The 121,896-nt window shown below is 36.8% G+C and overlaps 5 protein-coding genes across 6 annotated transcripts; 4 read left to right on the top strand and 1 right to left on the bottom strand.

Annotated features, from left to right (window-relative positions):
- The first annotated feature begins 276 nt into the window (after positions 1–276).
- On the top strand, positions 277–27,175 carry LOC306881224 (coiled-coil domain-containing protein 18-like). Of its 2 annotated transcripts, none has more exons than XM_079435209.1 (28): positions 277–533; positions 680–801; positions 1,075–1,234; positions 1,382–1,531; positions 2,631–2,740; positions 2,835–2,963; positions 3,103–3,199; positions 3,297–3,418; positions 4,403–4,691; positions 5,260–5,347; positions 5,485–5,702; positions 8,119–8,229; positions 8,309–8,440; positions 8,519–8,653; positions 9,557–9,634; positions 13,184–13,300; positions 13,407–13,574; positions 16,153–16,295; positions 16,979–17,142; positions 17,428–17,641; positions 19,945–20,044; positions 20,123–20,239; positions 20,313–20,381; positions 20,916–21,056; positions 21,962–22,099; positions 22,177–22,389; positions 25,896–26,376; positions 26,793–27,175. In XM_079435209.1, exons 2-28 carry the CDS (start codon positions 701–703, stop codon positions 26,798–26,800), a joined length of 3,993 nt encoding a protein of 1,330 aa, XP_079291335.1. In that variant the 5' UTR covers positions 277–533; positions 680–700; the 3' UTR covers positions 26,801–27,175. The 2 variants fall into 2 exon arrangements, with proteins under 2 accessions (XP_079291335.1, XP_079291334.1); XM_079435208.1 differs by having other exon boundaries at positions 13,395–13,574.
- Positions 27,176–31,287: 4,112 nt separating this feature from the next.
- On the top strand, positions 31,288–46,279 carry LOC306881073 (scinderin-like). Its single transcript, XM_079434973.1, has 17 exons — positions 31,288–31,388; positions 32,483–32,668; positions 34,922–35,076; positions 35,421–35,582; positions 36,150–36,299; positions 36,788–36,874; positions 37,129–37,261; positions 37,950–38,038; positions 38,315–38,530; positions 39,047–39,180; positions 39,280–39,370; positions 40,939–41,109; positions 41,188–41,362; positions 41,435–41,550; positions 41,860–41,937; positions 42,989–43,049; positions 43,886–46,279. The coding sequence occupies exons 2-17, from the start codon at positions 32,488–32,490 to the stop codon at positions 44,044–44,046; spliced, it is 2,160 nt and encodes a 719-aa protein (XP_079291099.1). The 5' UTR covers positions 31,288–31,388; positions 32,483–32,487; the 3' UTR covers positions 44,047–46,279.
- Positions 46,280–46,404: 125 nt separating this feature from the next.
- Positions 46,405–66,726, top strand: LOC306881233 (protein wntless homolog). Its single transcript, XM_079435228.1, has 12 exons — positions 46,405–46,634; positions 48,931–49,206; positions 56,551–56,675; positions 57,244–57,405; positions 57,756–57,892; positions 61,422–61,590; positions 61,781–61,878; positions 62,016–62,079; positions 62,357–62,500; positions 63,067–63,150; positions 63,240–63,393; positions 65,806–66,726. Exons 1-12 carry the CDS (start codon positions 46,529–46,531, stop codon positions 65,913–65,915), a joined length of 1,629 nt encoding a protein of 542 aa, XP_079291354.1. The 5' UTR covers positions 46,405–46,528; the 3' UTR covers positions 65,916–66,726.
- A 1,254-nt stretch (positions 66,727–67,980) lies between these two features.
- Positions 67,981–85,674, top strand: LOC306880867 (guanine nucleotide-binding protein G(I)/G(S)/G(O) subunit gamma-12-like). The gene is made up of 3 exons (XM_079434666.1): positions 67,981–68,203; positions 83,352–83,460; positions 84,448–85,674. Exons 2-3 carry the CDS (start codon positions 83,356–83,358, stop codon positions 84,571–84,573), a joined length of 231 nt encoding a protein of 76 aa, XP_079290792.1. The 5' UTR covers positions 67,981–68,203; positions 83,352–83,355; the 3' UTR covers positions 84,574–85,674.
- A 606-nt stretch (positions 85,675–86,280) lies between these two features.
- On the bottom strand, positions 86,281–89,669 carry LOC306881473 (growth arrest and DNA damage-inducible protein GADD45 alpha-like). The gene is made up of 4 exons (XM_079435591.1): positions 89,490–89,669; positions 88,898–88,999; positions 88,594–88,810; positions 86,281–88,001 (listed from the first exon to the last, which is right to left on the bottom strand). Exons 1-4 carry the CDS (start codon positions 89,549–89,551, stop codon positions 87,888–87,890), a joined length of 495 nt encoding a protein of 164 aa, XP_079291717.1. The 5' UTR covers positions 89,552–89,669; the 3' UTR covers positions 86,281–87,887.
- Between the last annotated feature and the right edge of the window lie 32,227 nt (positions 89,670–121,896).

Here is a 121,896-nt window from a genome sequence, read left to right as displayed (position 1 = left end):
AACAAACTGTTGTTAACATCATACAGTACAATGTAAATAAAATATTATGAAAACCACATATCTTTGATGAAAACTCCAGTAGCCCCTGGAACAAAGATCCAGGGGGCGGGGTTGGATCCACATTTAGGGGGTGGAGACGGGTAGGTTCAGGTAAGGTGGGAGGAGTTGGATCTAGATTAACCACGCCCCCTGGATCTTGTGTTCAATTTTAGCGCTGCTCGCGCTTTCATTCGCGGTCCTAGCACGTCAGTATGACGTCGCCACTGGTTTTTCGTCTCAGCCAATCAACTGAAGCGTTTTGTTTAGATCTCAATGCAGTGAATGCTAGGCTAAATCTACTGGAAATAAGGCGTTTTCTGCACAAAACTGCTGTTTTGAACATGCTGATGAGCAGGTATTCACTAGTATAGAAATATCTGGTCAATTAACCCACCGAAAAGCAGCGGAGAGCTGAAAAATGGTGAAAGAGTTGCCGTTTGTTCCTTGACAACCTGTTGAATACATGAAATGAAGCCAAATCACTTGAGTGTAAGGTAGGTATGATAACTCATTACTCATTACCATAAATAGACAACGCTGTAAATTAAAATAAGAAAGTGTTTAAAGCAAGAATTTACAGTGCGAGATTATTGTTAGTTTTTAGTCAACTCCGTTTAACAAAGATAACCTGTATTCACAGTGCTCTTCATAACAATCACCAATGTTCAAAGACAACAGGGGGTTGGTAGAGGATGTTGCTTCCTTGAGAAATCAGCTGCGATTAACCGAGAAAACCCTGCAGTCACTGGGGGAACAATTGAGGTGAGGTATTTAGTCTGTTGAGGATTGCTGAAATGCATTGTGGGTTTTACCTGATGGCAGCTCTTTCAGATATGATTCAAGATGCAGTTTTGTGTCTCTTGTTCCCCTTCTGAGATTTTCTTAGAAATGTCAGTTTGGCCCATGTAATGCTTGTTTTGATATTGTAAATAATTACTGTGATTTTATACAGTGCTACTGCTAAGTATGATTCTATTTCTTGTATTGTTAGCACTTCATAATTAAAAAAAAAAGTTGTTCTGGCATTAATTTCAGTCAATCAGGAAATGACATCACTGGTGAGGATAATAACAGAAGTGCTGTGGACGGATTCCCAGGTCGTCTTACTTTAGAGGACCTTCAGAATCCTGATCCTGGACAACCAAGAGGAGCATATTCACACCCTGAGCAGAGGGTGTGTGCATGTGACTGCAGGGTAAGATACTGTGAAGATATAGCAGATAAATTAACTAAAGTGTTGTTGCCTTTTAAATGCTTGTTGTTTATAAAATAGGCCCGCAAATCCCACCGATTTTAAAGGTTTTTGCCTTATTTGAGCTGTGTTTTTTGTGTTCATCTGTAGTCAGACAGCGGCATGGAGACAGAGATGTCTGTAATCAGGAGGAAGCTTAACACCATCAGGCAGGAGAACACTTCTCTGGCCATGGAGAACAGGCAGCTCATCGGTGACATAGAAGCTGCTCAACTTGAGTTAGTCAGCTCAAAGTCCAAGGTAATGCTCCTCACATAGCGATTGGTTATGGTGTCAGTTTATTACACTGTGTGTTGGGTTTCAGCGGAGGTACACTTCTGTTCAAAAATTAGAGGAAGGTTAGATTTTTTTTAAATATTATTACAATTTAAATTAACTATAATATATTTTAAAATAAGCATAATTTATTACTCCAGTCTTCAGTGTTATGATCCTTCAGAAATCATTCTAGTAGGCTGATTTGATGCTCAAGAATTTCTTCTTATCAATATTAAAAAAAAATTGCACTGCTTATTTTTAAAATTATTATTATATTCTATATAGTATTTATGTATTATAACACTTATACTTTTTATACTGGATTTATTTAAAAGAAAAAATCTTTTGTAATATTATAAATGTGTGTACTGTCACTTTTAAAAAAAGTATCGTTGCTGAATAAAAGTATTTTATTACTGACCCCAAACCTTTGAACGTTTTGAACGACACAAAAGGAGAATATCCTGGCCAATGTTCCTTATAATGAAAGTGAATGAAGACTGGTTCTGTGAAGCTGCAAAATAAAATTATTATAGAAGTAATACATACAATTTGTTCTCTATATTCCAAGTCTTCTGAAGCCATTTGGTAATTCTGTGTTGGAAACAGGCAAGTTTAAATTGATGTTTACTAAAAAATCTAAACATCCATCCAAGCATTCCTTGGCACGTTCATGAGAAAAGTAGTGAAGTTTGATTCATGAACAAATCTTTCTTTTGTGTTGATGATCTTTTTAACAAATCATTGAACTATTTCATAAAATGGGTCTGAATGATTTGTTGATGATTAAATGATTCAGATGACTCACCTGGGGCCAGTTGCATAAACACAGCCACTATGTGAAGACTGCGTCTTAAGAACTAGTTAGTTTTTAACTAAATAAAAAATAATAATAAAAAAATATTTTTATTTTAATCACCATACAAATGAGCAACATGTTTTAAAAACTTTGACACCTTAAAGTGTTCAATAAATGAAAATTGAAAGTGCATGTTGTTGTTCTCTTTGTCAAAACTCAATCCTCTGGTGACACAACAAACTCCTCTCTGGTTATGTTGTTAACTGATGTTTGTTTGTATAGGCCCGTCTGTTGGGATCCACTTTGGGAGCCAGGACCTCCAGTGTGTCTCACATGAAGGAGCAGATTCTGGGTCTTGAGGCAGAACTGGAAACCCAAACCAAAGCTTTAGAGTAGGTTCATCTTCTCTATCACTTACATCCTCCTAGAATACATTCAGATTCTTTTCTGACAGATATCTGGAGCAGCATGTTCTTGTCTCTTCAGGGGTGCAGAGCAGAAGTTGGAAGAAAGTGAACAGACAGTGATGCTGAGTAACCGGCTGGTGGAGAAGCTCAGAGATGAGCTGAGAGTTGTTAAAGCTGAGTTAGCTGAAAGAACACGTCTGGGAAAACGGTATGAGCTTAATTACGCTGATGAAAACTTTAGACTAATTCATCCTGGAAACAGTAATCAATTATCTCAAATTTACAATGTCTTTTTGTAATTCCTGAAAGCCCACAACTTAAATTCTGGGAAAATGTTTCTTTCTAAGTGCGGAGCAGCAGAGAAACCAAGCACTTCAAAATGCAGAGAAGCTCACGGTGACCTTTAAAGAATACAAAGAGGACGTTTCTGAAAAACTCAGGATGGTAATTTAACACAGGAATCTTAAACTGACATAGGAATCATTCAGTAATTACTTCTTTTCCTGCTGTATGTATCATGCATGTCCTGTATTTATTGAAGGTGTTGGAGAGTGAGGGCCAGCTGAAAGTCAGCCTGATGGAGTGTGACAGGGAGAGAGAGGAGCTGGAGAGGAAGTGTGCTGAGCTGGAGAGAGAGAAGGTTGGTCTACGTCACAACATCTGGTAAGATGTATACCATGCTGTATACTGATATAAACTATATACTGTTTTGGGTTGTGGAGATATGAATATCATTCCTTAATGATGGTTATGTGTGTATTTTTTATTTGAAATATCTCTTATGCTCGTCAAAGATTTATTTGTTCAAAAATACAGGAAATTGTAACATTTTTCAAAATAGTTTTCTACCTGAATATTTTGTTTTGTAACTTATTCCTTTGATGGCAAAGCTGATTTTTTTTTTTTTATTATTTGGCGAATACAAAGTTCAAAGGAACAATATTTATCACAAATAGAAATCTTTTTTGACATTAGGATTGTTTTTACTGTCACTTTTTAACAATTTAATGCATCGTTGCTGAACAAAAGTATTAATTTCTTTAAAAAACAATCTTACCGACCCTAAACTTTTGAACGGTAATATATATTATATGTTTAGTTAAAGGTGGGGTAAGCGATTTCTGGTAGCCAATGTTGACAATTGAAATCACCTAAACAAACACGCCCCTACCCCAAAAGGGTCTCGCCCCCCAGAACAATTAGTTCTGTGGAACAAAGCAAAAGAGAGAACTCCTGCTTGAGTTCTCTCCAGCGCTGGAAAGCTGATCTGATATTTACACGGGTCTTACTTCTTGCCTTATCGTAACAATAGAACTCATTATAATCAGTGATGTTTTCTACACTGGATGCCGCACCGCAACATGACAAATCCCCGACAGTAAACTGCTGCCACGGTCTATATTTAAAAAAAATAAAATAAAAATATTAAATTTAAAAATATAAAAACAAAATATTTAAATAGTTTTTTACCCTATTGGCAATTTTTTGTCACAATTTTAATACATTTATCTGTTACTTTTAAATGCATATCTTCTAATATGTTAATCGGTAAATGATCCGATCTTTTGACCAGTTTATTAGCTTCTAGACTGTTTGGAAAAGGTAAACTGCTCATGCTAGTTACTGCCGTTTCTGTTCTCTGATCAGTGAGCTGAAGGAAGTTCAGACCCGCTCTGAGTCTCTCTCCACTGAGACTGTGCTGTTGCAGTCTCAGGTTCAGCAACTCTCAGATCAACTGGAACAGCTGCAGAGGGAGCTAGCTGAGAAGGAGGCTCAGCTGCAGGAGATGGCAGGGCTGAGGAAAGAGAACGAGGACCTGCGGCTCCTCACGGCATGTCAGGAGCAGAGGGTGGCTCATGCCCACAGAGAGAAAGAACAGGACAGAGCTGAGCTGACCAGCCTTGAGAGCATATTGGACTTACTACATCTGAGAGAGGTCCTGGAATGCACACACACACACATATACACATCCTAAATAAAAGTAATTGCATTTTAAAGTTTGTATTGCTTTGTGCACATTTAAAGGGAAAAAACAATGAAAGTTCTGTCCTCATTTAAAGACCGTTTACACCAAGAACGATAACTATATTCATGTCCACACGAACGGATGATAGTGTTCCATGCTATGCTTGAGCACTTAAAAGCAGAATGGATTCTGAATGGCTGTCAATGTTTTTATCATTCATCAGGTGAAAAAAAAATCTTTCTGAAAGTGATTCCATCAACTGTCCTCTGTGTTTTTATGGTTTTAGTTGTGCTGTGGACTCTCTTCTGCTCTTTTCTGCTTTGTCAAAACTATATTGTTATAGTTATCATTCTTGGTGTGAACGGGCCTTTACTTACCCTGTTTTATTCTGTGAATCAAAAAAGAAGATATTGGAATTTTTTTTTTTTTTTTCAGTCATTGAAAGTTACGGGGTCTAAAACACAATTTGACTCCACTGATTTTAGTTTTATGGGCAAAAACAGTTCTCTTCATGACTGTGGAATGACTTGTGTTTCAGAATCGGGAGGGTGCACCGTGTGTGAACCCTTGTTTGCTGCCCGACTTGTCTTACACAAGCACCACTGAATCTCTCAAACAGAAACCTGGTGAGCATATAACTCTCAGCACAGGATACGGCTGCCTTCGTGAGACTGTCCACTTTAATTTTTTCATGCAGTTTTTTGTATTTTGTATTATTTTACTGGACAAACTGTTACTTTAATCTCTCCCCCTGTTCATATAGGTGAACGTTATCAGAAACTGTTGAAGGTGCTTCAGATGGTTGAGAGGGAGAAGACCCAGCACGCCAGTGCCGCACAGGGCCTACAAGAGAGACTGACTAGAGCCCAGGAGGAGATCTCCTCGCTGCAGACCTCCATCACAGAGAGATCCTCTCACTACCAGCAGCTCCACAACCAGCTACTGGACAAGGCTACACAGGCCACTTCCTTAGAGAAAGAGGTTAGTGACCCTTCAAATCAGTGTTTCCTGTACCAGAACAGTGTCACAGTAGTTTTGTTGGGTACCATGAAAATTTTTTTTTGAATTGTATTTGCTGGCTGCATGTGAAAAAAGTGAAGCAGTGAAAAAATAATCACAGATGCTTGAAGTTTGTTTGTATGTTTATGCACTGCTTTTGGAAACATTTCACATGTGACATGATTCTTGCTTGATAATATAGTTAAGACATGTAATTAATTTATAATAAATCATGTAATGTAATCTGTAATCTGTTTTATTACATTTGACTGTAAGTAGTATTATAGAAGTGAAATTTCAGTACCAGTGCAGAAAGTATTTCATTATTCAGTAAATATTAACTAATGAAACGTTAGCAATGGCATGTTCAAAAGTTTGGGACGAGTACGTTTAAAGTCACCATGAAATCAAAATGCGAACACAACTTCATTTTATGCCAAATTCAGTAAGGATGCGTGAAATTGATTAAATGTGAATTATATTACATAAAAAATCTTATGAGTTATTGAAACATTTTAGAAAACAAAGCAGCATTACAAAGGAAAAGAGACTTTACAAATTACGGAAATTAAGAATATTATTATTGTAATAATATTTATATACATATAAATGTGTACACAGACACACACACATATAGATAGACAGACAGATAGAGATGCTCCTGATGAGATGCCGGATTGTGTCCTGCATGGGGGGGTCTCCTGCCAGACCTGGATCAGGGCAGCAGTGAGCTTCAGGGATATCAATCTGTCCACTTAGGAAGCATAAGTGAGTGTGAATCAGTTTCTCCTGCTTTGGTGCTAATGAAAGTGACAACAAGAATGTTAGAGAGGCTACAGCAGGACAAGCCCTTAAAAAGGAATAGTTTTGCAGGTGGTGGCCACAGACAATTGCTCTCTCCTTATCCTTCCTGGCTATTTTTTTTAACTCTTGAGGACAAACAAGGGACTCATGAACAACTATCACAAAAAAAAAACAGCTGTGGCTAATCCAGATAACAACACAATTTTAAGAATCAAGCGCATGTAAACTTTTGAATGGAGTCATTTTTATAAATTTAACTAATTTTCTCTTGTGGACTATATGAAGAGTTTATTTGCAAAAACGGCTAACTCCGTTTTTAAAATAGTCAAAAAACATGTTTTTGTTATCATGTTTTTATTGTTAGTTAGCTGTTTTTTTTATTACTTTTTTAACCTAGTCAAAATAACCCAACTGTAATTTGATTGAGATTAATTGGAATGCACAATGAAAAAAACATGATTTCTGAGAATTAGTTATCTGCTTTTGCAAATGAACTCTTCTTATGTATACATCTTATGTGAAATATCTTATTCACGTCAGTACTAAATGAAAAATAACATGCATTTTGTATGATCCCTCTTGTTTTGGTAAAATAATTAACATTTTAACAAATTCTGCATGGGGTTCCCAAACTGTAAAATTTTGATCACAACTGTATATATCCAAAAGGTTAGTTTGTAGAGTTTCTAGAGTTAGTTTGGTTTTCCAAAGTGACACATCTATCACTCTAAGTGGGTCCCTAGTCGGATCAATCCAAGGAAGTCTGTATTTGAACCAATGAACTCTTATGAACTACCTTACATTGTGTAAGTTCAAGTTTATTTGTATAGCGCTTTTTACAATACAAATCGTTGCAAAGCAGCTATACAGGAAATTAAGTTTCCACAATATATTTATATATTGCACAAACTTAATATATTTAACTTATGGCAACATTTGGTAATTCTGTATGTTGTCCGAGCGTTAAGACCTGTGATCTGGCCCTTGTCCAAAACTCCCATATTCAGAAATTAAGCCTTTAGCAAAAAAAATGTTAGAAAGGAGACCCTGATCCCTCCAATAGTCATATGCACCATCCAGAATAGAGGAGTGGAACGAAGGATTAACATATATGGCGGAAGACAGGGGTAATTTGGAAGCCATAATTGTCTGTTGTTCTAATGAATCCAGTGTAGTGTAGAGCATTTATTCACGGCCCAGTAATACAATAGAAAATCAGGGAGGGCCAAACCACCCATATTCTTTGGTTTTTGCATTTTTTTTTTTTTTTAGGTCCATGAAGTCTTACCATTCCATACTAATCGAGAATTAGCATTATACAATGAGGAGAAAAGGGACTTTGGAATAAAAACAGGGATACACAAAAAATTATATTTCTATTTTTAAGTTTTATTTATTTATTGTAATAATAGTTCACAGTATTACTGCTTTTACTGTACAACGCAGCCTTTGTGAACATAAGAGACGTTTAAAAAATCTTACCAAGCCCAAAATTTAAACAGTTGTTTACCTTTCATGTATTCCCCTCCAATTACCTATTATTTTGATTTTATAGAAGTGCAGTAATCTAACTGAGCAACATTCTGTTCATTAGCTAAAAAAGAAGAGTTTGCGTGTGACTGTCCTGGAGAAACAGCTGCAGGAGAAGAGTGCTGCGTATTCACAGGCTGTAATGAAAACCAGCCAACTTGAACAAGACCTTCTGGTAACACATACACACAAAGCAAGTACTGATTTCAAGATAAAACTGTAAATCTATACTCTGTGTTTCTGTGTTAAATTAGGAAAAGGCTAGCAGTGTTCAGCACTACCAGTCAGTCTTGAACAAGAAACAGAGGGAGTATCAGCAGACTATAGAGAAAGTCAAAATGACACAGTCACACAAATGCAAAGAACTGGAGGATACTATTGAGGTGGTATGTATGCATTTGTGCATTTACTAATTTTATTGCACTTAAAAAAAAATGTTAAAACCGAGTGTGTGTGTGTTTCAGATACAGTTGTCTCTGGCTCAGAAACAGACTGAACTTGAGGAACTAGAACGAAATGTGACTGATCTTCACGCAGTGAAGCAGCAGTCACAGCAGAGAGCTGCTCTTCTACAGGCCGTTGTAGATAAGATCACTAAGGTCAGATCTCGCTTTTAATGCATACTCATTCCATGAAAACAGTGGGCTTTCAAAGTCTGAGACTACATTAAAAATCTGAATCCGAATTGATCAGAATGCATTGATATGCTGTTCTACCTGCCTTACAGCCAATAGCGAGAGTTTGGGGCGTGGCTACTGTACTAGCAGGCTAAGCCAGATGGTGTTTTGCCAATATGGAAAAATAATAAGATTTACAGAACAGATGTAAAATTTGAACATTTTCCAAAATAAACAGAGATAGACAACGTTTTAATGAGGGGATTTGCAAGCTTGCAGAACTCCGGAGTCCGGACTGAACCAAAAAACTCCAGTGTTTTGGGGCGGTGTGTGGATTCTGACTAACTGAAACACCTCTGATTGGACATTGTGTTCTACAAATCAACAGATATGTCTGTGATTGGCTAAAATGGTCAATGCTGCAAAAACACATAAATACAAACTTTTAATGCTCTCCAGGGCGTAAACACAAATGCACATCGGAGTCTACTGTGATGCAGCTGTTGTTTGTTTCGTTATAAAAGTTTCATTTTTCATCCTGGCGACCCATTTTTTTTACGTCTTGTGACCCACCCAAGGGTCTCAACCCACTGGCCCCACCCTACCTTTAAATTAAGAGGAAATTTGACTATTATTAAATTTTTGATATTGTGATATTGATATTGTGATATTATGTCTGTAGACATTCAGATGTTCTTGTTTCCATTGAAGCACAAGATGCTATTTGCAGGGTTTACACTTTATATTAATTTCTAATGAAAAAAAATATATATTATATTTTTTTTTACTTTACTCAGACTTTTGGACTGCACTGAAACACATTAACTGTGAATGATGTGAGTTTGTGTAAATCTCTCACGGAGTATGTCTTTGTTCCTTGGACAGGATTTTGAGTCAAAATCTAAATGCAGTGAAGAGGCACTTAGAAATGTTGAAGAACAAGCTGCTGACTCTGCTTCAGTGGTGAGACTGACTAACTGTTTATTTTATTTTTTTTACTTTGTTTGCTCAGCACTGTGAACAGAACAGGATAGTATGGCATTACATTGCTTTGTCTAAAGCAGTGGTTATCACAGTTTTTGACTGAAACACCCCCATTGTCCAACACTTTATTCAAAGATATTTCATTATTTCTGCTGTAATTATTACAAAGCTACATTTTTATAAACCGAACCTGGCAGTGTTGATATTTAAAATTACCTAATTATGATTCATAGTTATTGAGGTATAAAAAAAAAAAAGTCTCCGTTTACATCTTGATTATATCCACTTTTTTCCTGAGTAACTGATGAGTGCCGCCAATGATGGATTCTAACTTCCATTGGGTGCTTTCGTGTTCCGGTCTCCATAGAAATCCATGTTAAAACAGGGTCGAAGAGATTGACTTAATTAAACTGTAACTGTGTTAAAATAATGTGTGCTCTTATCATTTTGTGCACAAAAGCCCACAAACTATTTGTGCCCTCATCTGTTTTCAATGCAGCTTCCCTTGGGCTGCTTCATGTCATCTATCCACTCATTAAACTATGACACTGTGAAGTGTTGAAACTATGGCTCCATGTGCTTTTTAAAACCATTTTCCAAGGTTTAACATTATATTATCAGCTCGGAAAATATGTTAATTTGACTAGAAACACCAGAGACTGGAAATGTAAAGCAGTTCCAGTCAGGTAAGACTTCCGTGTTCAGGAAAAATGTGGATATATTTCAACATTTGCTAAAACATTAAAAGCTGAATGTTAATATTATTTAATGGTACCAAATAAACATGCACTAACAATGAACAGTTGTATTTTTATTAATTAACTAATTTTAAATAAATACTGTAGCAAATGTATTGCTCGTTGTTCACTTATTCATTAAGGAATGTTAACTATGGGACCTTATTGTGGAGTAGGGCTGCCCAATCCTGTTTCTAGTGTCAAGTAATCATTCAGTCCTCAAAGCAGAAAGTAGTGTAGCCAATAATTGCATACTCTAATTTAGAGATCGACCGATATATCGATTTACCGATATTTTTCCCGATATTTAAGCATTTTTCCATAATCGAATATCGGTTTTGTAATATCGGATTCCCCGATAAACACCGCCATCTTGTGGACGTTTTCAGAATTGCGCGCAGGATCGCAATTGCAGCGCATCTGAGGGGAGACGAGACAGCAACGGCTTGCAGGTACTTGATTTGCTGTAGTTAGTAAACTATTTAATATTACAGGCATTAATGCACAAATTAGATGTATTACATAAATGCCTGATATATAGTTTAAATGCAACTTGGCTCTAAGAAATATGATAAATAAGATACTCTGTCAAGCCCTGTCCCTATAAAGATAGGCTATAACTTTGCCTGAAATAACACAGCCATGAATTAGCACATGGTGGAAATAAAAGCGCTGAATTTAATTCTCTCTGTGGTCTATTAGTCTCGTGAAGTCGGAGTCACAGATAATCCGTCAAGTCCTCTCCCAATAAAGACGTAACTTTGCATGAATTAAATAATACAGCCATGAATGATTGCATGTTGGAAATAAAAGCGCTGAATGTAATTCTCTCTCTGTTGTCTATATGCTCATCATTAGTCTCGTGAAGCCGCTTTCATATTGCAGTTCACTCAGCGGTTGATGCTCAAGAAATGCTCAGCACGGCCACCGCATGTAACTTTTAACAAGATTCACTTTTTTGAAGCACCCTAAATTGTATTAACACTTACTATATAACCATTATTTTGTTTATAAACATCTAAATTAATACAACTCTATGGAAATTAATTATTTATTATCTCCGCGATCGATCGCAGTTTGAGTAGCCTATAGTTCTGTGTAAATGCAGATAAACCGCGCTGTCAGCAGCATAATTTAGAGCATGCCAGTTCAGAAATGCAATAAAATACAATGCTTGTTATATTCCAATATTCCAGAGAATATTATTCCGTGAATTAACATTATCCAGTGAATTATTCTTCACTCTTTATCCTATTAAACAGCTTATAAACCTACTAAAACTGTAGTTAAAAATGAAGTTGATATGACTCCTGTCCTTTATTTTCTCCATTTGAAAACATTAGACTTTCTATGTTAATTTTGCTTACTGCTAATATTAGTGGTGCTGCTAAAGCTTTTTATAAATAAAATGTTTTTTATTGTTGTAATACGAAGATTAAATTGAACATGACAGGGCTCTAGACTGCGACCAAAATGGTAATTGTTTGCGAGTTAAAATTTGACGTGGTCGCATTTGTACGAGTGCCAGGTCTGCGCTGCTCCAAAGCGTCTGCTTCATACAGCGCGCGCTGCCAGCCGCAGCACATTATAGCAGGAGTCAGATTTCACTGATCACGTGAAGAGAGGTGCATTCAGCGCGAGCGCTTAGTGGGTAGAGCCTGGTTCATACTCGCTGCGTCAGCACGAGCGTGAAGGTGCGCGTCGCGGATGGAGCGCAACGGATGGATTTGTTTTCAAACTAAAGTAAAAGACCGCTTCTTAAACCAGAGAAGGTGAACGTGGTGGTATTCTTGTAGAAAAAACTCCTGTCAGCTACAGCCAGTTTAGTTTTACTTTTCTTTTTGTTTTCGTTTTGAGAAGCTTGTTATCTTTGCTGTTTACCTCAGGTTATGCTATGGAGGCTTTCCTTAATTAAAAAAAATATATATATATTAATATTTATTTGCTTCCTCAGAGTTTGCTAAACATTCTGTAATATACGGTATATAGTACAGCATGTGGTGTGTCCTATGCCATATGCCTCGTCTTATTCGTTTTTGTTAGTAAATGTTATGTAAGAGTTTGTCATTGTCAACGTACTGTTTTATTGTTGTTGCACTTTTTAATTAAGAATAACAATGAATCCATCTTTTATTTTAGTCTTAAAAAGTTAAAGGTGTATAGATATAAGCAAAACAGACAATGATCTTTTCTTGTAAAATGTGACACCAAGATCGCAAATTTGAAAGTAAAAAGCGCACGAAAAAAGGAATTCCTGTTCACAAAATTTAAATCACAAATAATACAGATGAAAAAGAACGAGTTGAATGTTGAAAACGTTCGTTACCATATAACTATAAACTATGATAAAAGTTCATCAGCATGCATTGATTAATCAAATGTTGTAGCAAAAACAAAAAACAAATTGCAACCAAATTATGTGCTCGTGCGCAAAAGTGAGATCAGTGGGAAGAATGAGTCTAGAGCCCTGCATGAAAGACTGCTAATTCTCAAAACATTTTTTGTTAAGATGACTGAAAGGAGGAAAAACCAAAGTGAAGTATGGACTTACTTCACGCAGTCATTTATTTACTTTATAACAGTAAATAAATATCGGTTCTGCATATCGGTTATCGGGCACATAGACATGCAAATAATTGGTATCGGTATCGGTTATAAAAAATCAATATCGGTCGATCACTACTCTAATTATTATGCAGCTGTTGAGATATAGGACAAAAACTCATGACATTTCTTGCTTTATTGCCACAACCACTTGCTTGGTTATAAATTCTGTTTTGTTTCTTTCTAGGTTAGGAACCTGCAGACTGAACTGTCCTCCTGTAAAGAGGAGCTGAGTCATTATCTCCACCAGATGGAGGATGCAAAAAAACATCATGATAGACAACTGGAGCTGAAGAACAGTGAGGTCAGTCACTAGGGCTAGGCACTTCCTCTTCCTGGGGAACATTATTTGAAGGACAGTTAGTAGCTCCTGTTGGCTAATGTATCACTCAATGTAGCATGCTCATCAGCTGTCACAGCTGCAGGAAGAGCTGAAGAGGAACTGTGTCGCTTATCAGAGCTCCAGTGAGGAGAACCTGCAGCTTCAGCACTCTATCCAGAACCAGCACACCATGTTGCAGGAGAGCACGCTACGCATCGCACAGCTGGAGGAGAGCCAGAGTCAATTGCAGACCCAGGTACATACACCAGGGTTCCTATGGCTCTGGAAAACCAGGAAATATCAGTGAATTTAAAAAAATTGTGTTTTCAGGCCTAAAAAAAGTTGTGGGAAATTATTAATGGGGTCATGAAATTTTTTAAAATTATTTTGTACTCTTGAGGTCCCTTTATAATGTCATCAAGATTTTTACATCAGAAAAAACATCATTTAGAAGTAATAGGTTATTTTCTGTCATGTTTTTAAGCCCCCTTATCAGAACGCTCTGTTTGAATAGGCGTGGCAGATTGTAGACTCGGAAGAAAATACCCACTGCCATGGTCGGCTAACAGTTGTGTAAGTTTGACAGTACATCCTTCATAGAAGGAAGGCAATGGAAAGACTGTGTTTTTCCACAACTTGGCACTGCACAGCAACTGGTTGTCTGCGGAGCATCTTTAGCGTTTGATTTCTGTGTAGACCTGTGTTTGTCAGTCTCGTTTACACTACATGCGCAAATTGGGGGGCAGGGCTACACAAGCAGCGATGTAGAAGCAGGCGTTGATCTTCTGCAGAGGCAGTGTTTGGCCACACTATTACATCATAGAGTGGCACATTCCACAAATGTTTTGGCAGGCTGGCTTATAAAGTTATGAAACCTGCAGGATGTTTTTATAGCACAATGACCTCTTATATGTCAAAAGATCAAGGGAATTTTGATTTCTCAGTTCATGACCCCTTTAAAGTTTCCATGAAGTGGTTTGATGAGTGTAGGTTTCCTTGATGCTTTGATGCATTTAAATTTGATTCAAGTTTATTTGTATAGCGCTTTTCACGATACAAATAGTTGTAAATCAGCTTTACAGGAAATTAAGTTTAGTTTCTACAATATACAATTTAGTAATGTGTAGTAATAATTTATAACACAAATTATAATACAATTTATACAGTTTTATAATATACAATTTAGTCTCCGGATTTAAGAAAACTGTGTATACTGTGGATGTTTGTGTGACACTGACGTGAAACCAGACTTCATTCACCCCAGAGTAAAGAATATTTACACCGTAACACTAGCTTAGAGATATCCTTAAGCCTAAGATATTCATAATAAAAGCAACAAAACTTTAATATTTATTTTATGAGAACTTTAAAATCTTAAATCCGTAATCTCAGTAGAGATTATACTTTTATTATTCCTGATCTACAAATTGCTCTTGTGCTGAGTCTGATTTGTGTGCGGTTTGTTCTTTTTAGTCAGATGTTTTCAGTTGGTTCTTAATGAACTGATAAAAATCAGTAAATGATTTTAAAAATGGCTATCCGGTAATTTTAATTACAAACAACTGTAAAAAGTAATTGAAAATACTGGGTGGGAATGCTTACACATACACACTTAAACTTATCTTGATGAAGATTTGCCATAGAATTCAATTGCTTTCCAATTTAGCATATACATGTTATGCTAAATATATATATATATATATGTGTGTGTGTGTGTGTGTGTGTACCCCGCTTTATATTCAATTTGTTTGTAAATGTAGACTGCATGCTTGACTTTATATGTGAAAATGGGTCTGATTGAGGTGTGTCCCAATACACAATAGTTTATATAATTTTATTATTATTACAATTACTATTATTATTGAATTTTTGGTTTTCCTTATAGCAGTACTTGTGACTATCCACATGTCTGGGTATGCTTATTGCATAGACAATAAAAAGAGAGTGAGCTATATGATAATACATACACTCAACAAACCTTCACATTTAGGTCACATTGTAAAGCTTCACATTAAAAAAAAGTTCAGACGTAGACGTATATTCTGACTAGCAGACACTGTTTATTATAAAAAAACATAAGACAATAGAATTCATTTTAGAATTGCTCATATGAGTAACTGATCAAACACCGTATCATATATCATTTCGGTCGGGTCATTTTTGCATATTCAGTATTCATTCTCCTCATTAGTGTTATTTAAAAAAAAAATTAATGTCATCCTTGTTAATACCTGATCAATAAATAATAGTGTCATTCATCTGTTTGAAGATATGTATAGTTGTGCCTAAGGGTTGTTCTGCTGCAGCACAAAACAAGCTTCTTTTCCAGTAAAAAACCCTTTGTACTGAACCTCCAAAAGGAGCTGACCCTGTTTACTTTATTAAAGCGTGTTTCTGGTCTCATTTTAAACCATTTATTGGTTACTCCAAATAATCAAGAGTTTGTATAATTTATAAAAATTACTTTTTTCACTATTTAATAATATTTAGTCACGTAATTCTGATTGTTCACTTTACACATTCTATAAAAGTAACTTTTGCTGTAAATATAGATCAACTATCACTCATTAGAATATTAGACTTTATTTTTCAGACAATCTACTGACTGTTAATAACTTAATAGTTACTAAATAGCAAGTGCATGTCAACTTATTCTCCTATTATTCACCCTGTTGCCAATGTACAGGCCATGGCTCACTTTAAATAAAGTTGGGGGGAAAAAAGCAAAAACGGGTTAGACAATATTCTCATGACTTTACTGCATGGAAATAACAAAAAAAAATAAAAATCTCATCTTTGTGAAAAGTGGGATAACATCTACTGATTGCCCACAGGTGTCCCAGTTGGAACAAGATTTGGAGAAGGAGCGCACTGCCTTATCTCAGGCTCTGAGGAGAAGGGAGAGAGAGGTGGAGGAGGCCACTCAGGAGGTGCAGAAGAAGGAGAAACAGGCTGCAGAGCTCTCCTGCTCCATAGCGTGAGACCACCTGGCATTTCAGTTCCTTAATTTACCTTTTATATTGTGGGAATATTTCTTCAGCTTTAATTTTTGTGTAGCACTGCAAATAGATGCTCAGAACATGTTTATGGGTTCCTTCCTGCGCAGCATGGAAAAGTATGAAATTTGATTTTAGTGTTTTCCAGGTCTGGATAAGTATAGAAAAAAGAAAACCAGTATGGAAATATGATTGTATTTCCAGACTATTGCCCCTTTTCTATTTTCAAAATTATAAAACAGAATATAAATGCATTAAACAAGCAGAGTGTTTTTTTGGTTCTGTTTTTTTAATGAAAATGTGAAAGCATATGACTAGAAAATGTTTGAATAAGAGACTTGTCCTGAGGGTGTCCCTTGGCCTTGAGATGATCTTATGACTGTTTAATGTCTTCAAAGCCTTTGTGTCCCTAGCCACTCCTGCTAAACTTTTTCTCTATATAAACTGCAACAGCAAATTATTTTGGCTGAGGAAGAAAGTGCTTCACATAGTGGCTGTTCACATAAAATCCAGATCTAGACAACTAGGATTTTCATATCTTGATTTTCTGTAATTTCTTTTAAGGCCAGTTATCTTTTACCTATAGTCACGTACAAACAGCAACTGGACAATAATAAAAGCACGGAGGAAAAGATAGTAATGTTTAGCTGTGTGTGTTTTTCAGGCAGCTGAGTTCAGAGATGAGTAAGTGTCGAGTGGAGCTGTCAGACATGGAGCTGGAGCTGTTGCGTTTGAGGAGAGACAGCAACACGAAAGCCTCTCAGCTTAATCAGATGGAGGAGACGCTCAAGGAGACCAAAGGCCTGCTGGATAAGAAGAGTGAAATTGGTATGCAGCTCCAGTGACCTCCAACAAAACTATAATGGGCATAACCTTCTGAGTTGTACGTGAAACCTAAGCCTCTAAAAAAGTGAGAATTTAAGAATTGTCAACAGCTACTCATTGGGTTTTGCAAACCTCACTTTAAGAAATCTTACCCAAAGGTGGTTTGAACCTCACAAGGAGACGCCCATGGTCTAGTCTAGTCCAGTCTTGTCTAGTCTACAACTCTGAGGACGATGAGATGAATAATTTTTTATAATATTCTTATGTTTTCTTGTCTATTTGTCTCAGTTATGGACCTTGAAGAGAAGCTCCACCGCAGTGAGACGGACAGGAGGAACTCACTGCAGCGGGCGCAGTTGCTGGAGGGACAGTTGCAGGAGGTGCGTGGAGAGCTTGCAGATACTCTGGACCACCTGCAGAAGCTCAGAGACTTGCTGCAGCGGACACAGCTGACGTCAGACCAACAGCAAGCAGCCATCGATAAATTAGCTGCTGAGCTCAGGTGAGCTACTCTACCACCTTGCTCTGACTGCTGGGAAGCCACAGCAGTCGATCCATCACTGGATTTACAGAATTTCTGAGGTTTCTAACATCCTTACTCATTTTTGGCTGAGGACAACCTAAATTGAGCTTGTTGTGTTGTTGTTTATATGCCTCTGAAAGAGATTATGATGGATCTGTATAGGCCTCAAAACACATTTTGTGTTTTTAGATAACCTTCATACCAATATTTTTATATGCTCCGGGTGTGTGTTCACTGCTGTGTGTGTGTTCACTGCTGTGTGTGTGTGCACGTTGGGTGGGTTAAATGCAGAGCACGAATTCCGAGTATGGGTCACCATACTTGGCAGTATGCCACTTCACTTCACAAAAGGATAAATATTTCCTTGTAAATTCCCACAGATTGTTGCATCCTGGATTTTCTTTCGTTCTTCTTCATGGACATGGATATGTCCGTCTCAGCATAGACCTGTGAAGTCATTCCATTTTCTTTTTATTTCCTAAACCCAATTTCTAACATATCATTCTTAGGTTTTTTTATGTATAAATATAGTATATGCACTTTGAAAATACAAACCAAGTTATGCTGCTCTAATATAATAATTGTCTAAATCCATTATTTTAATTATAAATATGAGCCTTTATAACTTATATTTATTCTTTTTACTTTTAGTAATGTGTTATGTATTATAATGTGATAATTTATTGGTTTAGATTGAACTAAATTCACTATTTCTTTTTTAATAACTTGAGCCTTTGTACAATGAGTGTCCATATATTGATCAATCTGTGTCCCAGTAGTCTACTGGATTTGTAGATTTAAACTAATTATTAAATATCCTTACATTTAGGGTCAATGAGATTTTATTTTTTAGTAATACTTTTATTCAGTATTAATTGAATACTTTTATTCAGCGATGCATTAAATTGAAAAGTGGGAGTAAAAATGTTTAAAATGTTACAAAAGATTTCTATTTCAAATAAATGTTGTTCTTTTGAACTTTCTGTTCATCAAAATATCCTGAAAAACATGTTCAGAGTTTTCACAAAAATATTAAGCAGCATGACTTCTGAAGGGTCATGTGACACTGAAGACTGGAGTAATGGCTTCTGAAAAGGAATAAATGGCACTATAGAGTTATTTTGAAGTGTAACAATCTGTAGGGGTGGTGATGGCGCAGTGGATAAGACACATGCCTTTGGTGTGAGAGACCCGGGTTCGAATCCACTGTGAGACACCAATGTGTCCCTGAGCAAGACACTTAACCCCTAGTTGCTCCAGAGGCGTGCGACCTCTGATATATATAGCAATTGTAAGTCGCTTTGGATAAAAGCGTCAGCTAAATGAATAAATGTAAAATGTAACAATATTCCACATTTTCAATTAAAAGCTTTAGAGACCTCATAAGAAAAGACTTGATAGCATAAAAGACCTTCAAAAACAAAAAAAAATTCTGACCCCAAAATTCAGTGACTCAAACACTAGTTCCAGTCTTCAGAATGTTGTCAGTTTGATCTAATCATGGTCAAAACAAACACACACATTCACAGCTTCACTTCACCTCAAAAATATTCAGTCAAGCCACAGTAGTGCTTCATAACAGAATTTGTCATCATGAATATTAGTTTTATTGAAATGCGCCACATTTACCCAACCTTCACCCGTTTCTGGGTCATTACACAACTACAACAAAAATCATTACAACTACAACAATCAAATGATTTCTTCTGAAATATAACTTTTTACGAAAGTTATAATTACAACATATCCACACAACTCGCACCATATATGATTCTCTACGTTCATGTACTTTTTTTATTTTGCACACTGGACTCAAAACAGCTAAGTGTACTCCGTCACAACTAATAACATTAGCAGTGGATTGTGGCATCTGTTAATATTGGTTTGTAACAGAGTTGCAAAATGATTTAACAAATTCAAAACCTCATGCACATGTAGATCTGTATTTTTAGTATTGTGACGTAGCTGGTCACCAGTTAAAAATGAAGTGAGTCAATTCTGCATCAAATGCAATTGACATAATAAAGACCAGTCTCCCCATCAGCCTAATTGACTGTATCAAATAAATAGTTAAAAAAAGTCCCTTCAAGCCAGAGAGGATGCTTAAACAAATTCTTATATATTTGTAGATGTCTTTGCATAAAGGATGGGAAAGAAGTATTTAAACCTAGAAAAATTGCACATATCTTCAGCTTTGTTCTAATCTATTCTAAATCTAATGCAAACAAAAAATGAATGAATGAATAAATAATCAGTTTCTCTATCATTGGATGTGTTTACAGAGAGAGTCAGAGGGAGCTGGAGGAGAGGAACCACGAGGTGCTGGATCTGGACAGTGCTCTGAAAGAAAGACAGGGGGAGCTACAGCAGAGAGCGCAGCTGGTACCACACATAAACATGAGCAAGATCTCCATTATCTCCATGTCTCCACTCTACTAAAGCATTGTGTTCTCTCTTGAGTTGGGACAGCTGGATGTGGCCATTAAAGAGCATAAGCTGGAGATGGAGAAGAATGTGGAGTATTTACAGGAAGCTCTGGAGAAAAGCCAGAAAGAGCTTAGAGAGAAGGACCAGCAGGTGAGTTGTTGAGAGTGACCACAGATGAGTTTGTTAATGGACAAATTATGAGGTTGCATTGCTCTCTGTGCAGATGCAGTTCTTGATGGAGAGGCTGCAGATGCTGAAGTCACAGATTCAGGTTAAGGAGGACCTGGAGAGGGTACGGCACATGTTTGAACTATAGCGAGGAGAGAGTAGATTTTTTTTTTTTTACCCTGTAATTAATGAGGTAAAGTGTGTAATCTCACAAATCCTGTCAAAACATGCCCAGGTCTTTTTCCACCCCAAAATCAAAATAAAACTGAAACCTTAAACTTTAAGTAAATGCAAAATTAAATAAGGAGATTTGAGCCAGCAACCCTCTGAAAATTTGAATACATTATATGACAAGCAGAAGTAACAGTGTTACAACATTAAACTCTTGCTTTACAGAAATTAAGCCACACCAACAGGTTGTGTAACACTTATCTTCAAAGGACATTGTTAGAGTTATTTCTTTTTCTTATTTTTGTCATGTGCCATGTCATTCTGACATCAATCTTAGAGCTAATACATTTTTTTTCTCAATATACTCTTGTGCTAGTATGCATGCTTGCTGTTTGATCTAAAAATTGCTAAAAGAAATTACTGAGTAAGCCTTTAAATTGCATTGTTTAGTCTCAACTTATATTGTGTGTGTGTGTGTGTGTGTCAGGACGCTCTTGAACATGGCCAGCAGCTGCGTGTGTATCGTGAGCAGCTCCAGAAGACTGTACAGGAGCTACAGGAAGCACATACACGCTGTGAATCTCTGAATAGACAGATAGATGAAGTCACCCAGCAAGCACATCAGAAGGTGAAACGCTTTAGGGTCTCAATGAGTGTTTACGTGCACATTCTTAAAACAATTATGCTTAAACCAATGTGTGGTCATGTAAACTCATTAAAACGATTTTCTTTAGAGGAGGAAATATATTGTACAAAATGTATTCTTATCTCGTGCAGCCAAAGGAGAAGTGGTGCAGTCGTACAAACTTCAAACATGAGAGGAGACATTGCTGGTCATTCCATAAAAAACAAAAATAACAATAATACTAATAAGAATACTAAACAATATAAAACGTGCTAAGTTCTGATGAGTTGTTGGGTTGATGAACATTAATCATGTTGTCAGTGGTGCGTCAAATGTACTGCAAATCGATTGAAATTAATTGGAATAAAGAATGGAATAATGCACAACCGCTCTGAGCTCAAAACGAGTCATTTACTCACATTTTAGTGGGTTGAATGAGTCCTTAAAAGTTTTCCACTGACTTTTTTATATATATATGTATGTATGTGTGTGTACCATCTGGATAGAATGTAGAACTTATGTTTTATTTAAAAAAAGAAGAAAAAAGTCTTGTAAACACGGGTTTCTTGCATTGCCTGGTTATTGGTTTGCATGTAAACAGGTAAAACGAGTTATTTTAATAAACTGAATTTGGTAGTTATCAGTGTGTGTTGTGGGTATGCTGTGCTCTCAGTTGGATGTGTGACTTTAGAAAAATAAGAGATTTATATTTAAAATTCCATTATCTCACGCCTATAATTTACACTTTGAGTACATGTTTAGTGTAACATCAATCTTTGGCTTAGTGGCACGTCAGAACATTGTTTATGAGCAGATCAGTGAAAGTTACCTTTTAATGAGCTGTCTCTCAGATTCTTGAGTTTTCTCAAGGCCTGGTGGCCCTTAACCTGTTTGTTGTTTTTCTGTAGGAGAAAGAAGTTCATCAGCTGCAAGAAGAGATGTCTGTGATGGAGAAACGCTCTACACAGGCTGAGGTCAGACTCCAGGCCACCATTGCTACCCTGCAGCAGGAGCTTGAGCAGCAGAGAGAGGAGCACCACAAAGAGGTTTGGAGAAACAGAAAATTTGTCATGGGACAGTTGAGCTGGCTTGCTGGGGCTGACCCTCTCTCTCTGCCTCCCAGCTTTCAGCTCTCCAGCAGACGCGTGGGCAGCTGCTGAAGGTGTCGGATCAGATCTCCAGCAGCTTGCGTAACTCTCAGGAGCAGCTGAGCCAGCGGCTGCAACAGGCTCGAGACCAGCTTGAAGAGGCTAGATCTACCTCTACTCGCCTACACGCTGAGCTTCACAGCAAAGAACAGCTTCTACAGAATGCTAATGAGACCCTGCTTATCAAGGTGCATGACTCACTGGATGGTGTCTTACAAAACCAATACATACAACAGTTCCATATTACGTTTATTTTAAACATCCATACATTCTCCAAAACTGCTTGCCCAATAGATGCTGGAGCCTATCTTTTGGACTGATGACAAGGAAGCAAACTGCCCAGTCCACCTCAAGGATATTATTAAAGTTTTTACAAATAAAAACAGTTAATTTCTAGAGTTATACTGCGAGGAAAGTGCATGTACAAGCAGCAGTATGGCTGTACAATTTGGATTACAATCTAATCTAGTTATTTTTTTTTATATTTTTTTTTTTATTAGGTGTTTTAGTTTGCTTGTTTTATATTTTTGTTTGTTTTATTATTAATAATAATAATAATATAGCTGAAAACCGCAATTACGGGGCCAAGCACTCCAGCGGCAAAATGAGGAGCTAAGCATAGTATGGAGCATCAGACCAAATGCAACAATGAGTACTAAAAGCAATTTTAGGATGATTTCGATTGAAATGGCTGAAAAATCATAAATACAACCTCTAGTAATATGATTAAATGGCTGATCACTTTTGACTAATGGGTGGCGCTGCAATCAAATCATTTTGGTGTGTTCTGTGTAAGGTGACAATGGCACACATAAAGTTTGTTGTCATTATATCAAAGCTTTGCAGCCTCAAAATTTATAGTGGCGCTGTATGAAAACCGTTTTGTCTATCGACTGAAATCCATAACTTTTTATCAGCACGGTCTAAAGATGATCTGACTCAATTTTGGTGAAAATCGGACAAAAGGTTGAGAAGGAGTTTGAAAAAGTAGGTTTTCAACATAAATCAAAATGGCAGACAGGAAGTTTGGCTGACTATGGCAACATTGGTATCACTGCTCTCAGCATGACCCAAGGAGTCTCATTACAATAGGCAAAATTCACAGATTGGGCAGTAGCGTATAGCTGGCACGCTCTGTTTTCGAATTTCCCACGGTGTGGTTTCGTGTCGATCGGAGTAACGGTTTCTAAGATATTTGCAAATGTTTTTTAAACGCTAAACTGCAACATGCACAAATCATAATGCAAAACCTGGCAAGTTTGGTATCGCTGGACTCTGCAAGGTTTCAGGAGTCTAAAAAGGTGACTTCTGTGAAAATAAGTCGATCACACCCAAAGTTATAAGCATGTGAAAATTAGATTTTACCACTAGGTGGCACTGGCTCAAATTCTCACGTTCCTTCAAGGCATTGTGCTGATGAACCATACCAAGTTTCGTAACAATGCGTCAATTCGTTCGTAAAATATAGCATTTGACTACAAAATATAGCATTCGACTCGGCATGATGCACCGAATCTAAAGAGACCCTTTGTGTTTTTTTTTTATTTTATTTTTTTATTGTCTTTTTCGCCATACCATTGAGAAGTTATAAGCAAATATAGCCATTTTTCGTATCTCCTGACCACTAGGCGGCACTGCGCCGAAACACTGCAGGTAATCTCAGGTCATGCTTGTTATAACCATAGACTGTAAAAAAAGATGGACGTCTCTCCGCTTCCTTCCATTATAGAAAAGTGAAGCGAATACATCTCAGTATGGCCGCTGCCATTGTGAGTAAATGACGCCATTTGGAGCCCGAGTCTGCGCAGTAGAGATTCGTTTGGAGCCCGAGTCTGCGCAGTAGAGATTCGTTTGGAGCCTGAGTCTGCGCAGTAGAGATTCGTTTGGAGCCCGAGTCTGCGCAGTAGAGATTTGTTTGGAGCCACAGTCTGCGCAGTAGAGATTTGTTTGGAGCCACAGTCTGCGCAGTAGAGATTCGTTTGGAGCCAGAGTCTGCGCAGTAGAATCGTGGGGTGGAGCCGCGGAACCAAACTCCCGCCCAAACTCCCGCAGACCCAATCAACCATAACGACACGCCTCGTTTTTATAGCATCAAATTACTAGCTAAACTCAAACTTGCCACAAAAACAAACAACTGAACATATATCAGCGTGATAACAACTACCTTAAATGACCAAAATCATATTTGGAAGTGTAATTCATTTTTTTTGTTATGACTCAAGTCCCATTTGTTTACATGGAGAGGGCGGGGTTTATGACCTGTACTGCAGCCAGCCACCAGGGGGCGATCAAAGAGTCCGCAGCTTCAGTTTCCAGTATGAGTGAGACACACCCGGGTTATAACACACCAAGTTTGGTCTCAATACCGGAGATATAGCCTCAGATCCATTTTTGCGTGCTTTTCGTAGAATTTGTTTGCGTGTTATTCGAGAACGGTTTGATTCATCGACTTGAATTCCAAAACGTTTTGTATGGTATGTAGATGATCTGATTAATATCAGTGTGCCAAATTCCACAACTTTCCCGCAAGCGCTTCTATGGGCTGCCATAGACTCGAGAGCGGAAGAAACGGAATCATAATAATAATGCCAACAAAAACAATAGGTGCCATTGGACCTTCGGTGCTTGGCCCCTAAATATACACAGATTTAAAAAGATGCAATATTATATTACTGTAATGTTTCTCTGTAAAATAAAATCTATTTGTATAATAGTATTTGAGAACAATTTTATAATACATTTTTATAATAATAATAATAATAATAATGAGTTAATATATTATAAATGTCATTTGATAATATTATGTATAATTTGTGTTTAATAATATGTATTGTTGTTGTTATTATTAATGTTGTTTTATTGTTCTTATTAAATAAAAAGTTAACAAAAGAAGAAATTACTATTACAATATTTGTTAAAATAAACAGTATTTTTTAAAATAATTAAATCTTTTAATAATAATTTTATAAAAATATATTAATCATTGTCCGCGGTGATAGCCTTGTTGTTGAGTTTTATATATATAATAGCAATATATAGCGAACCGTGCTCGTGGCGACCTGGCTTGAGGTCCGATCCCACCCCCCTCTCTTCACCCAATGCTTTCCTGTCTGCCCTTTACTGTCCTATCAAAAAAAGAAATAAAAGTCCATAAATGTATCTTTAAAAAAATAATAATAATAATCATTAATGCAAATATACTATTACTACTACTACTACTTCTTTTTATTATTATTATTAAAATATTACAATTTAAGGACTGAGTCCAGTTCACACTTGAATCTGATATTGGCCACATTTAAAAAAAATAATTTGAACAGCCAAACAAAATAATTGGATACAAGTAATAAATTCAAATTGAACATTATGTCTTGAAGTGTGAACAACGAATGGGTAGAAATTAAGGTAATATATAGTATGGAAGAATTTACTCTCATTTTAAAACTTAAAAAGGATCTATTTTAACATTGGGAGGAATGGAGTACTATAAAGGAAACAAGTGTCTTTGAATCTGTAAACCTACATTTGCCCTAAAAGCTGACTGTATACCCTTTTTAAAAATAAATAAACTAAGTAGACATCTCATTAGGTTGTGGAACAAAGCTAATGTATGATTTTTAATAATCACTTTTTTGTTTTTGTTTATCACTTTTTTTATTTTTTTTCCCTCACTCCTTATACTGTGTTTTCTTAGGAGTCAGAGATCACCCGTCTTCAAGCCAAGCTCTCCAGCTTCGAAAGAGCCACAGAACTACACAACATCACACTTCGTCACAAACCCAGCACTCCTCCGCCTCTCTCTCCTCCTCTCAAAGAATCTATTCTTCACGGCTCCCCACCCCCCTCTCACAAAAACACTTCAGTGCGTTCCAGCATCTCCTCCTTGCAGAACACCTTCTCTGACACCTCTGTGGAGCTTTCAGACAGTTTGAAAGCCAGTGTACAGGCTGCAATGCTGCTGCCCCCCTCCCCCGACCAGACCTGGCAGGGTCTGAGCACCCATGAGGCCACCTCCACTACAGACATGTCCTTTAATCCACTCACATACATGCTGGACCAAGAGCAACCAGAAGAACCAGATCTAGACTCTCTATCAGGTATGCTGAGGTTTGTTAACCAGACTCTGGCCCTCCAAGAGCAACAATCCCTCTGTGACGCCAGCACCCATAAAACAGGCAAGTAACATAACTGCATATAAGCACGTTTATAATATCTAGTGTACACAATGGAGTGGATTAAACAGTCATATTAATTTTATTAAAATGTTAAAATAATGGGAGGGGGATTATTTTAAGTTGTAATTTCACAATATTAGAGTTATGTGTTGGTTTTATAGAATAATTGTAGCCATAATGAGCATAAGAGGCTTCTTTCAAAAACATCAACACCAACCCTAAACTTTTGAATGGTTGCGTAAGTCATACATGTTTAAAACAACATGAGGGTTAGTCCATTTTGAGTGAACTTTCATTCATTTTGCTCCTTTGATTTGGGCCTGCAAACCACCACTTAGCCACCCTGCATAGCAACAAACTAAAAACACTCAAAACACAGTTTTTCTGAAAATCTGAATCTTTTACTTTTCCTGCAGGAACATAATGAGGTGGCAGCTGTACTGTGTCTGTCCTTACAGGAGAACCCATCAACTATTGCTATTCCTGAAGTCTTTACAGAATAAATGCACAGAGGTCCAAAACATGCTGATTCATTAATTTTGCCCTGAGCTACTAGATGATTTTTGTGTGAAGCTTAAATGTTACATTTAACCTCAGTTCAGTTGTGAATCAGTTTGGTAGAGCTGCTTGAGCTTGTCCAGTAGCATGATCAAATATGTCCCAACTGAATTTTAAATGTCCTATTCAGTGGTGTTTTTGTATGTAGGTATATATTTTAGTTTTACATTTTATAATACTAATTTATTAAATTTCTAATGTGAATGATTGATTGATTCTTAATAAATCTTTAGATATTCAGAAACATCTCTTTGTTTTCATGCCAAACTGTCATGCTAAACTTTTTTTTCTATATTGTCTTGTTTCAGTCTTACACCAAAGTCCTCTATATAGCACATAAACAGGAAGTGTGTCATAGTTTAAATTAACTAAGTTAATATGTATCACAACACACAGCCTTTTAATAATAACTGTCTGTATTTGCATATGTTTGCACTCGTGCTTGTGTTTACACAGGCCTATTGTTTAATGATACAACAACCATATGTCGTATTTGCTGGGGGTGGAGATGTATTTGCTGCTCAGAGACGGGCTGACAGAGTCCAGGTGTATAATTTAACATCATTTTAGGAGGAAGTCAAGAGCTTTATTGCCATTGTGCGGATACAACTAGATTAAATACAGATTAAACGAAGAACTTGCAATAACGAAACCAGATCTCCTCAGAAGATGTTCTACTAAATGCAAAAGCATGGTAAAAAGTATAAAAGAGAAGACCAACAAAGCATCGCTTCTTCTGTTTTCTCTCATTATGCTGAAGAAGATGATTTGCATGTATACAAGAGACTTTGCAGTTAAGAGGATGTGGTGAAAGATTGGTGGGTTATCGCAGCACGCTCACGCTATGTGCACGTCTCATCTGGAAACCCCTCATACCTTAGTTCATTTCATTAAATATATTGACTAAACATAGCTAGTAAAAAAAATTAAAACATTGTTTAAAACATGTACTGTAAATGCCTGTATGATTTGGATGTAAAAGACATGAAGGACATGAGTTGGTGCTTCTGTCTGCATTAAATGTTGATCTTGTTGCGTGTGGCTTTTAGAGTTCTGTGGTGTTCAGGGCAGAAACCATCCTGTTTCAGTCCTTTCAAAGCAGGAGCTTTTGGTTTTCTGGCACACGACTCTCGTGAAAAAGAACAGCACGTAATTGTATCGAATGTCTACTTGTAGTATACTTCAAATCATATTTTTTAAAACCGTACCTGCAGATAATTAAATTTTAAACAAATAAAAGGCCACCTAAGTGTACACTTTCAAGACTTGCACTTACACTTATTTAGATGTGCTGACTAACATCAGGTAGATGATCAGATAGATCATTTATTTGTCCTCAAGAGGTTTTTGTTTCCATATTGGGTGCGAATATAGCACAGACAGCACGAGACACATCAGCTTATCACAATACAATCAGAACAATCAAGACATTTTACAAGACAATCAAAAAAAAAAAAAGGATCATGCAACAAATGCAGGCGTTTACAGATAATTGTAAGTCTTTTGAAAACACTTGTAGCTGTGAAGTCGATGGCCTAATGGTTAGAGAGTCGGACTCGTAATCCAAAGGTTGCAGGTTCGAGTCTCGGGCCGGCAGGGATTGTAGGTGGGGGGAGTGAATGTACAGCGCTCTCTCCACCCTCAATACCACGACTGAGGTGCCCTTGAGCAAGGCACCGAACCCCCAACTGCTCCCCAGGCGCCGCAGCATAAATGGCTGCCCACTGCTCCGGGTGTATGTTCACGGTGTGTGTGTGTTCACTGCTGTGTGTGTGCACGTTGGATGGGTTAAATGCAGAGCACGAATTCCGAGTATGGGTCACCATACTTGGCAGTATGTCACTTCACTTCTCACTAGATGCCTAGAGTATGCTGATTGAAATTTAGATGATTGTCCAACGTAAAGCCAAGGTATCTGAAACGCTCCACCCTTTCAACCATCTCTCTGTTAATGATAATATTGGAAGGGTGGATGGGTACATACTAAAGCATATGTAAAGTATTTGATTATAATTTAGCTGTAGAGTGTCATTCAATATTATGTTTAAAGTTACTACCGGTATATTTAAATGTTCTAAACTGCAACTTTAACTTTTAAATATAGCTGCAATTACATATTTGTAATGCATCACATACAAGTCTGAATAGAAATGGCATTAAAGTATATTTTAGTTTTCCATAAATGCTTGTCAGTACATTAAGCTGTACACTTTAACCGTATTTCTTTTATAAGACCTTATTTATTTCTTCAGTGGGCCAGAAAAGCTAATTGCATTTATTATCAATTTATGCTTGAATACATTTTTATTGAATTGCAATTACATGCAATTAAGTGTTTTAATACATTCAGTTTGCATGTAAATATATTATTTCTGTAATAAATACTCTTTTTAAAAGTATGTTGAAGTGCTTATTTAAAAGAGTAAGTTAGAGGATGTGATCTGATGTTTTTACAGTATATCAAAAAACGGATGTAAAAAAGTTTATGATCTACATGCTTTATCATCTTGTACACTTCCTCCTAACTTTTCCTCTCTTTTTATCAAACACACCTTACATTATCTATAACAATTACAACAGAATTTTTATGGCCTCAGACCCACATCTCCCACGTGAGCGCAGGATCTTCTTGCTGGAGCATTTGCAATAACTTCTAGGCCACAGGCTGACCGTCTGATGGACTTATAAGAAGGGCAGATAAATATATACCAGTGTTTCAGTTCCATACCAGTGTCTTTCTTGTGTCATCAGTGACTTGGAAATCTCCTCTCTGCAGCCTTTTGCTCTTTGTTAACTTGACCTTTTTAATGGAGAAGGTCCCCAATGGCAGCTATGGCAACAGTTTCCATGAGACAGTAAAGGTCTCTGGTGATTCCCTCTCTTTGTTTGAAAATTGACATGGTCACAGCCCCTTTATCTTAAATGCATACTTTTGTCACCCACCTCTTTGGGCAGATGTCCACAGCTGCTGTTTTCAGAGGTTGAGGAGTCACAGTTATTCCAGCACTGCAGAGTTTAAACCCGGAAATCCACTGCCTTTGTAGTTTTTTGGCTCATCTGTCCGTTGATTATTTAACTTGACAGTTTGGCTTTAACATAAGCTCTCCATCAGCTCTGCTTGCAGACCGTTTGTAATCGTGATTATCTGGTAAATATTACTGAATGATGTTACTAAGTTCTAAGCAGAAACAAAGTTCTCATTTCATGTGGTTAACAGTAAAGCACATTATATCTCAACCTCCAAAGGTCAGTTTGCAAGTTCCCATTTTTGACCAACGTGTTTGCTAAATAAAAATGAGTGTTCAAGTGCTATTAAAAAGTCCAGTGTTTTAGATGCATGTTTTACTTCATGAAGTAAAAAATATGAGACTGTAAATGTCTTTGAGTTGAAATCAATGAAAACAGAATCACAAAACACTTAAAATGTATAGAGTACAATAATGTCCACATGTAATGTTATTTTCAGCTCTTCTCTGAGAGTTTATATCCAGTATATCAAATCCCATTTTAAATGGCCTTCCATGTCTGTGGGTTAATTGCAAGCAGATGTTAGTGGGGGAGATGTTTCAAGTTTCAAGCCTCTCCACCATTTCAGTGGTATAGGCAACCCACAAAAGCAGCATCTGATTCTCATTTTACATGATATGATTTTTGTTTGCCATTTTGCAGGGGCCTTGTCTAGGAGACGTTTTCTTATGCAGTGCTTCCTTTATCAGAAGTTTGCCAACAATGTTTGAGTAAGCTGACCATATTTGTCATTACAATCGCTGTTGTATTGTGTGGTCATGGCTTTCCTGTTGCTACATTAGGCAAACATATACTTGTAACACCCTTGTTCTGTTTGTAGAGCTTGAGTTGAATTAAATTAGCCAGTGAAAGCCTTAGGGAGTTATTTGAAAGTTTTTTTAATGTATTAGAAGAACTGTTTTTATATAACAGCGTGACAAATAGGAATGTTGTTACCTTATTGAACATACAGAGAAACTTTTGGCTGACATAAAAGAGTTCATATTGTATATCATTTAGGTTTGTTGCAAATGGGGGAAAAGCCCTGGAAAGCTGTTTCAGTAAATGACAGTGATGAAGAAAATACTACAATAAAATTACAGTTTGTCACTTTGTCATTTGAATCTACAAAACACAAGCTTTTAGAATCACATCTTAAGCCAAAGATGCAGTTGTTTGTTTGTTTTATTTGTATTTATTGATTTATTCGTTGACATACGCGCCCAAAGCCCAAAAATGTTGTATAGGTCGTCGGCTGAGATGAGGCTTTGAGACACAACTGTATTGAAACTGTTCACACACACACACACACACACACACACACACACACACGCCCGCCCCTGCTCTACAGACACTCCCTCCAGTTAAAAAGCGGATTCGGTAAAGAAAGACTACAACACATCGCTTTTTCTCGTGCACTGACAGCTTTCTGAATCTGCCACAATCTCGTAAGTTGTTTTCGATATATTGATTTTACATTATATCGCTTTTGAAATTCACTGGCTGCATAATGAAAACTAAACGAATGAAGTGTTCCTTAATGTCCTCAAGTAACAATAAATAGTAGCATATAAATGTTACTCTGTTCACATGGTAACGCAGAGTTTGCTAAATATTTGTTATCCAGATGGGAAAGTGGTTTAATGCACGCCACGTTTCCACCTTCATAAGACAAAGTCCAACTTTGCTTTCCGTACTGAAGTTATAGCACAGTGTATGCTCAGAAAAGTGTCAGGCTTTGAATACAGTACAGCAGTGAAGAAAGGACATTAAAAAAAAAGTCTTTGCTGGATTTGTAGTTATGTAAGATCTGAAATACATGTCATTGCTACTTTTATGCATATGCAGCTGTGCAGTTGCATTTGATCGTTTTTGAATTATAGGAACAATTTTGTCTACTGTAGGCCTACTGCTGAAAATGCAGCTTTGCCATCACATCAATAAATCACACAATATTATGATATTTAGCAATATTGCTGTATGAGATATTACTATATTACAAATGAAAACCCATAAGTATCAGCTGCAATGGCATGGAGGCTTTTTTTATACTAGCATAAAAACTGCTTAATATTAACATGACTGATGAATGCAGAATGTATCATTTACTGATTACCACCTAAAAAGCATAAGACCATGTTAAATGTTCCGATTAGTTTCTGAGGATGCAAGCCAATTTTATCACCTTGATCATGTGTTTCTCTTTCTTATCAGCTGTGTGTTGTAGTCAACACCATGATGTATGGTGCATTACATTTGCATCTGAGTTTTTGCATGTGAGTAAATGGTGCAGATAGTCCCCATGCTATGCCAGACTGTGTGTTTTATGGGAGCCAGTGATTCCAGAATCATAGACGTCAGAAGATTCAGACTTGATATGGCTCTCAAGCAATAACCAAGAGCATTCTCAGAGGAATAGATACTTCTTATTTCTCTAAAGCATATTTCTCTTCTCTATTACTTGCACGCTAGACATTTTTCCCAGTATGACATAATGCCCTGAAAAGACATCCAGACCTTTTATATTCTGCACCCCCCTTAGTCACTATGGTGTCCCATAAGGAGTTTGAGACTGCAGGGAAAGCTCCTGGTCTGCAGATATGGCGCATTGAGAACATGGACCTGAAGCCAGTGCCTAAGACTCTCTATGGCAACTTCTATACGGGTGATGCCTACCTTCTGCTGTACACCACCAGTGCACCCTCGTATTATATACACATGTGGATGGGTAAGTGACACCTAGAGGTCTGAATAGAATAGAAGCATTTTACCTATGGATGTACAATAATATGAATATATCTTTTCACACATGGTGAACCGCATATGTTTTACATTTGCTTTATTTAGATGAGGAAGGATGTGGCCTGTCTGTTTTTTCACTTTCATGTCATTTAATTTTTTGTGCTGCTTTTCCCATTAGAGAGTGCCTAGTAGAGCGTATAGTAACTATAAATACTGTAAATACTTCTCACGAGCTTTCTCACCACCATTAGCTCACAGAAATATAAAGAATTCTGAAAGTGCACCTATTTTATGTTAATTACTTATGACAGTCCCTCCTACTCCTAAAGAAAAGTTCATTTGATCTAGTACAGATGGCATGCCTCAGAAGGGTAGTCACTTAAAGGGTTTTTAGTCAGTACCAAAGACTACAGCGTGCCTTCACTTGTTTGTGTGGCAGTACATCAACCGTTGGCTCTCAGCCCACTTATGTTTATGTGGTCTCCTGTTTAATTCTAGAGACTGATGTGAGATGTAGTTTTTGTTCCACCCAGTGGTTTAAACTTAAACATGCTCCAAACCATAGTAGTTCTAAGGCTTTAGAATGGAGCTGTAGTGTGAGAAGACAAGGTTTATTTGAGGACACAGAGTGGAAAATCTCATAATATGCTCCATGTGGCCTCTTTGGGGTTTTTATTTGGTTCTTGTTTTGCTAAAGACAGATTCACTGCTAGTGCTGCTGGGCAAGTGAGGTAAGTTTGAGTGTTCCTGTAAGTTGTAGGACATTGTTTTTTCACTAACAGAAGCATCTACTCCGAAACATGTTTTCACTGTCTATTGTATGCTGCTTTTGTGTAAAAGTTGGGTGTGTCCATAATATAGACGCAATAACTTTTTGAGAAATGTATCAATTTATATATATATATATCAAGTCACTATTATTTGTAAGCGCTTTTAACAATGAAAATTGTGTCAAAGCAGCTTTACATCAGCTTACAATGTCATATATATATATATATATATATATATATATATATATATATATATATATATATATATATTCAAGTTCAAGTTTCAAGTTTAATTTATTTATACAGCACCATTTACAACAGCAGCAGCTGACCAATGTGCTTTACAGCATCAAATAAAATAAGTAGTAAATAAACCAAAGTAAATAAATAAAAAAAAAACAATAAAATCACAGCTAAAAACCAAATTACATCAATATTAAAAAAAAAAAAAATATATATATATATATATATATATATATATATATATATATATATATATATATATATATATATATATATATATATGTATATATATAACAAAATATAAGAAATAGAACCAGGAATTGCCATCAAGTCGAAACAGGACATGAAACATGAAGGAACATTGAAACCAATGGAGAAGTAATCCGTTTTGAGTAGAGATTTAAAAACCTGTAAAGTAGGAGCAGAAAATTTCCTTACTCAGTGAATACATGAGTCTACACATCATTTAAAAAAATAGAAATTAATTTCTAGGAGAGCTGCATCATGTGATATTTTACAACCTAAACCAACATTGACTTGTTAAAAAGAAGACAAATTATTTGATATTGCAAGAGACTTATTGAGCTTACTGACATAACTGTTTTTGTTAACTATAACTATTAAAAAAATTGTTTAACTAAAATAAAAATGAAGTAAAATAGAATAGAATATAAATATTATATTTAAAAAAACTTAAAAGGAAACTAATTTATAATTTTAAATTCTGTGAATTTATTTAAATTAAAGCTAAATAGAAAAAAAAATGACTAAAGCTAAAATGTTTTGAAAATAAAAATGATCTAATTTAAAATATAAATACAAATAGTATTTAAATAATACTAAAATAGCACTGTGACACATGAGGGTCTTCAGGGGTCCTCTCTATGATATTAGATACTGGCAGACAAAAGTGTTTAATAATATTTAATAAGCAGTGAATCAGTTGTGTTGAAATATTTTATAATTATTATTATTTTATTACTATTAAATATTATATTACAAGCTACTTGAGGTTTTCTTTTTAAGTATTTCATTCATTTAATTAGTTTTTTATTCATCAAATAGTCATCAAAAAATATCAAATTAAATTTGAATACAGACAGAACATGCTCATCATTTAACACATCAACAGTTGTCTGAATTGCATTTTTTTATTTTTTGAAAATATATTAAAAAGATAGCACAAACAAGCAACCCTTTTCCTGTGATCATTTCCCCTCCTCCAGGGAATGAGTGTTCTCAAGATGAAAGTGGAGCTGCAGCTATCTTCGCCACACAGCTGGATGACTTTCTTGGGGGTGGTCCGGTTCAGTTCCGTGAGGTCCAAAACAATGAGTCGCTCACCTTCCTGGGCTACTTCAAGTCTGGAATCAAGTATAAGGTAAACTCACCTTTGCTTTTTAATGAAAATTACCCTTCTTAGAAGCAGAGTTTTTCATTAACTTGTGATGCAGTGAGAATGCAAAATAAGTCTCTCTGCTGGGTTTACTTTGTAGAAGCATCAGAGTAGAATCCATTATGGCTCTAAAACATCCATTACTGTTTAGTCATGCCACATTCTTTCCATTAAATTCAGCAATTTGCTTAGCTCAGTAAGTTTGCATGGCTCTTTGAGAAGCACTCTGCTGAGTGGTTTGCATTTAGTTTTTTACTTTTAATTTTGGCTACTATCCCAGTATCATTTTATGCAATAGAATGAGTCAACTGTCTTTCCTGACTCCTCAGCAAGGTGGGGTTGCGTCTGGCTTCCATCACGTGTTGACCAATGAAGTAGATGTGAAGCGTCTCCTGCACATCAAGGGCAGGAGGGCCATCAGAGCCACTGAGGTGGAGCTGTCCTGGAGCAGCTTCAACAAAGGAGACTGCTTTATTGTAGACTTGGGGAAGGTATAGATAACTGAAGCTAATAGGACACATTTGAATATCTTAAAATGTACTAAAATATTTTACTATTATATTTTAAATATACACTACAGTTAAAAAATTGGGAGTCAGTATGATTTGATGTTTTTGAAAGAACTCTTTTGCTCACTGTAAATATTTCACTATTGTTACATTTTAAAATATTTTTTTTTTTTCTATTTCAATATATTTTGAAATGTAATTTATTTCTGTGATGGCAAGCTGAATTTTCAGTATCCATTACTCCAGTCACATGATCTTTCAGAAATCATTCTAATGTTCGGATCATTTCTTAATATTTTTGTGAAAAATAAGTGATTTTTTAAAAAGATTTCTACAATGGAAAGAAAGTTCAAAGGAAATAGTATTCATAATTTGGAACATTATAAGCATATTTAATATCAGTTTTTACCATCCTTACTGAATAAAAGTGCTACTTTCTTGATTTCTCTCCTTTTTTTTTCTTCAAAATAAAATCTTACTGACCCCAGACTTTTGAATGGTAGTGTACATTTGAGTCATTTTAAAGACACTTTTCCCATTTTCTGTCAGGACATTTATCAGTGGTGTGGCAGTGACTGCAATCGTTTTGAACGTCTAAAGGCCTCCCAGTTGGCCATTGATATCCGGGACAATGAGAGGAACGGCAGGGCCAAGCTGATCATGGTGGAGGATGGGGCTGAACCAGATGCTCTGACTAAAGTGAGTGAAAGGTTTAAGCTCGACTTTTCCTGTAACAATTCCCGCTCAATCAACATCTGAATTACTCAACAATGTGGGTAGACATCAAAACCACTTACATTTTATTTCTTTATGTTTGCTGGTTAAGTGAAAAATGTTAAAGCTGACACTAAATGCCTGTTTTTATAAAATGGCATACAGCGTTACATTTTCATGGATGCTGGATAACCACACATTACGGTATGGACACCATCAAACAGACCTGATGTAAAATTTGGCACAATGGCTTGCTTGTATGTGTTCTGGCTCTGGCTTGTGTGTTGTGTTAATGAGAAAGCATCCATCATGTGTTTAATGAGAAGGGATGAGTTTTGCGTGCCAAATATTCCGTCCGCTATCAGGTCATTCAGCACAGGGTTCGATGTTTGGTCCACTTGGCATCAGATAAGTGTTTGAAGTAAAGCCCTGCTGTTCCCATATGGGCTTTAATCCTGTATTTCCTCTCGAAGGTTCTTGGGCCCAAATCCAGCATTGCCCCAGCAACTTCTGACGAAGAAGTGGAAACCTCCAACAGGAAGAAGGCAGCATTGTACATGGTAATAAAGACTATTATCTCTACTTATATTTTAGCTCAGTTCTGAATATTTACCATCTTAATTATTTATGTGGACTGTTGTACATTTACAGCTGACAGCTGTAAAGCTTAAAATACTGTCTACATAATTCAAACAAGGACAAAACATTGTGTTTCTCATTATCTTTATTTCTTAAGCTTTCGACACCTTTATTTATCTGTCTATCTTTAATTCATGTCTGATTGCTGTCCTGTGGTTTATCATTGTTATTGTAGATTTCAGATGCCGCTGGCTCCATGAAAACATCTGTTGTGGCCCAGACTAGCCCATTCAAGCAGGAGATGCTCTCCCTAGATGAGTGCTATATCCTGGACAATGGAGTTGATAAGAATGTGTTTGTTTGGAAAGGTGTGTCTCAATGTGCATGAGTTGTTAACTGTAAAATCAACATTAAAAAAGTGCATCCTATTTTCTTTCCTAACACACATTCCTGCTGTTATTGTGCATAGTTCATTGGTGCACATTATTCCAAAGAACTCAACTTTACTTTTCGGCTGATATCATCTAGACCGTGCAGGTTATTAAAGGGACAGTCTAGTCAAAAATTTAAATAGCGTCATCATTTACTCACCCTCATGTCGTTCCAAACCTGCATAACTTACTTTCTTTTGTGGAAAACAAAAAAAGTTTTGAAGATTGTTGGTAACCAAACCAAAGAATGTTTCATTTCCCGCATTGACTTCCATAACATGGACATAAAATGCTAAAAAGTCGATGGGACCCAAAATTGTTTGGGTACCAAAATATCTTCTTTTCTGTTCCACAGAAACAGATAGTGATGACACTGTTTTCATTTTTGGGTGGCCAACAGACAATTGTATGAATCTGTTTAGAAATTGAATCTGCCCTTTATCTGTTCCTATGTATCTTATCTTATTATAGAGATGTCAGACTGATACCATCTTTGTGTTTTGTTTATAGCGCTGACATACAACACAGCATGAATAGGGGCCCTTAGTTTAAATGCACCACACATTTTTCATAAAAATGAAAGAGCTTCATTTAGCATATGCCTCTGTCTTCCCTTTGCCAACAGGACCAAATGCAAACACATCTGAACGCAAAGCAGCTATGAAATCAGCAGAGCAGTTCATCAAAGAGAAGAACTACTCTAGTAAAACACAGGTACATACATAATGAAGATTTTAATCAATTGCTTATCGGTTTATTCTTGTAATTGAGTTTTTACTATTTAAATATTTTGGTTTGTAGAAATCTACATTTAGAAGCAATGTAAACGATTACAAAAAAAGTTTATATATGTATGCGCTTACTGATTTCATATAATATCTTACATAAAATATGACTGAAGATATGTATTCTACATTCTTCATTGTTTGTATAAATGAACAACTAATGGCATATTTACTGATACCGTACCTTCAATACTTGATGCTGTAGATCCAGGTGCTGCCTGCTGGGGGCGAGACCACCCTGTTCAAGCAATTCTTCTCTAACTGGAAGGACAAGGACCAAACCACTGGTCCTACCAAGGCATACACCATTGGCAGAATAGCCCATGTGGAGCAGATTCCTTTCGATGCCTCCAGCCTCCATAACAACAAGGCCATGGCAGCCCAGCACAACATGGTTGATGATGGTTCTGGAAAAGTCCAGGTAAATTTTATTTTGGTCATCAAAATAAACTTTTTCACAGAGACATTAGGGATAGAAAGTTTTTTTTTTAATCTTAAAGGTTTCTATATCAAATAAATTATTTTGAGCTTTCTGTTCATCAGAGAATTCTGAATCCTGAAAATATGTAACTTCTAGTTTTGATCAAGTATATATATTTCGCCACATATATATTTTGTTACTGTAGTTTTGATCTTTTGATATTAAAATATCTTGTGGGCCCCAGACTTTTGAATGGTAGTGTATATAGAGTTGATAAACATGATTTAGGTCTACTATAATTCAAAATATGTAGTAATTCTTGCAAAATTCTAGCAAATAAAGTGGCTACCCAGCCTATATATATAATAAACACACATATACACACACTGGGTGACCACTTTATACATTGTTGCAGTAGCTTACTTGCATTCAGCGCTTATACGTATAAAGGGGAGATCAAGTAAGGAAATGTTCTTTAATCAGTCTGTCATTAACACTCATGTTTGTCTAAATCAGATCTGGCGTGTGGAGGGAGGGGAGCGTGTCTCAGTGGATCCCTCTACTTACGGGTGTTTTTTTGGGGGAGACTGTTACCTGATCCTCTACAGTTATAAACAGGGAAGTAGGGAGCAGCATATCATCTACACCTGGTCAGTCCAAATGTGTTTATAGTGGTTTATAGTATATTATCTATGTTTGTTTCATATGAACAAAGTGTCATTATATTGCATGCATGTGATGTGTTACAGGCAGGGCCTGAAGAGCACTCAGGATGAGCTGGCAGCTTCTGCCTTCCTCACGGTCCGGCTGGATGACTCCATGGGAGGAGCTCCAGTTCAGGTGAGACTAATCAGTTTTGAAAAATGCTTTTAGAAAACAGCATGCAATAATGTTTTTAGCTAACACGGTAAGTATGCTGTTACTGACAAACTTATAGGGTACAGGTTTGGGTTGTATGTTTTCACATTAAGTGTACAATTCTTTATGATTTCCCAATCTTGTATGAATTACAGTTGCATGCGAAAGTTTGGGAACCCCATGCAGAATTTGTTAAAATGTGAATCATTTTAACAAAATAAGAGAGATCATACAAAATGCATGTTATTTTTTATTTCGTACTGTCCTGAGTAAGATCTTTTCCATAAAAGATGTTTACATATAGTCCACAAGACAAAAATAGCTGAAATTATTAAAATAACCCCATGCAAAAGTTTGGGAACCCTTGGTTCTTAATACTGTGTGTGGTTACCTGGATGATCTACAACTATTTTTTTGTTTTGTGATGGTTGTTCATGAGTCCCTTGTTTGTTCTGAACAGTTAAACTGAGCACTGTTCTTCAGAAAAATCCTCCAGGTCCTGCAGAATCTTCAGTTTTCCAGCATCTTTTGCATATTTGAACCCTTTCCAGCAGTGACTGTATGATTTTGAGATCCACCTTTTCACACTGAGGATGATTGAGGGACTCAAACACGACTATTAAAAAAGGTTCAAACATTCACTGATGCTCCAGAAGGAAACACGATGCATTAAGAGCCGGGGGGTGAAAACGTTTTGAATTTGAAGATCAAGGTAAACGCAAGTATCTTGTGTTGCTTCCGAAGGGCAGTACTAAATGGAAAAAAATTATATTTCTACAAAATAAGACAAATTTGGACATCTTCATCCTGTTGATTTGTCTCTTAATGCATCGTGTTTCCTTCTGGAGCATCAGTGAATATTTGAACCTTTTTTAATTGTTGTGTTTGAGTCCCTCAATTGTCATCAGTGTGAAAAGGTGGATCTCAAAATCATACAGTCACTGCTGGAAAGGGTTCAAATATGCAAAAGATGCTGGAAAACTGAAGATTCTGCAGGACCTGGAGGATTTTTCTGAAGAACAGTGCTCAGTTTAACTGTTCAAAACAAACAAGGGACTCATGAACAACCATCACAAAACAAAAAAACAGTCGTAGATCATCCAGGTAACCACACACAGTATTAAGAACCAAGAGTTCCCAAACTTTTGAATGTGGTTATTTTAATAATTGCAGCTATTTTTTTGTCTTGTGGACTATATGTAAACATATTTTATGGAAAATATCTTACTCAGGACAGTACTAAATAAAAAATAACATGCATTTTGTATTATCTTTCTTATTTTGTTAAAATGATTCACATTTTCACAAATTGTGCATGGGGTTCCCAAGCTTTCGCGTGCAACTATATTAAATTTTTACATGCCACTTGGGTTGGGCTGCCTGTAAAATCCAAGTTCAAGAAAGCCTGTATTTCTGATGGTAACCACCAGGGTGTGATCTTGATCAGAAGAGCCATTAAATTAACCTGCTTTGTCTGTTGTGACTTTGATCAGTTGTATTCACATGTACTATCATTAAAATTATTTTATCCCCCTCAATAAATTGCTCAGGTGCGAGTGACACAGGGTCAAGAACCTCCCCATCTGATGAGTCTGTTTAAGGGCAAACCTATGATCATCCATAGTGGAGGCACGTCCCGCAAGGATGGCCAGACCAAGACAGGCAGCACGCGCATCTTCCACATCCGACAGAGCTCCTCTAGAGCCACACGGGCTGTTGAGGTCAGTCACAGTCTGAATACTGTCGTCATAGGGTATAGTGTAATGTTTCTCATGAATCACCGATAACTTCCATTGTAGGTTGAGCCATCTGCATCCAACTTAAACACCAATGACGTATTTGTGCTGAAGTCGTCAGATTGCGTGTTTGTGTGGAAAGGCTCAGGTGCCAGCGATGAAGAAATGGTTGCTGCAAAGTATGTTGTAAGTGTTCTGGGAGGACAATCCACTGATGTGGCTGAGGGTAAAGAACCAGGTGAGTGTCTGCCATGTTTTGTTTTTTATAATGTATTATAAGAACTGCTTTCTTACATAGCTCTCTCCTCAGCTGGATTCTGGTCGGCTCTGGGTGGAAAGAAGGAGTACCAGACATCTCCAACCCTGCGAAATATGGTCAAACCACCACGTCTGTTCGGCTGCTCCAATAAGACAGGCCGGCTAATGGTAAGTGAATGAGAATGAGAGAATGAGAATGAGCTTTATTGGCCAGGTATGTTTTTCACATACGAGGAATTTGTTATAGTGACAGAAGCTCCACAGTGCAACAGAAAGACAGCAACAGGACAGGACACAGATAATAAAAAGAATAATATACAAATATACAAAATAAGCAAAAACACAATATATAATAGACAATTATGTGTTTTTGCTTTTTTTTGTGAGAGTCACAGAAACACACAGGCAGGCTGGAGGGCAGCTGCGGTTTGTAAATATGGTGATATCATGGATCATATGTCTTGTTCTTCTTCTCAGGTTGAGGAAGTTCCTGGAGACTTCACTCAGTCAGACTTGGCTACCGATGATGTCATGTTGCTTGACACCTGGGATCAGGTGAGTTGATGCACAGTATGTAGTCCACATGAATATAGTTCATGTAACCAGTGGTTCTCAACCTGGGGGGTCTCAGCAAACTTCTAATGGGGCTTGTTTCCCAGATCTAACACGTTCCCTCACTTTTATTTGTTTATTTATTTATTTATTATTTATAAGTAATATAATGTATGAATTCTTAGATCTGGGAAAGTCATAGAAAATAATAAAATCTTGCAAAGTAATGGAAATATATTTAATAAATACACATTTTTGTCTAGTTATATCCAGCATTAAAATTTTTATAAGTAGAAATTGTCATATTTGTAAGTTAAAAATATTTGTTTAAAGCCTTATCCCAAAAACACAAATGTGGAAAAGTGGAAATTAATACTAATATCATTTTAATGTTATTATTGTAATTATTGTATTTTATTGTTTTACTATATTAATAACGTTTATGTTAAAAGGTTTGAAAACAGGCAGCTTTGTCATTACAGCAGAAGTACCAAAAATATCTTGTCTTAGATGATGAGGGGCCTTGGAGTCAAAAAGGTTAAGAACCACTGGTTTAGACTGTAGCTGTGTCCCAATTCAGGGGTTGCATTCTTAGAAGAACACAGACTTCGAAGGCCACACCTTTAAAGTCTGTGAAGGTCAAACCGTACATTGATAAATGGGACAGTCTAGTCTACGGAGGACTGCTGTGACAGCTGTAGCTGATGAGTGGCAGTACCGTTTGTACTGGAGTTTTATTCAACTGTCTGAGAAATAAAACAGGGTAACCTGGCATTTTCTCTCAAAACAAATCCAGTCATCACTGGCGCGTAATGAATCTTGGGATAGCCTGGGCTATGAAGGATCCATTTGTTGTATCCTTTGTGTCCTGGGAAACGAAGGGCACATTTCGAGTCTTGAAATGGGACAGCTTTTGTTGTGCCACAGTGATGCATTCGGTCTTGGAAAGCAGCCTTCGATGGATGCAGCCTCTGAATTGGGACAGAGATTGTATCAGCTAGTACATGTATATAGTTAATGGGCTGTAATGCTGAAGAACTGCCGCTCTTTCTAGATCTTCCTTTGGATTGGTAAAGAAGCCAATGAGGTTGAAAAAGCTGAGTCACCAAAATTAGGTGAGTGACATGTTTACTAAATCGTTTTTTCATGATAAAACATTGAATTTTAAGTTTTCTGTCTTTCCTTGAGTTGCATTACTCACAGTATCCTCCATTTTCCTCCATCCAATACATTTCCAGTCCTGGATGCTGACTGGTCAATACAGAATTCCAGTCATGTACCATACTCAATATAGTGCTACAGGGATGAGTCCTAAAACTTGGAAACAAGTTGGCATTTTGAACTTTCAGTTCAGTCGTCCTGAACCCATTGAATTTTTTAAACAGGATTTTGGTTAACACAAGCTTAAGATATTTTTACATTTTATTCTACGGCAGTAATACCCCACTCCCACTGATTTTTAAAGCTTTTATTGTCGTGAAACTAACAATAAAGCTAAATGGGACAAGAGAGGTCAGGGACCTTAAACTTCATCACACCCAACAAATAAATTTCTCTTCTCAGTAGTCTGCTTTTTTATAGCCTCGTTTTCACACTCTTGCAAACTATTCTAACTCGGACTTTCTAAGTTATAGATTTTAAGTTAAGATCAAAAGAGTTGTCAGAAGCTTAATGGTAGTGACATTTAAGTCGTAGTTTGTTTATAGCCTAACTTTAGCTTTTTACTCCTGGCGATTGTATTTAGGCTTCAAAATTCATCAAATTTGTTGAGGAGGAAAATGTATAAGAATCACAGAGCTTATTTTCTGCAATAATCCAAAAGCCAATGGATTTTTTCTTTGTGAGGGAAACAGGATGATGCGAACTTGAAGATTGACCAACAAAAATATGTCATTCCTATAGCACTCTATATTCTGTATACTCTTTAACTGAGTATGTTCTTTGTCTGTAGCTAAGGACTATGTGGACTCTGATCCTTCTGGACGTCGTGGACTTCCCATCACAACCATAAAGCAGGGGGCTGAGCCTCCGACCTTCACAGGCTGGTTCCAGGCTTGGGACCCACATATGTGGGACACTGACCCTCTGGAGAGAATCCGAGCTCGCTTTTAAACCCAAAACTGTTCCCTCTTCTTTTCTTTATATAAGCACTTGTTCCTGCGCAATAAATTGCAACTTTCCAGGGTTTTAAACAATCTAAAGATTGGTGAAATGCCCATCTCGCTTAAAAGTCCACTCTGTAATTTTTTATTTTTGGTTAAAATAATGTTGGCCATTATGCGATTGGTCTTGGACTGTAACTAGTTTTTAGTTACAGATGCCATTGTAGAAATAATTCATTTATTCAGTAAGCAAAAGAGTCAAATAATAGGTGAGTTACAGAAATAAAGTCAGTAGTATTTGGCTGGTCATGTGATCTTAACATGTCTGCCCTCATGACTCAACCCCACTCCATGTAAAATAAAATTGGAGTGCTTTTTTTTATCTCATGATCATTTTAACCATAACCAAAAGTACTGTTTTAATGAGGAAAATTACCATTGTTAAACCTGACAGATTTCACATTACAGATCCATAGTTTTATTGAACCTAGTCCAGTAAAATGGATGTTGGGAATGTTTTGCTGTGTTCAACCAGAACCAGCTGTCATAATAGAAGAAATCTACAGAAATGATTAGCACTCATAATAATGGTGTGAAGCATAAGGTATTGTTACCCTCTTACCCTTGTTTTTTTCAAGTCTTTTGGCTTTTCATTTCTGCCATATGTGGCAACCTTCATGACTATTGTTTTTACACACGCCATTGATATATGTTCAGCTTGTACTATGATGTTATGTTGGACTTTAATAAATTCAGATTTTGAAAGTGAAAGTGAAATTATATATGTAAATTTACTGTATTTAGCCTACTGTTTTTTTAGTAGCGAACACCAATTCTTCATTTTTATAATAATAATAGAACAACTGTTCAAAAGTTAATAGGCAGTACTTTTTTTTTAAAGATGAAATTACTGATTTCATTCAGGAAGAACACATTAAATTCAATCAAAAGTGAGAGTAAAGACTGATGTTACAAAAGATTTCTTGTTAAAATTAATGGCTTTCTTTTAAGCATTTATTTTTTTCATTTTAAGCAATTCGTCAAAGAACAATGAAAAAATATTGCGGTTTCCACAAAAATGTAGCAGCACAATGTTGTTAAAACACATTTATAATAATAAGAAACAACCACCAAATCAACATATTAAAATGATTTCTGAGAGATAATGTGACAGTGAAGAATATCTTATCTGTTGTACTCCTCCTCAGTTCGACTTTAAACAGGATCACTGGGATTGAATCATGGGTGTTGTTCACTAGATCACACAACACCACTGTTCTCTTTTGCTATGTAGCTTTCTATAGACAACCTAGTATCTCTAGAATGCCACATTTACCCCAAACCAAGCTTGTCTTTGACATCACCATCATGATATGATGCACATTCAGTTTTAAATAAACTTCTACAGCAGCTATTTTTTCTTTCAAAGACTCAGCAGAGAGTATGTGCATGATGACTCTCTTGTACTGAGGCCATCCTGTGTCATTCTCTTGAGATCTACAGCTCTTATTTTTGTGTTAATGTGTTCGTGCAGCAGCCTACTCCTACCAGGGGAAATGATGCATTGCTTAACTCAACATAGCCGCTGACCAAACACTCAGAACTGGTTATGGACAGGGCTAGAAAAAGAAAGCAATGCTTTGTCTTCAGTAATATTCTGGAAAACTGTGATCAACCTTCATGATCAGATCGGAGAAGGTTTTTGGGTGTCGTCTGATTTCAAAATTTTCACAAATGGTGATACAAAAGGAAGCACTCTGAAAAACTGAAACAGTAACAATTTAATCGAGTGGCTTGAAACTGTTACAGTTAAACAAAATCCATATCCATATAACCATACCTACAGTACAAGGCTAAAATGAAGCAGGTTTGTCCTATTGTCACATTTTGCATGCCAGCTGGGGAGACTCTTAGGCTCTCTGTTGCCTTCAGCACAATCTGAAAAATTTATAATCTGCCTTCAGCACAATCTGAAAAATTTATAGAATAGCATAATTTTAGCCACATAGTTAAAGGCTTGCCAGTGAATGAAAAAAGTATGGAAAAAAGGAAATTTTCTGTTGCAGCTTTGCAGTTTTTAAACGTGAAAAATCGTTCTTAAAAATATAATAATAATGATGATAATGTATTGGTATTAGTAATGTAATATTATTATTATTTCATGATTTGTTGACAATATCACAGATGAGACTAAAATGACAAGTATGTTTTGTATTAAAAGGCCAATAAAAAGCTTGAAGTTTTGTGCATCTGGTAAGAGTCTGGTGTGATGTCACGTGCATTCTTCTCTCCCGAGTTCCTCATGCAGGGTGGGTCACGTGTTCATTCCCTTTTCCCTGTAGTTCCCTAGGAAGAGCGCAACACAGACAGTCCAGCAGGGTTTGAGACGCAGCCTGTGTCGCGCTCTCAATCTCGGACAGCGCACTGGTCCACCTGGATGCCGTGACTTTCGTTTCTTTGCATTCAATCTTAACAACAGAGACACTTTGAAAATGGCTGGAGCAATTATTGAGAATATGAGCACCAAAAAGTTGGTGATTGTAGGAGTAATTCTCCTTTTATTCCAAGCGTTCTCCTTTATGGTCGGAGGACTGATTGGTGAGTACCTACTTTTACAAATCCGCCTAGATTTGATAGTTTACTACACAGTATGTTGCCATTCGTTCTGGTGTGCAACATTAGGTGAAAAAAAGAGTCTTCTTTGCGTTCTTGGACGGAGTGAAAAGTTGCGGAATGGCTTTGTTACAGTAGCTAGTGTCAAAGATGGGCGCTTATTTTCACCCCGTCGACTGGTGCAGTCTTTGTGCTGCTGCTTTCTGCGTTCCGCCTTTAAGTTTGAGAGCAGATCAGACAGACATTGATTTTTACTCGTTACTTCTGCGCCTTGATGTCTCTTGTTTGTCCCCGGTCCCGGAAAAATGCTATGAAAAACTAAACGGAAAAAGGCTTGTTTAAACCAACTTGAGGTTTTATTATAATATTTTGATGTCTTCCATATTTATTTAGTTTATTTTAAACAACTTTTAATTAATCTTCAAAGATAGTTCTTAATGTTTCCATTACACACTAATAAAATTCAGGGAAAACCTTAGAAGCCTACATTAAGAAATGTTATCGACAAACAAAAGACCAAGTTAGCAATGAAGTAGGCTATGTTGTATATTACAAACTTTATTTGCTAATTTCAGTCAATTAACTTGTACCAGTCTTGTATTCTGTTGTTAAATTCAGTCTTTCTACTTCTCATCAGCCAATAAAGGGTTAAACGAGGTGCATCTCTAGAACTTTTCTTTGATCTCACATCTGAACAGATTTTCCCGTTTTTACAGAGGCGATGAAAAATTCCCTTCTGTCTTAAGGCTTGAATATTTATTTCCAAGTAGCTTGTTTTATTTGGCACCACCTGGAAAGACTGTTTTGTCCTCCTCATCCACTTTTCCTCTTTGCCACCTCAGACTTCCTTCTGATTTTGATAGGAAGGGAATCATTTCTTGGGCCCCTGCAGAATGTGGGATGAATGGTGATAAATTAGCTTGCTTTGGCTATTCTTGCCTGCGATTGATTTAATGAAGCAGGATTCCTTTGTGTTTGTTTGGTGGCTGGTGGCAGCCAGGGTAATTGAGTAGAAAGGCGCGCTGCTTCCCCTGTTATTGGACATCTTAAACACGGCATGAGGTCCCTGGGCCGAAAGGCGACTATTATTTTGTGGTGGTATTTTGAGGAGAGTTTGTTCCTAGGATTGTGGGTCAATGAATAATTAAACTCAGAGAGGTTTAGTACAGCTAATTTTGTTTAGTATATTTCAAAGAAACAGGTTTGTACCAAGCAGATGTGAGCAGAGCAATTTAAAAGCCCACCCATTAGCTTTTCAGATATTATTAAAACAATTTAATTGTACTCTGTTATATTGAACGAAATACTGAAAAACACTCCTGGAATAGAGACTAAACCTGAACGGTGTCCTAAAGCTATAGGCTGTTTCACATTATCTTGCGCTTCCTGGTCATTTGCACGCTTTAGATGTCCTTGATGACCCAGGAAGGGTTCTATTGACTCATACTTAACAGACTACCGGGACCAGCCTTCTGAATGGTGGAGGAAGCCTGTTCATACTTTCTCATGCTAATGACCCCCTCTTAGTAAGGGTATGTCAGAGAGTCACTTTGTGAGTCTTGTATTCATGGTCTAGACATTTGTGTTTCATGTGTATATATGCCATTCAAAAGTTTGGGGTCAGTAAGGTGGTTTTTTATTTCTCTTTAAAAAAAAAAAAAAAATTATGCTCATTTATGCTCACCAAAATACACTAAAACAGTAATACTGCAAAATATTATTACAATTTAAAATAACTGTTTTCTGTTTATAAAGTAAAATGTAATTTCTTTCGGTGATGGTAAAGCTGAATTTTCAGCAGCCATTATCTTTAATGTCACTTTTTAATCAATTTAATGTGTTCTTGCAGGGAAGTATTTTACTGCTCCGTTTATCTGCATTTTTAGCTTTTTTTAAAGTATGAATTTCAATTTTTAAAACCAGCTGTTAACAATTTATGTAAGAATTTCTATAACTTTTTAAAATGTATAAAATATGTATAAAAATACATTTATTTTTTAAAGTAAAATTCTATGCTCTCTGATTAAAAAAAAAATCTATTTTTTGTAGTCCTATAAAATAAATATGAGAGATTTTGCTTATGTCCTGTCTATGGAGTTATGTGCAAAATATGTGAATCAATACGTTATTCTTTATTCCCAAGCTATTCTTACATTTACATTTATGCATTTAGCAGACGCTTTTATCCAAAGCGACTTGCATTGCATTCAAGTTACAGTTTTTACATTTTATCAGCTCTTTATCAGTATTCTTAAACCGATATTCAAATATATTTCTGTAGCTCCGAGCCCCACCACTGCCGTCCATTACCTGGCCACCAAGTGTGTGGACACTGTGAAGACCCATCATAAGGGCTCCAAGTGGTTCATGCCATGGGGCCCCGACCAATGCAGCAAGATCAGAGACTTTGATGAGGCCATGGCCAAGAGAATCGAGGCCAACAACATTGTGTTTGCAGTCCACATTCCACTGCCCAACAGAGAGATGAGTGCCTGGTTCCAGTTCATGTTGGTTATCCTCCAGTTTGACATTGCCTTCAAAATGCAAAACCAGATTGGTGAGTAAAAAAAAAAGTGTTATTGTATGTTTTTGAGGTTGTAATGTGCACCTCCTTGTAATGTGCACCCCCCCCCCCCCCCCCCCCCAAACATGACATCACTATATGGTTTATAAGCTTATATGAACATTGCTAGTGTCGAAAGTGTAGGTGGGGACACATGAACACCCAGAGGAATTTCCCATTCTATTCACTCAAAAGTAGATTGGATTTCTCACATGCTGTGAGAGGACTAACAATGATGGATGGCCTGTTTTCTCACTGTTGTGGTTGGAGCCTGAAGGACCTCAATGAGGATTAAGTCAGCATGCAGGTAGGGGGGGGACTGCTCAAGGCTTTAACACAGACAATTGGAGGATAATAAATAGGAATGTAGTCCTCCCATCTGGTTTGATTGCCATTTGAGAATTAAGAGACACAAATCAACAAATCAAATCTCCAATAATGTTTTATCTCATTATACGGTTACATTCCATCACCATTTTGTATTTAAATCGGGTTCCTTTTCACAGTTTTTCTTGATTTGTCAAGTTAATGTGTCTTTGTTTGAACCTGATGGGTTCCGGCCGTGTGGACCTGCATAGTACTGTTGCCATTTAAAATCATCTGGCCGTGGGAGGGTGGGGATCTGGAATGGCTCCAAGTCTGTCCTTTCAAAGACAGGATTAAGCGGATAACACTGGCCACTAATGAAGAGCCATTGTCGAGGTAGAGCAGTCTGGCAAAGTGATCGGAACGTCTGCTCCTTCTAGCAGCAGGAGCACCTTTGCTGGCTATTCAAGTCTTGAGAAATGTTGGAGGGGTTTTTTGGTTCCTTAACACATTGACTAGTGCTAGTGTGGAAGCTACCATGGTCTTGTTGTTATATACCCCACCCTGAAGCACGTGCTTGTGCATAAAGTAGGAAAAAAAAGAATGTTTTTTTTTTTTTTTTTTACCTGTTTGGCACAGCATTTTCAAGTGTCTTTACTGCAGATCTTTGCATTATTAAGACTTGAATAAACCATTTTTGTACAGTTCAGGATTTTGTAGCACAATCTGGAACATGCTCACCTAGAAGATCATCCTCAACCAGATGTTATGCGTTTACCGTAAGTCTTGTGTGATCTTCTGCCAGCAGTTTTTCTGTGTATTTTGATCTCCGAGCAAGACCTCACAGTGTCAACAGTCTTACTGATGAGGTCTTCTCAGGAATTCATTTGGCACTCAGCATTTCACAGTGAAAAAGTAACATATTGCACAGTGAGAGAGAGGTGTCTTCATGTTACTTCTTAATTACAGTTGGCACAGTGGCAGTGTTGGGGTAATGCATTACAAGTAACATGAGTTATATCAGATTACTTTAAGTAACTAGGAAAGTAATGCATTAATATTAAATACCTGATTTTTTTTTTTTTTTCAAGCAACACCAGTCAATTTCTTTTCCCATTTATTGACTGACAGCTCTCCTGTCCCCACGTTGAGAGAAATCGGGAGTAAGTGCAGAGGTGTTGTGTGTGTGTGTAAACATGATGTTTACTGTAGTCCTAGACTAAATGTGAACATTTACTCAGCTCAAAAAACTGATTCAGTATTTCTCAAAATGAATGAATACAGTGAAATGCAAACTCAGAATATAATGCAAACTTAAAATAATTACATATGTTAAATAACATTAATATAGCGTCTTTGCTGCTGACCTTAGATGATCCAATTCAACCATACTAATAAGCAAATATTACTTTAGATAAACATAACATTTGTGTTTCTTTTTTGTTAATTGCTAAAGAGTGTTTCTTCTCCTGCATGTTTTTATTCATGCAATCCACAATGGCAGTACAGCTGAAAGATGTGAATTTACATTTCTTTCAGCCTGAGGCTTATTCATTTCGCTTTTGGTGTGAAAGTGCTTTTACATATGCCCAAAATAGAACTTTTTATTTTAAAAATAAATAAATAAAAGCAAGCAAGCCCAGCAAAGATGAGAAAAAAAAGTAACAAAATGTAAAGTAACTCTTTTAGAGAGTAATGCAATATTGTTATGCATTACTTTTAAAAGTAACTTGCCCCAACACTTCACATTAGTGAATTGAAAGCAAATTTATAAACAGATTTTATGTTATCAAATCTCTCTTTTCTGGTTCATTTACCACTCAAAATGTAAAATAGTAATTTTGACACATTGCTTAAAAAGGTATTTAAACACAGATTTTTGATTGGTGCATTGTAAATAAGAGCACTATAAACGAATGCATATTTACAGTCTCTGATTTAAAAGTTAAATGTTTTTAATCATATGAAGTGAAATCATATAAAAAGAAAAATGATCTACCTAATTGTAATTTTGCTCAGTCATACATTTGGAATTATGGAAGTTTTTGATAAATTTACTTTTGGTGCATCCTTTCAATGAAATTTGTATTAAACTAGAGTTTAAGATACGATGCGCTACCGTTCAATGGAATCAGTAAGATGAAAAATGATAATACTTTTATTCAGCAAGGATGCATTAAATTGATCAAAAGAGACAGTAAAGACTTAAAATGTTGCAAAAAGATTTAGAAAAAATGTCAGTTTCCACATAATTATTAATAAGCACACCAGTTTTCAACATGGAAAATAATGATAAATGTTTTTTTGCGCATTAAATCAGCAAATTAATTTCTGAAGAATTATGTGACACTGAAGACTGGAGTAATGGCTGCTGAAAATTCCTCTTTGCCGTCCCAGCAATAAATTCAAATATTAAAATCTATTAAAACAAATTACATTAGAATATGGTTATTTTAAATTGAAGCAATATTTTGCAATATTACTATTTTTCTGGTCGATTAAATACAGCCTTGGTTAGCATAAGAGAATTAATTAAAACTTTTCAACAGTTATGTATATTGTGGCATAAACCCATCATAACCCTTGTCTAAATTCTTTAGATTACTCAACTTTTCCTCACTAGTAGTATATAATTTAGAAGTAAAACTATTTTTTTTACCTTGCTTGTTCTGGTTAAGGCAACCACATTAGTTTTAATACATTAAAGGGGGGATACAATGCTGTTTTATGCATTCAGAGTTGTTTACACTGTTAAAAGACTTGGATTCTCATGCTAAGCATGGACAAAGTTTCAAAAAACTATTTGGACGTATAACAGAGTATTTCTGTGCCAAAAATCTCACTTCCGGGCACGTACAAGTTTGAGTTTTTTTCGATCGTGGCTCTTGTTGACCTAAACGACGGTGGAACTCCTTATATGGGCATTTCTCCCGGAAAAACGCGCCCGTGCAGACATCGACCAGAGCGAGAGCGCGCCCATCAATGTGCTTCATTCGGCACCACTGCACGGGACTCGCTCAGTAAGGATGTCTCTAAAGAAGTGTGTTTTTGGTTGTGAGGGAAATATAACCTTGTTCAGCTTCCCAGAAGAACCCAGCGTTACGTGAACAGTGGATGCGGTTTGTTTTTCGGGGCAGAAATTGAGTTTCTCAAGTGTTTGTTGACGAACGTTTTATAAACAAGGCCCAGTTCGACGCTGGATTTGCACATCGTTTAATACTGAAAGATGAAGCAGTCCCAGCTATAAAAGATCCCGGTCATGATTCAGAATTGCAGATGCATCAAATGTCGGCATCAAATGTCTGCGTGTTGTTGGTGATCGGCGCAAGTGCTCGTCACAGCGCGCCGCATCCAGGAGCTCGGCTTTTTTCGGAGAGAATCGTAAAGCTCTCGCTCTCTTTTATAAATATGATAAAACTAAAGACTTTTTGGAGATATTAAGGATGCAGTACTACTCTATAGGTACTCAAGATTAACATGAGATTGGGTGAAACTGTGTGTGTTATGTCCCCTTTAAATAAATATCCAAATCAATCAGTACTTTATACTACATTGCTCCTCTCTCCACAGCACAGATTCTGTAGGCTTTGGCCAACCAACTTGGTGCCAGCACTGTTGGGTGACATCATCAGAATTGCATGTCACGGTGCCAAGTTTTGTTGTTTGTAATATTTTCTAAAACAAACTGTCATTTAAATATCTGAGGCTAGAAAATGCTGGCTAAACAGAAATATGCAAATTTGAATTGCAGTTCACATTCCTTTCCTTCCTTTCTGAAAATGTAAAATGGTGTAATTCTGCTCACAAGGCATTTACAGAATCCCTGTATATCTACATTTTCAGGCTACTGTAATAGATCACATTACCATCACCAGGATCACCAGTCCCTCTGTCTCATATTCAGTGGAGTGCCGTTGGTTCTCTCTTTCTTGTCTCTCTGGCCCAAGCAGCACAGTTTGGCCAGTCTCCAGCAATAACACAGCTGTTGAAATGGCTTAGTCGCTGGGGTGATGTGTGCTGCGCCCGGGCGGAATGTTTGTGTGTGCTAAGCTGACATTCAAAGCTCTTTGGCACAGCCGCTCGTAGGTGGGGGCCACTGCAGACACACTGGAGGAGAGAGGATTGGGCTAATAATGTCTGCCGCTCTCTCCCTCTCTGTTCCTCCTGCCCCTCCCCCCATAAAGCTCAGCCTTCCATGTGCAGGAATTCTCTTTAGTGCTCTCCAGCTTGTTTCATAACACAAGGATCTCTTTAGAGAAGTGAAGTGGAACTCCCAAGGCTGTGCAAAGCGATCTAAACCACCGGCCCCTTTCCCAGATACCGCCTGCTTTCCCAAAGCTCAGGAGTTTCACACCACATGACTCTGTAATACTTGGACAATCCCTCATGCAAAGTTTAACCTGTTTTTTGTGAGTCTATGTGAATTTGATCATTCATATGCACACACACACACACAATATCGTGAAAGTTCTTTTTTTTTTTTCCTGTAACTTATTTCAAAAAGTGAAACTTTCATTTATTTTAGATTCATTACATGTAAAAATATTACAGTAAAATATTTCAAAAGTTGTGTTTTAATTTTGATGATTAGAGCTTACAGCTCAAGAAAGTCAAAAATCCAGTATCTCAAAATATTAGAATATTTACATTTGGGTTTCAATAAATGACCATCCCTACAGTATAAATTCTGGGTATCTGTTGTTCTTTGAAACCACAATAATGGGGAAGACTGCTGACTTGGCAATGGCCCAGAAGACAATCATTGACGCCCTCCACAAAGAGGGTAAGTCACAGAGGGTCGTTACTGAAAGGTGTGGCTGTTCACAGAGTGCTGTATCAAAGCATATTAAATGCAAAGTTGACTGGAAGGAAGAAATTGGATAGGAAAAGGTGCACAAGCTAACAGGGATGACCGCAATCTTGAATACTGTCAAGCAAAGCTGAATCAAACACTTGGGAGAGCTTCACAGGAGTGGACTGAAGCTGGAGTCAGTACATCAAGAGTCACCATGCTCAGACGTCTTCAGGAAAAGGGCTACCAAGCCACTTCTGAAACAGAAACAATGTCAGAAGCATCTTACCTGGGCTAAGGAGAAAAATAACTGGACTGTTGCTCAGTGGTCCAAAGTCCTCTTTTCAGATAAAAGTAAATTTTGCATTTAATTTGGAAATCAAGGTCTGGAGTCTGGAAGAAGACTGAAGAGGCACAGATTACAAGCTGCTTGAAGTCCAGTGTAAAGTTTACGAAGTCAGAGATGATTTGATTTTGGGGTGCCATGACGTCTGCTGGTGTTGGTCCATTGCGTTTTATCAAGTCCAAAGTCAATGCAGCCATCTACCAGAAGTTTTTGGAGCACTTCTTTTTGTTGCCTTCTCACCAAGCTGTTTGCCTATTGTCCTGTAGCCCATCCCAGCCTTGTGCAGGTCTACAATTTTGTCCTTAGACAGCTCTTCAGTCTTGCCCATAGTGGAGAGGTTGGAGTCTGACTGATTGAGTGTGTGAACAGGTGTCTTTTATACAGGTAACGAGTTCAAACAGGTGCAATTAATACAGGTAATGAGTGGAGGATAGGAGGGCTTTCTTAAAGACAAACTAACAGGTCGGTGACAGCCAGAATTCTTGCTGGTTGGTAGGGGATCAAATACATATTTCATGCAATAAAATGGAAATTAATTATTCAAAAATCATACAATGTGATTTTCTGGATTTTTTTAAAATATTCCGTCTCTCGCGGTTGAGGTGTACCTACGATGAATATTACAGATCTCTCCATTCTTTGTAAGTGGGAAAACTTGAAAAATCGGCAGTGTATCAAATACTTATTTCCCCCACTGTGTGTGTGTGTGTATATGTGTATATATATATATATATATATATATATATATATATATATATATACACACACACACACTGTAATTGTAAACTAATGTTTCTGTACCAAATATTGAGTTCTATTTTTCTATTGTATCAAACACCTATATATATTGGTGAATAATTACTTTCCGATATATATATATATGCCTGCTGATGTGTTGAAACAGGTGTGTGTGAGATTATGATTGTCTCGAATAGGGTGTCCATAGATAAAATGACTCCTAGGTTACCTTGAGCTACTTTTAGCCACGCTGTGATGACAAAAGAGTTATTCATGAGAATACTATGGGATGTCATAAAGCTGTCATTTCACATGTCTGCATTTGGCCTTGTCCATAAAAGTCCAATATTGTTCTTCAGTCAGCAGGTGCTCATTTAATTTCCCAGATGACAAGGTTTTGAAGAGATAGTTCACTCAAAAATTACCTGCAATGATCATTTACTCACCCTCTTGTTGTTGCGTGTTATGCGACCCCCCCCCCCCCACCCCCCATAAAGCACAGAAGGTAAATTTTTTTTGGAGTGTTGTCAAAATCCAAATGCCAGAAAAATTGAATGGTGGTTAAAAAGTAAAGTGGTCAGTAGGTGCATTGTATTCTAAGACCTCTGTAGCATGATAACGTTATTTCCAAGATGCGCTGTTTCACAGATCTAATATTCTGATACACATGCAGTTTCTTCCCAACTGTTTTCTACATTCACAAACAAAATGCATTGCAGTCATTTCCCAAAATGTAATTTGTGTAATATAACAAAGTCTGTAAACAGGAATGAGCTCTATAAAAATAGCTTCGCATGGTACATGTAGCTGGCATCTTTGCTTGGATCGTGATCAATTCCAAATGGCTACAGTTATTTTTTTCAAGGCCACTTCAGACAGTAATAGATCAAAAACATTTTATGTACTTTTTCATTCATTCTTGTCTCATACTTAAAGAAAAAAAAAAAGGCTATCGGAATCAATGTGGTTGTTTAAAAAAAGACTGGAGATCAGAATCGTCAGTCAGTCGACAAATACGGTTATTTACAAAGATTTTAAAGAAGATAAGCAGTTAAGAAGAAAACAGCAGTTATTATAATGCAGCAACTGTTACTGGTTATAGTGCACTATCTTTCTAATATATCAGACTGAATTATGTGTGTTCTTTGGTGTGTAGACAATGGAGCATTGGTCACCATGGATGTTGGTCTGGCCTACAGAGACAGCACTCTGAGTGAGTGGACTGAGATGGCCCATTCTATAGAGCATCGCAAACTGAGCTGCAATTTCACTGCAACAAAGGTAAGCATGCAAGTTATTTCTGACCCATAACGAATCCAAAAACACCCCTTAATGATGGTGTTAAGGCCATTTTTCAAGGTAGGGCAGAGACTTCATAACCAGTCATAAGGGTAAATTTTTCAAAATTGGGATTTATACATCACCTGAAAGCTGAATAAATAAACTGTCCATTGATGTACGGTTTGTTAGATACAACTATTTGAAAATCTGGAATCTGAGGGTGCAAAAAATATTAATATTGAGAAAATCACCTTAAAAGTTGTCCAAATGAAGTTCTTAAATCAAATCAAAAATTAAGTTTTGATATATTTACGGTAGGAAATTTACAAAATCTTCATGGAACACAATCTTTACTTAATGTCCTAATAATTTTTGGCATACAATTATTTTGACCCATACAATGTATTTTTGGCTATTGTTACAAATATACCCCAGCGACTTGAGACTGGTTTTGTGGTCCAGGGTCACATATAGGGAACAAGTGCATTGTACCTTGAATAGCTCTGTATTCAGCTTTGTTTTCTTTTAAAATGTTCAAAACCTCACCAGAATCTCTTTTTCTTGTCAGACTTATGAGAACGAGGGGCGCTACTATGATTGTGACCTGTTGCCCTTTATGGAGGTTGGCAGTGTGGCCCATAAGTACTATCTTCTCAATATCCGACTACCTGTTAATGAACGCAAAAAAGTCAACATTGGGATTGGAGAAATCAAAGACATCCGTCTAGTGGTAAGTCTTCAGACAATACAGAATGTGTGCTGTGACTTTGATTAACTATAATCATAGGATGCTTGTTTACTCGGAGTAATACAAGCAGTTTTGTTTGAGCTTTGTTTGCATGGGAGGATTTTGGCCCAGTCTCGGCTTGTTATAATTGGCACACACTTCTGGACAGGGCAATGGTTATACAAATGTCAGTGGACTGAACATATCTGGATTGCATCACCTCTTAATCTTCCCTTCTGTTTGGCTTACTCCTCTTATTTGTCTCTCAGCAAACAACCATACCCATCAATTAAGTGCTCTTAATGTGGATCTTGTGATGTCACTGTAATTTCCCTCTCAATGTAACTTTCTAGAGCATTCATCAAAATGGGGGCTTCACCAAGGTTTGGTTTGCCATGAAGACGTTCCTTACTCCCAGCGTCCTCATTATCATGATCTGGTACTGGAGGAGAATCACCCAGATGACCAGGCCACCTGTTCTCCTGGAAAAGTAAGATTGTTATCTGTCACTTCTTTCAACTGGTCTGCTAGATCAAGGCCACAGCCACACAACAGCAATTTTACTGTATTTGAGTCCTTAATACGGTTACGTTCAGACTGTTTGGCTACTTATGGGATTGACAGCCCTATTCTATAACTGAACTCACATCAGTGAACTTTCATGACTCAGATCTGTATTTTAAGCAAAGCCCTGCTGTGCGAACAGAACAATACTGGACAACTACTTGTCACTTCTAGCATGGGTTTTCTTTTTTCGGTTCATAGTTTCTGTAACTTACAGAAAAGCAGATATGAGTAGTGTGTCATCTGAAATTTTAGATCCTGTCCTATCAATTTTGTGGTATGCATGCATCGCAAATGCTCCACTCTTTACTGAGGTATAAATCTGCCTTAAGATTTTTCAGAATAGATTTAGCCTCAATGGAACTTTTGTTGTGTCAAATGTGATAAGACAAATAGTTTTTGGATGCCACCTTATTTGATATTTACTTTAGTTGCTGTTGCTATGATTACAGATAGTAGTCACAAAGAGAATACGGGCTTGTCTTCAGTTGCACGTTTATACAGAGTATATGAGTATATGTAAGCTGTTGTGTGAATAGGACATTTTGAGAATCACATCTGTGTGTAAATGCAGTTGAAATTCCAACTGGCAGTGTGAATGTCACCCAAAAGGTAACATAGTCAGTTCTTTCTGGTTTTATTAGTTTACTGTTCAATAGAATGAAGAAAGGCAGGATAATTTAGATCCTTGCACTGTTTTGACCATAGGAAACATTATTGTAGTGACATTTTTTTGTAAGGGGGTTGCCAGGGTGTTGCTATTTGGCTGAAAGAAAAGCTTATAAGAAAGAGGGGTTATGAGTCCTCCCCCAAGTCTCTGAGCAATATTTCTAGACCAGAATATAGAGTCAGGACCCTCCTTCAGTTTATATCTCTGGGATATATGGGACAGTGTATGTCTGAACCATTTTAGATATCAACTATGTCTACAGCATGCAGAAAAGTTGCAATTCTGAGAAATAAGTAACAGTAATAGTGATGTTTGCCTTAGAAAAACACTAAAATCGACTTTGAAAACACTTTTAAATGTAATGAAGGAATCAGAATGGTGAAACGTTTTCATCTAAATTTTTTTTTACATTCAAGCATATCATAGACTCTTGTATGCAAAGCAACCTTAATTGCATTTAAGCTATGCATTTTATCAGTTCATTCGTTCATGTATTCCCTAAGAATCGAACCCAGGATCTTGTTGCTAGCATGGCGCTCAGCGGTTTGAGCTACAGGAATGTATCTAACAATCAATTTCTCTAGGCCTATACAAAATATATTGCATTGTGAACAGTTTGATATGACACTATTTCAGTCAGATGGCTAAGATCTGATATTAATGAAAATGTATATTTCCTGATGAAAAAGATTTCTTCAGGAAATATCAATTTCCGTTAATATTTCCTGAAGAAATCTTTTTCATAAGTTCATTTAATTTCATTTAAATTTTCATTTAGTTTCTTCTTTGCAAACTAAATACGTGCACCAACCATCCATCTCTCAAATGCACTGCCTTTGCACAGAGGTCCCAGAAGACAGGAAGCTCTCAAGCAGTTGTACTTTGCGCATCTTGCAGGAAGGCTAATACTTTTTTTATGTTGTAAAAGCTTTTGCATAGCATGCTTTTTTTACTGGAGTGTCAAGATGGGAACTGGAACCCTTTTTTACATTTCTGAGGGAGCTAAGAAATGTGACATGGGCTCCCACTGGCTTTCTTATTGGAATGATGCCAGAATGCTGCTTCATGCCAGTGGAACTGGCAAAGACGCTTTGAGTGTGTGAGTTACACGTCTCTAGGGAGCAGCTTATTTTAGTTGACGTCATGGATGTGCGCATGGATGATCTTGCATTCTTGCTATTCACAGCTAACTTTTTGTGCCCTTGTGTGTTTAAGAGCTCTTTCAAAAATATATAGGCCTAAATGCACTTCATACATACAGTGACTTACATTTCATGTAGTAATTAAAATTATAATGGTGAAATATCAGACAAAGTAAAAAAATTTTAGCTGCCGTTACTCCAGTCTTCAACATTTCTTAAGTGCTGCTTAATATTTTTGTGAAAACCTTGATATTTTGTTTCAGGATTCTTTAAATAAAAAGTGTCTATTTAATTTATCTTTACTGAAAGGAGTATTAATTTCTTCTTTTACATTAAAAAGCACCTGAAAAAATGCATCTAAAAACTTAAAAATAGTAACATCTATTATTGCTTTAAAGGGTTAATTCACCCAAAAATGAAAATTCTGTCATTAATTACTTGCCTTCATATTGTTTCAAACCCGTAAGACCTTCGTTCATCTTCAGAACACAATTTAAGATATTTTTTTATAAAATTTGAGAGCTCTCTGTCCCAGGTCCAGAAACATAGTAAGGACATTGGTAAAAGAGTCCATGTGACATTAGTGGTTCAACCGTAATTTTATGATTTTTAATTTTATTTGATAAAATTTTATCATTTTATCTGCCATTTTGGAGAGTATCCCAGAACGTAATCAACATAATCAGTGTTGTTTACGTTCGGCATGCACGCTCTTTCACTGAACATGATCAGCTTTGATTATGTTCAGCATGCGCGCACTTTCTACTAAACGTAAACAATGCTGATTACATTGATTATGTTCTGAGGTACTCTCCAAAATGGCGGAATACAGTAACTCGGGGAGAAGAATTGTTGAATAAATTGTTATTGTTTTTTTTTTGCGCACAAATAGTATTCTCGTAGCTTTTTAAAATTACGGTTGCGCTATTTTACTTGCTACGTTTCTGGACCTGGGAACATTGCAGTTGCATTGCTGTCTATGGAGGGTCAGAGAGCTCTCAAGAGTTGATCAAAAATATCTTAATTTGTGTTCCGAAGATGAATGAAGGTCTTATGGGTTTGGAACGACATGTGGGTGAGGAAATAATGACAGGATTTTAATTTTTGGGTGAATTTACCCTTTTACCTTTTTTTGAAAATGCTATAAAACCATATGAAGCCAATATGAATACAGTGAGATTTCTAAGAACTTGGTACATGTGTTCTAAACTAATGTTTTAAAAGATTTTTTTTTTCTTTCTTTATTGTGGACTGTCTTGTCATTTCATATTGCAATTTTACTCTTTGGTAGCTGAAATGCTGCATTGTTCACATTGCCAGTAAAAAATGCACCTTCGTACCCTCACCAGAGTTGAACTCATGGAACATTCCCGGCATTCCAACACAATATGGTCTCTTTCTGTCCTGATTGGGCAGGCTGGAATGTGATTCATGTGTTTGAAGTCACATTCTACACCCCATCTCAGTCTCACCAAATTAGCTTGTCCCAGCATGCTTGCGTTTGAACACTAGAAAAAATTTAAGCTGACCTGGAGCCAAATTTGTTTGACTTTGTCTTGGTTCTATCATACATTGGTTAAAAAAGTGATCTTTACTGGTATATTGATAATGATCATATCTCTGTACGCTTTGTGTTCTTTTAGGATTATCTTTGCTCTGGGAATCTCCATGACATTCATCAATATCCCAGTTGAATGGTTCTCAGTGGGTTTCAACTGGACCTGGATGCTGCTGTTTGGTGACATCCGTCAGGGCATCTTCTACGCAATGCTGCTTTCTTTCTGGATCATCTTCTGTGGAGAACATCTCATGGTAAGAGCCACTTTCCTGTTTGTCCAAAGAGTGGAATACCAAGGGAGCGTTTGGATTTGGTGCAGAACCACTTTGCAGTTTTTTGTTAGACTAAACTAACTTATAGTAAAACGAGCTACTGAATTGATTGCCATACTTACAATTTTATATAGTTTATTACTATAATGCATTTTTGTTTTTTTCCCTCAAGGACCAGACTGAGAGAAACCGTTTTTCTGTGTACTGGAAGCAGGTTGGACCCATTGTCTTTGGCTCCTTCTGCCTGTTCATTTTTGATATGTGTGAAAGGTGAGCCAATGCTGAACTACCCTCATTCTTGGCATGAAGTAACTCCACTTTAGTTTCCATTTAACTCTAGTTCTTTAGACCTTAGTACTGCTGGGTTCTTCTTAATAAAAAATGCATTGTATTTGTTTTCTTCATAGAGGAGTACAGCTGAAGAACCCCTTCTACAGTATCTGGGCATCAGATGTTGGGACAGAGCTTGCTGTATCCTTTTGACTGTGGGATGTTGGTACAGATGTTAATTAAAGGCCTTCAGAATGGCAACTGATGGTCAAATCCTTGCTCTGTTCATTCAAGCATGAAAATCATGCGTCGTCTTTGTGCAACATGTTCGGACCAAACATGTACTAAAGGCTTTAAGAGAAAATAATGATCCACACAAAAATATCTCAGCCATATTGTTGCTGATTTCTATACTTCTGTGGTATAGTGTAGTCATATGCTTTGTGTTAAGTTATTACTTTAACTGAGATTGGTGCAGATGGCCTTCATCATTGTAGCAGGAATCTGCGCATGTCTCTACTTCCTGTTCCTGTGCTTCATGGTGTTCCAAGTGTTCAGAAACATCAGTGGGAAAAGGTCATCCTTACCTGCTATGACAAAGGCTCGTCGACTGCACTATGAGGTAATGTGTAACCTAGATAATGTTAGCATTTGTATGACTAATGAGCTTTCGGAAAACCCCAAAGAAATTTGTACAAGTTTAGAAATTTGCTAAAAAGGTAGTTTATGATCCTATACCGACTGCTGATTTATTACGAATTCTAACGCCCCAAATGTTGCTGCTAGATATATTTAAATGCACTTTCATGGTTGGTAAGATTTGTTGGTTTGTGGTTCTTGTGTGTTCAGTCTTTTTTGTGTGCCAACTTGGTTTCAATTAAACTATTCGGACTCCATTTTACTATAATCTCCAATTTTTGTTAAAATGCAAATTGGTTGTTTGTCCATTTTTATTTATTAGTATTCTGACACTTGATTATTCTATTTAACAGTTTACTTTGATATTTTACTCAAATTGTGTTTGAATTGTCTATCTCAGGAGATCAAAGTTCCTGAGATTCTTACAGCCTTACAGTGCTCAAGAAACATTTGGTATTATCAGTGTTGAAAACGGTTGTGCTGCATAATATTTTTGTGGAAACCATGAAACACTTCAGTATTTCTTGAATATTTTTTTCTCTCATGTAGGGCCTCATCTTCCGCTTCAAGTTCCTGATGTTGGTCACATTAGCATGTGCTGCAATGACTGTCATCTTCTTCATCATTAGCCAGGTATGGATTAGTTATCAGCTAAGTCAGTTTCTTCATGATATGTCATCGTATATTGATTAATTTATATGGTTTTCGTTGTGTGTTAACAGGTGAATGAGGGACACTGGCACTGGGGTGGCTACACGGTTCAGGTGAACAGCGCCTTCTTCACTGGAATCTATGGCATGTGGAACCTCTATGTATTTGCCCTCATGTTTCTCTATGCACCGTCTCACAAGCGTTATGGGGATGAGCAATCAAGCGGTGAGACACTTGGACAGTAAAATTGTAAATAATTTGTATGACACCTGTAACTCTAACGGTAAAGCTTCTATGCAGACATGCTGCATATAATAGGTCATTATGCATTATAAGCCTTTATCAACCAACATCAAGGACGGTCCAGCTACAAGCACCTCACCAATCATCATGGAATGGACATTATGGACACTGATCACAATCCTTCAATTATTTTATTCTGTCAAATAAATTTTTGACTTGTACTAATCTGGCCTAATCTACAGTAGCATCAACATTTGATTCAGACTCTGTAGCCAGAGGTGACCCCCTGACTTCAATAGCTAGTAAAAGATATTCTATTTACAGTATGATTGTTGTAATAGACATTATTATTATTATCATTTGCATTTTTTACATGAATGACATATATTATATTATTGCATTTATATTATATTATCTTTTTTTTTTTCAGAGCTGGCCATTTGATGTGCTAGAATGGTTACTGCTAATGATCCAAAAAATAAGGCAATTTTTTTTTTTTGTCTGCCAGATAGCTGTAAATGCATACAAATTAACACTGTACAAGAATGTGCGAGTTCACATACAAGGACCTGTTGAACAGGTTTTATTCTGCTGTGCCCTATGGTGATATCAAGAGTTGTGTTCCTGATGCAAGCAGTGAATCACTAGACAGTTATTTGATTGACGGCTGTCTTCTAATCAATAGTTTATAAATAAATGGTCAAATTTGAGGTTTGGCACAGAATGTTGCATAAATGTTGAGCATTGTATTGTTAGCATTAGAGTTATTTGGTTTACAGACAAACTGAGACTACATTTTGAGGCACTCTCAAAACTGCTCAGTTTTTCCCATGAATCATGAGAAATTAATGTGTAAAACTCAAATGTTTTTTATTGTGCTGATTTGAAATGCACACGTTGTCTCAAAAAGATGTCTCAATAGTCAGACGGTGTTGTTTCATGTCTGCAGCACAAGATAAATCAGTACCTGCAGTACTGTAAGGACATTCACTTAGTACCATGTTACACATGGTGTCTCCTCGTATTTAGTTTGTTTTAAGACAAGCACATCTTGATGCCATGAAAGGGTGGGGCTTGTTTTTTTTTTTCTTCTTTTGGAGTATTATCAGTGTTGAAAACGTTTGTGCTGCATAATATTTTTGCCTCTGGCGGCAATCGTTGTCTCTAATCTAGGCCAGGCTTCCTACTTGGGCTGGTCTAATGAAAACCATCTTGATGTCATGCTTGAAACTTTATGGTTTTCAATCCCTGTATGGTGTTTATTGTTATATTAGAATAGGCATTCCAGAGATCTTCAAACATTACTTCAATGTTTCAGGCTTTGTTTTATGGGTTAATTTATTTTTTATTTTTTTAGTGCGTGATGCAAAGAGGTAACAAGTGTCAGTCTCAGCTCTGTCTAATAGACAAATTGGTAGTAAATTGTTTAAATTGTCAGTGGTCATATCCTTCCTAAATTCTCCTGTTATAATAATTTGAGTAAATTTATGAGCCGGAAATCTGTATGACTTTACAGTAATATTCAGTAATATTTACTTTTTATTTATAGATATCAATATTTTTTATTTAGCATGGATGCATTCAGTTGATCAAAAATTGCTGCTTCAACATTTATAATTTTACACAAAGATTTCTGTTATTCTAAATCTGCATATTAGAATGTTTTCTGAAGGTTTATGTGACACTGAATACTGGAATAATGGCTGCACAGCATTTTAAAATATCTTAAAATAAAAATAATATTACAAAATTGATTATATCATTTATATTGTTGTTTTCAGTGTATTTTTGATCAAATAAATGTGGCCTTGATGGGCATTAGAGACTTTAAAAAAGCATTAAAAAACTTACTGATGCCAAACTTTTAAACTTTTTTTTTTTAATAGCCAGTAATAATGGCATAGGTTAGAAATGGTTGTGACCAAAGTGCTTTCCCATTTTTACTGCTTTTTTTCCCCCTTCTCTCCTGTGGTGAAATGGACCCTACAGGCAGCAGTGGGTGTCTCTAATCTACGCCAGGCTTCCTACTTGGGCTGGTCTAATGAAAACCATCAATATCTTGATGTCATGCTTAAAACTTTCTTTATGGTTTTCTGTTCCCAAATGGTGTTTATTGTTATTGCACATATACACTATGGTCATTTGTTCTTGACCTGATTGCAAACATAGTGGATCTTAATTTAGTATTGAAAAATTATAGTGCATCACACATGTTTGTTCAGACTTGTGCTGTAAGACTTTTGTGGTATTTTTTTTGTTTATTCTGAATTCTTTATGAAGACGTTATCACCTTGAAATTTATGTTTCCTGTTGGTTCTACCCTGTTATAATGATGTTAGTGTAAGTATTGATCAGTCACTGATACATATCCCTCTGTTCTCATTTTCCATATAGCTGATCAAGCTGGAAACAGCGGTGAAGACATACAGTTGACCACCACCATCACACATGTGGACGGACCTACAGAGATCTACAAAATGACTGGCAAAGAAGCTCAAGAGTAGCCATCACCTTTCTTCAGGGTCCAACAAGAGTCTCAAAAGTTCAAACAATGTGCTTTTGCGTGTCATGTGTGGTGCCTGTCATTTCAAACACAGCCTCATAAATATTTAGTCCCTTTTTCATTTATTGGCTTAATCCGTTCCGCTGAGGTTCAGTCTAAAACATCCGCTTATGCCGAGCTGTAGAAAAACGGAGTTGCACACCATCTTGTGGGTGCTGGGAGAAATTATGAAGTGTATCTCGTATTGTGGATAGGCAAAGGCACTGGTGTTTGCAAGGACCAATACATTGGGGGGAAAGGTAAACAAGGTAATTTCTTTTAATTATGCAGAAGTTGTTTATGTATTATGTAGCTGAGGTCATTGTTTTCCCCTTTGATTTTGTAATTACAAATCAAGGAAGAAAAACTGTCAGCGTACTGTACAGTTACGTATGTTTTTTTTCTCTCCAGTTGATCCTCCCTCATATGACTTCCTTAAACACTCCCTACCAAAAGTAAACACACCCATTAAACCCATAACGCCAATGACCGAGTTCAAAGAAAGGTCTCCCAGAACAAGATGTGGATGTAAAGTGACGTACAGATTCATGTCATTGTGTTCTGTATGGCAAACACTGTTCATTATGTTACAATGTAGAGAGATATTTTTTATAAAGTGCTTATTTTCATCTGTTTGAAAGCATTAGTGGCTGTATTGTATCATTGTGTTGTAAAAAAATATATCTTTTTGAGATTTTCGATTGTATCACATGGAAATGTAGGTTTTTTTTTCATGCTTTTTATGCTAATTTAAATAAAAACATTTTAGATTTGTTTGGTTAAAGGGACTTTGCTTAATAAAACACTGGTGAACAGAAAGGTGTGCTGCAGTATAGAAATAAGTCTCAGAAATACATTTGATATATATACTTACAGCTTTTATATAAGTAATATGAAGCAGGAAAAAAAATCACGCCTTGCCCTTGTGTACAATCTTGAATAGCTGACCCAATGGTACCCAACAAATAGCCTATATATATAGTTGGTTTAGAGTTCAGAATTAGGTAGCAAACCCTAAAATGCACCACTTCATTGCTTAGTATGCTGCCATCAACTTCCTGCTGCCCATCTCTGCAACACAGTAGCCTTTCAGTTTATCTCCGCCTCAACAATCTCCTGCTATATTCTTCGACCAGGTGCAGACTAGTGCTCCACTGATGTAATAACAGACATGCAAACATATACACATCAATGGCTATTAATTGGGTACCATTTGGTCAGCTATTCAAGATTGTACACTAAGACAAGTTTTTTTTTTTTTTTTTTTTTTTTTCTGCTTCAGAAGTGGCCATGACCTATGAATTCTGCAGGGAAATATCTAGTTACCAGGAGTTCATTAATACAAAACTGAGTTATTATTATTTTTTTAACTGCACTTAATCCGATTTAGGCCTATTTTATAGTATACCTAATCCATAACTCCATATTTATGGGTATTCGCTTTTAGTGCAACCTCAAGTTTGACCTATTTTCTGACAAAATGCAATACAATGTAGACGCTGTCATAAAGTGTCTAATATTTAGAAAATGCAGTGACCATTTTTCATTATTTGTATGGTGTTGCTATCTACTAAGAAGACTTAGGCCTACTTAAAAATGAGGTTACTTCTCTTAAAATTCCAGATCATTTCTTTACGGCTTTTGTGTGTGGGTGCGTTAACATCATGGTTGAAACAGGAAATATAAAGATATTAAATTGATAAAATATTGAACGAGGACCATTGGGATAAAGACTGATTTTAAATAATTGTGTGACTATGTTGACACAAATAAAAACCTTATAAAAGAAATATATTTGAGGAAATCTACAATCTGAGGACAAGTGGCCTGTGTCGTAATGTAAAGAGACAACCATCATCACAACGACAAGTTCCTGACAGTACTAAAATACATGGTCAATAAACACACATTCCTTGCTATTTTTCATTTGTTCCCAGATTGACAGAAAGAGGGCGCGTGAATCATCGGCGTCACTCTCCACAGTTCGACGGCGACGTCATGTCGTGCGCCGGCTGTGATTGGTCAGCGTAGGTGGAAGTGCTACAAACCGTGTCATTCACAAAGTAACAAGAATACATTACAATAGCGAAAAATAATGCAATTAACTTTAAAATAAAATAGTATTTAGATCATTTTCCAGGCAATTTTACACGCGGACCTTTTGAAGTTCACGTAAAAGCAGTTTTGGGGCGTATTTTCCGTTTCTTCACTGATTTATCAGCAGATCACACTTGAGAGATTTATTTAAAGGTAAGACTGTTCTGTCGACGCCGAACGAGTTATACGGCTTTAATTAAACTTTATTTCACAAATAACACAAGATATAGAAACTCTACTGCTTCTTTTTGTGGCCTAGGTACATTTGTATGTCGAAAAGAGAAAGTTGTCGCCTTGTAATGCTTTAAGTTTTTATCATGTTGTGAAGCGGATAACAAACTTTCACGATTCAACAGGTTAGTCAGTGTGAAATATTAAACTGTAAATCAGTAGGTGGCTATAAAACTCATGAACTACAAAATTAAAGTTAAAATGACTGCCGATTATTCACCCTTTGGAATGCGAGGGAAATTCCTGTATTTAAATCATTGTTATTAGTAGGCCAGAATGACTCTGGTAGGGGTGTTTAAGATGAAAATACACTGAGATATACCAGAAATCATTTTAAGTCTTTCTGGGTTTCCGTGAGACTGCCTCAGATCAAACTACAAGTAGAGACAAGACGATTGAATTTCCTTCTGTAGTCAGTGATACCTATCTATAGAGGATGCACTGCACATTAAATACTGGCTATGAAACGTAGAGTCCAGACTTGTATATAATGTTTTAAACCCCTAGTTTTGCCCCTCTGAAGGGGTTTGCATGCATGACTACACTGTTAATGATCCGCACTCATTAGTTTGCATGCGAGCCCATTGAGGAGCCCTTCATTTCTCTTTCATCAAACTCTGTTTAAGGACCGTCCTCCCAAGTATTTGTTTTATGGGCAACAAAACAATCTGATGTTACCGCTTGGTAGCCACATCCATGTTATCTTCATGGGTAGGAGAGTGTCTTGAATCTAGTCTGATCTCCTTGGAAAGCTGACACATGGCCCTGAGAATGTCCCTGGCCTGAACTCCCATACATACATATAACACAGTTTAATTCATATTCAGCTATCTGTTTAAATGAATATTTGACCCAAAACAGATTTATTTTTTACTTCCTGCCTTGTTGTCTGTGTCTATCAAGCTCCAAATGGACAAAAAGAGGGAAAACACCATAAAAATACAAACCACACGACTCAAGTGCTATATTACAATTCTTTTCAAGCCATAGAATGGGTTTGTGATGAACAGACCAAAGTTTAATAAATATTTCACTGTAGTTTTCCACTGAAAAATAGCTCCTTATGATGCAATGGGCCATTGACATCCAACTTGAAAGTAGCAAACGTTTTGGGTTCTCATGTTTCTGGTGACCAAACATTATTGATGCCAAATCTTATGTAGGCTACGTTAAAATATCCTAGATCATAAATAGCATTCTCGTCATGGATTCTCTCAGGATTTCTCTTTTGTAGTTGCACAGACCTGAAAACAAAAACCATTATTGTTCAGATCTATTGGAAATTCCTAAATGAATCTGTGGGGAATCAGCCTTCTGAATTGGTCAGCAAATTCACATCATGATTAGATTAAACATTTCTTTTTTGATTTAAACTTGATAGACATGGTCACCATGAATGATTGTTGTATAGAAAAGAGTAAAGTCGTCATTTCAAGTCAGCTTTAATAATAGAGCAACATGAGTAAATAATGAAAGAATTTTCATTTTTGGGGGATGAATACTTAAGAATAAAAATAAAAAATACAGACACATAAATCTGCTGCTTCCTTTTGACACAGTGGTGGCTTGTAGCATTGCAGTGATTAACCACAGAACTGTTTAAATGTGTATATTCTGTCTGTTAGGGAATGTGACTGGTAACAGAGCTCTGCCAAAACCAAACCTCTACTGACCGTAGTGCTGCTTCAACTTAAGAAATATCTAATATTTGAATAATGCCAGCTGTTTGTGTGACGTTTTACTTAGACCTTTTGTATCATTGCACATGAATCATCAACATTGGGTTGGATTCCTGCAATACAATTACATTACACTATATACGTGATCCTACTAATGAAAGTTTTTTTTTTTTTTTTTTTTCTTTTAGACATCCAAAATGACAAAAACAAAAGTTTACTGCTCCCCTTAAACCCACCAGCTCTCAAAAGTGTGGCTGCAATATAACTTTGTAGACTTTAAAATCTGCAAACCTGTATTTTCCTGTTACTCAAGGAAATTTCAATGCACTGTTTATTCTGAAAACTATGTGCAGTTTCAGCTTAGTTTCGTTTTCTTCTGTTTATTTTTGGTTATGATGCACAGTGTATTCACGGTTACTACTGTATTAAACTATAAGACTTTAATAAAATAAGATGGCTGTCCTCACAAGGGATTGGAACATTTAGCCAATGTTAGTAATTGATGCAATACTTCATACCCTTTCTCAATTGGATTGTGAAACTAAGTGTTGCACCATTTTGGTTTCCTCAGAAGCCACATTACTATTTGTTATATCGCACCAGGCTCCACAATATATATCACTACCACCTTAAAGCTAGATACATAGCACTTAGAAATACTAAAACTAAATTAAATAAAAAATAAAAACTATTTCAAAATATTGATTAATAATAATATATAGGCTAAATAACGCAAACTCTGGCACATGGTCTTTGCATGGCTGTAATGCAGTGAGCAGATTTTATTTTTTTCATTTGGTGCATTTAAAAAGGTTTGAGCCATGACCTGGCAGTAAGTGCAAATACTCTGGCCCACCTACAGGCAATGTTGCTTTGACTTTAACTTTTGTCATAAACCACCTTCTCACTCTTGTGATTTCACAGAAAAATGTCTTTGCCAAGATCAGCCTCATGTAGTTACTTTTATCCTCTGATACAATTAGAAACAGATTTAAAGACCGCATGACTTCAAAACTGCACTAAATCAAAAGACTGTACTTTGGAAGATTAAAGTTATGCAATAATAGAATTACATGATCATGTGTGATTTTAGTCAGTGGTTTGCTAGTTCACATGTCAAATGTGAAAACTGTTATCCAAGCATCTAAAATTATTTCTTTTCCCTGACCTGCTTTGTTAATCATTTTGGTAATACATGTTACTGCAGTAAATATGATATACAGTGCATATGATGGGTGAAATGATGGCCATGAGGTTTTTGAGAATTTGAGGACTCTACCTTATGTCTGCCAGTCATTCGTCTCCATCCCAATCTGATGAATGGATTTATTGTATCACCCTTGTCAAAATCATCTTGTGCTTCCACTGTTAGGCGTGTTTGTGTCAGCCTCAAATACCTTCCATAACAGTTCAAATCAGTCTGTGAGTAAGGAGTTGATCATTAATCTGTAGTATGTGCATGAAAGATCTGTTTAGTTTAAAATCGTAGTTGTTTCAGTTGTACTTTTGCCACAAATTTTGAGCAAGGCTTATTCCATGCCTCATTACTGACAATTGTGACCTGTAGTGTGACATGCTGTACTTCATCTAAAACTATTTTATTTCATTATTATTATTTGTTATTTTGTAAGTTGTTTTATTAGTATTATGGTAGTAGTAGTAATAATAATTTATTCTCTATTATATTAGTATAATTTTGTATAATTGTTTTTTATATATTTTATGTAATGGTATATATTTTGATTAAGTAACAAAAATAATACGTTACACTTTATTTTAAGGTGCCATTGTTACATTGTAATTAGGCAAGGCAAGTTTATTTATATAGCAAATTTCATACACAATTGTAATTCAAAGTGCTTTACATAAAAGGAAGTAAAATAATCATAAAAAAAGATCACAACAATAAAACCAGAACTTTTAAAACATTTAAAATGTTTTAAAAATTGATTTAAAATGAATTTAGAACAGTTAGAAATAAAAATGATTTTACATAAAATATAGTGCAGTCAGTAATTATACATTTAAGTACGGAGTAATATTAATTAAATACATGTAGCCTACTAACTATATGGTTAGGATGAGGGTTTGATTTGGAGTTAGTTGCATGTACTTATGCATAATTTATTGTTAATACAATAGTAAGTACATGTAAATGTAACAAGGACAACTTAAAATAAAGTTTTACCTAATAACAAGAATTATTATTATTTATTAAGTAATTATTTTTAACAGTAATTATTAGTAATTACTAACAGTGTTGTTTTCTATATAGAATATTGGAATATTTGTACTGTTAACACTGAAAGCTTCAGATGTGTCAGTTATAGCTAGGCTCAAACTCAACATGCTAGGATGCCATCTACTGGTAATATGTATCTGGTAGTGATTTTTGTGTTGTAATGCTGGCATGTGGCCACAAAAATGTTGTTTAAATCCCTGCACTGTCATTTATCTCCAAAAGGTGGTGTACGTGGCTCACACTTGATTCTGCACTTATAATTTTGTGGGTGAAAGCCAATGAGGCCATAGTTGGAAAAACTCCCAAAAACATGCTGCCTTTTCACACAGTTTTCCATTGTAAAGTTTGGTAGGGGTCAGACCAAGACACAGCATAAACATTGATTAACACTGACAGATGGTCAGAATGATACGTCCCGTTTTTAGCTTGACCAAGACCAATTGGGCAAAGTTTACATTTCCTTGCTGTCTGACAACAACATTAAGAGTGATTAATGCTGAGTAACTCTGAGGTATCCTATCTGTTCATTAACTACTGCTGTTAGAAAGTAGTCCAAATTCACATTAGAAGTCGTCGTCCCCCCCCCCCCCCCAGAAATCAATAGGGCATGACATTACCATAAATGGAGATCTTGAAACAGATGTGTCAGAAATATCAACACAAGATTATGGTTTTGTTACTTTATAACCTGGTCGTATCCTTTCTGATGTGCTGCTTTATTTGGTAGTGACATAATTTGTCTTTGTAATAGCATAAATATGTTGACACTATATTTATTACATATAAAGAATTTAACAGCAGATTACAACAGTTGTTTCCCAGTTGTCTGTGGGAGTTCTAAGAAGGCGATGGGAATCATAAAGAATGCAATGATTCCGGTTCCGATTCCTCTTTATGATTCTGGTTCCTTAATGATTCCATTAATTATTATTATTATTTTTTTTTTAAGAAATGCAATTACAATAAGTAAATTTAAAACAATGTGAAAGGGTGTCTTTTTTACATGTATTTGCATACACACACTTATAAAGCATATATTAATGCTCATTCTGCATGCCCATATTTTAGATCCCTTAATCCTACCCATACCTACACTTATCAGCTACCATACTAACTATTAAAAAGCAGCAAAGTAGGAGTTTTTTGAAGCAAAAGTCATAGTTAATAGTTGGTTTATAGTGAGAATTGGACTTTAAAATAAAGTGTGAACAAATTGTCCTTAATTCAACATTGAACAATTCATGGAAAATAAAGCTATTTAGATTTGCATTTATATTTATACCATCTTTCTTACAAGTGTAACTTGTATCTTACAAATATTAACTATATTAAGTGAACAACCAGTTAGGTACAATGACCAACACATAACAGTCATTTGTTTGCTAATCAGGCAATGTTGAACTGAATGCACGGTATGTTTTGATTCACCAAAGTGAATGGGAATCAAACTGCACTGGTTGTGCTGTAAGTTTTTGATTCACTAAAAACAAGGGGCTCATAAGTCAAGAGTCAAGAGAGATAAGATGTTAATCTTATATACTGTTTAAAAAATGTTTTAAGGTTATCAACACAATTTTTTCCATGACCATTCAGTATTTAAATAGAGTATAAATGTAGACATTTAAATATAGTATAGTATATACTGTGTATAGTATTTAAATGTATGCATTTGCCAGATGCTTTTTATTTCTAAAACAACATACAATGCATTCAAAGTTAATATTTTGCCAGAATGTGTTTCCTTGGGGAATCAAAAACACAGCTACCTAATTTGTACATAACTTCCGCTTCTGCTTTTCCAAAATTATCTTCCTGTTGGGAAGGCAGCGAGAGCATGGGTTCTCCCTGAGAGTAAAGATGATCAAGATTCAAGGAAATGGCTCCCATAAGGCAACTGAATGAATGGAAGTCATTGATCCAGCAAGGTGTCTCATGCTGTAAACTGAGAAAGTGTTCATTGCAGTGAGCAGTCTCAGGTGGTTGAGATACTGTGTGATGAGGAAACAAAGTCCAAGTGGAAGTTCACTGTCAGGGGGAACAAAGCAGGGATTATAAGAAGTTTGGGAAGCTTCCTCAAAGACCTGAGGTTGGCTTTTGGGGGACTTGTGAAGGTAGTTTTGTGAGAGAGGCTCTGTGTGGGAAAAGCTCATTCTCAGGGTGGCCGTAGGGCCCCAAAGTCTTTTGTCCCGCATTTCTTGTTTAAGGAGTATGAAGTGTGCAGGTGGCATGAGGCTATACAAGTGCTCTCTATATTCAGACAACAGACTCACTTTCTCTTCTAGCTTTTTGAGCCCAATTGCCCCAACTGGACTTAATGTTAGAAATGATCAACCAGGAACAAGGATGAAAAGAGAGCCTGTTATTCACAAGAATAGCATTCTTTTCCCCTGGGAGTGCCATGTATATTTCACTATTATTTGTATAGCGCTTTTAACAATGCAAATTGTGTCAAAGCAGCTTTACATGAGCTTGATATAAAGCTGGGTGGCTTTACAGTATTTAGACGGGGAAATAGTAATTGTCTCTTCTAAAGGTCTCAAAGTTTTTTTTTTCTCCCATATTTGGTAGCCCTGTCTTCTCTGATGATCTTATTGGTGCACAATACTCCTCCACAGAGTTGCATATTAAACATCAAATATGCCCTGTTTCACCAAGTGTGTTATGTCGTGTACAATGGCAAGAAAAATCTTTCTCTTGAATTATACTCACAGGCTGTATGCAAAAACAAACATACAATGTGAACAAGTTTCCAATTCATGAATGAGTGACACTTATGATTTGGTTCTTTATAGTGAATCGAACACAAACCATCCAGTGTAGTCCGATTCCTGAACGAATCCTTCTGGACTGATTCCAGAAAAGAGCAGTTATTGAATCAACATCTGACTTGCACATAAACTGAAAGACTTTAATTTTGATGGCGACATTGACAATAAAAACACATAGTTCAGTAAGTGTTTTAGGGGAACTCCTTTAATTAATGTTGTGGGGCTTTTTGCCCTTTATCCCTCTAGCAAAATCCAAGTGAGCTTTTATTGGTAATTGAACTTAACAGATATAAACAAATTTTCTCTGTGTGTTTTCCAAAGGAAAGCCCACTATGTGCCATTGGTTGTTTTCTTGTCATGCTTTCTTTTTCCCTTCACTGTGTGTAAAGGTGCTTTCTCTGAAGTCTCTTTCTTTGTGTTTTTCTCCTCCCCCAGTCACATGCTCTATGTGCATTTGTCCTTGACTCACTCTACTCACCTGTAACCAAAGTGTGTTTTGGGTCACTTTCTTTCTCCCTCTATCTGTGATGCAACAGTGGCATATGACATCAGATCAGAAGGTTTCATGTTCAAATCACGTCGTGGTCAAATTTATTTATTTATTTACAACAGTTTATTTTATTTTATTTTTAATAAATCCTTAAGAAACAAAGAACAGATACCCGACAGTACTCTGTTTTGCCGGTCAGGTCAAGTTCATTGTGGACTAAACAGTGTGCATCTGGAACAGTTTGTGTCATGATGTTCTGAGCTTCTGTGTGGTTCAAAATACCTTCCAGGAAATGCTTATGATTTTGTGACTATGAGCCACTGTCTTAAGGTGTTATGTACCTGCTGTGCCTCCTCTTCTGCCATTCAGTGCACAAATATCATACACAGATCTTGGTTATGTAGTTATATATGTTTAGAAATAATGAAAAATGTGCATTGAAAATGCATTTGCATCAGCCAGTGTATTCTTTCTGCAAGATCACTTTGCTAGTGCTAAACGTGTGGTTAATGAGGCAAGCATCACTATTAGTATTATTTATACTTGGCAAAATATGTCCTCCCGTAGATTTCACATCAGGTTTAGTGGGTCCTGTAAATGTTTGCCCACAAAGTTTCACAGTAATTTCACTGATGTGGTGGCACACTTAGTGGTAATGTATTAAACAAACTCTTCAAGTGTTTTTTCCACCTCCCTATAAAAATAAATAAATAAAAAATAAACAGGCAATTGCAACTTTGTTTTGCAATTGCAGCTTTATTTCGAGTAATTGCAAATTTATATCTCCAAACTGCAACTTAATACCTCGCTTGTGCCCCTAAACAACCCAGAACACCCTTTAAACCACATAGCAACATGCTAAAAGCACCTAGAACACCTTAGAAACTGCATAGCAACACTTAGTATCGCAAGTTTTGCATATACAAACACCACTCAAATTTGCATAAAATGTAAACATCTAGTTTTAGTCTATAGTATTTCTGGGGGTGGAGTTTGTAATATGTGTACTTTGCGATGAACGTGTTTTTTGTGGGTGTGTGTGTGTTGAACAATAGTGTTTATGAGATCCTGTCACGCAGTGGTTTTTCCCCATATTATGAGTGGCTGTATGCCCAAACCTGACACAATCTCCTGTAGGCTTTATTCCATGAAAACCCTTGATGCTGTGGAGCAGGTTGACCAATATATCATATGGGTGTTATCATGTGCTGATGAGTTCATGGAAAGAATCTTTGATCCCATGATGACACTTCAGTTCATGTGACATGCAGAAACTCTGTAGGCGTTCATGTGTGGAATTCTTTGCAGTTTGTGTAGGGAGGCTGGATTGACAGGGTTTCTTTAAACCAAAGCATGCATTGTAATTTGAGACGTACAGATTTTTTATTTCTAATACATTATCATCAGATTGCTGTACAAAGGTGAATTTTAGTGTACCCACTGCTATAGGTTTACGTATACTTCAGTGAATATGAATGGTTTATGCAAATACTTGCAAATCCAAATCACATCTTGCACGTCAGACTCAGTTTTTCACATTTCAATTCACCCAAAAATGTTAAACTTTGTTTTGTAACTCATTCAGCAAAATAATGCTTCAGATGATAATAATGCTTCAAATGTGCAGAAAATCCCATATGCTTACACTGAAGGAGAGACCAGAGAAGGACTCTAGACTGTAATTAAAATGATCTCCAATGCCAATCCTGTTTAAATTCAATTGGTGGTAGATGAGAAAAATGTGTGTGCATTCACATGTAGTTTACTCTGATATCATCTTGTGAAGTAGCGTTAATTGTCTTTAGAGTGTGCTCTCTTTATTTCTGCATGCTTCATTGAAAGCCATAATGTCCAATTTGCGAATTAATTACACATATGAACCAGTTCCTTTTAATAAGTCAGTCAAAATTATTCACAAGCCAAGCCAAGTTTGAATCATAATCACTGTCAACAAATTGTTCAAAGCTGTTACTGAGTTTACAATGGATTCTTAACTGAACCATATGTTTTTTCAGTTATTTCTGAATTTAAATGAACTGGGAACTCTTGTTTGTTATTAAAGATGCACATTCACATCAGATTTTTGTTGTAATAAATGTTTCCATTCAAATGTATCTCACAAAAAGTGTTATTGATTGTTTAACAAAGTGAGACCCAATTATAATGTTGAATCAGTTGTAAGACAAACTCATTTGGGAGTTAATTGGCATTTGGGTGACCTTTTGGAACCATAATGAACACAATGTACTCATACACAGTGGAGCTGCTAGTGACTGGGGCTTCATAAAGACTGCTTTGTTTTAGATTTGCAGCCTAAACACAGAACTTTGCTGGGGTGAGTTTGTTGTTCGAAGTTGAATAGCTGTGCGTTTCTTAGCTGCTGAGATTAATGGGGGCATTAAGAGGAGGGTGGCAGGCAGAGAACACAATGGATGGGAGTTTTATTGCACCTCTGTTGCACCAGCATATCTGGCATCTTGGCCATAGATATACGCACAACCTCCCATTCACAGCTGCAATCCTCTCTCTCACTCTCTTTTTTCCCCTCTGTAGGCTAATTCTCCTTAAACCACAACAAAGAACAAAAATACAATTCTTTCGCTTTAGACTGTTCCCAGCCCTAGAATTTTTCCGGGGTTGCCTGACTTTGAGAACTACCTTTGCGCTGGTTCATCCCCTAACAACAAAGTTATTTATTTTCCAGGGGGTGAAACCTCGACACACAGCTCTTGGTTATCAGGCGCACGCATGCTGACGTACATGAGACATTATCTCAGAGAACTGGTGTTTGTTTAGGCCCCAGGCGTTGACTGACAATGGCCCATTATTGTAGCCCTGGCCCTTTGTTGTTCAGTGTGGATTGGCTCGTTTTTGTGGACTTGTTCACATATTCCCATCTGCTGGGAGTCACTGCACAGTGGCTATTTTTGACTTGGCCATTAATACTGCATGATGCTGCTTGGCCAAGTGCATGATATCACCTTTATGCGTCACACTGTTGGTTGCAAATCAGATTACAGTTGTTAAATACTAAAGCTGTAACGGGGTGAACGAGACGTGAGACGTGTGGATCCATTTGCAAGCTTTTATTGATAAACAGTCAAATAACAGACAGGATCAAAACACCAGCAAGCGGGTATGGCACAGCCAAGACACAAGAGTAATCCTAGGGCATGCGTCGGTCCTCGATCGGTGAACAATATCCAGAGGGCTTGAGAAGAGGGGTAGTCCGATAACCTGAGCAATAATCCAAACGTGGTAAACACAGAGTCCGAAACGGTGAGACAAGGGTAAATTCACGATACAAGGGCGGGAAACAGGAAACGAGACTATAAACAAAATAAACTAAACTTAGACTTAGAGAACACAGAATGGCTCGGTAAGGCAGCTAACACTTGGAGAGTGCTAAACGCAGAACCAGACTCAGAGCTAGACATAAACACAGAAGGCTCGGTAAGGCAGCTAACACTTTGGGAGTGCTATACGCAGAACAATACACGGCCATCTGTGCAAAGAAGTCCATGGTTTATAAAGGGTGTGTGATTGTGAGATGGTTCTCAGGCGTGAGCGTGTGATTGAGACAGCTGTGTGTACTTGTGTGCAATGAATGCTGGGAAATGCAGTCCAGGGTAATATATGACAGTCTGTGTGGTGTGAGAGCCAATATGATGGAGAGGCGACCTCTTGTGGCAGTTGGACAAAAGACCACGAACCGGATTCGTGACAAAAGCAAACCAGCCTCATTGTGCTACAGTGCTTTCAATGGTTTAAGAGTTTCATAAAACTGGCTTAAATGGCTTTTGTTAAACTAGGAAAGCACAATATACATTGGTATCATATAAACATTCATTTATTAATTTATTGGTTTCAGTCAATATGGGATATTTAATTGCCAATTAAAAAAAATATGATGTAATATTTAAATATAATACTTACCCTTACACCGTGTCTACACCGAACGCAACAGTTGTCGTGCCTCGCCGCAAGAGCTAAAGTCTGTCTACAAAGCGACCGTTGAAAATCATTTTAAATTTGTGTCAATATTTCATAAATAGAATGCAGCAGCAGTTTTCTGTCGGACATTTGTCGCACCGTGCCACATCCAGTGTAGACAGCAGAATAGGTTCTATTGTATTTTGTTGCGTCGCACCACGCCGCTCGCGTCCGGTCTAGACACGGTGTTAGCCAGTTTCATTATAAATATCCATTTTAAAGACCATTCCTTTTGATGTTTTCATGTCTAAATTCACTTGTAGCATTTAAAATGACAAGTTCCTTTTTAAAGAAATTAATAGCTGCTACTTTTCAGAAGGGACTTCTTTTGTCAAAAATTTTGCAAAACTGAATGTAAAATCATATAAAGTTACAAATGATTTCAATTCCAAAAAATGCTTTTCTTTTGAACTTTCTATTCATCAAAGAATTCTGAAAAATGTATTTCATGGTTTCCTCTAAAATATTAAAATATCAAATAAATATAGCTTTGCTGAGTGTGTGACTTCTTTCAAAAATATTTAAAAAATCTTACTGACCCAAACTTGGTAATGTATTTAGACAAAATAGTACAGATTCTTAATAAGTCATTTATCAATTATTGGCCATAGCTTAAAAATAATTCAGCTTATTGGCCAGAATTTTACTCCGTGTATCCATATCTTAAATGAAGGGAGGATTGCGTAGAATATCAACGTTTAGGTAATGTTTTATCTAACTGCACAAGACAGTCTCATTCTGGACATAATGAATTCTGCTGTACTGCATGTTTATTAGATATGAGCGCACGTTCATTTTGTGGAGTAGTTTTTTTAGTGTAGTTTTTTGATGGCTCTTGACATCCTTTTCATGATAAAAATGTCTAGGCTGATGCTTTCCATAGAATAACTGTTGGGCAATACATCTGTTTGTCAGAGAGCTGCATGCACTGTCAAATGTGAAGTGGTTTTGAGAGCTCTTTCTATAGAACTGGACCCTGGGGGTTAACAGACCACTTTCTGTAGAAATGGCCTCTGACCTGCCTAATAAAATTTCCATAAAGTCGTTAAAAAACCCTGGAGAAAGAGAGATGGTTATTAGATATTAGAGAGATGGTTATCAGATGTTAGATTCATAGTTTGATCATCAGAATGGGAGTTTAAACAGCTAATAAAAACATTACAATAATCCACAAGTGCACACACTTCAGTCCATCAATTGTCTTGTGAAGCAAAAAGCGGCATGTTTCCATCAAAAAATCAAAATCATTCCATCATGTTTCATGCTGACGGCACCCATTCACTGCAGAGGATCCGTTTGTGTGTTATGTAATGCTACATTTCTCCAAAACTGTTCCGATGAAGAAGCAGACTCATTTACTTATTAGATGGCCTGAGAGTTAATAAATTGTCAGAAAATTTTCATTTTGGGGTGAACTATTGCAGCATATAACCTTCCGGTTGAGAAGCACTGTCCTAAACATCTAATTAGTATTCTTGATTTTCTTACACTTTTTGCTTATTGAACTGTCTTTTATCTCCAACACTTTTAATGTTCAAAACCTGAGCTTACCTAAAACTTTAACACTATTGTTTTGCTGCCTTCAGTTGATGCAAGTCCAAATGTGCTGAGCAGTCACAGTAGTTCATGCTGAGTGAGAATGAGTTGCATTATTACGGCCGGTTGATCAGGGTGTGCTGGTGTCACTGTGAGATCATGTGACTAGGCGAGTGGCAGGAACTGATAACATCTGCTGAATGAACATGTGTAGGGGCAGCAGTTGGTGACCTCAGGGCTAATAGGGTAACACTGAGACCGGGACATGTTTTGTGTACCTCTCCTAAACATCTACACATGCGTATGCAGAACATAAAGTGATCATCACATTTTCTTTGATTTAGGCATAGACAATACACTCTTATCTTTAAAGACTGTCTTCCTATCTTTAAAAAAATCGCACATGGTTATAAAATTCAAGCAGTGTGTTCTGTAAATGATGGCATCCAGTGTACTTTGTATGTTCTGTTACTATGATTAGCCTAAATGCTCCAGTTTTTATTTAGGAATGTTCCTTCATGAGAATGAGAGCAATAGGAAATGGCCCAAGGATTTTTTTCCCCAAATGTATTTCATGCCATAAACAGTAACTGGACAAACCAATGATGTTTGGAAAGCTCCTTTCTATTTCTCATTAAATATGCTTTTTTAAAATCTGTTTCTTTGATATAGGCAAACTGATCTTAAATAGGTTAAACTGGACAGTTATAGTGTAGACAGAGTCTCCTGTGGTCTGTCTGTCAACTGAGGTCTGGATATTCAGGAAGAGCATTTATGATCACGTAACTTTAATAATAATAATAATTCATTACATTTATATAGCGCTTTTCTAGGCACTCAAAGCGCTTTACATAGTAAGGGGGGTATCTCCTCGTCCACCACCAGTGTGCAGCATCCACCTGGATGACTTTAATCAACTTTAATCAAAAGTAATAGTAAAGACATTCATATGTTACAAAAGAATTGTTTCTAATAAACGCTGTTCTTTTGAACTTTCTATTCATAAAAGAATTCTGAAAAAGTGCATTATGGTTTCCACAAAAATCTTAAGCAGCACACTTGTTTTCAGCACTGATAATAATAATAAATGTTTCACCAAATCAAAATGTTAGAATGATTTCTGAAGGATCAAGTGGCCATTTTTACTTTTTTGATCAAATAAATGCAGCCTTGGTGAACATAAGAGACTTCTTTCAAAAACATTGTCGTCTCACTGACCCTAAACCTTTGAACTTTCATTCAACTTTACATTGAACATTGAACTTTACATTCATAGAATGTTCAGCTTTCAAATTCTAATATCATTGTAATATATGCATGTTAAATTGCGATTGCGCTTCTTTCTTAAAATTATTATTTTTTGAATAGCTATAACATGAATAGCTTACACTGCACATTTGTAGTGCAGACTGTCGGTCAACTGGCGTCTGGATATTATGGAAGGGCATTTGTGATTATGTAACCTTTCCCCTTAGAGAGCACTGTAACACTGTCCTGTTTTTGTAAGTGCCACTGCCAAACTTCCTTAAGCCAGCTAAAGTAGGACATGTCCCATGTGAAAAAAATGTTTTGTAACCTAAAACACCACCAGAGGAAAGAATGCTGCAATATTTCTTCTTCCTTTACCCATAAGTCAGTAAAATAAACTTTTTGTCTCTTTTGTTACAGTATTTTTGAGTCACAATAGATGGTGTTTACTACCTCATTGTGCTATTATTCCAGTTCAGAGAATTCAGGAACATGGAAATGGATAATACATTACAGAAACGTTTGAATTTATGTATAATTACGTTGGTTTGGGTTCACCTGATCCTGATTAGAGATGCGTTTCTTATGGCATAGGACATGTTCCTGCATTTCAAATTAAACAATTTAAAAAATAAAGAATAAAATAGAATGCATATCAAATGTAAACAAGACATATTGTAATGAATCCAATTGTGGATGCTAGTAGCCAAGCTCAAGACATAACTTGTTATCCACTGTACAAGCACTTCAATTTCAGCATTGCTTCAGTTCCTGAGAAGGTTTCGGCATTTTATCTGTGGCGAATTAACAATAAGTAACTATTGCACATAACTTTCCAGTTTGTGTGAGTAAGGATATCAGGGTGTGGGACTGTAGAGGCCAGTACATACAATTCTGAATAGTGAACATCCCTTTTAACTGATAACAGTCCAGTCAGATGCTCTCTTATTGAGTAGGCTTTTGTCTTGTGCGTTAATTTCAGTATGTTTTTATTGTGAAAAACAGTAAGGAAACTGGTGATGCACAGGTGATGCTATGTTGTTGTGATGTGATTGTTTTATGATGTCTTTAGGTTTATAACTGTTTTGTGCGTTTTTTTGTTTTGGTTTTGCAGTTATATGGTGTCAAAAATGTCCTCTAAAATGGTGGGCTCAAGCAACCTGGCACATGCTAGGAGGATGGTACAGCAACTAAGAGTCGAGGCCAGTATTGAGAGGATAAAGGTACATTTTCTTTTCCTTGCATCTTTAAAAGATCTTTCTTTCCTTTATTCCTCTTTATATGTGATTGTGTATTTTAAATTTATAACACAATAAATAGTTAATTATACCTCTAAATCAAAAATGACTAGCATTTTAAATATCTTATGCTATATTATCACCAATGTTTTTGGAAACTGTGATGTTGTGGTAGTGATATGAAGGCTACATCATTTTTTTGAAAAAAATGTAACTTTTATGCTAGCCTCCAAAAGTTTGGGGTCAGTACGTTTTTTTTTTTTTTTTTTTTTTTTTAAGAAATTATTGTTATTAATTTGCATATATACATTAAATTTATCAAAATGCATTCATAATGTGAAAATATTTCAGTTTTAAATAAATGCTGTTCTTTTGAAATTTCTATTTATCAAAGTATATTTATCCTTAAAAAATGTATGAATTTCTTTCTTCTGCTGAATGCAAAACAAGGTGTTTTTAAGAATATGGGTAACCAAACTGTTTCTGGTCCCATTGACTTCCGTAGTGTTTTTTTCCCACACCATTGAAGTCAGTGTGGACAAGCAACTCTTCAAGATATCTTCTTTTATGTTCAGTAGAAGAAAGAAACACATTTGAAACAACCTGAGGCGAGTAAATGATGACAGAATTATCAGTTTTGGGTGAACAGCATTTACGAATGATTTCTGAAGCATTATAATGGCTGCTGAAAATAAGTTTACATTTTGAAATATATATTCAAATAGTTTCTTTACTTTAAATTGTAATATTTCCTAATTTTACTGATTTACTGTATTTTTATCAAATAAATGCAGCCTCTGTGAGCACGAAAGACTTCTTTGGAAAAGGTTCAAAAACCTTTATGACCCCAAACTTCTGAACAGTAGTGTGTATTGTTGTTTTGAAATAAAAAGAAACCATAATATGTTTCTTTGTGATTTAATAATCCAAGCATTAAAGAACATTTTTCACATTCTGGCTTGTCACATCCAGGTATCCAAGGCCTCAGCTGACCTCATGCGCTACTGTGGAGAAAACGCCAAATACGACCCCCTGCTCATGGGCATCCCTGCCTCAGAAAACCCCTTCAAGGACAAAAAGCCCTGCATTATATTGTAGTGTAACAAGCATTAATCTTATTTAATTACTTCTACTCAACTTTGCCTTAAGTCCAGCTCTAGCTCGTTAGTATAACTTTGTGCCATGTCTTAACTGTATTTAGCTCTTACAGTATTTATTACTGTAAATAAACTCCAATCAGTACTAATTAATTGCCATTTTGGTAATAACTAGAATTGACTCTTATCTTTACCAGCATCTTCTGTTTGGTTGTTTGGGCCAAACTGAAATCATTCCACGAAATTATCCTATAAATCAAGCCATTTAGATATTTTAAAACGGCCTTAAGTTCCTCTTTCCACCGAATGATGCCTTTACTTTGTGTTTGAAATAGGGAAGTAGCACATCACATTATGATACAAGGAGCTTGCAACTACATTAACTGATTAAATCTCACTTAACGTGTGTTATATATTCCTCTAGCAGTACATATGAACAATGATATAGCAAAGGGACTGACTGAAATAAATGGAATTCTGAAAATCTCACATCACACAAAAATGTGTTCTCAATGAAAGACAGTACCACTATGCACAAAACCATTAGAGACAAGTTTCTAGTGTGGTTTATAGGAAAAGAGAACTGATTACCCTGCACTTTCAAACCCTTGTGCCTTAGATTGTTCAAAGCAGTCCTGACTTATTACAGATATATACAAATGAAAAGTTGACGTTTTATCTGTTGACACTGAGTAACTTTTCTGTTCTGTTTAGATTTAAAGTGACTTTTCCTTCTGATTTAAATGTCTTTTTCCTGTGCCTAGGACATTTTTAAAACAAAGACCACTTTGATCTTGTCTATGAATTGAATGATTTTTTCCCAAGAAGGGCAGTTGAGAAACATTCACACCTTTAATGGGTCAAGCATCCATATATTGATGCTGCAACGTCTGTATTATTGTGGAGACATCAGAGAAGTTATGCAGTATTTGAGATTCACAACCAAATTCCTGTGACCTCAGTATCTCTGTGAAGAAACAAGTTTCCTTTTGTTCTTTTTGGTGTTTCTTTCTATTCTAATTTCTGTATTTTTGCAAGCCTTCATAACGTGTTGTATGTACTGTACCTTGAAAGAAAGATTTTATTAAAATTGTGAAATAGTAAAACTAAGTGCATCGCATATGTATGTGTTCTTGCGAAATCTACGGTCAACCAGTTTGTACTATATTAGTGTATCTCATGAAAATTTGTGTAAAAGCTGATTTTTTTTCTTTTTATGTAAAAGTGCAACTTGGACGTTCTGCAAGATATCACTGTTTGTGTTCCACAGAAGAAATAAAGTCATATGGGTTTGTAATAATACGAAGACAAGTAAATAATGACAGATATTTATTTTTGGGTGAATTATCACTTTAATTACACACAAAAGAAACAAAACAATGTTTTTACCCCAATATTTAGGTGTTAAATAGAATAGTTTGAAACCAAGTAAACTACTGTTCAAAAGTATGGGGTTAATACGATTATTTGTATTTTTTTTTTATTTTGAAAGACTTTTATGCTCACCAAGGTTGTATTTATTTAAAAAAATACAGTATACAGTAATTTTGTGAAGTATTTTCTACAATTTAATTAATTTTTTTCTGATTGGTTGCAATCTGATTTAATGCATAAATGTCTTTACTGTCATTTATGATCAATTTAATGCATCCTTGCTGAATTAAAAAAGTAAGTTATTAAAAAACAACTATAGCAACAGCTTCTGAATGGTAGTGTAAAAAAAGAATATACTTTATTCTGGATTATGCTTAAAATTCTTCTAAACCATTAAAGATGTGACAAACGATTGTTATTAAAGGATAGTTAATGTGGGCATGGTCCACTGTGATGTAAGTTGTGACGAAAGCACAGTTATTTCACCCGGTCCTTGTTACACCAGCTGTCTAAAAACAATCTTTTTAAAGATGCCAGAAAACTGCCTACACAGAGCAGTTAACACCTGCAGAATCCATTAATTATTTGAGTTGAAAGACTAGCTGACTTTTGATCAGGATTACATATGGTTCATTTACACAAACAGCTAAGCTAAATTTTAAGTAACCTTTAACTGCCATGTTTTGCATTTAACTCGTCTTTGGAGAGATGCAATTTTTTTCCTGACCAAGTATTTATTTATTTTTTCTTGTTCACGTCACTGGAGTTTACCTACCTTGCATCAGCCTAACATTTAAACCTTGCTTCATCACTGGCACATTGAGTCAGGTTTCCAGACATGTGATCACAGCCACACTTTCTGAACACTTCCAAACATGTCTCTAGACACTTCCGTTCTCCAGCTGGGCTTGTGTAATGTGTTACATTCTTGCTACGCATTGACTTTTAACCTACATATTAGTATCAGTTTGACAAACACAGCACAATTAAGAGCAACTGGCTTTACGACAGCAAGTTTGACAAGCAAGCGTACAGTAAACTGAACCTGAGCAATTCATTTCAGTTGAAAAAGGAATCTGATGAATAGATGCAATGGTCACTCTAACTAAAGCAGGACAAAAGAAAGGCTTGGATGGCTTTTGTTGGTCTGTAATAGGGAGTCACGAAGGCCACTGAGTCCAGCGTGACCCTGCTGATCTGAGAGATGTATGGTGTTGTCAGGTCAATTCTACTAGTCCACTCTGCTTTTCCAGAAACCTCTAACAGAATAACCCGCAAGACTACCATGTGTTCAAAAATACTTTTATTACAACACAAAATTCATTTTGCATTTGAATATAATAGTATAAAAAGTTTACATAAATACTACTTTAAGTTGATGTAAATAATTTAAAGACCACAAAAGAACAATTAACTTATGTATAAGAAACCCCCAAAAACAGTTCTCTTACAGTATACTGTGAATGCATAGTTTTAATCTCAGTGGTTTAGAAGCAAGTCCCTTTAAAATAATTTACTTTCCAACATTGAGTACTAATAGCATACTATTAAAAATGATGGCAAAAAATTCAAAGAATAGGGCAGCCTCTTTGAAAAATATCATCTCTGATATTGTGTTGCCTGAGAAATATTTCATCCTGTAATTAACTGAAGTGCTTTATGACACCCCGCCAATAAACTATCTCACAAGATACTCAGGTGCTCACTTCCGTTCACAATTAGCTTCCTGTGATGTCCTCAAAAAGTCCCACAAACAAAGCCAAAAACTGCTGAATCATCTCAGATTGCAAAAGGGTGCTCGTCCTCCTCCAAGTTCATTCTGTAGGTTAGTCCCTAGTTCCACCAGTCTGGACTATCAGTCCTTTTTGTGACCACCTTTTTTAGCCTTTATCAGTTTTACTAGATATTTTTAGCCATGTTTTCCCTTGTTTTTAGCGGTCCTCATCGTTCTGGAAGGTTAATAATGGGCACCCATTGATCCATACAGCGACTCTCTCTGCAGAAGCGGTTCACTTTTCCCAAAGCTGGGTTCTTCCATGTGGATGCATATGGAACCTGTGAACATTAGAAGAAGAGATGGGATTACATTCTGTTTGTGTTTGCTACTGAGTGTCCTTCTAAGCATTAAGCATTGCCCTTTACAGTCGACCTTGTCTTTGGATGGCAGCCATATGATTACAAATATTTTTTGTGAATTCTGAATACATCAATAAACCATAAATACATATTTTTTTTCCTGGACGGGATTTCTAGAAATCCCGGCCAGGACATGTCCAGGAAAAAGAGGACCTATGGTCATTCAACGTGAGTAGGAATAAAAGTGAAGTCAAACTGCTGTAGAGAACCATGAATTTAAATGTCTGAAGGGATTTTGAGAGTATGCAAATCTTACTAAATATATCCTATGGAGTATATAACAACTTTTGAAAGAATATCAGAATGATGAATACTGAGACACCTGTTCATTTGATTCCAAAAATGAATGCAAAGCAGGATGTGCATGTGGGTGTCATGCACTGGCAGTTACACCTGGACATGTCCTGACAAGTTACCAAAAGTGGTGGCTCACGTGCAGGGTACTGGCCTATTTTGGCTTTTGCTTCCTATTTGGATTCCAATGACAGATGCAGATACTGTTGACACTTACAGTGACCAGAATGCAGTGCAGATCCATCTGCTCGCTGCCGTGCAAGCCGGCGCCCCCGAGGATGTGCGCGAGGCGACGCGTGTTGTTCACGCGCAGGATGTTGATATCATTCTCGCAGCAGAAAGCCTGAATGAGAGTGAAGTGAATCTGAAGCGCCACATCCTTCACATCATCGTCGTCTGTGGCCAGGATGCACAGCACCACATTATCAGGGTCCCTAGATAGAGAAGTTGAGATTTAGTTAGTTTCACTGCACCTGTTGCAATGACACTGAAAGAGTAACACAGGGAGCCTATAAACTTACACATTGAGTGACTTTGCAGCCTCGTAGACCCCAACTGTAATACGTCCCTGCGGTAACGCGGAGCGCAGGACCTCCTCCAGAGCTTTAATCACAGAATCCATCCTGTAGAAACACAATTTGGATAAATGATTAAGTAATAAAACCTTGATACAGTCCAGAACATTGAACGTTTTTGAATGGCTACAGCTCGTGCGTCGGATGAAAACTATTACAGTAATTTGAGGAATGTAAGTTATTCACTGCTACTTTACGTGTTTGGGTGAGTAATTTACCTGCGTTCCTCTTAAGCAGATAAAATATAAGCAAAACTTATTTTGCAAAACTTTAAAGACTGCTGTAGACCGATATAAAGTTCGGCGGCTGTTTAATAAGCCACAGCGCGCGGAGAGTCTCGTGCAGCTGACACTTCTTTACCGGTATATATGTGTTTGCTAATGCCTTTATTTCACACGTTACACAGAAATATCACTCGTTATATTAGAAAAAACTTTATCTTTTTTTCTTGATTCGCACATTATTCACTTATTGGTAAAATGAGTATAATAATGTTATATGGGTTAATTGCCGAATAAATGCATATTGGTATATCTACCTTTCAATAGAGTAATCTCCATTAAGTTCTTCAAACGTCATGTTGCACCTAAAATCCAGCATGGACTTGAATAACTTTCCTTTGAAAATAGAGTAAATCCACCTGTGTTCTCGTAGGTCTTCTTTCTTAATCTGCCGGTGCGAGAGGAGTTACATTATATTTCATTTCCCCGAGAGCTGTGATGAGAGCAATATCTGCATAATAATCCTTATTGGACACATGCAAATCAAGATAAGTGAAAAACATTTTGATTGGCTGTCACTCTGCACTCACAAATGTAGGCTATTCTCATTCGTCCGTCTAAGTTGGCAGGGCGTAGGCAGTCATTTTTGGTGACGTTGTTTGAACCTTACTGGAAAACTTTACAGTGGCATGTCAGAGCAAAGGGAAGCAGATATTCAACCACAATTATTATTCAACATGTGCAATAATACACTTTATAATACAATAAAATACCTTCTCTTCGCATCTTATAAAAAAGCATTTGAAACAGTTAAAAAAGCTGCACAAGCGAAATTATGTTAGGGGGTCATCAGTATGGACATTTCTGATGTTTTCTGTGGGTACAATTGCAAACAGTTTTAAAAATGTGTGACTCAATAACATGTCGCAAACTGCTGTTTTCTGTGCTTAAATAAATAAAAGAAAATCTAATAGGTAGAACATTTAATTTATTGTTAGTTTCCGGTCGTAGCTGTATCCCTTCTAGCCACAAATCAAAGCCATTTGATACAATTTTCTGTTGTGATCTGTAACCCAACAGTGACACCCTGAGGACAAATGAACTCATTGCTCCAGTATTTACTCCAGTGCATCTAATGAAGGTGACAGTCTCACCAAAGTCTCCTACCAAATTCTTATTTGAAAAGACAAACCTGAAATTGTTTTGTTTGTACAGAACAATCAAGTACATAAAACACTGTGGCAGAACAAAGGCCAAATAATAAAGTGAGTCAGCAGGACATTGACCAGATTTTCGGAGGTACATTTAATTCACAATAAATTATATAAGCAATGTCTGAAATTTTATCATAGCAACACAAGAACATTAGAAATATTTCCTAGTGTTTGTTTGCTGGACAGCCAATGGGCCTATAACCCTAAACACAAGGCAAGACCATAAAGAGACATCAGACAATTAATGTATCGCTATTTTCCATCTTATTAAGGCACATATAAAAGTTTCATGACTTTTTTAAACATGACTTATTTTTGGTATCAATTTAAAATGTTATGCTGTCCCTTTTGGCGAATAAATTGAATTAAAACAATTTTAAAACTTTAATTCTCTCATAACATTTCAGTCTCTCATAACTTACAGTAATGCATTGTAAAATTATGTTAATCAATAAGCATAATGTATAATTATGAATATATTAGCCTGCTTTATCTTATGTGATATGCAAATGTTTAGATAGTAATTAATAACATGAGGAAAACCTGTTGTACACAATCCACTTAATGCCTTCTGACCTCTGATTGATTTCTGATAAAAAAAAATTATAATTTTTTTTTTAACTCAAACCGTTGCAGTCTGTCAGTCATATAATGGCAGAGTTAAAAATCTTTGTTTGTGTTCTACTGAAGAAACAAAGTCACCTACATCATGGATACCCTGGGGGTAAGCAGATAAACATCAAGTTTTCATTTTTGGGTGAACTATCCCTTTAAGTCTTTCTGTTGTGAAATTTTCCTGCCTGACTGTCACTAGTACTTACTATATAAAGTGTTGACACAAACTTCCAGGAAATTGTTGATATCAAACTAAATTCAGTATAACTAAATGATTAATCAATAAATGATTAATTATACATTTTCATTTTAGAGTATTAAGAGTATTATTGAACTGATTTTCTAAAACAGCCAACAAAGTCTAAAGTCTATAGACCCCAGAGTCTATATGGTAAAAAAAATCTTGATAAGGGCAACATATCCTCTGATATACAAACATTTACAGGCATACTGAGAAATGTAAAAAATTAATCCATACATAAACATTTTTAAACATAAATAAAAAGCTGACACTAAACAACAACATTACACATGCAAGTTGCCTCCAAATAGTATAAATATGTGAAATTCATCATCTAAAGGTGAGTACATTTCCCACTACAGGTGGCCATATTGTTTTAAATTCTGCCTGTAAGCTAAACAAAGAACATATGAACAAAGTCCCCAGATCTAAATATTCACAACAAACACCCCTTTAAACACGAGACACTTTCACTACATCTCCCCACAGCCTTTCAATTGTTTGTATCCCCCTGCTTTTTAAGGTTAAATAAAATATCATTCTAACTTTGAAATAAAAAAACAAAACAAAACTTTTTTGTAGCAATGTCATTAGAAGCAAATTTCACAGAATAGTGTGGTTACATGTTTTAAATAATTATCTACTGCCTCTATGGGCTAATTAAGTCACCAGCATTGAAGTGAAGTTGTGTGCTTGTATTCTTTCAATAAAACAATTTTAGTAAACGAACAGCAATTGAACAGCAGATGAACAGCAGATGGCGTCAAAACCTTAGCAAATGAATAGATAACACCGGGGCACTGTCGGAGCATGCTGGAATGAAGAGAATCGCGACGGCAACCTGAATCAATTTAATTCAGTTTGCCCAACATGATTAATAAACATTGATGTGACATCTGAATTGAGCAGCCTAATATACCCCCCCCCCCCCCCAAAAAAAGAAGAGAAAGCACCAAATTTAACAAATACCTATAATTAGCTAATAATTAATAGAACTAATATAATATAACTAATAATTAATAAACTGATAATTAATCATTTGTGCACTTTACCAGGCATGATTGTGTATCACGATCATATGTTTGTATTTGACAAATAATGTCTTAAGTGAAGAGGTTTTCTATGTAATATTTATTTTAATACACAGAACGTAATTCTTAACACAGCTATGAACCTTATCTAGAAATGCATTATTATATGTACATGCTATTATTTACTCTAATTACAATCACATTTCAGAAATTGAATCATATATATTTGTAGCATTGCTGACATTATTTGTAATAATTTTACTTAGTCATTCGCTGTCCCATAATTACACACTAGTTTGTAGGTCTTGTTGCTAGTTTTAACTGCAGTCAGATTAGAGTTTAGATTTGCTTTAGATTTCAAATGTTAAAGCACCTTAAAATTGGAATCAAAGCATCTCACAAACAACTGTATTTTTTTATTTTTTTTATTTTAGTCATGCTTCTGTGAATAACCCGTTTTTATTTTAGGCTGGACTTTTATTACAGCTATAGCTGTAATTAAAATCCCTGTTAAAAATGACAAAACAAAAGAGTATTGACATTTGAAATGACCTGTTTGATAAAAGGAAGAGATATTTCTGTGTTGTTTTTCAGTTTTCATTTTCATTATTAATTCATCACAATTGTATGACCGAATTTATTCAGACATATTGGTTACAAAAGCTTATAAAAGAATATAGTGAACAGATTGTGTCAGATCAAGTTTAAATTTACTCAAGCATTCATAATAATGTGTTTTACGTTGTGTTGTCATTATGATAAAGAGGGAGATAGATGGATCTCTAGTGAAGGTGGCGATGAATCCTTGTCAAACAGAGTGAATGTCCAGAAGGTGACAGACAATACTGATACCCCACTGATAAAAAAAGCAAAAACAAGCCAACTGCTGAACATGATACAGCGTGAGGCTGATAAATGTGGCCGCTGAATAATGCCATCTAACATATGTCTTTGTAATGGACTGATTGCTCAACTAATTCAGCAGCTCACCCAGCGCCACACTCTTTAATATAGAGACAGTCATATTTCCTTTAAGATTAGTATAGACACTGGCTGACACACTGCTCTGCTCAAGGTATTTGGCCAGCATAATTCATTCATAATGCCACAATGCACCCCATCTATCATTTTATTTCCTTTCCCCTGCCTGTTGTGTCCCTCTCCAATTCACATCTAGGTTTCTGGCTCTTTATTGAGGGGGGTGTGCTGGGCCAAAAGTGCACATGTGTGTGGGCAAGTGTGCTTGTTTTGGTAGCAGTGGTAGAGTTGTTGGACAAGGTTGGGAGGTCAGCACTGTTTTGCCTGCTGATGTATTAGCTGCATATGCAAGCGATAAATTACCAAGCGAAGGGAGTCAATTATCCATCCCTTGAAGAAACAGGGGCTTGGTGCTCCAGTGGCCTTAGGGTCCTTTTTCCAATTGAGAGGACGATGCCTGGCAGTGTAGAAAAAGGGGAACTCGTGGAGAAGAGGAGGAGCGGGATGAAGATTAAACTGGGAAATGATGTGTGTCATTATCCCCACTTTGCATTTTTTTAAACATTCATTACGAAGCGACTTGTGAAAATGGAAGAATTGAGATTGGCACATGCGAGATGTGCAACAATCACTCGAGAAATGGCATCCGTTCGCCTCTTATAAGGTCTGAGTTCCCCTCGAACTGCTTAACACATCAGAAGCTGTCCCCAGTTTGACTACTGCACCTATAGGTCAATCAGCATATCAGAACACGTGGGCTCAAGTCCCATGCCACTGCGCTTTGTCATTTCCCACCACCATTGATTTCTAAGAGCTTTTTTTCCTTTTCTTTTCTGAAAAAAAGGAGGGTGGGGGATGTCCCGTAACTGTGTGACACTACTTTGAGCGCCTGCCAGAGCAAGTGGCCCCAGCGCTGACTGACATGGGTGACACTTAGGGAAATGAGGTCATTAGCTGGAATTACAGAGGGTTTTGATAGCTCAGTAATGGGTTTTAATGATAGAATTTAACATACAGCGCCACTAGGGACAGACAGCAAAAACAGGCAGACAGGTCATTTAATAAAGAGAGGGAGAGAGACCTCACTCTGTGGAGCATGCCTGAGAATGGGGACTGTGTGTGTGTGTGTGTGTGTTGAGGTGGGAGTCTAAAAATAAAATATGCTTTTCCACTGAGCTCTGAATCAGAAAACTCTGAGAAACAAGAGTTTCTGAAAAAGGCAACTGGCCTATTTCATTCATCCATCTTCTTCCATGTTCCAAAACTGAAACACAAATCTCTTAAGATAATGAAATAGAGAATAATTTGCTAGTGTGGTTATAATTTTCATTGTTTATGTAGGATCACGTGGGCATGTGTTTTCACCATATGAATATGTGAAGTATTGTTAGAGTGTTAGACCAGTGATGAAGTTCTCTTGTTCCTTAAAGGTACCATGACATGCTGTTTTTTGGATGCTTTTATATAGGTCTAAGTGGTCCCAAGTCTTCATTACATATAATTTGCATAAAAATATACTCTTTTTGTGATGCTTATGAGCTCACAATGTGATGTCACATTTGAATGCCAAACCATCTATGAAAACACAATGCATTTTTGCATTTTTTTTAAAGAAAAAGGATGCTACTTGACATTAGAAAGATAACCTAAAGCTTTCCCCCACTAACCGTTAGCTTTTAAGGTTAATTTTACTGACCCCAAACTTCGGAACGGTTGTGTAGATTGTTACAAAATATGTCAATTTCGAATAAATGCTGTTCATTTGAACTTTTTATTAATCAAAGAATCCTGAAAAAAATATTACAGGTCAAAAAAATTAAAGTAAAATAAAAAAAATAATAATTAAGCAACTGTTTCCACACTGATAATAAATCAGCATATTAGAATAATTTCTGAAGGATCATGTGACACTAAAGACTGTAATAATGACTGATGAAAATTCAGACACAATGGGAATAAGTTATATTTTAAAGTATAATGAAATAGAAAACTATTATTTTAAATTGTAATAATAGTAATAATATTATTAATAATATGCATTTTTGATCAAATAAATGCAACCTCAATGAGACTTCAAGAGACTTCTTTAAAAAACATAAAAAATTTTACTGATCCCAAACTTTTGAATGGTATAGTGTGTGAATTTGTGTGTATATACATTTTATTCAATACAGATTGTGTCAGTTAAAATCAGCTCAAATTGTGAAGTTATTAAATCAGCTATAAGCAGTTTTTACTGGTAAGTAATTACTGGGTATTAGTGCTAGAATCAGGAGAACAAAGGCTTTGATGTGGTCTAAAAAATACAACCAGGTCTTATGAAAAGATTTGAGGGATCCTGAAAGCAAAATCTTAACAGCAAAATATACAGCAAAGGATTTCTCAGATCCACATGTCATGCAATGGAGGGGGGGGGGGGGGGGGGGGGGGGGTGACGTGTTTCCATTTGAGAAGAATGGCTCATCTAGCTAAACAGTAGTAAAGAGATAACCTGGCGAGATGAGAGCGTCAAGTCAGGTCTCGAGGAAATGCCAAAAAGAGCAGTCAAGAAGTTGGGGAGCAGTCAAGAAGTTGGGGCCCAAGTCTACGTTAAGAGCATTATTAAGTGTATCAAAAACATTGGAGCAAAAGTCTGTCAGCCTAGGGAAACTCCAGAACATATAGAGATGGCAGGCAAGAGACTGCTTGCAACGATGACAAGCATCACTCTGGAAAAATTGTAGCTAGTTTAGCATTGGTTAAATAAGCTCTGTGGAGCACCTTACACTGCAAGAGGCCATGTTACAGCTATAAGCATTTCTAAAAAAAACGCAGCAATGTCATATTCAGCCCAAGTCCTATCAATGTTGAATCAGTTCAATTCAGTACCAGTGTCAATGTTGCAAGATGCGATTCAGCTGTAAAGCAGCTCTACAGAAAACAACAGTGCCATCATCTAGCTCAATTCAGCTGAAGTTTTGTTCTCATGTGATGCTATCAGTCAATGCAGTCATATCACTAAATTACTGGAAGTTAGTTGTCTTTCAGACCCTCAATAAGCTAGCCAGATATGTGGCCACCAGCTACTTTAAGTACTACAAAGCATCTCATGCACATGGACTTCACCAGATTTGATTTGCCAGTTTTTGCTGTGAGATGTTACGTCACTTTTTCACCAAGTTACACGTGGTTTGCCACTGCAGCTGTTCTTCCTGTCAACCTGTAGCACTGTCTTAGGTGACTTACATCTTGGATATTGCAGTTTATTGCTCTTATTATTGCCACACCTGCAGTCCTCATGGCAATGGAATGTTCACACAAGTGAGCAGGAACCCTGGGTATCTTTCTTTTGGAGTTTTTCAGAGTCAGTATAAAGTTTTTTTTTTTTTTTTTGTGTTGTAAGGTATAAAACTTGACCATAATTGCTTAATGGCTGTAAAACTGAATGTCTTAAAGACTGTTTAATGTATTTGTGTCAACAGTCTACAATCACACACTGGCATTAGATCAAGAGTTTTAGTTGTGCCAGAAGTCAAGTGTCATTTACATAATTAAAACAACATAATAAAACATCCTAAATATTGCAAACGTAATAGTTTTGTACAGTTTTCCTGAATCTGCTATTGGTCTGTCATGCAATTTGTTGAGCCAATGTTGTGGTGTCAGAGCAAGCTTTTCAGTGCCACAACGTTTACACAGTTTTCAGGGGAAACAACTGAATGGCTTATGGAAATTAAGCTGAGATAGGAAAAAGCATTTTAATAACAACAACAACGAATATACAAATCGGCTAAACACCAGTTTTTAACTACACCTTATTAATTTTTCAACAAAAAAAATAATGTTGATCTTCAGTTTATAACATCTGACATAATCCCATTACAAGTTAAATGACTGAGGTTCCCTTTTTTGACACAAAATCCAATTACAGGTTTGTATACACCAGAAGAGACAATATTTTCCTCATCCACGGTTTGTCTGGTTCTCAGAGCTGCAGTAAGCTTATAGAGATGGCTGGACTCAGAACAGATCCAGTCACTAAGCTGTGGAGAACAGTGGCTGTAATGGTTTGTTGAGCTGCTGAGGCCTGTAGCAGCCATATTTTAGAGAGTATCGATCAGACTCTGCCTATCGCCCCCAGCCCTCCCTCCCCTCTGTCCTTGATCCTGTAAAGTAATAACTGAACTCATGTCAGGGAGGTAATTATCATTGATCTGCTGGAAAAGGTGACAAATTTCGCTGTCGCAACAGTGCGTGATTCATGCTTGAGCATTGGACTAACGGTGAGAGTGCCACAACTAAATAGCCTCCTCCAGCTAATATAAGCAACGTAACGTTTATCTAGCTGAAGAACGAGAGAGCTGATCTTCTGACCAGACCCTCAGCTGAAGACAGCTGTAAACATTTCTTTCTCGAGCTGTCTATGTAAGCTCGGGGAACGATTAGCATCAAATCACCTTTATGGCTCCTAAGAAACTTTTCTCCCTCGCTGAACATTGATCGTTCTGGGTTTTTTGGCTTCCTAAACACTGAAACTGCAGTTGAGAGCTTGTAGATTATTGCAGGATGGCTCCTACGACAGTTCACAACAGAATAACTTTGTATCATTGACACAACAAAAACAAAAATAATTGGCAGCTTTTCTTCAACAAAGTCTGCTTGAGTTCTCATCCTACTTAGCTTGTGGTCCCCACTGGCAAGAATGGAGCGGAACGCAGCCGGCATGTCAGGTCATAACAAATGAGTTGGACAGGGCAAGGGGCTGCGAGATTGCCACATTCATCATGAGACAAATGGATGGCATCAGGGGCTTGTAACGCTTACTGCCAGGACTGAGGGTGGAGAAGCCGGAAAGACAAACTAAGCTTCAGATTTCTTTTAATGTCCTCTTGAATACATGATATACTGGACATGGGCTGCAAAGATTAAAGTTTTCATTTTCTAGAATTAAAATTGTGTTAATTTTCAACTAAAATTTAATGAGAGGTCATTGTTAGTATTTGAATATATCTTCAATGCACAGTTTGTTATTAGCAACTCCCTCATTCTACACGACAAGATATATTGAAAAATATACATTAGACCCTAATACCTTTCATTGTATGAACAGTAAAACAGTTTTTAAATATATCCTTTTTAACTTCCACAGAAGAAAGTAAGTCTGGAATGACAAAGGTTTGGAATGACATGAAGGTAAGTAAGTGATGACAGAACTATTTAGGTGTACTTTCCTTTCAACAAACTGTTTCTACCTGATCTGACCCTTAGTCAGTTTTCTGGAGAAGCTTTTAATTTTAATTATTTATTACGTCTAATATAGTTTTATTTTACATTTATTTTAAATTATAAAAATTCTATCAAATTTGTATAATAAAGTATTTGTAATGTTATCAATTTGCCTTAATGCCAGATGCTCATATGGCCCTTGTCACAAATTTTCTTATTTGATTAGAGACATGGAAATTAGTGCAGATCTTTAGAATTGTGCAAAATTTGGTCTCTGTCAAAGCATCTTTAACAATTCGATACCGTACAGACTTAAACTCACACACACTCACTTGGTGACTTTCCTGTACTTTCTTGTTAATGGACACCCCTCCCTTTCCTGCTCTCTCTCTCTCTCTTTCTCTCTCTCTCTGTCACTAAGTTTTGATAGATGACTGATTGCCGAGCTGTGCAGGAAGATTTATTAGTGTTTATCCAGCGCTCGGTGGTCACCTGCGGCTTAGAGACCTGGGCCCTGTGCACCATGAACAGGGAGGGTGTGTGTGCATGTGTCACTGCACTTATATGTACAAATCTGCAGTACATGATTATTTGTGTGTGTGTTTGTGCGTGTAAATTTGTGGTATGTATCAGTAACACAGGCTATGTACTTCATTTTCCTAGCTGTTTGGGTATCTCAGCATGCTAAACCCAACACTATAATGGAAAAACAAACTTGTGGAAAACTTAATAGAGGTGACTTGTCATGTTAAACCCTGCTCATACAGTCAGCCACAAATCCCCATGACCTGTGATTATGGGTTAAGTGGGGTGAGGTTTGGTCGTATACTGTAATTGTTAGGTTGATTATTAGTTTGACACTGTTCTGTACCACTCTTTGGCATCACATGTGCTAGAAGAAGCTCTGGGGGATTCAAAGTCAAAGACGAAGTATTAATTCTTATATACACATTCAAAATGCTCTCTATGAACCATGAGTTGGTCTTTCAGTTATGGTCCTTAAGCAAAGTTAAATATTTAGACTGCATGTCAGATGTGTTTCCCTGCTTTTGGTCAAAAGATAATCAGAGTTGGGGAGTCACGTGACGTGCTCATGAACCTAGTCGCACTTGAGTAGAGCTCCGTACATTTGGCCTCTTTTTGCAGTTTTTTTTCGTTTTGTTTTAAGTTTTATTCATTGGTTATGCTTTACCTGATGGCATGCAGTCGTAAACATCAGGAGTTGTCTCCATCGGCTTCTCCGATTAAGATGAAATCCAAGCTACCGACTGCGAGTAATATGGTGGACAAGATGGCGAACACTGTTACTCACTTTGAGGACATTCTAAGAACTGAGTTGACGGCGATGCGGAACGAGTTCGCTTCTCACATGTCAGTTGTTCAGTCGCTATGCTCTAAACTGGATCTTCTTACAGGGGAGATGAGAGAACAAAAGAAAGTCGTTGCAGATCACGATAGATGCGTTGCCATGCTCGAGCAACAGGTTGTGGATTTACAGGATCGCAATAGGCGCAGCAATCTGTGTCTGGTCGGATTGCCCGAAGGTTCTGAAAAGGACGACCCTATGGGCTTTTTGAAAAGATCGCTACCCACGTGGTTCCCGTCTCTGGCGGGCAAATAGACTGAAGTGGAGCGAGGGCATCGTGTGTACACAAGGCTCTCCTCAGATCGTGCTAAACCACGGGTTTTCATCTTTAAACTGCTGCGGTATACGGACAGCGAGCTCATTCTGCGGGCCGCCAGACTTCATGCCCCGGTGAAAACAGAGCAACACTGTCTTTCTTTCCAGATTTATTTCCGGTCACCGCAAAAAGAAGAAGTGCATTTGCGCCAATTAGGAAGGAGATGAGAGACGCTGGCATCCAGAATTTTCTCCTTTATCCTGCAACGCTGAAGGTCATTCTTAATCAAGGTGAACCTAAAATGCTACACTCCCCAGAAGAAGCAAGAGATTTTCTTAGATCCCTTTCATCCACCAACTCTCAGTGAACTCCAGCTGGACAATTGCTGTCTAATCGGAGAAGAGATGCTCTAAATGGTTAGGTGACTGTCTCTTTCACTGTTCACTTTAATGTTCACTTCTTAACTCATAGTTAATTGTGCATACAGTATCGCTTACTGATTATGATATTTTATTTGTTTTAGTTGTATTCTTTATCTCTCTTTTCTTTCCTATCTTTTTTTTTTTAATAGAAATACTACCTAGTCAATATGTGACTATGGGGCCAATGTTGGTGCTTCAGTAATGTGCAGGGTTTTGTTGACGCCACGGACCATATTAAGGGGTGCTGGCAGATCAAGGATTGTTCTTGGTTTGATCTGCCATAGTTCATGGGAATGTTTATGTTTTTTTGAATGGTAACGGGGAGGGTGGGGGGTGGTTTAATGGTAGGCTCAACTGGTTTTATTTTCAATCTTGTATTTTGTCTTATTATGCAGTAATTCTGTTTGATACCTATGACTGATATTAATATTCTGAGTTGTAATATTAATGGCCTAAATGGCCTTCCCAAATCTCTTGAAGTTTTCAGATTTTGAAATTATATTGGGTGCAGATATGAATTCTGTAATGTTGCATATCCTAGATAGACCTGGACCAAAGGAATCACACTCTCAAGCTTTGAGTTCAGACAAACTTCGGCAATGTGTAACCTCATCCTCGTTGCTGGATAGTTGGCATTTATTAAACCCTTCAAGTCTTTCACTTTATTTTCTGCTACTCATAAATCCTATTCGCGAATTGACTATATTTTAATTTCTACCTTTTTATCTTCAGTTGTTCGTGATGCCGATATCTGTTCCTTATCTTTGTCAGATCATGATGGAAATTTGTGCAGATTATCTTTGATCGCTCGGTCATCTCGTGCCAGTAGATGTCGATTTAACCCTAAATTGTTACAGGATGAAAACTATTGTAGTCAATTCAGAAATAAATTTCAGTATATTGAAATTAACCAAGGTTCAGTGGATGATCCTCGAACACTTTGGAATGCAGTTAAAGGGTTTATTATAAATAACTCAATTTCATATGCCTCTTTCCTTCAGAAAAACCGACACACAAAAAGATAGTTGAACTGGAATCACAGCTCCAGAATCTGACTAGAGATAATCAGCGTTGTTTCTCAGACAGTACACTCAGTAAAATCATGGCGGTTAGATCCAAACTCAATTCATTACTGAGATCCAGGGCAGAATTCTTGATCCAAAGATTCAGGCAGAATTATTGTTTTCAAGGGAGTAGACCAAGCCACCTTTTAGCCCTAAGATTACGCTACAATGAAAAGTTTGCTAATATTTCAGCTGTGAAATCCCAATCTGGGCTCATTATGACAGACCCAAAAGGCATTAATATCACCTTTCACTCTTTTTACTCTAACATCTATACTTCTTCCGCTGATGGTGACCCTGACTCTTTTGCATCTTTTCTGTCCAACCTTGATTTACCTAGGCTGTCGGATTCGGATTCAAAATACCTGGGTGAACCAATCACTCTTCAGGAGCTGGAATCAGCAATTCGATCTATGAATAAGGGGAAATCCCCAGGCATAGATGGCATTCCAATCGAATATGTACTTTTTGGTCGGATTTAGGCCCCCTCATGTTAGATATGATTACTCAAGGCTCATTTCACCCATTCATTAATATAGCTGTTATTTCTCTCTTGTTAAAAAAAGATAACGATCTGACTTCCTGTTCTAGTTACCGGCCACTTACTTTGATAGGGGCTGATGTTAAATTATATGCTAAAGTACGCGTCGTCTAGAGAAATTTATGAATAGACTAGTTCATCATGGCCAAACAGGATTCATTAAATCTCGCTCAGCTTCGATAACTTACGCAGGTTATATCATATTATTAATTCAAAGAATAGTTTGTCCTCCCCTTGCGCAGTATTATCTCTAGATGTGATGAAAGCTTTCGATCAGCTAGAATGGAACTATTTATGGGCGGTTCTACAGCATCTGGGTCTAGGATCGAGTTTGATAAATATGATAAAAGTTCTGTATGCCAATCAAGCAGCCACTGTTCTCACAGGTGCTGTTCACTCTAACCCATTCTTTATACATTGAGGTACTCGTCAGGGTTGCCCGCTTTCTCCTCTGTTATTTGCCCTATCCTTGCAACCCTTAGCTCTAGCAGTCCGACAATCTGAAACTATTTCTCCCATAAATATACGGAATACTCATCATCATATTTCTTTGTTTGCTGATGATATCTTATTGTTTTCGGAGAAGCCGTCACATTCTATTCCTCATGTGCTGAATTTATTTGACCATTTTGGATCTCTTTCTGGGTTTAAAATTAATTGGAGTAAGTCATGTTTACTTCCCCTCAATTCTAAAATTGATTCCATGTCCCATTCTATATCTATTCCATTGGTTCAAAACTTTAAGTACTTGGGGATAGATGTTTCTCCTTCCCTGCAGGAAATCGTCTCAAACAACTGGTATTCTAGCCAAAGTATCCTCAGATTTGGAAAATTGGTCTCGTCTTCCTACTTCGTTTCAGGCCCGTATATTGGTGATTAAAATGAATGTTCTCCCACGTATTAATTTCTTGGCCACTGGAATAAGATGCATGTGTTTCACGGTATATATGGGATGGGAAACGTCCTCGTATTAAACTGACTATTTTACAACGATGTAGATTACATGGAGGTCTTTCTTTCCCTAATTTTAGACTGTATGCTCAAGCCTTTTCCCTCCGCCCTTTAGCAATTTGGTTTGATCCTGACGCTTCTGTGTCTTTGAAAGCAATTGAGGAATCTATTGTTTATCCTTATAAATTGATGCATCTTGTTTTTTCGGGAGTTCCGCTTAGGCAGTGTAAATCTCGGTTTGGTCCCATTGTAACCCACCTCCTCTTCACATGGAGGGATGTTGAAAGATGTTCACAACTAGTTACAAAATGGCATAGGCATTCGCCTATTTTCCACAATAATAACCTTTTGTCAGGCAGTACTCCATTTCATTGTCCGCAATGGAAACACTCTCCTAAACACTCTGGGAGATACATGGATCTAACGTGAAAACTGTTCATTCTTCTTTTCTAAAATCTTTGTAAAAATTATTTTATTGTTATTTGTTTATCTATTAATATTAATTAATATGTGTTTGTTATTATTATTTATGTTATTTTATTTATTATTTATTTTTTAAGTCTACCAAGGGGTGGGTTTTAAATTTGCACAGCTGATTTTTGTTTTGTACTACTGTTCCAGTATTTTATAAAAGAAAACTCAATAAACAGTTGTTAACAACAAAAAAGGAAAGATAATCAGAGTTGGTTTATATGTGTGTGTATGTGTGTGTGTATGTGTGTAATTGTACTGTGATGTGTTTCTATCTATCTATTATGCTGTAATAGAGAAAAATTCATGCTGGCGAACATCATTTATGAAATATTGTGAAATATTATTTTCATTATAAAAAGTAACTAATTATGCTAAATCATGAAAAAAACTGTAAATAGTTTGTTACAATTGCAATAGTTTTTTTTTTTCTCACCATGAGATGACCTTATTTTTTAGCATAAGTGTCGGAATCGGTACAGGAATCACACGCAGTACAGACAGAATGTCATAAGCTCCAGTACAGAGTGAATTCACCACTGATCTGAGGCTACACCTCAATTACTACAATACTAACAGATGTACAATGTGTACAGCTGTATTTATTCAATTTATTTTCCTTTACTTGCAATAATTTGAACTTTTAAAAACCTACATCTTGAAATGAGATCATAAATTTGTCACAATTTGTCCAGAGGTTTATGTTCACACATCCTGCTTTTGACTATTTGTCAGTTATATTATTGTCACGGTGCACACAGCAAGGAGGAACGAGGAACATAAGACGAGGATGCAACTCAAAATAACAGTCTTTAATAAATCCAACAAGGCAGGGCAGACACACAGGAGTAACGAGTGGACCAAACGAAAACTAACTGAACAGACAGGACTATAAATACACAGGATAATAACAGATACTAACTAAAACACAGCTGGACAAGAATGAACTGATAATCACACTTAACAAGGACAGGAAATAAACTAAATATCATCAATTTCTGTGGCGGGAACACTTGACACACAAGACAGAGGACTGACAATTATATTAAATAAATAAATAAATAAATATAAAAGTAACTTGTTACTTTTGAAAACAATGTTTGTTACTGGTAAAAAGTGATCTGATTATGTTACTCCCAGCACTGTATTCATTATATATGATTCACATTCCTCCAATTCAAACAGTGTGTCACACAACGACTGACATATAGATCTCGTCTGGTATGGGTACATCAAACAAGAACAAATGAAGTTGTGGAAGTGTTTAAAATCGGATGCATGTCTCAGACAGCAATATTACCTCTCTGTCATCTGAGATAGCGATGTCCATCAGTCATAGTGTATGTGATGTATCTACATGAATGTGTGTGTGTGTGCGTCTGCCCCTCTGCACATTCTGTATTGTAAAACAGCGGCCCAAAGCAGCTACGTACACGGTCTTCTGTAACCTTTCCAGTGTGTTGCGGTTATGCTTGATGAGTGAGTGAGACGGAGAGGAGAAGAGGGAAGGCGAGGGTGAGAAAGACAGGCAATCATTTCTCTCTTTGAGGGCAGTGGAGCGGGGAGGCGTGCAGATGAAACCCCATTTTCCTCTGATTAAGTCCTCTGAAAATATTCCATTTGTCAGTGCCAGCGTCCTGACGGCTGCCCCCCTCACAGTCAGCCGAGTGTGTCTGTTGACTATGTATCGCTGTGATTTACATCGGTCACTGACAACATCATCTACTCACTAATGTCCTCCACTTCTGTCTGCTCCCTTCCTGCCAAACCATCTCCACCCGTTCCTCCCTCTCTCTCTCTCTCTCTCTCTCTCTCTCTCTCTCTCTCTCTCTCTCTCTCTCTCTCTCTGAGCACTCAACAGCCTATTTTAGCTTGATCTGCCCTCATTGCAAGGTTGGCTGCTGTGATTTCCTCAAAAAAGAGAAAAGAATAAAGGGCCTGTCTCTGTCATAGTCACTCTCAATGTCATCAATTTCAATTTCCAATCTCCTCTCCTTTTTTCTCGCTCCCACCTTAGCCAGCCTTTTCTGGCCCCCTTTCTCTCAGGGAATATTTCTCGTTCTGTCCCCCAACCCCCCCCCCCCCCCCCCCCCCCCCCGCTCTCTCCCTCGTTTTCTCTGCCCCACGGCCCTCACCTCCGTTTTCCTCTCTACACCTATTACCCATTACCTAGGCCCATGCTTTCTTAGGCTTTGCGAAATAGAATGCAATTTCTCCGCGCACGCCTTGTGATGAGAGTCAAATGAAAGATCATTAATATTTTAAGAAAAAAAAAAACAGAATTGCCTCTTGTATTTGAACATTGTTGTTTTTCCTCTCCTGCTTTCCTCATCATTACGCTCTTTTACACCTTGTGCATTTGTTTTACACTGTCGTCTAATGATCGACCCTGCCCCCTCCCGCACCGAAATAAACAACAAAAACTCTGCCTGCTCGGACGTGTAAAGGGTTTTAAGATTGAAATGAAGCCGGAAGCAGAGATGGGGGCACAAAATGGAGTGCCGAACATTAGCGGCCCCCAGACAAACCAAACGATGTCTTTGGTCAGTCCTGAATATGTCTAAAGATAAATTTTCTTTCCAGTTTCAAGACTCGAGCAAAATAAAAATCGGACACCTGAAAATGTAAGTATTATTAACAAATGCATGTTTGAGAGAGAATGTGAGAGAAAAAGCAGACGTAAAGAGAGAACAGTTGTGAAATTTAATTTGGAAATCAATCAGTATTCATTAGCCCACGGGGCATCCATTCACTCCTCCTTACATCCTACACTTTCTCTCTTTCTCTCTCTCATTCCCTCGCTAACAAAACATTTCTCCACTCAGCATGGCACCAGTCGTACTCACTGCTCACCCAGCCATTTCCTGCTTCCTCGCTGCCTCGCTCTCTAACCAAACTTTACCCACCTCCCGCCTCCCCTCGGCCCTCATTAGCATGCCATTAGCATTTCATTTGCATGGCCTTTTTTTAGAACTTCCCTCGTCTGCTTTAATTATTATATTTTGTTCACGTTTGAGGAGAGTGTCAGAAAGGAAAGTCCTGGGAAGGCCTGTGTAACGGCACCACTGAAGTAAATCTGTAATGACTGCTGCTGAAAGGAGCCATATGCACAACTCTCATCATGAGGGTCTGATGAAAATGAACAAATTGAACAATTATGCTAACTGGTCTCTCAAACTTGAAATACACTACTGTTCAAAAGTTTGGAGTCTCTTGTGCTCACCAAGGCTGCAAATAATAAAATAATGTAAAATAACTTTGTTAAACGTTAAATGTGTTTTAAAATGTAATTTATTCCTATGATGGCAAAGCTAAATTTTCAGCAGTCATTACTCCAGTCTTCAGTGCCGTATGATCCTTCAGAAATCATTCTAATCTGCTGATCTGGTGGTAAAACATTATTATCGATGCTGAAAACAAATTGTTTTAGGATACTTTGATAAAAAGAAGTCCAATAGAACAGCATCTAATTGAAATAGAAATAGAAAACAATGTACAAAAAATTTAGGCACCTTCAATTTAATGCATGCATTCTGAATAGCAGTATAAATATTCTTCTACTTCAAAAAAAAAAAAAGATATCTTATGGACCCCAAACTTTTGAACATTAGTGTATGTTCTATCAATATCTCAATAAAAAGAAAGATACATTTTTTTACCTTTATACTTAAGATAGTACTTGATTTTGTCATTTTTAAAATAATATTTACTGATTTCTACAGAATTTTGTCTATGATGCCTTATTTTCTGTGACTAAACTTGCTTATGAGTGATTTTCGTCTCTCATTCTCTCTCTCTCCCTCACACACACTCTCAAAGGGGGTAATTAGCAGGCTGTCAAGGAAGGAGGTAGGGTCACACAGGCAATTAAGAGTGTGACAGCTTTGTGGGGCGTGTGGTGCAGTGTAAGGCCTCTGCTGTCAGACTGAGGGCTTTGCTTTCGCCAATGTGTGAGCAATCACACACACCTCGACTGAAGGAACATCCCTGATTGATTAAGAATCGCTCTCATTTACAGCTTTCCTTTACTACCACAAAAGTAGCATTGATATGACCAACAGCATAATTCATTTCAGAGATTTTAAAGAGACATTTGTGCATGATTCAATTTTAAAGTTAGATTAAACATCTGTGGATGATTAACAATAAACAGATCGATTGACGCAATGAGGGATTCTGACTCTTTGTCTCGCTGCATTGTAGGCATGGTTACATGCTGTGCTGTAATGCCATTGTAATTTGCCAGTCATTGGCTGCCATCTCAAAGACACTTATTTCAAGCTCACAACACCATCAAAGTCCCAGCGAGGAGCCAATCTGCCACCGAACGTTTCATAACGACAGAATTACCGTCAATGAATCATCAGAAAATGACGCTGAAAATTTGTCCCCTATAGAATGAACCTGATGCGTAAATTGCAATTAATTCTGCAAGTGACCCAAAATTGGATTTTAAGAGATTTTGAGCAGTTTTTAATTCTGATACATCCAAGGAACCTCTCTGTCTGATGCAAATATCCCTATAATCCATCAATAACTCAACTCACTGGAGGGTGGGAGATAAGTTGACATTGAATGCATATGCAGTTTAAGAGTGTCCCCTAAAACTCCATTAAAAAAGCGATGCTTTAGTAGGTACACATTCGGCATGGTTCAGGGGGGAACACTTTTTCAATCTCTTCCCTATCATTTTTGAATATCATTAGTCAAGAGCATTCCATTTTCCATGCTTGCCAGCTCAAGCCCCAGAGAGATATGGCAGAGAAAGAGACGGAGCTGGAGAGAAAGAGAAATAGGAAGGGGGGAAGCGAACACGAGCACGAGAGAGGGAGATATCCAAAAGTCTGGTGATTTATGGCAGTGTGTCTGAGGGCCGGTTCTGCGGCGACATTAGTAGCTGATGAGAAGAACATGTTGAGGGATATTAGCAGTCAGTTATCATTTCAAATCACACACACAAACACACTCCCCTCAACCTCCAGCGCCCCCATAAGCACGCGTGACAGGCGGCGAGCCGACGCTCTCTCTCGATGACTGGACTCGATCACCTGTGACAGTTTTGATTTGATGTCACTTCTCCCCCCCACACGCCGTTTGTCTGGGCGGTTAAAAGGTAATTGTGTGACATTAGCATGGAGAGGGGGCTCTCGCTTTGTCTCCGAATGCGGCGCAAGTTGGGAGTTGGGGGTGTGTGTGCGTATGCGGCAGTTATAAATGGCCTCCATTTCCCAAACCGCTCCGTTCTCCATTGTGGAACGCGTCGCCGCGGGGCAGATAGGGGGTGTGTGGGTAACTGGAGCTGAGAGAAGGGCTCTCTCTCTGGGGACACGTGGTGACAACACAGGTAGTCTGGTATCAGTCAGAAATATGAACATCTTCTCATCATTATCTGTTGGTATGTGAGTGACTTTATGTCTGCGTATGTATGCTTGCCATCTTATTTTGTCATAAGTGTGCTCTGCGTTGTAATGCACGCTACACAGTCAAGTTCATACTGCAGCTGAAGAGGATTGGTCATTCCAAGTGGTGTTAACAACATCATGCACTCTCTGCAAACATAAAATCAAAACAAAAAGCAACAACAACAGATTCTCTTTATGCCTCAGATTAGATGCCTATCAAGGCCCAATCTTCTGAAGCAGTGGTCATCAACAGGAAGTCTGCGACAGCACTGTAGGCAGACCTGTTTGATTTCTGTCAAAAAATTATGTAATTTAAAAATACAATGTTAGTAATAATTCACACATAAAAATTAAGATTCTTTCATCATTTACACGCACATATGTTGTTCCAAATCTGTGTGACTCTCTTTTTCTTTGTGGAACTTAAAAGAAAATATTTTAAAGTATTTTCTTTAAAAAACATTATGCTTTAAATTCATAATGAAAGTCAACAGGGTTCACTTTTGTTTGTACCTTCTTTTGTGAACCACAGATCTCAGTCAATCATTAAATAAAAATGTAAAACTTAAAGTACAATCAAACGTAAACATACCATTCAAACGTTTAGGGTCAGTGTGACCCCAAAAGTATATATTTTTAAATGTTTTTAGAAGAAGTCTCTTGCTCACCAAGACTGCATTTATTGGATCAAAAATACAGTAAAAACAGTAATACTGTGAAATATTTTTACAATTTAAAATAGCTGTTTTTGATTTTAATGCATTTTAAAATGTAATTGATTTCTGTTATGGCAAAGCTGAAATTTTCAACAGCCTTTACTCCAGTCTTAAGTATTATTTGATCCTTCAGAAATCATTCTTACTGTATATGCTGATTGTTCAAAAAGCATTTCTTATCATTGTTCTGCCGCTTAATGTTTTTGTGGGAACCATGATTAATTATTTTTCAGGATTCTTTGATTAATAGGAAGGTCAAACGTATAGCATTTATTCGAAATAGAAATATTTCTTTACTGTCAGTTTTGAACAATTTAATGCATCCTCAATAAGTATTAATTTATTTCGCTAAAATCCTACTGACGTCATACTTTTGAATGATAGTGTATGATAAATTTATACTATTTTAATTGATGTGCAATGTAAGCATCTTATTAAAGTAAAGTAAAACTATACATTATTATCGGAGGCCAAACAATGTACCACTCAGTTTTCTACAACATGTAAAATGGGCTCCCTGCTCTGTTTCTCTAACCACCAAGGGGTCCTTAACCTGAAAAACGTTGAAGACCCATGAGTCTCCACAGGCAAGGAGATGCTAAGATGCCTAACACCATGTGTGCTCGTGTTGGAAATCCAGGTTAGATTATTTCTCAAGGACACAAGAAAAGAGCCCCACGTGAAATGTGAACCTAAAATGTGAACTCAAAAGCAAGCCTCATACACAGTTTGAAAAGGGCCATATGAGGATGTCCTGTCTGCGTTCACATCAACAGGCATCTCTCACAACCCTAAACTCACATGACGCTAATGGTTCGTCTGACTCCTGAACACAAGCTTCTTAAATATTGATGAATTCCAATAGGTTCCTCCCCTCAGCTTCAGGCAGATGGGTGATAAACTGTCAGCCATTAAACACACCATGCAGAGTGTGAACAAACATCTCTAATCACAGCCTCTTAAAGACTCTTAATGAGCTGATGTAATTAGCCAGCACAGAGTAAATCTTTTCTGTCCCGATCTGTTTGCCAGGCTAATTTGTCTGGTATAGATTAGTGGATGAGAGGAGAGCTGATGGGGCTGTTTGTGTGTGTGTGGCCAGTTATTTCACTCTCATTGATCTGTTAGAGAAGCAACCATGATGATTCCTAGGTCAGATACTGCACTTGTCTCTATTATAGCATGCAATACAAAAACATCAGCATGTTAGCAAACAGCAGAGAAAAGTGCTGGCCCTCTGCGCTGGCAAACGTTTACAATCCATCCTTTTTAAAAACACCAACCCTCTCATGCAAATCTGATAAGAGTAATAGTTCTATTGTGAGGCGATTTCCCGCTCAAGTCCAGCCTTGATCCTGAATATGTTCTCTTCTCCTCCACCGGTGTGGATTGTGATGGAATAAGCCACAATCCTCCTTTCTGCTGGAAAAAAAGAGAGAAAGGAAAAATCCAAGAGGATCAAGAGCCGAGAGAGCGGCTGGAGAATCGGATCTGGCGGCAAGGAGAGTTAACGAGTGGCCTGTCCTATTTCTGACTGCACTCCCTCGTCTGGCCACAGAGCAGTGCTAGCCCACCTCAGGCTGCTGGGAACACATTCCTCTACATGATGGGCTCATCCATTTGTTTTGTTTTTTTCATCTCAATGCTGGATTTAGGGAGATACAAAGCTGATTAGGCAACAAAAGCATATGGGAAGATAAAGGACTCTTAGGTAATGGGCTTTGACAGCCTCTTTGGCATGGCAAAAAAGGTTCATCCTCTTTTTCTTGCTTTGCTCCAAATATGTTTGTTATTCTGTTTCTTTGCCAACTACTTTTGAGGTGGTTAGGGTGGGGGGAAGGGGTAGATGATGGAAGTTTGAGGATACGGCTTAGCAAAGAGTCTACAAAGTCAGTAATACTTGTGTAAAATAAAGGAGTGGGAATGGTAGCATCTTCTATAATTCTCTCAACTGAGGAACAACAGTAGTCAATTATAAACTATATGTGCCTTTAAAATAAATCATCACAAAATGTATGTTGTAACTAATTAAATATGGTTTTCAATAATATGTAAAACTCATTATTATGGCAATGCAAATGCAAAAAGATACACTGAGTGACCAACCAGAAACCAGAATCAGATCTATCCATTTCAATAATTAAAAAAAATTATTCTGTATGGATATTTTCCATATTTACAATGTGACATAAATTCCATTTTAAATATATTTTACGCTTGAAATTAAATAATTATCATCATAGAATAAAAGGAATACATACATAAATTGAATTCTCAATCACTGCTGCATTATCTCTAAATTATTTTTGTTCTTTTAAAAAAAAAAAAATGTTTCAATAACCCTATGTCAGTGTAAATAAAAGTATTCAGAAAAAAATCTATTAATTTACCAGATATAAATTTGAATTGCTGACACTAAAGACAGAACAGCATTTACACCATCTTAAATTTCATTCACTCCACCAAATCAGACAAACATCTTCTTAAAGACCACATGGTCAGTCAAAAGCTTCTTGTCAACTCCACTTAATGCCGTAGATTTATGGCTTTGAAAGAGGGAAAAAAACATATTTATCTTATTTCTCCATACATTAGCTTGTTGAAAATAATAACCCCTGGAGGATGCTTAGTCAAGATATGGAGCGAGATAACAGAATGTGGATTAGAGCAGTGGGATGATTAGGACTGTTTGTGTCTGTGTTTGTGTGTAAGTGGAGTGGCCGGGGTGGGTGGGTCACTCGGACTATAGGAGTGAGGGAGTATTAATCCGTGCTCAGTGGGAGCAGGACCTCAGCAAACAGCTCAAGCAGACAGAGCTTAAGGAAGGCCAAGCCTGAGAGAAAGTCCTAAATCTTCACATTAGCTCCCCGCGTTTCTTCAGCCGAAATCATAAGCTCTTTTTCTAAAGGGTAGCACAAACAAATCACACACCCCCCTCCGAGGCTGCCGGCTCCAGCCCATGAGAAGGCACACCACCCTAAAGTCGGCCCACCGCCCGACACCCCCTTCTAGAAGCTCGCTGAGAGTCATAAAATCAGTGGGATTTGGAACGAGATTGCACTGGGTCTCTAAACCTCTAGAGCAGGAGAAAGAGGGAGGGAGCTTCAGATCTCTAAGAGTCCTCTTCCAAAACGACGGCACTCCTCGAAATCGCATCATGCCTTTCTAAGCTCTGGCCCACTTTACATATTAGTTAAACCCAAGTTCAGGTGATTTTACGGTGATACGGCCAGGCCTTCAGTCTTTGAAGAGAAAAACATGCAGCATGTGACAACGGATCCAAAGTCAAGACTTATCTCATTTTTCTTTTGTAATTCCCAGAATTTTAAAAACATTTAGCCGTAATAAAACTTCCTGAGTTTTAATCACAAGGTATCATAAATTTAAATATTTCACTAACATGCTCATCAAGTAGAGGAAATTAGGCTCAGTAGTACAACAAGATGGAATGATCACATTGCTGCTTTGCAGAATCGAAATATAAATTGGATTATGGCTTCGGGTGTGGGGAAGTCACGGCTCATTTGATGCATTTCTCAATGAATGTAGTTTTTTACCTAATGATGAGATGTATTAAACACAGAGGCATCTCGAATTAAATTTTTCAGTGTCTATTGTCTTATACCGTTTCAATTTGAAACATTTTATGTGCGCCAAAAACTAATAATTAATAGTGTACTCATTACAACTACAATGGAAAATCAGGGAGGTTAATGATAATGATCCCATTATAACATATGATGATGTCAGATTTTTTGTGATATTAAATCAGGGTGGTTTTGCATGGTATTTGTCTTATTTTGCTGAATGTAGTAGCATATGTTATGTGCAAAGATGCTGAAAAAACACTGAAAAAAAATGGTAGAAACAATTTTCACTAAGAAATTGCTAGTACGTGTCACAAATAATTAAAAAGAAATAGCAAGTAACACATTGAATTCAATATGAAATTTGAAGTAGAAAGACCAAAGACTTTCTTGTAAATACTCCAATGTTGTATGTTCTTGTACATACTCCAATAATATTTATGCTTTATTTACAAATTAGATTTTTTTTTTTTTACAGTAAATGAGTATATCCCAGCCTCGTAAGATCTCTCATGGCCAGACTAAGACATAACTAAATAATGAGCATCCATTCTGAGGCCATGAGGAGTATTTAAAGGCTATCAATAATCTAATCTGCCGAGGTGCTTGCCAACATTGCCGCCCGATATTGATCACAGAGAGAGGGCAATGGAGGCTGAGGGTTGAAATAAGTTTTTTTAAGGATGGAAATGACTCCACTATTGAGAGGCGGAGGAGGGGGGAGAGGGGATGGAGATGGAGAGAGGATGACACTGGAAGAAGGACGAGGACAGCGTCGGGCTGAAATGAAGGGAATCCATAGAGATTGTGCCGTCTATCTGCCTATAGCCCCGGGCGACCGGGGGAGTAAAGTTGCTAATGATCTCATCGACGTCAAATCTCTGCGATGTCAAACGGCAAGGAGGTACATCAGGGAAATGAGACATTGGACACCATATGTCCTGAGGTGCATCAAGGGTCCAAAGTTACTTTACAGCCAGCCAGGCAGCCAGATTAAATAGAGACAGAGCAGATTCTCTCAGGATGCACAGGTCCCTTACACCAGAACTGGCTCGCTGAGCTGATGCTAATAACTAATGAACTACATGATAATGACACGGCAATGTAAGTAAAATGAGGGCTGTTTAAAACAGGACATAAAAATAGTATTATTCATTTTTTACTTTTACCCAACAAAGAACAGTAGGATATAAAAATCTGAGACCAGGGAAATAATATATATATATATACACTCACCTAAAGGATTATTAGGAACACCTTACTAATACTGTGTTTGACCCCCTTTCGCCTTCAGAACTGCCTTAATTCTACGTGGCATTGATTCAACAAGGTGCTGAAAGCATTCTTTAGAAATGTTGGCCCATATTAATAGGACAGCATCTTGCAGTTGATGGAGATTTGTGGGATGCACATCCAGGGCACGAAGCTCCCGTTCCACCACATCCCAAAGATGCTCTATTGGGTTGAGATCTGGTGACTGTGGGGGAAATTTTAGTACAGTGAATTCATTGTCATGTTCAAGAAACCAATTTGAAATGATTCAAGCTTTGTGACATGGTGCATTATCCTGCTGGAAGTAGCCATCAGAGGATGGGTACATGGTGGTCATAAAGGGATGGACATGGTCAGAAACAATGCTCAGGTAGGCCGTGGCATTTAAATGATGCCCAATTGGCACTAAGGGGCCTAAAGTGTGCCAAGAAAACATCCCCCACACCATTACACCACCACCACCAGCCTGCACAGTGGTAACAAGGCATGATGGATCCATGTTCTCATTCTGTTTACGCCAAATTCTGACTCTACCATCTGAATGTCTCAACAGAAATCGAGATTCATCAGACCAGGCAACATTTTTCCAGTCTTCAACCGTCCAATTTTGGTGAGCTCGTGCAAATTGTAGCCTCTTTTTCCTATTTGTAGTGGAGATGAGTGGTACCCGGTGGGGTCTTCTGCTGTTGTAGCCCATCCGCCTCAAGGTTGTGCGTGTTGTGGCTTCACAAATGCTTTGCTGCATACCTCGGTTGTAACGAGTGGTATTTGATTATTTCAGTCAAAGTTGCTCTTCTATCAGCTTGAATCAGTCGGCCCATTCTCCTCTGACCTCTAGCATCAACAAGGCATTTTCGCCCACAGGACTGCCGCATACTGGATGTTTTTCCCTTTTCACACCATTCTTTGTAAACCCTAGAAATGGTTGTGTGTGAAAATCCCACTAACTGAGCAGATTGTGAAATACTCAGACCGGCCCGTCTGGCACCAACAACCATGCCACGCTCAAAATTGCTTAAATCACCTTTCTTTCCCATTCTGACATTCAGTTTGGAGTTCAGGATATTGTCTTGACCAGGACCACACCCCTAAATGCATTGAAGCAACTGCCATGTGATTGGTTGATTAGATAATTGCATTAATGAGAAATTGAACAGGTGTTCCTAATAATCCTTTAGGTGAGTGTATATATTTAGTTATTTTTTTTCATTACAATTTATATGATTAGTGTTACAATATTACACTGTAAAATCCAACAAGTTAAGGTAACTCAAACCATTTCAGGAAACCAGTTACCTTAAATGGTATTTTTGAGTACTTATTCAATTTGAGTTCACAAAAAGACTATTTCTTAATATGGAAAAATAAGTCCACTTAAATACTGCTATTTACTGCTATACCACAAGCACACATATTAATGTACTTCACAAAGATACCTTATTCACTTTGTTACTGTCTCCCTTCAGTTTGTGAACTGATAATAAGAGCATCTTCCATTTTCAGTGGAAAAAAGAACATCTGACCGTCAAAGGAGTTTACATGATTAATGTAGTAAATTTACTTTGATTAGTGACTTAGAAATAGTGCAGCATTTTTATTTCTTGTTTATGTTTATTTGATTTGATATTTTCAAATTTAAAATACATTTTGCATCCTAGACATTTAGACCACACTGTATATGCATGAAGTAATGTTCATATTCTTAATGTGACATAATAAAGCAAATATTTGTTCATACAAAGCAAATGTGTTTTTCTTGTGAGGATTAGTATGGTACAGTGCAGTCAAACACCAAATGAAGCAAACAGAGATGAATTTCAGAAAACATGAGTCCAGATGGACATGAGAATATTAGTTGGTCAGTGGTCGTCAACCTCTTTCCCCATAACATGTTTCTCTGACCAGATACTTAGCCATGATCACTCTAAGCTCCTATGTGTTGTGTTTAAAAGGAGGGTTTATAGAGATTAACAGAGTGAGAGTGAGGAACAAACACTATATACAAACACAAATGCACACGCTGGAGCCGTAGTACAGCGTAAATACCACTTCTGCCATTTACTGAAAGGAACAATCTCTATTTTAAAATAGAGAAAATGATTGAGAATATTTAAACTCCAGAAAACAATGATTGTGAGCCCTCAAAGTTATTTGCATGCAAATTATAGCACATCAGAGCAATTTGTAGCGGCCAGGTCCTCAAATTCCTATATCCATTTCATTAAAACGATATTTATTTATGCACATTCCTATGATGACCATAATTTTTTCCTCTTTGCATCATAAGGAGTTTTTCAGCATAAAGCTCAGTTCTGAAAATATTTTTATAGCCTATATTTACTCACAAAGCAGAAAATTCCACTCTGGGCCTATATTTAAATAAATAAACAGACACTCCAAATAAATGGATGCCTTAATAAGGTTAACTATTTTGGCTTTTGAGAGGCTTCTCATATTTTTCCAAGGGCCTGGCCAAATTAATGACAGTAGATCTAATGCCATTGCAGTACTTGGGAGTGTGTCCAATACTTTAAGGCACGCCGTTAATATAGACTTTGAAAGAGATTGATTTGAACATCAAACAGTACCTTATAGGCCGGCCTCTTTCAAGCTGGTGGGGTTTAAAGTTCTGGTGTCAGCACTGGAGCTCAACCTGCTGTGTAGATTAACATAATTACGCTCAGAAGAATTCAGTGGTATAGTAACCATAACGACCCATCCCTGAGTATAGGATTGGGAAGAGGCCTGACCCTATGGATCAAGGATCAAAAAAATTATGATTACCTAATAAATAAAATGCTATGGACTCAGTTTAGAGCGTGAACTGCTTTTTTTTTTTGGAAGCAAACTAGTTTTGCACACATAAATGTTATTGCAACATTTTTGTTAATTGAATAGGAGTCTATTTCTGTTTGTTTTTTTCAACACATTTTCTATATGTTTGAGGTTTGTCTGAAAGCCAGGATGTCATTAATCTAATGAAAGACCTTCCAAGCTAAGAGACCATCCTATAAAGTGCTACTTAAACTTAACTTTGTTTGGGGTGATTCAAGATAAAACTTAGAACTTTTCACAAAGAGACAAATACTCTGCTCTACAGGAAAAGGACTGACTGTGAAGGTTGAATCTGTGCCTGAACTGGACACAGGACAAGACTCATGCAAGCTTGTGCAATAATGGAAAAGGGCACAAAACAGCCCTAAAACTGTGAAATGTGAAAATTTTATATTGCAAAACAGACATGATGCTGTCATAAACAGAACAGTAGACTGAATAATGAATGTGAAAGAGATGCAGTGATGTTTAGAGGTTTAGATGATGCATTTAAACTATATTTACCAAAAACAAGCTAATCACAGCTACACAGCTAATCTTATTGAAGATTTTACTGTGTAGAAGTTAAACTTTATACAACCTGAAAAGCAACTAACACAAAAACAGACACATCAAAATATTCCAGAGTCAGTAGATCAGTGTCTTGTCTCTAAAATCATAAGACTCTTCTGCTGGTTCCTCCTCCATTCATTGGCCTCACAGCTGCTCCTCAGTATCGCTCGGCCTCAGGCAGTGGCGGGTTGAGCCAGCCCTCCGTGGCTAATCACCCTTTCCCAAGACACTCCTCATCAAGACAACCTTTACAACAGATCAATCTTCTCCTGACAGTTCATTTAGACTGAATTAATTTGGAATTAGAGGCCATTACTGCAATTGGCAGCCACTGATATTCCCAGGACTCTGTCTGTTATCCTCTCTGTATGGGAAAAGGCCTTTGAATTGACTAGATAAGATTCTTTTCTTTCTTTTTTTAAGCACCAGCTTACAACAGGGCAAATAATTAGATTATTTTACCAAGTCATCACTGTGCTAAATTGACTACATATATTATTTTGTATCAGTTATTATTTTTATTTATTTATTTACACTGATGTCATTAATGTTCACAGAAAATGTTAATAGAAATGCAGATGTAGTCTGAAATGCCTCAGTGTTAATGTTAAAATAATGATAATAATAAAATACAATTATAGCAAAATAATAATAAAAAAACAGAAATACAGGACAAAATATGTAGAACATTTTCAGTTTTTTTTTGCTAACCGAAATATGGATTTTCTGTTAATTAAATATGAATATATACCCTATTTTCTCTAACACAACGACAACAACAGCTATTATTATTATTATAATGTCAATTATAATAATAGTAATAATAATAATAATTTGTTATTATTGTAGTGTTAGTTAAAAGTAGGTAGCCTATAGTCAAATTTAATTAAACTATTAGTATATTAATTATTAATAATTATTAAAAAAAATGCTATGATTGCATGATTGTCCAATATATCACAAAAAAGAAAAAAAGGGAACAAATTTTTTTTATAAAAACGTTCAATTAAATTTTGGGGGCAACTTTTGAAATATTCTGGTCTCATCATGTACTTTCTTTATCCTCTTCCTCTGGGGTGTGCAGCTCTGGTTCATCAACTCAATGTGGGTTTATCATTGCATGCTGGGAGTCCACAGGGTTCATGGTCAGTGACCCAGTGTGCTGGAGCCCGAACAGCATGGCAATACCTCTTTAAAGAGCTTAACACTCAACGGCATCCTTAATCTTTTTTTTCAGCGCTAACCCAGGGAATCCCTCTCCCCTCAAAACGGGGCAAGGAGGAGTTAATTTTGAAAATATTAGCCACCGATATCGCATAGCAGGTCTCAGAAATAAAAAAGCCATAGTGAGTAACACTGATCAACCCAAGTCAGATCAGTGTGTCCTTCTTCACCCCTTAAATCCTTTCTCCATGAGGAGGTATAGGGATTGACAAGGAGCCAAAAACACAATCTGACTAAAGGCCAAAGACAAAAACATTCGAACAGTCACAACGATAAGTGATCATGAACAGTTAATTTATGTGATTACTGGACTGTGACTATAATTCACTATGGACTCAAAAGCCTGTTAATGATTTTATTGTTTTACATTTTTCCCAGATGTCGTTAAAGGTTCAATTACACACTTATTCATAAACCACTTTAGGGCAAGTTGTCACATGTGTTTTATATATATATATATATATATATATATATATATATATATATATATATATATATATATATATATATATATATTCTAAATAATTTTATACAACTTTTTAATTACAATATTTGTTGGCAAAACAGTGGTTTTATATTTGTTACTGTTTACACTTTTGTTGTTTAATGAATTGTTCAGTATCATACTTTTACTGTTAAAATCTTGCTAAAAAGTCTATAAAGCAGCGTCTTTAGTCTTTAGACAGCGTCCTCAGTCTTTTTACTCAAATGTCCCTCTTGTCCACAACAATATTGGGAGGTCACATGATTTTTTCCACTTTCTCATGAGTTACTGAATAAGGATTGAGGATAAAAATGTTTGAAATTAGTTTGTACAATTTTTTTTCCCAGATAAAATATATTTGAGCTTGTAAAAGCTTGTTATTATATGGCATTTAGCAATCACTCAAATTTATATCCAGGTTTTCCAGGTCTTTGAGAACCCTGTTTTTTTCCAATGGGAACTGATTAGGAGAATGAAAATAAAAGTAATTTTAGCTTATTTTAATGATTGTTTTAAGTCATGTTGAGGTCCCGTAGTGAGCCCCGGCCCTCTGGTTCAGAAAAACTGCTATAAGGTACATACAGCTATATAGGCTGTTTATTGGCTGGTTCAAACAGCTGGATCCAACTTTCCCATATAATCCAAAAAAACATGTCCTACTATATGTTATCCCAAAAGGTCAACATGTGTTTAATGAAATGTATTTCATTATATATTATGTAATAAATCTACCCTGAGAACTATTCACAGGAGTAAAAATTGCTCTGGTTTTCCCTGTATAGTTGTTCACATCCTAAAGCTTGTGATAACATAAGCAGCTCACCTGAATGAGGGGAAAGAGGTGTGAGAAAGAGAGAGAAGGTGAGAGTCTCTCAGCTCCTCAGAACAGGTAAATATTAACACTGACACAGTGCTGTAATTCCCAGACTGCCGTGCAGGAGAGCTTAACAGGGGAAACTGAGACATGCCCCTTTACTTCCAACAGCACCTGATGACAGCTTCCCTCAGCGTGTACTGAAGATCTTGCAAGACAAACATCGTGAGCCTCATGTCTGACTGTTGGCCCTCTTTGTGCAGACACACACAGTATACAGACACATACATCACACTCATATATAAATTCCTTCAATCTAACACACCGCTGAGCCTGAGAATAAGTAATGGATGCTAAGAGGCCAAGTCACCCCATATTGACCTATAGATTAAACTTGTAACAACTTTGTGGTGAAGGTAAATGAAGGTGAATGGTACAATTAGAGCTTAATTTGCATTACACTATTCTGATCTATTGGACCACAATGTAAATGTTTCCCCTCATTTAAACATTTATGCCTGTATTATGCTCCTTTGTAATTTATTTAGAAAAAAAGCACCTGCTAAATTTATTTTAATAATGTGGTTACCTTTTATAACTGCATTATATACAAATAGATTATGGTTTTGAAAACAAAGACATACATTCATTGAAACAAAGGCAAAAGGCTGAACTTTACCTGCACCTCAACCTACGAGACCGATTCAGAGTATACAGAGAGCCACTGTACTTATTATTTTCCAGGGACAGGGGAATTTTTCAAGGGGTTGTGAAATTTGATAGTATTTCCAGTGGATCCTTTAATGTGTGTTGCCTGAGTGTGTGAGATCTTCTGTAATGTACACATTTGTCTGACAGTGCGCAGACAGTGAGGCGTTGCAGTGAAGTTCATTGGAAGTATTTTAAGCTCAAGTGTCACAATTTGACATAGTCTTGATAATAATCGAGTCAACACACACTACATTGGTTTAGAGCTGAGAGGATGTATATGAGGAATCTGTACTGGCAGATTTGAGGAGAGCTAAAAAACTGCATTTACAGCATGATTCCGTGATTGACAGACAGTGATGGACCACTGTTATATTGCCTTAAAAAAATTACATTTCTGCTATGTACAATATATAAATATGTTTAGAAGGATGTTTAAGAATTTCTGCTGTTTTTCAGCTTAACTTATTTGCTTAACTTATCTTTGCATTTGTTTAGTAGTGAAGCATTATTCAATGCGTTTGCAGTTGCTCTTAAAAAACATAAAGGGTTCTTCATTGGCCTTGATGGTTCCATGAAGAACTTTAAACAACCATGAAAACTTTCCATTGCACAAAAAGTTATAGTGGAAAAAGTTTCTTTAAGTTCACACCAACAACAACAACAACTAAAGACAAATCCAAAGTTATGTCATGAAACTGTAGATGTAGATGTAGTCCGATAGGTCAATCTCAATCTGACATAATGGCATCACCACATGGTGCATCTGATTGGG

Source organism: Barbus barbus (genome assembly GCF_936440315.1).
Source record: "Barbus barbus genome assembly, chromosome: 15".
Taxonomy (NCBI): domain Eukaryota; kingdom Metazoa; phylum Chordata; class Actinopteri; order Cypriniformes; family Cyprinidae; genus Barbus; species Barbus barbus.
Note: the sequence above shows the minus strand (reverse complement) of the source record. Positions and strands in the feature narration are given on the sequence as shown.

Bases quoted from the DNA above. Each gene is read 5' to 3' on its own strand.
- LOC306881224 (XM_079435208.1), top strand. From the start codon at position 701: ATGTTCAAAGACAACAGGGGGTTGGTAGAGGATGTTGCTTCCTTGAGA. The intron at 8,230-8,308 runs GTAACACATACA...GTGTTAAATTAG, and splicing joins AACTTGAACAAGACCTTCTG to GAAAAGGCTAGCAGTGTTCA. The intron at 13,301-13,394 runs GTCAGTCACTAG...CACTCAATGTAG, and splicing joins TGGAGCTGAAGAACAGTGAG to CATGCTCATCAGCTGTCACA.
- LOC306881073 (XM_079434973.1), top strand. From the start codon at position 32,488: ATGGTGTCCCATAAGGAGTTTGAGACTGCAGGGAAAGCTCCTGGTCTG. The intron at 35,077-35,420 runs GTAAACTCACCT...CTGACTCCTCAG, and splicing joins AGTCTGGAATCAAGTATAAG to CAAGGTGGGGTTGCGTCTGG. The intron at 38,531-39,046 runs GTAAATTTTATT...TGTCTAAATCAG, and splicing joins ATGGTTCTGGAAAAGTCCAG to ATCTGGCGTGTGGAGGGAGG.
- LOC306881233 (XM_079435228.1), top strand. From the start codon at position 46,529: ATGGCTGGAGCAATTATTGAGAATATGAGCACCAAAAAGTTGGTGATT. The intron at 46,635-48,930 runs GTGAGTACCTAC...ATATTTCTGTAG, and splicing joins TATGGTCGGAGGACTGATTG to CTCCGAGCCCCACCACTGCC. The intron at 57,406-57,755 runs GTAAGTCTTCAG...GTAACTTTCTAG, and splicing joins TCAAAGACATCCGTCTAGTG to AGCATTCATCAAAATGGGGG.
- LOC306880867 (XM_079434666.1), top strand. From the start codon at position 83,356: ATGGTGTCAAAAATGTCCTCTAAAATGGTGGGCTCAAGCAACCTGGCA. The intron at 83,461-84,447 runs GTACATTTTCTT...TGTCACATCCAG, and splicing joins CCAGTATTGAGAGGATAAAG to GTATCCAAGGCCTCAGCTGA.
- LOC306881473 (XM_079435591.1), bottom strand. From the start codon at position 89,551: ATGCTGGATTTTAGGTGCAACATGACGTTTGAAGAACTTAATGGAGAT. The intron at 89,000-89,489 runs GTAGATATACCA...GTGTTTCTACAG, and splicing joins GGAGATTACTCTATTGAAAG to GATGGATTCTGTGATTAAAG. The intron at 88,811-88,897 runs GTAAGTTTATAG...TTCTCTATCTAG, and splicing joins GCTGCAAAGTCACTCAATGT to GGACCCTGATAATGTGGTGC.